Raw genomic sequence first — 134,203 nt, forward strand, 5'->3', positions numbered from 1 at the left:
GCGTTTAAGCTCTCCAAGTGGTGTGCTACTTCGTCTGTAAGAGCGGCTGCCACCTGAAAAGGAAGCTGGGCTGCACTGGCTAGAGCGTCCCTCATAACCATCTCGTCTTCCTGCACAGAGTTGAGTTCTCAGAGTCTGAACGGAGCATATGCTGGTCACAATAAAAGAATGTTCTCTTTGCTGTTGGGTTTTTGGTCGTGCGAGCTGGGCACCTATTTCTGAGCTTGCTTCTGAGCACGTGTGGCGCCTGCTGCAAGAACTGCTTGGAAGCAGCGATCAATCAACATCCGGAAAGGATATTAACCTCTATGCTCGTGTACGCCAAGAAGAGACCTTTTATTGCGCTATTCCCAAACTTTTTCGAGATGTTTGTGTCGTCTCGTTTGCGTGGAGATGATACAGGGCGCAAGACTTTGACTCTATGTCCTCATCCTCTAGTTTCAGGAGTGGGGTCATCGTGGCGTTAAGGTCTCCTCGGATATAAATTTTACCTTGGACCTGATAAGCATTGGAAGTTCCAATTTGGAACAGGAGTAGCCTGATCAGGCTCCTAAATTGAATTACAATCATTCCTGGCAGCTTGCCCTAGATGTCAGTTCACTTTATGGTCCCATGATGGGAATCCAGCTCTTTCGTGAAATAGCAGAATGTCAAGGTCACATCCCGGTAACAAGAAAGACCCGCAAGCTCAAGTGATCAAGCACCACCCAGACATCCGAAACCAAATCCTCACACCTCCATAGCAAAAAACACAGTCACTATAGCAAGTACACTGTCACCCTGCTCTGAGCAGTGCTTATCAATATTGTGATCACATGCAACACAAGTGCCAGCATTCCACACCATAACTTCCATGCGTGCAGGGCCCAGAATCATCTATCGGCCTTCAAGTTCAACACACTTCTCAGCTACTTGAGTCTAATGCACAGCCACTGCATCTCTTTCAAAGGCGCATAGTCACGTTGCAGCGCCAGTGTGGCCCTGCCAACGCCATAACCAATCTCACTCAGTTTTCACCTTAGTTGATGCCTTAGTCAACCTCAGGTAGCTTTAGACGAGCCTTTTTCAACACATTCAAGGCCAGGGCCGTTGGCTCTCTAGATCTACATCCCCACTGCCTTCCTCTGTGCTGGTAATAGTAGCCACTGAGACTCTGTCCAAGTGCGTGCTGGCGTCTGACGTGGCATCGCTGTCACCTGCCGGCATGCTGCGGCTGCCCACATTCCCCCTGCAAGCCTGCGCGCAGATTTTGCATTGCTGTGAGAAATAATGTATAAAAAAAGCGGCGGTCAGGGATACATAGCATGACTCAAGAAGCATCAGGCAGCTCAATGCGTAGCGGGAAAACTTAGAAAAGGGCCTTAATTTGCAGGCTAGGAAGCAAATTCACTCTGCTTAAGTACCTTTGCGTCCAGCAAATAGCAATTGCAGTAGCTCAGAACTACTTGTGCACAGCCTGAGGATGCTTCAGCAATGATGAATGTCAAATACAAAAGGAGCCTCACCTCTCGCGTGGGGCCAACCACCAGCCACACAAGCAGCCGCCGCCGGATGCGCTGCCATAAAGACCGACATTCCCTCCGCTCAGCTTCTACCGGCTCCTCCTCAGCTTCCGCCGGCTTCTCCACAGCTTCCGGCTCCTCTGCCTTGCCTTCATCCCCCTTCTTCGCCGCCTAAACAAGCGGACAACCCAGCTGATTCAGTTGCCTGCAAAACAGCCCACTCAACTCCCATGTTTGACAGGCCATCATAGTACAATAACGGGCCTGGAACCCAGAAGTAGATGGGACTCTCTCAGTTCTCTGTAATGGCCACTTGACATCTTCTCATCACACTGATACAGCTGTCCTTGAGCCTGTGTTTGCTCTGTGGTCCCTTAGCAAAGGCCCAGATCCTGTCAGGAACACTGGTAAGCAAAGAGTGCGAAAGTATGAGGTTGTGCAGCACCTTGGCTTCTTGAATGCGCTTGGCTGCTTTCTTCCTGCGGGCCTGCATGGCGGCCACGAGCTCTGCAGCAGTCGTGCTGGCGAGTTTGGGGTTAACCACGTGGCCATGCCATCTGCTGACTCGCCGCAGGTCATCGATGGTGATCCCTGCCCCGTCCAACAGAAGCCCCTGTAGAGACAGTGGCAGATAGGACGTCAGGAAGCTACCAAATTGAACAGTAGCCTATAGATGCTGGTGATGCTCAGTATTGCAGAGGTGCTTTTGCATGCAAGGGCAACCAGATGAAACGTTGGAAAACTCACACCAGTATATGACAATACTGTGCTCCTGCTGAAGGCTTTGTGGGTGTGAAGAGAGTGCAGTAGTGCACTACGCGATAGAATCTGTATTTTAGAAATTTGCAAAATCCTTGATCATGTGAGAGCAGGCCTAATAATGTGGTGAGAAAATACAGCAGAGCTTGAAACAAGAGCAGCGTGCCTGAATCGGCGGACTTTTTTCACACAGGCGCACGACTCCCTCCATGCCGCCAGGGAAGGCCTTGAAGCTGAACTGCGCGAGCAGGATCGCCAGCAGAGAGCGCAGGTAGCTGCCCAGAAGATGGTCCCCCACGCTGCCACCTGTCCAGTCAACATTTGCAGACGCTTTACTGAACAAGTAGAAATTGCTTTGAGAGACTAAAGCTGTTCAGAAGACATTGTTCAAGGCGCAATGCAACACCTGTACATTCTCTTGATCCTGCAATCTTCTGTTTTCAACTGAATTTACTCTACGGTATATCTGAGCCTTCGCATGGTTCACTCTCTGTCGAAAAGCTGGGGGGACACATTTGTCGGCCCTGTATATTGCACACATTGCTCAGCAGGGATATTTTCTTGGTCAGAGGGAGCTGCAAACCTCCAGGCATCTGCAGGATGGAGTTCTCGATGAAGGAGGGCCGCACGAGCATGTCCCCATTGTTGTTGATCAGCACTCGCTGCCCGGCGCGCTTGTAGAGCACCAGAAATTTCGGCGAGCGCGCCACTGCATCCTGATTGTTTATGATGTGCCAGCAGTGGGGCACCACCTGCAGCCAGCTCAGCAAAACCTTAGTCATTGACCCTCTAATTTGTCAGGTTAATGGTTGAAAACCTCGAGGCTCAGCACCCACTAATTTCTGGCAGATTTCGGAAACTATTGCAGAGTGTCCCAGCCCACAAGAGCTGGTGTGTCGCAGCAATCTCTAAATAAAACTGGCGCCGTCTGGAATGGTGCAAAGTATACATGTGTCCTGAGCAGCACGCGCCAGCAAGTCAAGATGAGTCAGCGTGCATGCATATCGTATCAATGCGAGTACAATGTGGACAATTTTACTCCCCTTGATCGTGCGTATGAGCATCCTGCCTACTCTGGCAATGCACGGTAAATGTTGCATGCTGCAAGCTGCGAGCAGTCAGGTGGGCACACCTTGTCAAACTCGCGCGCAAAGGCGTGGTTGCCCACTCGTGGGCTGCCGTAGGTGTAGCATCCAACTCGTATATCCTTCCCGCTGTCCTGGCATGCGAGCGCTATGTCATGCGCTGCCAGCTGCGCCAGAGCTCCTCCCAGTGAGTGCCCTGGAAAGGATGTTTACATTAAATTAGTTGTGTGGCACTGAAATGAGAGCTCTGCTGGATGCCCTGCAGGAATGACTGGTGCTGCAGAGGGCCCTAAGACTAGAATGGCGCACAGTGTTTCTTCCAAGGATTTAGGCTGAAAGCCAATGTGGCTCAGAACATGTCTTTGAATGAGTTGGCCAAAGCCCCAAAAGTGGCTGAATATAGGATTTCGAAGAAAATTTTTGGCTCAAACTGGTGGTTTTAGGGCTTTTTCATGTCTAAAGGGGCAAAGTGTGGCTTTTGCGCGGGTGTGAATTATTTCTTCAAAGCCATTATATGGCTTCCAAGCCGACATCCAGAAGCCTGTCAAAAGCCAGAAATCTGCCCTGTTTAATTGTTTAAGGCCACATTGGGTTTAAGACGCCACTGAAAGAAACACTGATGGCTAAGAGCTACCTACATGCTGGGGTGTTCCAGCTACACCCATGCTGAGCATGCTGTGCTGCGCAGTTGCGTGCAACAATATCTGGCGGCAACTTTTTGTGAAGCCTGTGGGACTCGCGATGCACATTGCGGTTCAACGGGATGAGATTTCTTCTATCCAAGCAACATCCCGAGGCATGCTGCCCGGCTCGCAGCCGCTTTGCAGTGCACTAGGTTCATGGGGAGCATAGTTTAGGGGACAGGGGACTGTTTCATTTAAATTAGTCCCACCTGTGACGCAGATCGCGGCCTTGGTAGGGTCGAAGTCGGGCCCCTGGATTATCTCCCTGATTCTAGAGGTCACGCGGATGTCCAGTCCACCGCGAGTCCAGCTCTTCAGGAAGCCCACGTGCACCAGCGGCCGCATTCCCCACCGGCCCCTCTTGGGTGGATGCACTGCCCGCCACGCCTGGCACAGACCACAGGAGGAACCGCTAAAAACTTGATTCAATACAATGATGCCTAAGGGATTCTGCATTACATATAGTATGTTGTATTGCAATGCTCTTTCCTGGGCACATGCACTGGCCGCCATGCCTGCCACAGTCCTAGCTCAGCTTGCCAGGTCATGCAGGGTACCCGTTTCCTTTGAGGATAAGAGCCAGGGGAGCCTTCAAGATGATACAAGTCCCCTGGAAGGTTCGTTGGCAAGGTGGCATACAGGGTGTGCCAGGAAAGGGTGACACACATGGCACTCAGATCAAAGAAATAGTCAAAAATTTTGTAATCGATTCAGTGCAGCGACTCACAGCTGTTGCTGCGAGCAATCAATTGACATGTGCATTATCAAACCTGTTCATGATCCTGATCAGGCGCCAAGGGACCCAGCATGCATGGTTTGAATTCAGATCGGGCAGCAATAACAAGGAGTCACCTGCACGTCTGAGAGGGCATTGGACATGGAGGCGGTCCCCCGAAATGCGATGACTATTCGGCTGTCATTCCAGGCCATGAGCAACTTGGTGTCCCGTGCCTTCTCCCAGAACAGCTCCGAGTGCTCCAGCCCATACAAGCCCATGGCTGTCTCCAGTGACAGACCCCTCTCCCGCTGCATGACAAAACTTAATCTGTTTGTCATCTGCATTTTCCTTTGAGGCCTTTGAAGAGTTGAAAGGATTACATAAGGGAGAGGATGGAGTCCATTAAATTGCCATCGCATTGGTGGAGGAACTGCCATGACCGCGTATTGCTGGACATGCCTTCATCCTAGATGGCTGGGACTTGAATTTATTAGTAGTAGTATTAATTGTTGATTGTATGTTTGTTTAACAGGCTTTGCTGGCACGCACAGCGGGTTTCTGCGGATCCCCCTCTGCCGCACATGCTCGAGGCATGCAACCACATGCTTGAGGCATGCAATCACTCTTCTGTGAAACAGGATCTCACAGTTGCATCCTCTCAGAAGTGGCCAGTGCATGGTGATCAAATGGCCAGGTCAGCTCAATATGGTCCACGACTGGAAGTTATCGTGTCAGCATCACTACTTGCATGGTCAAGGAGCATGCGCAGCTCAGCTTGCAAAGGAGATTCAGGGTGGAGGTGCACCTTGGCATGCCGATAATGTTCAGGGGTGCATTTTTGCATTCGTCAAGAGGCAAGCATCAGGGCATATTTCACAAAATGAGTACGGTAGAAGGGGCAAGGAACAGGCCTCTCCATAGTCGTAGACAAGGGCAGACCAGTAGAGCATGTTCATGGCGAACTCGAAGCAGAACATGGGCTCCTTTGCCAGCTGGCGCCCCTGAGGCTCGTCCTTGTTCCTTCTCTCCACCTTGGCTGCTCTCTCATCCTCTGTCCAGGCAAACTCCTGGAGCCACACCTGCAACACACAGGAATGCATGCCATGGCAAGAATCCAAATATTTCTAACAAATTCAAGGATTCTTGAAGAAGCACAATTGTGAAGATGCGTCTGTGTAGATTCCAAAATCAAGCCAAGGTCAGGCCGATAGTGTAGCTTGCTCGCCGAGGTGAGAACAGTGCAGTATTACATTTCTGTCAAGCGACAGTCTTAACAGGGGGCATGACCAGGCTTCAGGAAGACAGTGTATACATCTTTTAAATAATTCCATGATATCAAGATAGGTCCTGCCGGTGCTGCTCACCTGGAGTGCTGGCATGTCTTCGTCCAGGTGAGTGGCTGGCATAGCAAAGAAAGACCATGTCACCGCTGCCCCAGTTTCCACCACCTGCACATTATGACAAATGCTTTCCAACGTCATTCCATTCAGAACTGGCAAGAGCTCAGGACCGCTCAATGTGCGCCAATGCAATGAGAGACAGGCCAGTGCCCGTGCAGCGCCAGTCGACTCTGCATATGACCATTCCAAAAAACTTTTTTTCACGCTTGGAAGCTACCACTGAGAATAAGAAGCTGCAGGGACCTTTGGCGTGCCGATGGTGTTTGCATGCATGCATGCATGCGTCCATGGTGCATGCTTACATGTGCACGCATTCATGTGCAGCCTGGCATGAAGAGGCATGACTCACCTGCAGGGGAAGGAGGCCGTACCAGGTGTACATGTAGGACCTGCAGCTGTGAATCTTCACGTACCAAAGCAGCGCGATGCCCAGCGTGTAGAACGCCACCACCAGCAGCCGCACGCGCAGCTGCACACAATACATGCCAGATGTCAAATATCAAAGCAATCAGCATGCGCGGGTAACTCTTGTATTAGGTTAGAAGCTTTGCTGTGAGTTCCGAGACGCAGATGCACAATTGCATGCAGAATCTCTTGCAGCAAAATCAATGGTCGGATAAGATGCGCAGCTGCATCAACTGAGGAAGGACTTTTGCTGTCAGCTCCATGCATGCATGACATGCATAAAAGCGCATTGAGCTTGAAGGAGCTTGAGAGCGTTCTGCAGGCAATCATGAGGAGAACAGCATGACCTCAGAAGACAAATTTTGATATCTGCTCCGGCAAGGCATGCGTGAGTTCATGCAGACAAATGGGCCAGGAGGGATTTGAACCCCCGACCCTGCATTTGTTGCCTCATTATCTAGCCTAGACTAGCCTTAACTGAGTCCACTGCGCTACAAGCACCCCTTCTCCACAATGGATGGCTAGTTATAACAAGCAAGGAGGTTAAGAGCGTGCCTGCAGTCGGACCATGAGATTGGACATTTTGTGGTCCTGCCTCGGCAGCGTGCGCAGCTTGTAGACCGACTGCATCAGGTACAGGAAGTAGAGGGCAAAGTAGACGTAGGCCCATGACATGTTCAGCACCGTGAGAGCCACCTGAACCAGTGTTTTTCCATGGATTACTAATAATATAATAATATTAGTCTCTATTCCTGCCGGAGGCAAAGTGGGTCTGCAGGGGGATTGATTACGACAACCAATCAAAGCCTACCAATTTCCCAGAAAGCAGAATTACCCAGGCCAAAGAGAGAGTAAGATAACCCTTCCATCCTAGCCTCATAAGCTGGTCGTAACGGTATGCTGAATATGAAGCATACCACATATTCAAGCCATTGATGGACGCGCCAGGTCCAAGTAAAACCGAATCACCCAATCAAGAGCACTGGGCAAAGAAGCCAATGTGGCCTTGAGGGTGTCTTTGAATGAACTGGTTGAAGCCTTGAAAGCGGCTGAGGAAAGCAATTTGAAGACATGTGGGCTTCTATTGGTGGCCTTGGGGCGTATCAGCTCAAAAAGGGCAAATTGCGATTAGTAATGATGTATTAAAGGCAACTTGTGGCTTCTGAGCGGACACCCAGAGCCATCAAAATGTGATACATTTTGCCTCACATTATGATGCAAAGGCAGCTTTTGAAAGCCTGCAGAGGTAACACTGACCTGAACGTTGTTGATCCTGCACTGGATGAGATTTCTGTGCACCATGCAGTCCTCTGCCAGCATGGCAAACTGGTAGGCTGAAGTGGAGCGCCTGCCCACTGCAGCAAACATGTTCATGAGATGCAATGCGCAGATCACATTGTACAGTAGAGGACTGGAAGAGCATTACCATTATAACACGCTTTCCCTGCCAAAAGGCAACGCAGGTCGTGCTGACTTGCCACAATTCTACCCCTTGTTGGACTTGCCAGATCCAAGCAAGACCAGTCAATCAGGCATGGCGCTCGGTACTTATACTGCCACCCGCTAGCCGGGGCAGGACTGGAAGATGCTACGCTCTAAATGCTTGCTTCTGATGCCAAATCATCTAAATATCACACTGTCACTGAAAAGGAATGCCACATGTGCTCGTCTTGCTCAGGAAAAGCGCCTGTTCCTGAGAGAGTGCCTTGACTGCATGCATGCATGCATACATGCATGATTGAGTTTCTTGGACGAGGAGATAGCTGCAGATTGAATGGATGGCGTACCTTTGAGGTAGTAGATGGCATCTGTAAGGAGGGTTGCTTCGAACAAACACCTGCAGTTAACATTGTAGTCAGTGTCTCTCGGACGCTTTGAACCTTTCAGGTATCCTGTGCACATCTGAAACTTGATCTGGTATTAGGTTCAGATCCTCTAAGCTCGAAGGCTCGTAGTCATGCATGGTGGAATTTTCTGAGGCTGTGAGACTCACCAGACAATGAGCTTTGGGGCATGAATGATCCAAGGGGCATCCATGACTGATCCCTCGTATTTCCCTCGCTTCGCATTCTCCCCCTTTGGCAATTCAGTCAGATTTTTCCTGCGCGTGATGCCCTTGATCCACCCGGGTGTTCTCCCCGATGGTGACCTTATCCAGTTTTCCCACATACTCCTCTCTGCAGCGCAGAAGAAGCATTCTTCTCATGACAAAATTCCGCTGCCAGAGGCAAGGTGCGTCTGCAGACAAGCACCATGTAAAGGCTAACATAACTCTTTCGCTTTGATGAACTTGCGAGGTCCCAATAAGACCATTCTTGGCAGGGCGCTCAGTATTTAAATGACTACCTGCCAGCCGGGGCAAGAATACAGCTTGCATCACCATCACAAAAGAATCAATTACACCTGCTACCTTTAGCTCTCTGCCACACAACCTGCTGAAACAGGAAGCAGGGCTGGCTACTTACTATATTCTGAACCAGGCTGAGCCATGCTGAACAGCCCAAACGGTTCCTGAGCAACTGAGGTTTTATCTACTATCTCCGGCAAACTGGCACTTGTCCTGCTGAAAGGAGCAGCAGCAGAGGTGCTGCCTTGAGCGCACATGAGCAGCTTCATGTATAAAATTGTGCCATCCCAGGAAACAAAAGAATGTGCATGGCTGAAGAGCTGACCTCCCTTCCAGTAGGGCTTGCTGTTGTGGGCCTGGATGACGGTGATGAGGAAGATGGTGTTCCAGCAAGTCCAGCGCACAATCGCACAGTAGGCTGCAGAGGAAAACGCACTTCCTTGAGAATGCTCTGAGCATGAGAATAGGGCTCCGCCGACCAAATACAAACCAAGGCATGGAAGCACTGTTAAGCTTGTGAGCACAGCTACGGATCCAAAGCTACGGATCCAAACCAAAGAAAGGCAGCAAAGATAGCGGGTGCACATCATCCTTCCTTACCACAAAAAGGCAAAGGCTCCTGCCAGCCGGGACGTGCGAAATTTGTTAAACCTCAGTACATGGGGCAACATGTGTCTTCAGGCCATACTCAGGCAATGGTGTGATGCTTTCATGCCAGCTAAGGGCACGCCCTGTGGAAGACGAGCTCGATTTCTGGAGGACAGTGCTCCCAACAAGCTAGATTGACGAGAACAGGGTGCATGGCAAAGTAAAATGGGAGAGGAACTCACGGACGAGCACGCTGAACATGCCGCAGGGGTTGGCCAGGAGCTGAATGTTGGGTACGAGGAAGAATGTCACATTGACCCACTGGGCCACCAGCTCTGTGAACAGCAGCGTGGCCAGTTTCTTCCTCCTAGGCTTCCTGCAGAACAAACATGCGTTCCTCTTTTCAGACTTTTTCAGATTACAAGCACTTCGGACAACGCCAGACAGCAATAGTGGTGGCGCTTCCCAAGCAGAAGTACAAGAGATGCAAGCATATACCGGTGTTGCTGCAATTTCCAGCTCAAGGATGTGGGCTGCCTACTTGCCAATAAGCAATGTGCACAAGGCAGTAATCCACCATGCAATCTTTAGCGGCACATTGCTCGTGCCAGGTGTGATGGAGAAGAGAGACACATGCAAGTTGAACAAAAACTGGTTTGTGCAGCTGCTGGTGATCAAAAGCAGCCCCCAAACAAAAGTGTGCATGGCTGGGTTCGCACCAGCGCCTTCCCTGTCTCCGGGCAGTGTGGTAGCGCATGAGGTAGATGACTATGCAGGCAGTCAGCGCACACCAGCACAGCGACCCAAACACCACGTTGACCACTGGAATGGACTGGTTCTTGAACGCTCCATCCGGCTGCAGGCCAAAGCAGAGAGTTACATCAGTCAACAGCTCGATGGCAGCGCATCACATGCAATGCATGACGGGATGAAATAATAGCGTCTGTGTCAAGCATGCATTCGAGAAGTGCATTTAGTCAATTGCCCGGTGACGGCTTGATGTGTCACATGCCGTGTATGGGAGGCACTGTCAATTTAGACCTTCGGGGATATCCCTCAAGCTCAACGTTCAGCTTCAAGACAAGCTGAGGCAAGATGCATGCATGGCAGAAGCTCATCTCAGTCAACAGATGTGCAACAGGGCATGACATGCCATGCATGAAGCCATGGTCATTGTAGTGAGCTCAATCTCCATGCGGGGATGATTCTTGTGACAAAGTTAATTTCATGAGACGAGAAAAGGATGCCATCGGTGGGGGTGCGCACATCTGTCAGCTTCAGTGTGAACTCCTGGGTCAGCATGGCGAGGCCGACAATCTCGATGATCCACAGGAAAGTCAACACCGCCTGCAGGCAGCGTTAGTTTGCCTCAGCACAGACATGATACAAGCTGCACTATTCAGACCTGAGCATGCATGGGAATCAGGGCATGCATGCCTGGATTGCAGAGTGAAACCCCCAATCCAGGAACAATTGTTCACTCCCTTGATTTAGTCTGGCTATTTGTTATTTCACGATATTGGCATCATCTGGCGCACTGGGATATAGAGAACTTTGACATCTTATCAAAATAAAATTCACCGGGCCGCAGTTTAGTGAATGCAGCAGTGGAATATTCTACTTCCTGGGATGCTGTATGCAACTCAAGATGGATGGCTTGCCTTGGTCTGTGTGGAGGAAATATACTCCACTCGAGTGATCACGTCCTTGCCCATCCTGTAGTGCTTGTAGTCGTGGACGCCGCTGCCTGAAATGTCCAGCCCATCCGACTGCCGCAGCACACATCACCGCCTCAGTAATCGTTCCTAGTCTCAAATAAAAATTCAAATCCACTCTTATTTTGTATGCATCTTGACTCATCGGCCTCTTGCCTGTGCAGCCATCCTGCCATGCATGACCCTAGCGTCCCTGAAAGTCAAGTCTAATTTACAGTGTTAGAAAAACACTTCAAAAGGTTGAGAAATAGGTTTGGGTTCTGGCGCGTCCAAAGGTTGCCTTGCAACTGCAAAGGGTGCTGACAATAAAAAGATATGGGTAAGGTTCTGAGTGGTTGAAGGTTTCGGTCATGAAAGTGCTTTTTAATAGGAACAAAGCCCTTTGAGATTAACTCACCGAGGAGCTCAAAGAAGTTCCTTGGGCGCTGTCTGACTGTGACACAGGAGACCCAGGCTGAGCGGCCTCTTCCTCTCCATCCTTGCCCCTGAACGGCTCGGGCTGACTTACCACACTTGCCACTGTGGGCTGCTGCACTGCCGGCTGGTTGCCTGCAGCTTCGGCTGCAAGGCTTTCTACCTGCGAGCCCCTGTCCTCATTCACGAACCTGACGCATCTGTCCGGCCGCGGGCTTGAGTTATTGCCTGGGGATGTGCTGGCTCCATCTTGCACAGTGTCAGTGTTCTGCTCTTGCAGGATGTGCCTGCTGGCATCCGGATGGGGGCCGATTTCGCTGCCAGAGTGTACTTTGCCTGCTCGGGGCACACCATTGCTGTGTGCTTGAGGTGGTGTTTCTGCACCCAAGCCTGCTGCTGCAGTGTGCTGATCGGACTTTTCTTGCTGCCTCATCTGCGTGCTATCTTCGTGATACAGTTGGGAGGAAATTCGCTCAGGCTCAACCCTGTGGTTTGCCCCTAATTCCTCCACTTGGTGGGCAACTTCATCGGTGAGGGCAGCTGCCATCTGGAAGGGCAAATGAGCTGCATGGGACAGAGCTTCCCTCATGGCGACCACCTTATCCTGTAAAAAGGGCACCATTCAACGCGCCAACCTGTTGCCCTGTACAAAAAAGGGCATCTGCAAAGTACACGTTGGGCGACGGAGTGAAAGAGTGTAATGCGTAAGGCACTTTTGGACCTGGCTTTCTGGTCAATCAACATCCTGCCGCACCGTGCATTGAGGAGAGAAATTATCTGTAAGGTCCTAGAAGGAGAACTCTTTTATGTATTCTTGCTACGCTTACGAAGCTTCAGCGAAAGACAAACCCTTCTCGGTAGCGGACGTGATCCGAAGCCCACAGGGCCTGGTTCTAGAACAATGAGTGGAGAGGAAAGCGACTGCAGGCCTCAAATCACAAGACACAGATGTGTTCGCTTGAGGAACGTTTAAAGTCCTTAGATCAACCTCGGACTGAATTTGCATCGGATCGAGCGATCGCCTGCTTAGGCACTGTGCCACCAGCTCGTCAAGCTTGCGTTAAGGAGGACTTTCCGATGCCTTCCCAGACAGTCCTGCAGTGTTCAAGTCCATTTCTCACGTTCGTTACATCTGTTGGTATCTTCAATACACTACGATCTACGCTGGCACGCAACCGCATAGAAGTGGCCGCGATGGCGATGTCAAAGCGATGGAAGGACCAGGAGCGGCAGGAGCTTGATCATGCTGTACAACCATAAAATTTGCTTTATTGGGAACAACTGAACAACTTCAATGACCAAGCGTCACTATATCATTTGCGATTGGCTTGCACTGAGGACAAGATGTCTACAGCACTGGCGCGCAAAGACTTTGCCGTGACGGACGAGAATTCCTGTGACGATTCAGGAACAATCATAAATAACAATCTCTTATCCAGTACCTTCCTATCTGACTGATAGCAGTGATGATCTGTTCCATTTGCACTCGCTGCAGGACAATCGCACCAGGACCCCCGCCCGAAGATGGACAGATCGGCTATGCTGCTCCTCCGTAGATGAATGGTGAGTTGCACGCAGTTTTAAAGACAAGTGGCCTCGGATAAACAGGCTGAGGGACCTCCTTGGGCATCAAACTCAGTGCTGATATGCAGCAATGCCCACTGAGATTGGACTGCCTCGACAACAGTCTGCCTGTCCGAAAGTCCCGTGTACCCGATCTTGCGGACAGTACCATTGAGGTTGGAAGGTTGGACTATCAAATCCTGCTTTCGTGCAAAAATCCTGACTTCAGTTACTTGTCCTCCTCAGATGTTGAGGAGCAGATGGAAGGAGACACGGACGTGGCGAGCAGCGAGAAGGAGAATCTGGGGTAGGTACTCTTGCGTATTGAAAATTCCAAGTAACAATTGAGATTTTGGACAGGGGTGATGCAATGTGCTGCTCCTCTTGCCAGTGCACCATTCACAACGGCTCCCTTGGCTTGATAGGCTCTTGTCAGCAGCAAGTTGCAGCATCAAGGGCATTGCCATTTGCAGCAGTCAGAGCTTGGCATGTTTGCGCTCTTGTCCTCACCTCATTGTCTGGTGGACAGGACCGTTGCCAATGAAGAGGACCCTGGCATGCAAGGCATCAGCGGCCAAGACCATCCAATGCCCAAGGCACCTCCTGCTTCCAGGTCAGCGTCAGCGATGTCTCCATGTCATGTGACACCATGAGTTTGAGATCCTCAGTGCAGGAGGCTCTTGGAGACAGCCACATGGACTTGATGTTATTTTTCAAGCAGTTATGGGCGAGGCTTCTTGAGCCTGTCTCATCCTCTTCGCATTGCATGACACGCTTTCAAGAGTTACAACGGCATCACTGCATGTATATGTGTCTGAAGGGTCAGCTGCACGATTTGTGGGGAATCACAGATATGAAATGTCACCTACACCAAGTAGAGTGCCTTCTGCAGAAGTTCTGAGCGTTTCCCAATCTACTACTTTGAATTTTCTTTTTGGAATTGTCCCAGGGCTGCCGGACATATTGGGGACTCCAGCCGTGTACAGGGGAGCCTGCGCCTACACCTGAGACAGCCGATGCAGTTGAGCCAAGGCAGGAGATGCCACAACAGACGCTGGCATGCCATGTCACTGCTGAGTTTGTGGCATTTTTTCGCCCCCTCTGCTAAGCAATCCCTCATGCGCAACTTCTGTTCTTCTGTTCATGCGCTATGGGGTCCAAGAATAAGAGGAATAAGAGCGTGGCTGATGTGCAAGCTGAGATCTGAAATGCATGCATGCAGTTACAGGCGCTGCCCAGGGGCCCACCCTGGAGCGCAGCAATCAGGTTGTGACAGGGGGTGGCAACAGCTCCTGCAGTATCGCGCGGAGCCACACCGGCGCATCTTGGGCGCGGACATTGCACACGTCGAGTATGCCAAGGCCATCATCAGCAGCCGGCCTGCTCCCCAGGCTAAGCAGCAGCATGGCCATGTGACAGGCAGCAGCAGCTGGGCTTTTTTTCTCATAAGCATGCCTTTATTCGTGCAATCTCTGCAAAAGAACCTAGGACCACCATAGTGTCTGCCACTTAACTGCCAGTCTTGCGAGGTCTTTCTTGTCTGTCCATTACAAGCTTTTCGTCTACTTGAATTTAAAATGAGAGCCTGATCAGGCTGCCACAATTGAAATTGGGCCAGGTCCAAGGTTGAAACTTTTGTCCGAGGTTGACCCTTACGATGATCACGATACAAGCCCGAACGTGTTGCGGCCTGCTTCCTTTTCACGGAAAAGAAGACAGGATGCCCCCAAGTCCTTGTACAGGAGCATACATGTGAAGTTTCGTTCCAAGTATCGATCCACGGTTTCCCTCGAGCAAGATCGTGCGGCAGACGCCGCACCAGCTCGGAGAAAAGTCGGTATTCCCACTCCCAAAATATTTCGGAATAGGTATCCAGGTTCCTCCCTGTGCCAAATCGACAAGGAAGGGAGACGCTACCGTAAAATGACGCAGGCCATGAACAAATTAGCACCCGACTGCTCCGTCTGCGCAGGGACAGTCGAAGGCTATACGGGAGGCTCTAGCCAGTGCAGCGCAGCTGCCCTTTAGAGCCGCAGCTGCTCTTACGGACGAAGTGGCGCACCAAATGGACAACTTAACAGCCAGGACACAGGGCTCTCCCAAATATATGATCCAAGTCAACTTTGCCCTCAGGACAGCGCAGAAATGAGGAGCCTCAGTCGAGAGGGCCATTCTGCAGGTTTGCTTGGTCGAAACCAGGTCTTTCGCAAAAGAACGTTACTTCAGAGTCCTTGGCAATTATAATTAGCATTTGCTCGCATTGACTGAGCCATGTGCTGAATGCAGGGATTGAAGTGGACCAAGCAATCAGCAACATGGACCAACAGAGCGGCTGCAGCTTGGCTGGAGCCAGCTCAGAGCAGAGGACCTGGGCAGCTAAGGAGCTTGGATGTCCTGAGTCGAGTTCTCAGAATAAAGCATCAGAAACAGGTGCAGCTACAGAAGCAGAAGCCACTTGCAGCCAAGCTGCAGGGCAGCGGACAATACATGAGTCCTTCAGCAGAACAGCAGAGGAGGAGAGTCAAGCCACCCCTGCGGAGTTCTTGGAAACACTGTCTGTGAGCAGCTCTTCGGTAAGCAAAGCAACCTTTCTCCATGTAGTACGCCCAATGCTACAGAGGTGCTCGCCAATGTGCATCCACGATTTGTAGCCTGCCCAAATTCAAATCAAACTGTGAAACTGATGCTGAGCAATTTGAAGCACCAGTAAACTCACGTAGTGGATAGCGATGAAGTTTGTAATGTTAGAACATTTTCAACGGGCTACAAGACCCATGTGCGTACCACTTCGTTGAATCTGCTTTGGAAAGGACCAGTCTTGCCTCAAAGAGAGCAAGATGGCCACAGTGAACCATGTTCCGTTGCCTGCAAGTGAGAAGAGAACATCGAAGCAAGTTTAGCGGAAGCTGCTGTGCTAGGATGCACTGCTTCTGTGGCATCCTTGTATGCCGATCATTATTAATATGATTACATTTCATAGACCATTTAAGAGCCACCTGAGCACATTGGTCTTTTAGGCAGTCTGTCACTGCCCCATCTTCACATCACAAACCTCTCATGTATTTGCATTCCGTCAAAAATTTGGCAATCCTGATACTTTTCTGGCCCGAAAATGCCTGCAAACAAGGTGGCGCAGAACCAAATAGCTCTGACTGACATTCTCCTAATTATGGGCCAACACGAGTTTCTGTATCCTGATGCAGTCGGATGGAGTGGATATTTCAAGCAGCGGCAACCACGACTTTAAGCACTATCGACTCAGCAAGGACGTGATTCTTCGACTGGAATACATCTCGGCCGCGCAAACAAAGGCAAGCACCCCATCTCCTATCTTTTTAGGATTCGTATATTCAGGGGTGATATAAAGGAGAAAGCATGTCAATGAAAAGATATATCTTGCTGAAACCCGAAGAGGGGTTTGCGGCTGTTGCGTGTGGAGTTCGGCATGCAGCAGAATATCCCTTTGGTCGTTTGACAGGGGTCATAGAAATTCTCATGCCAGCCCCTTAGTAAGGCAATGGTAGTAGCTGCCGCGGTAGTAGTGAAACCTCGGGGCATCCCTGGGTTTCTCAAGGATTGTCACAAGGGAGATGCAGCTTCACTTTGAATCTGGCCTCTAGTTGGTTTAAATTCCCTGAAAAATCCAGGGTGCCCCTGAGTCACCACCATGTGGCTTCTGGGCATTGCCCTGACGCCATTTTGCCAAGTCTCAATTTTTCCCGGGGCTGCCCTGGCACCTTGCTGCTAGCCCTGAACCAATTTGCCCAGTCCCTTGGGGGGTGTTAAATCCAGCTGTGGGGTCTTTTAACACAGGCATGCTGACTGGATTGTCTGGGATGCAACCGGCAAAATGGAGAGAGAGAGACAAAGAGCCTTTGTTGCTTTCAGGGTTTCTTTTAGTGGGCGTTCTGAAGCCAATGTGGCTCTTAACTAATAAACAAGCGATATTTTTGGCGTTCTGGCCACTTTCTGATGGAGACTTTGAGGCCGCATATTGGATTCTGGAAAGGTCAAAAGTCAAGAGGTGCAGGAAACCGCATTTCCCCCTTTTTTAGCTTTAAACCCCCCAAAATCCTCGCTTTTCCTGGGCAACATCTTTAAAGGCCTGGTTTTCGCCCCTTTCGTGCCTTCAGCCAAAATTTCCGAAAATAAGTTGGAAGCCAAATCGGGCACTAGCAAGATTCCTTATAAGAAACACTGGTTGCTTTTGCAGGCCGTGCTGACATTCCTGTGGATTGTAGAGGCTGTTGGGATCGCCATAATCGCGCAGCAATTCGTCCTGAAGCTCAAAGACGTGCGCGTTCCCACTTCTGTGCCCATTATATTTACATACTTATTTTATATTTATTTAGTGTTCTAAGGGTTGAGGATTTATTTAGGGTTTTATATGCCAGCAATGCCTCAGTTCTCAACTACCGTAGTACATCTCTACTGCCGAAAAGAGGCACTCAGAAACACCCAGGCGTTTTCGTAAGAAGCACACTCTGTATGCTATATGGCTGTTTAGCCATAAACAGTGAAAATTGGAAGAAAACATGCCGTGGAAATGCTGCTGCAACGCACCGGATCCACATATTAAGGAAAGGCAGCTAAATTGTTTGCGACTGCAATTTAACTGTGTGGGATCGGGTTTGTTTGTGTCTAGCCAGGAGGCATGCTAACATATCGGAGTGTCATTGTCCAGCAGCCAGATGGGGCACTTGAGATTGTCTCAACCCCGGCCATCAACACGGTGTTTGCTTCGCTGTCCTGGATCGCTCTCACAACCTGCATTGCTGTCTATCTCATGCGCTGCCGCACAGCCAGAAGACAGGGCAAGCGATGGTGCGCAGCTTTCTGCCCTTGAAGAAAATACTTCGCACTATTGATGCCTTGTTGGCTTTTTTACTTCTCTAGATTTAGGTTTTGGGGTGCGTGGTTTCGGTTTATTGTTATTTTACCAGTGTTTTTATTGCACGCTTTTCCTGCAAGAAGCAAGGTGTTTCCTGCAGACATGCTGCAGTGAAAGGCTGCCATGTGTCCCACCCCTTGTTGGACTTGCCAGATCCAAGCAAGACGCAATCAACCATGGGCACGGTGCTCAGTATTTGAAGAATATACTTCGCACAATTGATGCCTTGCCAGCTTTGTCCTTAAGTTTACGGTTCAGGGTGTATGGTGCAGGGTTTAGGGGTAAGTGTATGGCTATGATCATTGTTTCATCAGCATGAACACAGTGCGCCCTGGCTGTAGCATTCGCATGCCTGCATTTAGCAGGACCGATATATTGGGTATAGGGTTTACATATCATCTGCCAACATGGCGCGCCACATCAGCAGGCTTAGTCAAGGATGACTAATAAGAAAGTGTGCATGCATCTAAGGAGGCTGAGGAGGAAGAAATTGGCCATTCTGCTCTTCACAGAGTTGGTCGCTCAGTGGATCAACGTCACATTCTTCCTCATACCCAACGTGTACCTGCTGGCGCAGCCATGCGACCTGTTCCATAACCTTATCCGTGCGCCCATTTTAATACATGTTTTCTGAGATGCTCACCTGATTATCGAGTTTAGGAATTATAAGAAAAATTAAGAAAATTGTTGATTCTTGATTTCTAGAGGTTCCACACGCAGTGTAGTGCATGGTGAGCTTGCACTGTCTTGTTTTTTAAACAAGATGCATGCTTCTGCCAGTAGCCCAAATCTACATGCAGCCTACTGCTTCTTGTGTATCACTCCTTGGCTCTGCTTTATTACAAGCCCAACAGCGCTGCCTTGAAATATGGTCACTAATGTGTTGGTCAGGAAGCTGTCTACATCTATATTATGTGCTTGCTATGTTTGGTTTGTCGCATGAGCCATGTGTGTGCATGCAGCCTACTGCGCGATGATTCGCTGGACTTGCTGGAACTCAATCTTCCTCATAACCATCATCCAGGCCCACAACAGCAAGCCCTACTGGAAAGGAGGTCAGCGCCTATATTTGTCTCTTATCAAACATGCTTGACTGTGCGCGGAAAAAAATCATGATATAAACAAAGCGCTGCTAGTACACCCGCCGTGAGAACACTTTTGAGTTGCAGTGCCAAGTCTGTGAGTTCACCAATGCACATTTACGGGCGGAGCTTGCTTCTGTTTACATACGGTCCATGTCTGCCATGCACTTGTGAAGAGTGCCCTGCCTTCCATAGCATGCAATTCTGTTTGATCAAGGAAGTTGGTGAGAGTTTATGGCCCCAGCTGGCAGGGGGCGGTATAAATACTGAGCACCGTGCCCACGGTTGATTGGGTCTTGCTTGGTTCTGGCGCGTCCATCGAGGGGTAGTGTTTGGCAGCCTTTAACTGCAGCTTCTCCGCAGGACGCACTTTGCCTCTAGGCAACAAGGCCGTGTAATATAAACAATTATTATAATAATTTGCGGGGTGCATCAGGTGCAGAGGGAACGCCCTCCAAGGACAGGGTAGGGATTCTGCCAAAGATAGCCATGCTCTGGAGGAAGGGCCCTGAGAGGGAAGGGGATTTGAGTGAAGGTCTAGAGGCTGGAGAGAAGCTGCCAGGGCATTATGAGGGGGCGCTGATTGATGCTCCTTGGGTCATGCATGGCCCCAAGCTCATTATCTGGTGAGTCATGCCTGAGCTTGCCCGGTGTGTTATGCCTCAAAGACATCTCCATGTAGAGTCCGCAATTATCATTATCATTACACGCTTTTCCTGCCAGAGCAAGGTGCGTCTGCAGACAAGCTGCTGTTGAAGGCTGCCAGAATCCTACCCCTTGATGGATCCGCCAGATCCATGCAAGACACAATCCACTGTGGGCACGGTGCTCAATTTTAACACCGCCGCCCGCCAGCCGAGAATGTTCCAAGTCCGCAATTGGTTTGGGAATCACTAGGATGATGTCGGCATGATGCCTGTATTTGTAGGGGTTAGGATCATGGTTAGGGTTTGGGGGTTACCTTGAATACACATTTTATGTACAACCATAAACGCTAAGCAAATTTCCCTATATCACATGAGTATGCATCTAGGAAGCCTGCAGACCATGCTCAGAGGCAGTTTTGAGCTACTGATGACTCGGTCACACACTGATATTTGGCATGTCACTTGCAGGTGCCTAATGGAGGGCTCAATCATAGCCAGTGGTGCATTGGCCCTAAAAGGTACTCTCACTTCCGGATGTATTACAGAAAATTTATTTATCAATTATTACATTTGTTACACATTTGACTGGCAGTGAGTATGAACTCAACGATTTGCATCCCCCCTATCTAGGGATTAGGGGTTGAAATCTTGAACTTCTTGCTGCCGGCTGAGTACATGCATGTGTGATCCAAGTTGAACGATCAGTCATGTATGGTTGATGTCTTTTAAACATAATGTTGGGGAGTGCCTATTCCGACCACGATCAGGCAATCCTGCCACAGGTCAGGACACTACAAACAAATTGCATCGCTGGGTCGGCCTGATGAGAAGGACACAGATGAGTCAGGGTAAGGCGCGAGACAAGTTTCGTGTCTCACTGGGTGCAGAGGGCGTTCGAGACATTCCAGACTATGGCGAATTTCTGGAGGACTGCCGATTCCACAGGGAGCGCATCCGGTGCCCGACTGGCAGCCTCCAACTGGGCATGACCGTGCTTTGGATGGTCTGGGCCTTCGTCTACTTTGCGATGTATTTCTTCTACATCAGCCGGGCTGTCTACACGCTGCAGAGGCTGCCCCGGCAGGAGCACAAGCTGGCACACCTCACGGTCAACCTGCAGGCATGCGCGCCCCCTTTTTTATTATTGTTATTACATGCTTTTCCTGCCAGAAGCAAGGTGCGTCTGCAGACAAGCTGCAGTAAAGGCTGCCAAAATCCTACCCCTTGATGTACTCGCCATGTGCAAGCAAGACCCAATCAACCGTGGGCACAGTGTTTATACCGCCCCCCGCCAGCCGGCCCCTTTTTATACCCCCGGAATTTTGAAGTTGAAGTCAAGCCTTTGTATCAGACCAAGCACATGCACTCTGGACAGTGTCTCCTATATACAGGGTTTCTTTCAGTGTTGAGTGTGGCTCATAATTAAGTAAACCGGGCATTTCTGTGGCGCATAAACTACCTGAGGGTGTCCTTTTTTGAAGCCACTGACTGGCTTCTAAAAATTTATTCACCAGCGGAGGAAGCCACATATGATCCCTTTTCAGCAGAAATGCACCCAAATTCACCTGGAGAAGTTCCACAAAAAGGTTTCTGAAAATTCCAGCATTGAGCCAATTTTGAGGCTTCAAAAAGCTTGTAGCCACATTGCCTTTTGCCCAAAGCTTTATATGTAACACTGCTGAACACGCTGAGATTTGGCGTGTGTTGTGTGCAGCTGCGTGTGCGGCTGCTGGTAGTGGCGCACTACACACTGGGCATGGGTATGCTCTGGTACGTGCGGGTGCACGGCTGCCGGTCCTATCTCTACACCTGGTTTGGCGCGCTGCCACTGCAGGTGAGCCACACTTTATTGTTTTCAACTTGGACGTTTGAAATTATGATGGGCCCCCCCCCAGTCCTCAGGGCTGCAATTTCTGTCAGTACGGTGGTTGATCCCCCTGCAGGCAACTCACACTATGTTATATTCCAGGGGTCAGGCTTGATGATTCTTACATAAATAAAGGGAAACCCTAGGTAAATTCCCTGCAGCCCTGAACACACTTAAGAAGGTTGTGATATGTAGATGGGCAGTGGCAACCCACAAGACCAATGAGCCTCAGGTGGCTCCCAAAAGGTCTCTAAAGTGCAACAACAACAACAACAACAACAACAACAACAATGTCAAGGGCTGGTGAGGTCCTGCAAACTGATTCACCCAATTCCTCAGATGCAGGGTATTGTTTCGATTTCTGTGCAGGTAGTTGAGACTGCTGCGACGATCACATGGTCCTTCTTCACCATGCCAGCCACCCACCTGGATGAGGATGCACCAGCCCTGCAGGTGCACAAAATGCATACTATTACTCTTATTACTGTCAGGGGTTTTAGGGTCTATATGAACCCAACCCTAAAAGCACACAACAAATAATAGCCCCCCTACGGCACACACACACACATGTCCAATCATCAGTATAATTGTGGGCTGCAGAGGCTGTAATTAGGGTTGAGGGTATGTAGGATTTTAGAAAAACCCTAGATATAGAGGTGCTACCAAGGGGGGAAATAATGCAGCTATACCATGATGGCTGATTATGAGTACGGGTGCAAGACAGGTGCTGGCCAGAGCTTGTTTGGCACGGCGGAAATGATGTGGGCAAACGATAAGAAAAGAGTACACGACTTGAACAGGTGTGGCTCCAAGAGTTTGCCTGGACTGAGCTTGAGAGAGAGGCCAAGATTGAGCGCAGAAACAGGGACGGGCCTCAGGGGCGCCAGCTGGCAAAGGAGCCCATGTTCTGCTTCGAGCAAGCCATCAACTTGCTCTACTGGTCTTCCCTCGTCTACGACACAGAAGAGGTCAGTCACAGTAGAATTGAGTTTGACTGAGGCGAAGCTGCAGCCCATATTTCTGCTTGCTGTGGCCACGGATTTGAGTTCGCATTGTACCTTTCTTCCATTGTGTGCCCCTTATGCATGTATAGAGGGTTTGACACAACTGCTGCCACAAGACAACTTCTTGCTGCATTGGGTTGCTGTGGTCATTGCATCCGAAGCGGGACAGCATGTCTTCCACTGCATGCTGACTGTACGTTAGTATTTTCAAATTACATAGTACCCCCAGTATGGTCCTAAACTCTATAATCAGGGAGACAGCTGCTGAGATAGCGGCAGAAGTGCAACAAGTAGTGGTGTTGATTTGCTGCGCAGAGGGATTTGGGTTTTCTGTCTCTAGAGAGGGCAATGGGTCTGTACGGGCTGGAGCATTCAGAGCTGTTCTGGGACAAAGCCCGCGACACCAAACTGCTCATGGGCTGGAGCGACAACCGGATTGTGCTGGCCTTCCGAGGCACCGCATCACTCTCCAACGTCCTCTCAGACGTGCAGGTTGGTAGTAGTAGTTCACAGCCTCTTAGAGCTTTCCTATCCCTGTAAGGAGTACCACTTTTAATTATTACTAATATCACGCGATTTTCCTGCCAGAGGCAAGGTGCGTCTGCCAGACCTCCCACCCCTTGATGGACTCGCAGGATCCAAGCAAGACCCAATCTACCATGGGACACTGCCAGATTCTGGCAGGTTTTCTTGCATAATGGGCTACAAAATTTGCCCACGGAGTCGCAGCCAATTAGAACGAACCAGAGCCTTGGACTGCAGCAAGGCGTGACACCTGTCTTAGACAGGGCGTTGGACAAACGTCAGTGTTGTATCTTGCAACCCTTCTCTACAACATGTTTCGACGCCAATTTTTGGTTTAAAGCGCACTGGGCTTATTGGGCTTATACTTAGGGAGTCCGTGGCAGGGTTTGATAGGGGTCCTAGAAAATGTCAGGCCAGCCCCTCAGTAGGGCAAGGGCCGGGCGGGGGCTTTGCCCAGGCCTACTGCCGTGAGAGGAGCTGAAACTTAGGGGGCACCCCTGAAATTCCCAAGAGTTCCAACAGGGAGAAGCAGGTTTTCCCTTGAATCTGGCCTCCAAGTGGTTCATATTGCCTGAAAAGTCTGGGGAGCCCCCGAGTCACAGCCACGTGGTTTCGCGGCGTTGCGTTCGTGCCATTTGGCCAAATCTGTATTTCTTCCGGGGTTGCCCTGACATCTTGCCCCTAGCCCTGGTGCTGGTGTGCCATTCCGTTGGTGGGGGGTCTCAAAGCCTGGTCTGTGGCAGGCCTGCAGGGCGGTGCATCCGCCCAAGAGGGGCCGGTGGGGCGGGAGGCCGCTGGTGCACATGGGGTTCCTGCGCAGCTGGACGTCTAATGGCCTGGACATCCGCGTCATTTCCAGGATACAGGAGATCATTCAGCGGCCGGGCTTTAATGTAGCATTGGCGACAGTTGCCGTCACAGGTGAGTCATGATGTCAGTTCTCACTGTCACATATTATTATTATTACTATTATTATTATTATTATTATTATTATTATTATTATTATTATTATTATTATTATTATTATTACACGCTTTTCCTGCCGAAGGCAAGGTGCGTCCTGCAGACAAGCTGCAGTTAAAGGCTGCCACAATCCTACCCCTTGGTGGACTCGCCAGATCCAAGCAAGACCCAATCAACTTTGGGCACGGTGCTCAGTATTTGTACCGCCCCCCCGGCAACCGGGGCCAACATATGTGACGACTATATAGATCACACTAATACATTTCAGTCACCGGTGGTCCTTTTTGGACATAAAGCCGGCCATTGGGGCCGATCTTTTACACTCATGGCTTGACAGTGTTCTCATGAGGAGAGCGTGACACAGCATATCTGCCAGATCTCCTCTTGGGCAAAAGATGTGCAGCGCTATTGCACCCTTGCACCGCATTTCTTTTCAGTACCTACGCAGACGCTTTTGGGACACGCACGGTTCTGGCTGTGAAGCTGCTTTGTCATGATCGAGTGACTTCCAGTGCCTTCATACATGCTAGGATCAAACCCCCATTTTTAGGGTTGGGGGCTATAACCCTGTATATATCAACTTTGGAAGAAAAGCCCCATTCACCCTTCCAGGTCATTCGTTGGGAGGAGCTCTGGCGCAGCTGGCAGCGCATGACATAGCGCTCGCATGCCAGGACAGCGGGAAGGATATACAAGTTGGATGTTTTACCTACGGGGCGCCCAGAGTGGGCAATCGTGCATTCGTGCGCGAGTTCGACACGGTGATCACTGCATTGCCAGCTCGTCGTTTTCTCTCTTTATGTTATTTTCTTGCCTGCGCTGTTGATACAGCACCTTTGATGACCCCCAGAAATATTCTGGGTCGAAGGGACGCATTGGTGTAAGCAGAGAGCTGCATTGGTTTTGCTCAAATATAGGACGTTGTGTCCTGTGGCATGAGCGCGGGAGACCATTTAGTAAGCAGGGTCTAAATAGGCATGTGAGAGCAGCTTGGATCCAATGATTGCAGGTGGTGCCGCATTGCTGGAATGTCATCAATGATCAGGATGCAGTGGCACGGGCGCCCAAGTTTCTGGGTCTCTACAAGCGCGCCGGGCAGCGAGTGCTGATCAACAAAAATGGGGACATGCTCGTGCGGCCGTCATTCATTGAGAACTCGGTTCTGCAAGGGCGCTTTGGTAGAAATCACCACCCCTCTGCCCTCAAACCCTTCAGAGTAATATATATGACTCCCACCTCCTAGTCAACTTTCGTGGGGCCAGTCTGTTGAGTTCACTTGTCATGAGGTCCAGGAAACTTTCAAGTAGGGCAGCTGCAAGTTCAATTCCCGCTACCATTATCTGTTGGGCTGCACAATTCCAAAGGCAAAGTAATGGTGAGATCTTTAAGGGGGATGACGCTTGCATTGCAGTTCCTTTCTGTGAAAGCACTGGCGATGCAGATTGGCTCAGGAGGAGTGTGCTCCTGACAGGTGGCAGTGTGGGGGACCACCTTCTCGGCAGCTACCTGCGCAGCTTCCTCGCTATTCTGCTAGCTCAGTTCAGCGCCAAGGGCTTCCCGGGAGGCATGGACGGCGTCGTGCGCCTGGCAGAAAAGAGCCCTCCAATCCAGGTGAGTGGAATATGAAAGCAAGTCGCTATTACAAGTATGACTAAGTGCGCAGCTCGGAGCTTTATTTCCATAGATTGGTGGTGTACAAATGACACTGGAGAAGCTCCTGTAGGGAACAGTGTCTCAGATTTTGCAACTATCCAGGTCAGCTGCTGCCGCATTGTCCTACTTAGTAATGGGCACTTGTGCTTGCTACCTGCCAGTTGGGACTTCATCGGTCCATGTCACAGGCTTCCCTTCTCTCAGATATCCTGACAAAGCTGCCAGCGTCAACTATCATTACACGCTTTTCCTGCCAAGAGGCAAGGTGCGTCCTGCAGACAAGCTGCAGTTGAAAAGAGCGGCCAATTGCAAGAAGAACGCATGGGATGCCACAAGAGTTACAGCCATGCCAGCTGAAAGGCTTCGAATTCAACCGGCTGCTTGTGTGCAGAAGCACGTTGCCTCCTGGTAAGAACGGCGCATAAGAATATTGTTGCTTGAGCCTCAGAACGATTCTCTTGCATTGGGAGCACTTCCGCACTCTTACAGGCTTCTAGAGTGCATGGCATGGTTTATGTGGGCGTATCAGCAGAAGCTGCAGCATGATTGGGCCTCAGAATCGTATTATCCTGCTTGATGATCTCTCAGGAGCCGGGATTGAGCCGGGATGGTATCAAGTTCTACCGGCGCCTTGTCTGCATACGCATCTTGTCTCGTGGCAAAATGACCCATGATTGTGATGGTAGGGTGTACGGTTTATGCCCCTAAACCTCACCCTAATACCCTAACATAAAGAATATTATAAATAAAAATATATCTTTATATATTTACGAAATATATGCTTGTCGCAGGAGCTGCTGTTGGAGGGAGCGGGCATCTCAGTGGAAGACTTGCGCCGCTTCAGCAGATGGCACGGCCGAGTGATCAACCCAAAACTCGCCAGCACGACCGCTGCTCAACTGGTGGCTGCCATGCAAGCCCGCAGGAGGAAGCGCATGCGGACGGTCAAGGTGTGACAAAACCCCCATCTCCATTATTTTTAGGATTTAAGGGTTTATGATTTAGTGTTTTGGGTTTAATGTCGTTATTATTACAGGCCGGCAAAACCAAAGCCACGTCTGCGGGGCCTACAAAAATATGCAGCCTGGATGCATGCCATTCATGCATGCCTTGCATTGTTTGGTTGCGGTCGAGACACAGTCGGCTTTGAAAGCAGAGCCAGCGACTTACAGAAGTCTTCAATGTCAGTGTGTGCACCTCAACAGGTTCTTGTTGGCCTATGAACCCTTACCCTAAACTATAGATATCGGGCACAACATCATCTTGTGCAGTGGCTAGAATAAGCTTTGCAATTGCTGTTTCACTAAACTACGGTAAATTTAACTCGCCTGATGAAAACGGTTCAGTGACTTGCTAAACAAAATTTTCAGTGACTTGCCACGCTGCTCATTCTAGCGTCCTCGATAGAAGCCTTCATCCTTAACAATACGAGTGACTTTCACCGGAGGCTCTCAGTCATCAGATGAGTCAACTTTAGCAACTGCTGTGCGCAGGAGGCGGCGACGAAGGCAGCTGAGGGCGTCACGGCTGAGGACGTCAGTGCCAACACAGAGGCAGCTACGGGGTTGGAGGAGGAAGCTGCATCCTTATGGCAGCGCATGAAGCGGCATCTGCTCGTCTGGATGGTGGCTGGCCCCACGCGCGAGGTATTCTATATCTTCTTTGAGAGCGCTCTTTTACCGATGCTCCTGATATTTGGGGTGTGGAGCTTACGATAACGAAAGATAAGGGCCACCTATCAATTCCTTCTCTATCCCTTGGTGGGGTCGGTATAAAAATACTAAGCAAAAAAAAACGAAAATATACACAGCTAATGTTGCCGGCAATCCAACTACTCTGGTTCTGGCGCTTATGGCCTGCTCAACCTGATCGATTCAGAGTCAGGACAACTGCAGGCAGGGGCGCACAGCAACAAGTCAGGAGCTTGCTGCTTCCGTTTCTCTCTACGCATACTCTTTTTGGCATTATACACTAGGGTTTTTGACGGAGGTGCAACCCTAGGGTAGGTTTACTAGAACCCTAATTCCTAAAACCCTAACTGCAAGCACGCCGCGTACCGGTCTGGCCGTTTCTGCGCTTTGCATTGTGAGTATGCGCATGAGAGGAAAAGTTCTCCAAGATAATGATTTTTTGTGGGTGCAGGATTTCACGGGGTTTGTCGGCAGCCGCAGCATGCCCGTGAGTGAGAGTGACGGATCGGACACCGCCATCAGCTTGGGCATGTCTTCTATGGGTACGGATGGCAGCATGGATGGCAGGAGTGATGTCTGAACGGGCACTCGCATGCGCTGATTCAGCCGCACTGGCCCCGGAGTGGAATTGACAGGGGAATGCACTCTGTTAATGTTGTCATTGTTAGTCTAGGTAGATGTGCTACTTGCGTTTTGCATGGCGGCAGATTTGCAGCATGGTGTATTAGTTTTGCGTGCGAGCCCTTATCATGATTGCCCAATTCTTGGCTCAGGAGGAGAACAGTTTCCTGACAAAAGTGCACTCAGGAAGATAGGCTAGCTGGTATGCCTCACCCAATTCCATGTCACAGAGAGCAAACCATTGGCGGTTTTATTTCACAAACCTGTAGCGCCAAAGCATGTGTAAGTCACCGACAGCATAAAGCTTTTTAGCTTCCTACTCTTTTTATGAAAAAGATTTCCCTCTCACTGTAACCGCCAGGTTTGCGTGCTGGCCAGTGGCAGAGAGGGAAAACGAGCTTCAACTTCAAACCCAATCCTAGAATACTTTGACCTTTCAATGATGCATTAGTCAAGTCTAATTGTTTGTATGCACACCTGACATGTGCAATAGAGCCGAGGAGCTACAATGCATCCAACTAGAAATGGGCTGTCATTCATAATTCCCACTACAGGATTTCAAGCCCAGGTCTGAATGCAATGCCCATACTGTGGCCATACAACAAAGGGTTTGTAAACCTGTACCTAAAATACAGTAGATATGCAAGTACCTCAGCCTACACATATTCCAGGGTGCAAAAAGTTCAAACATTGTTTCCCTGTAAAAGAGAGGTTTGCACAGACAAGAATCTGCAACTTCACTTGCAATCATTTGCAGCTGAAACGCGCCTACAAAGTCAGCACCTTTGCATTCACTTTTATGCATGAAAATTCTCTGCGCGAGCAAAAAGGAATCCTCTGCCTATTCTGAACAGCCAGAGATGACACATGCCGAACGATTGCCGATGGTAAAAAATCTGAGAAAGATCTAATTTAAAAGACCCGGCCTGAAAGCCGCACTTTGGCGTTTTGGCTCACAACACAAACACATTACTTCGAGTAAATCCTCCGCCCCCAGGCTGACTTCCGATGTCAAAAAAGAATACTGAATGGCAAAGAAAGAGCAATATCATCCGTATGCACTACCGTTGTACCAAGCCAATTTGTGAAAATCCTGTACAGTGTCACCTTTGTGACCAGTTCTCAACTGATGTTTTAAATATAGATGCATCCTTAGCTTTCTGACCGCTGTCTTCCATACCAGGCTATGCACTTGCCCTTGCTGTCTCGCGTAAAAGAGCAGCCCAATAGAAAATTCACCCAGCTTTCTGAGGAACGTGTGCCAAACAGAGACACTTCTCCTGGTGTTATGTGCCAGCTCGGCGCTGCAGGGGCCATTCATTTCATTGACCCCCTTATTGCTGTCACGGCCTGGCAAAGTTTAAAAGACAGGTACAGGATCTGCCGGCTGGAGCAACCAGTCTAAGGCGGTGTCACCTTCCGGCTCCCGGCAGCTGCACGGCAGTTTCTGACTTCATGAGGGCACCCCGCTCGATCAACCCATCTCCGCCCGATCCACTTGTCTGCCCCGCGGCGTACCTCTCCCGCAGGCTCAGCTCCCTTTCCCGTATCGGTTCCCCCTCTGACGCCGAGCGGTCCCCCCGGTCCCCTCGCCGCGCCTTTTCTGGCGCGTTCCTGTGCGTCGCCTGTTCTGGGTCCATGGGAGAGCTCTTCTGATCTGGTTCCGCGCTGTGCTCTGCCACTGATGGCAGCTCCCCGCTCAGCGATATGCGCGTCAGCGGCTCCGGGGCTGTCAGCCTGCACAGAATCATCAGACCAAGGCAGTCACTACACGCGCTCCAGAAGCATTTGCCGTGCCACCTTCGGACTGGGGACATGCGAAAACAATCTGCCAAATTCTGTCCATTGAGCTGAACAGACATGAGCCCAACACCAGTCCCCGCACCTGAGCCCAATGTGATTGCGTTCTGGACTACATGAAGACCACATGAACACATTGGACTGGAGCGATGGGACGGGTCTGATGCACACATCCGTGAAGGGCTAAACTTTAGCTTCCTTGCATCATTTCTGGTTGATTAAGTGACAAGGTCCAGCCACTGCAGGTGACTCTGCAATATGCATGCAGAGCATCCTCCCAGAAACTTTCACGCCATAGACAGCGACCTCCAAATCCTAAGACCCAGTGTTTCCCCTTCACTGGGCACGCATTTCTATGTAGGAGCTCACTGTGCACTATACTCAAGCTCATAATAGTATAAAAACTAAAGCTAGAACCCCAGCCAGGCAGCAAAGACATAAAAGCCTGTGTACGTTGGTAGAGGCCTGCCCGCTGCCTGGCAGCGAAGGGGAGCGTATCATTGCTACCCTCTTCATGCGCGATATGATAGTTCCTCAGGCATTTCACAATCATCTGAATGCAAGTATTTCTTTTAGAGTCAAAACGCGCCTGCGGCCGTTGGCAGAGCCATGCCCGCTGCCGGGCAGCGAAGGGGAGCGCCTCGTGGGCAGGGATCCGGTCGTGCGCCGGCGAAGAGTGGCGCTGATCTTCGCGCCGATCTGCGGCGCGAGCGCTCCCCACTTGCTCAGCCGCCGCAGCGCTGCTATGTCCAGGCCGGCCTCCTCTAGCAGCAGCTCCTGTTCGGGCAATAATTGAATTTGGTTTTGGGCAAAGACATTGACAGATGAACCAGGAGACTTGAGATGAAGTAGCTGTGTCAGCCCAGCTGACCCCAGGAGCACCGCCTGATCACCTAAATTTTGTAATGCATAATCCTGAAGCTCCTAGGCAAGGGGGTCGGCAATCACGGACTCAACAATTGGGAAAAGGATTGGTTATACATAGGATTCTGACAAGAAAATATGACCCCCTCAACTAATCCGCAGCCTGACAAGGCATGTACAGCCGTGATCAGTTCAGCGCTGTGCTTCATCTCAAGAGTTCCAAGGGGTGCTCCTGTTGGAGCTAGATCAGGCATTTTCTAACAGCATGCACGCAGTGGTACGGGCCTGCAAATTCAACAAGCTCAGCTGCACAGGCTTCACAGGCAGCAGGCCGGCATGTGCGCGCACCTGCACAGGCTCGGAGGAAGTTGCCAGGCGCACGACGCCTGCCATGCCGCCAGAGAAGCGCTTCTTGGTGAACTGCGCCAAGAGGATCGCCAGCAGCGAGCGCTGGTAGCTGCCCAGCATGTGGTGTGCCACGCTGCTGCCTGCAGGCAATGTGCAAAGTTGTATTTTATATTTTTATAATATACCCTAAACCCTAAATCCCTAAAAATGTGTTTGAAGCAGAAAGCTAGAGTCTGTCATGGTGCGCAGAATGGACTGCCCCACATTTTCAGGAAGGGCGGGACATTTCGCACATTTCCCGCTGTCCACGGTGAGCTGGCATGCTTGCCTGCTTTGAAACCAATCAACACAAGGACAGAGCAAAATAGAAGTAACTTGTTGAAGTCCAGCTTGTCAAACGCCATGATGGGCATGCCATGATTGCTTGGTACTTCTAATCATACCAATCAAAAGATGCACCGTAGGCAGGGGGGCGTAATAGATGTGTCTATAATCTACTCAGTCCCCTGCAGAAGAAGCATAAGGGATATGGAAAGGGACGCACTGCCGTTGCGCATGGTGATCTCGATGAAGGACGGCCGCACAATCATGTCCCCCATTTTATTAATCACCACTCGATGCCCCGCGCGCTTGTAAAGTATCAGGAATTTTGGCGCCTTGGCCACAACGTCCTGGTCGTTGATTATGTGCCACGTGTCCGGCGCCACCTGCGCAGAATCACCCATACAAGCCTCAGCAGACCATCAAAGTCTGTCACAAATATAAGCCCATGTGGCACGCCTCAAAATTCTGCATGCACTGCAAGGACTTTCAGGTTGACGTGAAGCAGGGCCGCCCCTTAGCTTTGCAGAGCATGCATCAGGTTTTAGTTGCTCAATCATGAGAGCTGGCCCAGGTGTCGATTTGTTAGAAAGTGCAGTCTGCGTTCCCTTGAAGCTGCATGCAGGACTCCCTCATAGCCTCTGATGTCCAAAACTGTCCATCCTTTGCATTAAAAATAACCAAAAGCACACCCTGCCAATGCGGCCACAGTCGCCCAGCATGTTTGCCCTATGACTCTGAACATTTATAAATTAAGTGGGAAAGAGGGGGGAAAAACCCACCTCGTTGAATTCGCGCGCAAAGGCGTGGTTACCGACGCGGGGCGCTCCGAATGTGTAGCATGCCAGCTCGCGGTCGACACCGTAGCTCCGAGCCGTCGCCCGTAACTCGTGCGCAGCCAACGTTGCCAGCGCGCCGCCCAGCGAATGCCCTGAACATTCAGCTTCAAATTCAAACTTCAGTTACAACTTTCTTGATTCAACTTTCAAATATGCAGGACTTCATTCTTGCTCTTGTCAGCCTTCACCCCAGTCAGGTCGAAAAGCAGTAACTTGAACCCTGCCCAGGCAGCAGTCGCTGGCTCACTTCACCTTCAAAAACCTTGAGAAGAACTTCTCAGCCCAAATAATGTTGGATTCCAGGCATTCAAGACAGGTTGCAGGGGAACTAGATGTTGTACTGAGGATGGGCAGAAGCAATTTCGTCAGTACCCATCACCCACAGTAGTCGAACCACATGCACCAGCGGTCAGCACCCGCCAGCACATGTGAGCTGAGACTGGCTAGGGAGATGAACTCTGACAGGGCTTCCGTCAGGGACATATCACAAAAAGTCACTTATTCTGTAATCGGCATTATTATTATATTATTATTATTACACGCTTTTCCTGCCAGAAGCGAGGTGCGTCTGCAGACAAGCTGCAGTAAAGGCTGCCAAAATCCTACTCCTTGATGGACTCGCCAGCTCCAAGCAAGACCCAATCAACCGGTGGCACGGTGCTCAGTATTCATACCGCCCCCCGCCAGCCGGGGCATCAGCATTATGAGGGTATACTCCGTGCATGATTCGCAACCCCTCACAATCAGCTTCCCTCCTAGCTCAAGCTCACAACACGATGACTCTGATGAAATCCAAAGCTACGGTGAAGAAAGAGGCGCACCGGTTATGTAGACTTTGACGCGCTCGGAGTCAACATCAGGCGAGCGCAGAATCGACATGATGCGCTGGCAGACGCGTTTGTTGAGTCCGTTGGCGGTCCACGATTTCCAGAAGCCGAGATGAACGCGCGGCCGGTGCCGGAAAACAAATCCGCGCGCCGGCGGGTGCGCGATCTGCCACGCCTGCGTTTGAATTTGAGTTTGATTTTGAAACTTTTGACCACAACTTCAAAGGTTTCAGTATCCCAAAATGGCAGCAATGAAGCTGAAGGAGATGCACGTGACTAGGATGCATCGTGTGCTATGCCTGGAACTGCTACATCTACAACTACAACTGTGACATGCGAGATTGATAGACGATTAAGCAGCACGGGGAAAGTGACACACTGTATCGAGACAAGCCATTAAGAGCAAAGCAGCCTTCTTTGATGGACCTCATTTGGCCCCACATCAGCAACCACAACCTATCTGAGACCCCTCTTGGGGGAGTGAAACACCACACTCCGTTATCTGTCTGGTTGCATGCATGGCTTAGCGTGTAGGCAAAATTCCCGGTGAAATTTTTAAAGGGTGATTCAGCACCTGCAGGTCTGCGAGGATGCCATGAAATGCAACGTTGCCATCTCATGAAGCAGAATCAACCAAGTGTCTATCGCCTATTCAGGCCATATAGTGTTGATCATGCGTGCAGCGTAGGCCTGCTGACAGGGACAGCTAAGAAATCTTGAGATTGTATTCTTACTAATCTGTTTACAATTCTTACTAATTGAGATGCATGGGTTCGTAAGCACCTGCAGGTCTGCGAGGGCGTTGGCGAAGGAGGCGGTGCCGCGGAAGGCCATAACGATTGTGTGCTTGTTCCAGGCCATGAGCAGTTTTGTGTCCAGCGCTTTCTCCCAAAACAGCTCCGAGTGCTCCAGCCCATACAGGCTCATTGCCGTGTCCAGTGATAGCTTCGAATCCAACGCCTGTGATGCAACGATGGCATGCAGTTAGGTATTAAAAGTGCCCTTTTCCATGTCTTCCTTCTAAAAAACAATCACGTAAACCCTCATTTTCTCTCGGCTGTATAAACTCTTGAAGACCATCAGAAGAGCGGTGTGTGAAGCTCTACTGGAGCAGTAGCTGCCTGCAGCTTCCTGCCTGCGCATGCTGTTGGGCCAAGATAGGATAAAATAGCTCCGCGCTTACTGCTAGAGCGATGCAAGTTTTTGCGAGAGAATAGCAGCAAGAAGGAGATTAGGAAGTTGCTTGCATCTCCCCATAGTTACAGCAGGGTCTGGAGCGCGCACCTCCTCGTAGTCATAGACGAGTGCTGACCAGTAGAGCATGTTCATGGCCGTCTCAAAGCAGAACATGGGCTCCTTGGACAGATTGCTCTTTGCGTCGGGACAGACAGCGCCAGAAGAACATCTAATGGACACTCGCTCAGATTTCTCCTCCTCAGTCCACGCAAATTCTTGGAGCCACACCTGTGCTCAGGCAGACGAGCCAGATCAGGCTTTAGATATGGTGCCAATTTAGGCCGCGCTGCATCTGAATCCTTGCATGCACTGCCTTCAAAGCCATGAGTCATGTCTGCCGCTTCCTTATATCCCTGTGCTACGTTGCTGAGTTGCCAAAATTGGTATCTGTGCGCACTCTTTTATGTAAGGTACACTTGCCAGATCAGGCAGGTCAAAGCAGCGAGAGCACCAGGCAAGGAAGCGTGCATGAGATCAGGCATTCGAATGCTTGCGCCAGGTGAGGCAACTGCACAAAATTTAGCACCAAGTGCTGAAGCATAAATGTGCGCTTCCAGTCTCGTCAGCATCTTCCTTTGATGCCTGCATGATGCATTGATTTCTAGGGCTCTGCAGAAGAGCAATGTTAGATCACGTCAAGCAGAACGCACACACTGAAGCTAGGTGTCAGCTTGGCCTCACCCCCAAGATTGGCGTTTTGGCGTCCGGGTCCATTGGCATTGTGAAATAGGACCAGGCGATTGACACTGCTGTTGTCACCACCTTCACACAGCCAGTCAAAAATATTTCTAGAGGACTTCTTTCTGGCGCGGAAGTTTCAAACACTTCACAGTACCCACTGATCCCTTTGCAACAGGAATCCACCTTATGGTGACATCACCGCCTGTGCACAGCTAGTCAGCATTCCAAGATCAAGACCCTTTAGCATACTTGTAATACGGAGAACACGGATGATGCCATTGCAATTGAAACCCACTTCAGAGCTACTTTCTTGCAAGCAGGCATCTTGCGCCCAGGTTTTGCAGCAAGACATCCTGTCTTTTGGGATTCGCAGCACATTCTATGGCAGCAACACATGCGTGGTCCTGAACCTGCATCTGACCTGCTTTGTGTCAGGATTCTGTATTTTTGACCCTCCAGGTGACTCTCTCGATACACACATACAAACAGCTAGTCCTTGATCAGCTGATCACCACTTGTGAGGAACAAAGATTCTGCTGTTGGGCCTTGCCTGCAGGGGGAGCATTCCGCCCCATGTGGTGAGGTAGGAGCGGCAGGTGTTGCTGTGCACAAACCAGAGCAGCACAAAGGAGAATGCGAAGAAGAGAATTATGGTCAGCCGCAGGCGCAGGTGCAGCCTCACCATCAAATTGCCCATCCTGCGCCAGCAGCAACTTGCATTGAATGAAGATATCCGTTATGTCGTGCCGTGTAATAAGAGATGACACTTTGCAGAAATGGGCCCGTCAGTAAGCTATTTTATAGTCCTCGTCTGAATCCATGAAACTTTGACACCGAGGTGCAGTGTTCTTAACCAGCTGATGTGCAGCAAGGGCAGCAAGAGTCTGTAGGAGGCTGAATGTGCATCAACCGTATCACAGATATCATCAAAGACTACAAGCGATTGATCTGTGCCCTGAGTCAGGCAGTGCTCACTTGCCATTCTTGACAATCCGGAATGCAGGCAACATTGCTCTGCCACGACAGATTCGACAGAGAGACTGGTAAGCAAGCCTTACAAAGTCAAGAGGGGGTCGCTCACTTGAATTGGGTGTAAGGAAGGCCCCGCAGGATGTAGTAGGCTCGGCCGATGTAGTACAGGTACATAAAGAAATAGCCGTACGCAATGACCACCAGAATGCCGATCAGGCCCTGCTGTAAGTCCTGTGCATGCCAAAAGGCAGACCAGTCAATCACTTGCAATCCTATGTTTTGAACATCAGCAACATCTAATGGCATATGGTTGTTCAATACTAATCAGGATACCGCATGTGGTGCTGCATGCTGAAACACTGGGAAGCAGAACAGAAGATTAGTGACATGTTTGACACAAAAAAAGAACAACGTGATCAAATATCAACGTTCTAATATTGGTGGAGTTTTGGCATCCAAATGGCATCGTTTTCCAGTTCAACCACTAAAGAAACCAAGCAGACAAGGGGCAGATCCAACAAATGGTGGTTCATATAAAATTATGTGGCAACGCACCGTGGTGTGGCAGTCATACTGCCAGTAATCACAGCTGCCCTCTAGACCAGGGGGAATGACCGGGGGATTTGATGCATCCCCCCGCCCGCTCACATACCAGTACACCACCAGAATCAGCTGTCCCTCAAACGCCGCCCTGCAAAGCGATGTAAACCCCCATGTCACCCTGTGCTGCAGGGGAATGAAACCCTAATGTTAGAAATTGTGATTACTCATTTGTCTGCAACACTCGAAATGTGAAATATACAACCCTTCCTCTGATAGTTGGTGGGGTCATCTGCTGACTATTTCCGGACAACCCCACATCTCTAAGATGATCAAAACTGTTGTTCTGACCAACATGACTTGGTGCACTGCAAAATATAATTATGCAGTCAGGGAAATAGGTGCACTTGACAGAGGCCACAGGTGCAAAGTTTCTCACCAAAACAAGGAACCTGAATCCATCTGCTCACTTTCCGGTATCATTTCAAGATTCATCCACACTACTACTATGCTTGCTGGCACGTATTTTGCTGCGTAATCTGTATTTTGAGATTTAGAGAGAGAGAGAGAGAGAGAGAGAGAGAGAGAGATTGAGATGAGAGATTGGAAGCAGGGGATCTGTTGGCATTGATTTGGATTGCAGGGTGCAGCAAGTCTCACCACAGGATGAACTTTGGCCAGTGGTGCCTGAAACTTGCATCCATGACTATGGCGTCCTCTCTGTCGCTGTCACCTAACCGCCGCCTCTCCATTGACCCCGCTGCAGTGGAGCAAATACACCCTCTTTTCAGGCGATGCATATGTGCCTGACCATACAACGGCAGGGATTTTCCCATATGAGGACTCACAAGCAGAGACCGGAACAGTGTCAGAGCTCCTACAATCTGAATTCTATATCAAAAACACCACTATTTCTTTCCCACTGGGTAGGCAATAAAGGGAGCCTCACCGACTGGACGGTTCCATGGGTTGCCGTTGTGCGCGTGTATGCAGAAGAGCAGGAAGATTGTGTTGTAGCACGTGAACCGCACAAATGACGTCCACGCTGAACATAGAACATGAATGCATGTCAGGCGATGCTGACATAATAAGAAAATTAGTAGTGTTATTACTGATGCCGCTCTCCCACCCGCTTTTGCCAGTCACACTGACAATGTGACGGGGCAACGCATGCCTCAAAACAGATTTTCTGTTTTGTTGCAGGCTCACTTCAGGCATGAGCAGTTAGGAGAAGGCAGGTTTCACACATGTGGGGTGATGTAGCTTTAAAGAGCCACGAGTGCATAAATAGAAGCTGTTGAAACACAAGACGGTGAACAGCATGGATGGCCAGTGTATGGGAACTAAGGCCGAGGAACGTACGGACAATCAGAGAAAACCAGTCGCAGCGAGCCGCCAACAAGTATATGTTTGGGATCAGGTAGGCTAAGATGTCAACGTACTGCGCGCACACACAGACAAAGCGCTGCCTCAGGAATTCACCAGAGATACATATTTACCCGAGTGCACAGCTGCAGGAATGCACTACAAAAGTCGTGTGGCCCAGACATGCAGCATGAAGAGCACTTGAACATGACAAGCTGGTGACAAGATTGCATTATGTATAAGTATGTTTTATTTGGATTATGTAAGGCAGGGAATGCTTACCACTGTGACGAGCTCCACAAAGACCAGCGTGGCAGACTTTCTTCTGCGTGGCGTCCTGCAAGAAACATCGATGCTTTGTGAGTCCCACCACTATATGACAGGGCGATTACCATTCTGCCCATTGGGATGATCAAAAGCATGCCATCAGTAACAAACAGATCTGCTCTTCAGGCATTGACCGCTGTCTGCTTGAAGACCTCAAGACTTCGTGGTGTGCGCAGAATTCAACCTCGTTGGAAAAGGGTTTGGGCAATTGTAATAACAGGGGTATGTGCAAGGGTCTCGAATCTGGACACACCAGAGCACTCCTCCGCAGTGCACCCTGGGATGTTACACCAAATGCATATTACAACCCAAAACCCCTGAACCCTAGTTATATTGAAACCCTGAAGTTGTTACAAAGGAATTGTTTTAGATTTAAGTTTCATTGGGCGCACCAGCGCATGCCGAGGCGGCGGCTGCGACAGACGCGCCAGATGACGCAGTAGAGAGTCTTAGTCAGCATCAGGAAGCAGATGCCGCCGACTACCACATTAGTCACCACCACATACTTGTTGTGCCGGAACGCGCCGTCCGGCTGCACAGCACATGATATTTTTATTGTTATTACACAATTCCATGCTGCAAATATCCCGCCCATCATCTTGCACACACAGGCCACACCTGCAGCAGTGAGCCGCCAGAGGCACTCTATATCAAATCTTATTAGCATCTTACACTCCCCTAGATTCTACGGCTGTATGTCATCTTTACGCAAGGCGATGTATTATCAGACAGCATGGCAGGAATGCTTGAAGACAGTCCTGACTTGGTCAATTTGGGCACTTTGTGAGTTCTGCATGTGCTGCTGCAAAATTCTCAGCTAAAGACCACCAGCTTCCTGATTGCTAGACTGCCGTGTTGCAAGGCACAGATAACAAAAGCATTTAATCCCCTCACAACCGTGCCAGTTCAAAGCAGAAAAATACATGAGTTACATGTTTGTGGGATCAGGGGATCGGGGACAGAATTGACGGGTGGATAGGTAAGCGCGCACATCTGTGAACTTCTGAGTGAATTCTTCGATGAGGAAAGCTGTGGCGATGGCAGTTGCCAGGTACAGCATCACCATTATGATCTGCCGCCACACATCAGCACAGTAAGAACAAAATACTACAATATTTTGCGCCAGCTACAACTTTGCAGTGTACTGTTGTTGACAAAGAGAAAGTAAGCACCCGGTGCATTCAGGTCACTTATAAATACTCGGTTCTCTCTTTGGCCCAGCAACACAAAAATAGTGTCTCAGCACAAGTTGCATGACGCCCAGCAAAATAGTCCATGCAGAAAGAACAGTGCATCGGGCTTGCCCTCCTTTACTACCTGGTATTCTATTGTCTCACCATTTCAGCAATTTACTTTTTGATCGCTTTATCATCACATGTCACGGCTCTATGTTCACATGTCACTTTGAGGTCTCACCCGGGTCTCCTTGGCGCTCATGGCCTCCACGCGAAGGATGACGTCATTCTTGGGGTCATAGTGACCGCTGGGAATCGCGCTGGCTGTTATGTCCACTCGATTCGGCGCGCCGGAATCCGATGAGGGCTCCGAGTCTAGGCCGCTTGATTTGCGCCCGAAGCCCTCCTGTGACCACATGTCAGCTTACATGGACGGAAGTAGTAGCAAAGGCGAGTTGTTGTCTTGAGGATTCAAACAATGCAGGATCGATTGCAGGTTGGTCTCTAGCACGGAGGTGGGCATTAAAGCCAGTATACCCTGACAGGAGGAACCGAAATGAACTGGTCCAGCAAGCTTGTTTCTCTGCATTGGATGGACTTTGCTTTCTCAAGGCACATGCACACAGCATGGCAGGACATCAAGACAGGGTCAGATGACAATGACTTGCTTGGAGCAAAAGTTGATCTGTATTCGCAGACCTTGTCTTTGTCGGGGCTGAGGCGGCCCGAGGCGAGGCTGACGTCATCGAATGACTCATCCACCGAGCCCCCCCGCTCCTCGTCCTGATCTGGCACCGGGTCCCCCCTGTCCCGATGACTCACCACCACCTCATCCACCGCCGCCGCCGCGCTGGCGTCTCCGGCCTGCTGCTGACTCAGCACGCTGGGCACGCTGAGCTGATCATCCCCGTCTGCTGAGGCGTTCTCTTGCGCTGCTAACTTTCTGCGCTCCTTCCGTCGCTTCTGCTCCGCGCACCACGCCCGACACTGCGTCGAGTCCTTGTGCACCAAGCCCCTACCTGCAGCGACACATGCAGACACCAGATCTTCATCATTCTCAATACGGTATCATTCTGTATCACAGAAGACGAGATTCCAGTAGGACAGAAGCAGGGCCCAATCGTCGACAGGCATTGAACACCGGCAGAAAACCATGCATGCAGCCAGCACTGGGAAGCCGCAAGTGGGCGGGACAGAGTCTGCGGTACATTTCCAAGCAGAAGATTTGCCAGCAGAAGCTCGATAGGGGCAGGTCAGCACAGATATACCTGAGGTCCCAGGCATTCCCTGCTCCTCATCTCTTCTTGCAGCTTCTTGCCGACGCTGCCGCGCGTGCCGGCCAGGCAGATGGTCGGCAATGTATGTGATGGCATCCCGCCCGAAGGCGGCAAAGATGTTCCAGGGCTGCGAGGCGTTGGTTGCAACAGCTTCACCTGCGGCTGCCGCGTAGCTGCGGCCCTGGCCTTCTGTCTCTAGCACACCCCCATGGTGTTGGCGGCGCAGGGGCAGCTCACCTGAGGATGGGGCACGACCATCTGTCAGGGGCAAGTGAAGGTGCAAAGAAATGTTATGGTGGGCTGACGAGGTGGCTTTCATTTTGAAGCCACGAAAAAGGTTGCGTGAAGCAGATAAAAGGCTAAGGCAGCCACCAAGGGTCCCAGACTGAGAACTTCTGCTCAGGGCATGTGGCTCCTGTTAACAGCCATTCGGATCTAAAATTAAGCGCATGCATTTGGCCCATGTACGAAGAACGGAAAATTGACGAGTGCCGAGAGTTTGCAGTCCCCCCTCGCCCTCTGTCTATCCTTTGTAGAGAGTGGATGTTTCACGAAGCTGTGCCTCGGCTTGGAAAAATCTGAGTACAACAAAAGCATTGCCCTTCGCCGATTGAGAAGGATGCAAAGGCACCTTGCATCTATATATCGTGATGTTCCAAGGGCTTGATGTTAGAAAAAGGACACCAATCTAGTACGACTGAAGGTCTTGGCGAGATGCCCATCATCTGGTGACCAGATAATCCGGTGACCAGTTTCCAATCACATGATAGAATAATGGAACAAAAAAACACTGCATGTTACCTGGGGAATGCTCCGTAGTTTGTTCCCAGTGGTGTGCAGACATCTGGTTGATAGCTAATCGGTGTCGGGGAGACGTGCACAGCTTTGGTCTTCCATCACATACTTTCAAGGCTCCATTTTCTCGCGTAATTGCTGTGAACTGTCAGATATTTGGACAGCCAAAGCCTGTCCGCGCGAAATTGAGCCCCAGAATTACGAAATTTCCGCATCGTAAAGGCACGTGCTTTCATTGAAATCACGTGCCGATGAACACCCAAATATTTTCGAGAGGAGAGCACCACAGCCTCACCATTCCCCCAGCGGCATGTACATGTTCCCTTCTCAAAGGTACTTGCGCCACACAACACCCGCATGCAAAGTTTGGACTCGGGATCTCAAGAATCCGTTTCTAGTGTGAGCCAGAGCCGCTGCCCGTTTGCAGTACAGGGCCTGTTAATTTACGCCGTAAAGTGATATCATTGCAGTCATGGCCATGCAGAAGGGGCATGATTTCTGGCAGCCGCTGCTAGAGAAAATCCTGGGAAAGACGGACAACCATTCTCTTCCACAAAAGAAGGTGCGTCTTTTGTTCTATCTCATGCTGCAGCTGCAAGTATAAGTAATGTGTGCAGCATTAGTACAGATACCGAGTCCAGGACGGCGCGCTCGATCAACATGAAATATTATCTCTGCGCAGGCACGCAAAAGGCTGGTGAAAAAGGCTTCAAAAGTTCTAGGACTGGCGCCTGATAACATCGAAATCAGTGAATCTGCAGATGCTTTCTTGCTGCACGCCAGGTAGGTTTCCGCCCTCCGACTGCATTCTGTAATTGCCCCAGGCAGAGATGCAGCGCAAGCAAGCGCTTCTTGTGCGCCCCTAACGCATTTCCTCTGCGTTGCAGGAAGTCTGGAAGCCTACAATACAGCGAAACTTCTATCTCTTTGCCGGAGCGCAGTAGCCAGCAGCAACAGCCTGGTGATCAACCCAGCAGATCTGCTCCCATGGCAACTCACGTGGGATCAGGCAACAGGGGCGGGCATGCTGGGCCATCCAGCAGCCAGCCAGCAGAACAGCCTAAGCAGAAGAAGCCCAAGCATGGGAATGGCACAGCGACAGAGCAGCCGCTGCTTGCTGCTGCCCAGCAAGCACTGGCCAACGAGGAGAAGAGCCAGAAGAAACGAAAGAGAATGGAAGCCAAGCTGCAACAGGCTGCAGAGCCTTCCTCTGGCCAGGAGGAGCCGGCAGCCGCCGCAGCAGATCAACTCCCCAAGAAGAAAAAGAAGGACAAGACAGCCGCATCGGAGCCAACAGCACTGGGGAAAGGAGCACCAGCGATCCCAACCTCTGCAGGAAAGGAGGGGGCAGCTGTGCGGAAACAGGCAGGAGCACCCGGGGGAGCTGCAGGCGATGCTGTTGTAGCACCAAAGAAAAAAGGGGCGAACGCAGCTGTGAAGGGGTCGGCAGGAGGGGTCAAGACGGTGAGCTTGGAGGGGCCAGAGCTCAAGAGTTGGCGCGAGGATTACAAACGCACGAATGTAAAGCATGGGAAGTTCTCCAGCGCTGAAAGGGACGCCATCAGGCAGGCTGTGAAGGTGCGCTGTGATTTCCCAGCTTATGTACTCCTTATTCTTCCCTTTATCTCCTGCAATTTCCCTGTGCACATTGTCACAGTAGCGCACGCATGCAGCGTGCCACTAGTTTGTTGATTGTGGCTGCTTTCATTACCATGCAGTCATAATGCAAGCTCAGGTTTCATGCTGGGAAGCAAGTTAACTGTCGCGCTGATCAGGTCGAGATTTGTATGCCCTGTGCCTTCAGTGGCTTGACCTTGACAATTTCTTTATGTCCAAATTTTTGACCTTGTCGTTTTATTGTCAGACACCAACATGCATGCACAACAAATGTACATTCCCAGTGTGAAGGCCAAGAATCTGGAATCAGGTCCTGTCAATCAGATATGTGCATGCGCAGGAGTATGCTGAGGCACACCAGCTGAGCCAGACGGATCTGGACTGGCTCTACTGCACGCGCAAGAGCAGCGCAGAGGCCCGCAGGAGGACCGAAGGCGCCTGGACGTCCATCGCAGCCGCCCTGCCACACCGGAAGGCCAAGGCTGTCTGGTCTTGCGGCACTCGCATGCTGCACCTGGGCAATTACAAGGTGAGGGGCGCTTTCGTACTCTTACATGCCACGCTCGAGCTCTTTAAGACCTTTGCATGCTGCACCTCGCCAAATACAAGGTGAGGGGCCTTGGTTGAGTGTTTCTGCCGCATTGCATGCCTCATCCAAGCTGCTCGAGACCTGCGCAAGCTGCCCCGGTTTGGGTCTAGTGACACCATCATGGGCTCGCTGATGCACAGCACACGTGTGTTTGTTACAACCCATTGTGTGCCATATGGAAGTGCTCTCAAGTCAGCTTTACCTGGCTGTGCTGTGCGGGTTGGCAGGACCATGTTGAGTGTCAAGTACGATGTGCTTGCTCTCATGTGCAGCTGCTTGAGCTGCAGGGCCATTTCCTTGTCAGCTTGCGCTGCAGAAAAGGAGTCCTGACCAAATGACTGCATTTTCCAGGACTTGTTGTTACTGTCACTGGTTTAAGTCAGGTTTCTGGCCATGTTTGGACACAATTGTGGGCATGCCTTCAGGCGAGGGTGCAATGCTGTCAGGGAGAATGCACTGCGCAGACTGCGGCGTCCACCTTGAATCCTGATGCCCACTTTCACACTTATGTTGGCAACGCTATCAATGGAAGTGATTCTTTCCCCGCAGGGCAAGTGGACGGCGGAGGATGTGGAGAAACTGAAAGAGCTGCACGCAGCGAAGGGCGACAGGTGGGTGGAGATGGGCGCATCATTGGGGCGGCTGCCGGAAGCTGTTCGCGACAAATTCAGAACCCTCAAGCTCGGGGACGCGCGTAAAGCGGGCGCCTGGACCCCCGAGGAAGAAGGGAAGTTGACCGAGCTGGTCAGCACCTACTTGGCAAAACGCCCGGCGGTGCGCGTTCCCTCCTTTCTACATTCCCCCTGCCCGGGGCCCCCACTTGCATGCATTTGCCCGTAAGGAGACAGGGAAGACTGACAACAAAAAGATTGATGTCCAGCCGCATGCATGCGTTGACTGACGCATGCATGCATTCACTCAGGAGAAAACAGTAATAGGGCTGTTTACTTCACCAGAATGTCCAGCGGCTGACGCGTGCATGTGCTTGCTCAGGAGGAGAGGGTGAGCGGGCGGATTGTGCTGGATGATGTGCCGTGGGATGCCATCAGTCGGTTGCACGGCAGCCGCGACCCGGACCAGTGCCGCAACAAATGGACCGGCCAGCTCTCTCCCTCCATGGTCGACCGAGGCGCGCGCCAGATTTCATTCTTCTCTTATCCTGGCACTGTTTTCTAGCTCCATTGCCCATGTTACCTTGCTGCTGCGCTTTGCATGTCAGGCTTGTCATGCTGGGATGGGCTATTGCGCACTAGACACCGTATTGGTCACTCAAAAGTCGCACAAAAACTGACGCAGGGGGTACTGAAGACTCCACTCCACTCCAAAACCTAACCCCTCTAGTACTCTTTAGTACCCCCTGACTGACGAGCTTGCAGGGTTCTTAAGTATATTCTCCAATTGAGTATATTCTGCCTCCGTAATCACGCCCCAGGCTTGGTCAGGGCGTCCACATTTATTTTTATGCTTGCACAGGCGACTGGGGAGTGGGGGACGACAGGCGGCTGCTCAAATCCCTGTTCCGGTCGGGGGCGGTGAACGACTGGGAGCTTGACTGGGGGGCGCTCGTCCCCGGGCGTGCGGCAGCGGTGACTCGCCGGCGGTGGCGACTAATGCTCAAATGCGTCCCGGACGGCGCGGACAAGGGCTTCGACGAGTGCGTTGACTTCCTCGTGGAGAAATACACTCCCGACCTGAAAACAAAGGGTGAGAAAGGGAACGCTGCAGCAGATGGGGCCGCCTCGCCGGCCGAGGCGGCATGATTTGAAAGTCAAATATGCAGTTCCTGCGATGGTTTTGTCAAGGAGTGACGGTTATCTCATGGTTCAGAATCTTGGACGGTCTGCAAACTACACTGACACCATGAATGTATACATATATACTACGTAGTCTTCCATGTGATTACTGGTGCTATCAGCATGCAGCGTGCCCACCGTCGCCTGTTGCCAGCTGCGACGGTGCTCCCTGGTGTGATGGGTACTTTAAGAGTGTCGGTGTTGGACTGTCATTGATGATGTCCGGATGCGGTAGTATGGTGTCAGGTTTGAGTCAATGGCTGGGAACACATATGCACGTTGCACTTACTCATGTGTACTCACTGTGCTAGCGCTGCGCAGTTTTGCCTACTGCTTTCCAATGTGTGCTGTCGGCTATGCGGGGCAAGCACTCTTCTGAAGCATGCCAAGGTTTTCTTGAAGACTGTTTTGGGTTGTGAGTTATGGGTTGTAGGCAAAGAAAAGCCAACTTGACTTTCCAAGTTGACTTTGACGCCACAAGCAAAAAATCTGTGCACGTGGGCAGTCTTCACGTGGATCCATGGGGCCCCACTCGATCACCGATGATCCGAGATCATTGCGCGAAGTGTAATCTGCAATCTCCTATAGCTACGCATCCGACATTCGTAATCTTGCGAGTTGCAAGTTCCTCACGAGGAGCCTTCAGGTGCAGAAATATCTGAGCCTGCAAGTGACGTACTGCCCCCTAAGTTTATGCCCATGACGAAGATACATGAGAAATGGGAACATTGGGGCGCATAGAGCAAACTTGATGGATGTTGTAAACTGGCAATCATAGGTGTGCGAGATTCGGTGCAAGGCGCCTAGCTGGGCTGTACCGTATATTCGGACAGGACACATCCCGGTACAGATTGTGCGCGGCGACCCCATAGAGAGCCTGTCTGAGCGAAGGCAGGAGTGCCATGATATCTGTAGACACAAAGGGTGGTGCCATTGCCCTGCTGGTAGTTGCTCTCATCCTGCTCGGGACATGGGGTGCGCGACTTCCATCCACATCCGGCATGCCGATCTCTTCGCAAAGTCGCTTCTTCCCAAGCATGTTTATCTATTTCAGCGAAATCTTGAGCGAACATATCCTTGATCAGGTCCTTTGCTGAATCTGGCGGAGCGGCGTGGGCGCCACACAGTGCATACGTACATGGTGCGTTGCTCTGTTATCCATTTATTGATCGCGTTACTATAATGTGGAACAAACAGTCTGAAAAACAGAAAACTTTGTGCAAATAGTCTGAGGTCGAAGAATTCAGCCCCCTTCCCTAGGCAGCAGTCAAGCACTGGAGGATGTGGTCCCTGCTGTTCTGGGCCTACTTGAAGTGGACATCTTCTTTTGCAGAAGGGGTCTAGCGCATGTATGGTATGAGTGCAAGCATTTCTGATTGCAATATATGCCCCTGCATATTTGCAGGACTTCTCCATCGGCTTTGTGCTAGTGGCGGTGGTGTGTGCGCTGACATTTGGTCAAGTTGGAGACACCATCCACGGAGAAAACTTCTTCGACCAAATGCGCAACTCACATGTGCGAGCCCATGTTCCTTCCTTCCTGCATGCTTGTCTGTACATGAAAGTGCTCTGACTCCTTGAGCCTCAGATGTCTTGCATGGCTGCCTGAATAGGTATCCAGAAATCTTCAAGGCTGCAGGATGGTTTGCACATTTGATGAACTGTATCCTGGGGAGTCCATCTTTGTGTATTGCAAGCCAGAACTACAGCTATTTAGCCCAACTGGGATATCTGGCATGTCATAGCTTGCGCATGCAGCATGCCTGAGTGCTGATTGCAGCTCAGACTGATGCAATGACTAAATGACTAACATACCAAACCACTGGTGCTGTATTTCTACAGGAGAAAGCGCCGCTGATTGGGTTCGCGATGGCCTCGGGCTTCTGCATATTCTTTGGCAATCTGGCGGAGCAGTATGCGCTGGCTCTGGCCGGCGTGACCATTGCTGTCCCCATGTTCAGCTCCTGCATCGTCGTCCTGGGTAAGCTTACAAGATCAAATCAAAGCACACCACCTCCTTGTAGAACTTCTCTATACTTGGAACGAGGTGTGTTCGGTGTTGCAAGCTTCTGGAGCTCTCCTCCCCGCCGAGCCATTGCTTGTTTCCTAAGCAAAGTCAAAGCCACAGAGTGAGGATTTGGGGAAGTGCAATATTGTTGAAGTGAAGGGATGAAGGCTTGCTGCATCAGGGCGTGCCTTTGACTTCACAGGGCCATGCCAGAGGATAAATGCAGTCCTCCAGAGCATTTCATCCCTGGCTGTGCATGTGTCATATGAGCTCTGAACTCTGCAGCTCTAGATACCTTCCGTATTTGTTTGGTTTTCATTATAAACCAGCCTTCCTGGTGGCAGGCAGACACTTACACAGAGTCCAATGTTTGTTTCATGCATGTAAGTGATGAGGAAGCAATCGATTCACTGCTCATGCATGCATGCAGGCACGGTGCTGAATTATGTGCTGGACAAGGGCCTAAATAAGGCGACGATTCTGTTCCCTGGCGTGGCCTGTTTTGCGCTGGCAGTGGTGGCAGGCGCTTTGACTCATGTGTTCAACGAGGAACACCTGAACAAGCGCAAACGCAGATTCGATGACTCAGTGCACCGGCACGCGGTAGGGAACGCCACCATCGGCTTTGAGCACGGCGCAGGTACGCCCCCTGACCATGTCCTATTCAGTAGATGCCCATGTGATGCTGGCACCTGTAATTTGATGTCAGGACATCCTGCTGTGGATTGCCTCAGTATCCTATAGATTGCAGCAGCGGCAGTGTGCTTTCTCAAGATTCTTGGCGCGCTTTGTCAAGCTCGTTTTTTGCTGAAGTAGCAGATGGCCACAAAGAACGCATGTGCTGTGCTGTATGAGTGCTGGTTTACAGCAGTTGCAAGTATGGTGGCCAGCAATTATTGCAAATGAAGTGGTCAGTCATTGTTGTGCAGGTGACAGGGCGCTGCCGGGGCGGGATGACAGCGCCCACAAGGCCAACGCCCTCGGACCCAGGAAGGCCAAGGATGAGGAGGCAGGCTATGAGCCAGGTGCCTCTCGGTGCTTTTCTTCAACTTATGTTCAACCGTCAATCTTGTTCCATCCATTGATCACCCGAGGCGAATGAGGTCTGACCAGGCCTGGTGAAGCAAGAATTGCATTGAGATCAGTTTGCAACGCGAGAAAACCAATTGCTGAACCGACAAGCAATCCTACTGAACGCGAACTTCAGCTGAAACCTTTCCTGATGGCTGCGCCCTGAAAGCATCTTCTGGATGACTGCTCCTGCTGCATCCACATGCTCAGGAAGGCATGCGCCATCACAGCAGCTGTTGACAAGTATATGCATGCATGCAGAGGCAGGCAAGGCGGCAAGGGTCAATATGGCGGACGCAGAGAGCCCGTACAGATCTGTACGGACCGACTCGCGCCAACGCGTCATCTATGGCATCTCCATTGCCATTGTGGGAGGTGAACGCAGAGACCACAACCCGGACTTTTGGACGTTTGACTTCCTATTTAAATCCCCTGCCACTTGTGAAAATTCACGTGATAATGTGGGGTCACATTGGGACGCCCGGTTGCCAGCACGGAATAATCAATCGTATCAGACGGCAGATTCGTGGAAAGAATGCTGCATAGCATGATGCTTCGAGCTTGCTCTGGCAACATGCATGGCAAGAAAGCCAATGCATGCTTGTGGCTGGTTTTGGTTGGAACTCTTGCTGATCTGCCCAGCATGACTCCCGCTGAGTGCTTGAATTTTCTGTGCAGGTCTCATAGGAGCACTCTTCTCTCCAGGTTTCAATGGTGCGCCTGACCAGCTTGAGCAATAAAATTCGGGCCTTCTTAACTGCATAAAATGTCAGATTTGTATTAAACTAGAAGTGACAGAGCTCTAAGATGCAGCTTCCGGAGCCTGGCATCTCTGTGGATGACAAGTTGAGAGGACACATCCTTGGCAGTGACTGACTTCTTCTCTGTTTTGTGCAGTGACCACGAATGATAACTTCGGGACCCTCGCCCCAGGGGTCAAGCCCTTCACAGTGAGTCACCTGGCCTCACCATTCGACCACACACTTTGATCTTAATCACCATTACTCCTCAGTTACTCAAAGGTCCCTTTACTTGTGCTTGGCCACCTGACAGGATGGAGTGTGATTTTGGCACTGAACATGAGCTTGAAACATCTGAGATGTCCTGCACAACAAATATATTTAAAACAGGAGCTGAAAGTTTGGATGCTGTGTAGGTGTACACGGGCTACTTCTGGTTCTGCACAATCTACTTCGTTCTGGCTATTATTGTGACCCACTTCATGATGCGTTACCCACCCCTGGGCCAGCAGCGCTCCACATGGATCGCCTGGGTCAAGGTGACACATCCTTACTCGCATGTCATCCTGTGAAGACAGGACCTAATGTTTATGTAGCAGTGTCACAGAGATCATATTGACAAGGAGCAACTTACTATAAGTTCGTCCTGTCAAGCCTTGCATATGTTGGTATTCGGCAGTTGACAGTATGGACCTGGAGCAGTAAGTTTGTTCAAAATGAGAGGTATTCCGGCAATTGAGAAGCAGTAGGAGAGTTCTGATTGTGCAAGTGTTCTGTGCGCAGGATCACAACTGGCTGAGCGCCATCGGCTTTCTGTCTGGCATTCTGGTGTCCATTGCCAATGTGCTCCAATTCCTAGGCGGCCAGGCTGCAGGTGACATCACCTATCTCAACTGTCCACAGTTTGACAATACGCTTAAAAGTTCTGCAATCCCTTGTTTCGAGCTCTCCTGGTACTCTGTTACATATTGGATAGGACTGATTGTGCATGCATGCAGGCTATGCTGCCAGCGACCTTGTGCAGGCGAATCCTCTGGTGGCCACCTTCTGGGGAATTCTCTTCTTCAAGGTAAATGTTGCATTTTCTTTACTCTGGAAGCATGTTGAGGGGATTTCGCGATTACTGTAGTTGAGAAAGTGAGATACGCACTTCCGTCAGTGGCAGGAACCGTGCCTGCATGTTGCATCAAACAGGCATGTTGAAAACTAAAACCACCGCTATATTAATGTGAAATTCCTTCTGTCTGCGCAGGAGTATCGCAACTCTTCGCTGAAAGCGTACATCAGCCTGGGGTGCATGTACTGCTTCTTCATCGCTGCCGGTGAGTCATCTAAGTACTTTCAATGCTACAAGAAGATTATTAAAATAGGAAACCTCTCTACCCGGAGAGGACAGCTACTCACCTTGCCTTCTGCTGTAGTCCACTTTGCGCAAGGTTAGCATGCGCTGTTGCATGGCAGCTGTGCCGGATGTCTGCATATATGTTCGCCGCCTGGGGTAGGATTTGGGCAGGCTTTCCCCGCAGCTTGATTGCAGACGCAGCTTGCCTCTTAGCAGGACAAGGGAACATAAACAATGTATTGCCCTCTAAAGTAGAGATAGACAACCCCTGTTGCATGTCTGCAGTGGCGTTGCTGGCGGCTTCTGCACAAGAGCGGTCGGGACAGTGAGAATTCCTCGCCTGTATATCTTCATGCAAGGTACTTTATGTAAAGTATGCGCGAAGTCCATGGCAAGAGCAGATCTTTGAATTCTGCAAGGGGCTATCGGCGAGGGTGTGAAAAGGCGCTCCTAAATATGGGGTAGGACAGGGCTGGAATGGTAGTCAGCAGCCGTGTTGCATCAATCCTTTTGTAAGTAGTAGCATGGACGGAAAGATTAATAGTCTTAGTTGCTTCATATTGTGATGTCCGCGAGACTGTTTCCGGCCGCCAATCTAAATTCATTGCTTATTGTTTCGTGGCCGTATAATTTATGCCCATACAGCGTGGCATTGAGCCATCATGGCATGGTCCAGATTTCTTCGAAGCTGTGCCAAGTGGCGCTAATTGATTCCAATTGAAATCAGGGTCCGGAATCGCAGACTGACAGTCTGAGACTGTGCACAAATGTTTTGGGTGTTGGAGTGTTCCAGAATGTTTGCATCAAAATGCATATGTAGGTGTAGGATTCCCCAAGACTGGTGAACAACATATACAAAACAAGGGAGGAGCTTGTTGACCACGGTCAGTGTCATCAAGTGGCGGACAAGCATGCCTGCATGTGTATGTAAAGCGAATACGACACCATATGCCAAGAAGGCACTTGAACACTCATAATTGCCAGTCTTCAAGCTTGAAGACTTACGTCTGAAGCTACAAGACTGGACACTGTTGGATCTTGTCTTATAATGTCATTGTTGTTGGATTATTACAACACGTTCATGGTAATGTCTCAGCCTGCGCCATGGCCAGCCAAGTACACTGCATGGCAAACCTTTGCAGCGAAGACCCGGCGTCAACACGCAGACACTATTTCAATCATCATAAGACGAGCCCTGTCGGCCATGGTAGCCAGATACGACTGACCTGCATCTTCCTCCTAAGTGCAATATCAAAGACTCAGCTGTCCATAAGGGGTGAGTGCAAGAAGAGATAGTCACCCCAAGACAGTCCTCTGCGCAGCATACTCTGCCTCACAAGACGAGGATGTCAAGCATGGATACATGCCATTGTCAGGCCACAATCCCGACATTGGAGCCATTTTCTGTGGCACAAATGCAGTAACACCCAGCCCACCAAACAGCTCATTCCACGCTTGCTGCTGCTCAGAAGACAAGGCTCTCGAGCATGGTTGCCAGGCACTGCATGGATGTTGCCAGGCATGACTGCCTTGACCACCGTCTCCGCTTGGATGAGTTTCTGAAAAGTTGCAGCTTCTGAGATGGGCAATAACACCTAGCCCGCCAACACAACGCCCTTCACGCAGTTCTATTCCTCTGATAATTTAGAAGACAAGGGTGTCGAGCATGGTGGCCATGCACTGCATGATGTTGGCGGACATGAGCTCGTTCAGGCGCGCGTCCAGGTGCTTCTTTGCGTCCATCTTGCCCACGCGTGCCACGCTGCGCGCGCTCGGCTCCAGCTCACCCTCCTCCGCCACCTGGCGCATTAGTAAACGCATCTGTAAGCACATATCATTCTGACATATCGATTCTTCAGGGGCGCAGTGTCAAGTACTAAAGGTCCCTGGTGAGGCCCGGCTTGCCTTAGAGTGGTGCCTACAGACTCGGTAGAATCGTTGCATCCCTTAAACGTATGACAGCTCACCAAGAACACTTGCTCTTGCTTTAGTTCATAGTTGCACCATTCGGTCATGGTGAAATTTTAGGCCGTACATTCGGGCGAATCTACGGTTATACGGCATTTTCGGCCGTATATTCGGTCCAAAAGCCAAAATTATGTAATGTATCGCACGCAACCTTTCCTTCTTGCCAAATCTGGCTCCCAGACTCAATGGGTCAATTAGGTGGGTCAATCCCACTCACAACAGGTAGCACCATGTCTGATTGTGAGGATGATTCATCCCTGACACCTCTGCAACCCATTTGAGGGTGTTGCTTGGCTGTTCATGTTGTGTGCTGGTAGCTAATTGGATGAAAAAACAGAAAATGGAGATGTCCACGTGGTAGCACGTGTAATGACGTCATCACCGAATGTTAGGCCATACGGTGCTCCAAGTTTCAAAAGACCGAATATACGACCGAATATACACCGTATGCCGAATGGCCGAATCCGAATGGTGCAACTATGCTTTGGTGCAAGGTAGCCCATCAGTCAACGGGCAAGAAGGAGCTTGCCGATGTTCAAACTTTAGACAATGTCCTCAGCAATTGTGGCAGAACTTCCAGGGATGGCCATATCAGCAAGGCTGCTTACCTCGCGCTCAAAGCTGTCTGCCAGCGTCTTCATCTCGCTCACAGCGCGCGCGTTGTCCTTCGTCACCGTCTCAAAGTCCCTGCAGCAAACCATGGAAACCTCTCAAGAAAAAGTGTGCCGGTTTCTGGCCCTTTGCAGGCATTGAGTTTAAATGAAATGTGTCAACACAACGCTACGCCACCGCTTTTTCTTTGCAAACAATGTGCGTGCTGTGTTTAATTGCGGGTGATGCAGCCAGGTGCGCAAAGGAACGATTAGCACTGCGCATGAAAAGCCACACATTGACAGCTGCAGCTGACACATTATAAAGGAAGGGGTTGCGCACTTGAGGGTGAGGCCGTGCGTCCAGGCCTTCTTCTGCAGGTTCATGAGCATGCGCTCCTCCAGCTCATTCTTGCGGTAGCTGATAGCAATGCTGTAGTAGTGCCTGTTCAGGCCGTGGATTAGCGCCTGCCGCACACACATTTAGTCAGCCTTAGTACTGATAACTTCACTTTATTATTCCCTATCACTTAGAAAGCCGGTTAGAAGTAGTGCTTGCAAATTTGCGGTTGGCAGGCCAACTGGACGTGCTACATGGCAGAGTGCAGATATCTATACTTCAGATAACATTAGGACAGAGCAGCGCTTTGCCATGAAGCAAACGGGATGGCCCAGTCTGCAGAACAGTGCAAGAAGTAGCGCTGCCATGATCATTCTGCCACTGAAAGTAACAGGAACAAGGCCACCATCGATACAGGCCGCAGCAACAAATGAAGAGGCCCTGTCAGAGTGCGTCTGAGCAACGACGCAAACATGCCACAAGCGGCCGTGTCGAGCAGGGCGCGAGCGGTAGTGCTGATGACTGATACTGTCAGATGAGCGAATGGCCATGTCAGCCAGGGGGCGCTGACCTGGATGCTGGGCTTGTTGAGGTAGCCCAGGTTGGAGGTGGTCTGCCGCGGCTCCTGCCCAAGCATCATCGTCTGCGGGTTTATCAACCTACGCACACCCACAACCGCTCAGATATTCAATTAAGAAAGATGATGTTGTTACAGGACACCTCGCAGGAGTTGGTCTTAGGCGTGTGTTCTGCTGAGGAATGCTGGCTTCCACACATCCGCGATGGGCTCTGATGTCCTCCAGAGCTGACCACAGCAGAGTGCGAGTGCAAGCAAAGCCAGAGTAAAACACATGCCATAAGGGTGATCAACCTGCGCCCCCATACACGCTCAGATGCTGCATAAAGGAACACGATGGAATCACATAGGAGCCCTCAAGGCATGTGCTGCCAGTCCAACAAAGGCAGCAGCAATACACCCACTATCAGCTCTGGTATCCTTGAGGATGACCAGAACCGACAGCAGAGTGAAAATGCAAGCAAAGCCAGAGTAGGGCACATGCCAGGAGTTTGATCACCCAGCGCCCAATGCTCATGGAACTCCCAGAGGAACTACACTCCTGGAGAGACAGGTGTAATGCCAGGGGTCCACACAGGAGCCTCCAGACATGTGCCTGTAATTCTGCTCTGGTGGTTACCACAAACCTGACAGCAGCTCTGAAAATTTCATGGAAGGTCAGCGCCTATGTCAGATCGTTCGTGCCACTGATGCCCAAATATGGCACATTCCCAGAGATCTATCGCATGCTTCTGCAGGACCAGGCTACAGCAGCTTTCCTTAGCGTTCAAATGTTTCCTAAGAAAACATCGCCGCATCTCACCTGAAAGCATCAATGACCACCTTGCCCTTCACAGACTGGATGGGGTCCACCACCACCGCTACTGCCCTCTGATTCAGCGCCTCAAAACTCTGCGCACAGCCAATTACCTTCTCAGAACATTTTCAGATGACAGAGAGTGCACGCATAGGTCAGAGTTTTCACTGATTCCAGGAGGATGTTGTGGACTTGAGAGCCACAAGGTGGAGGGTGAAAAGTGGCAAGGAAGGGATGCGTGTGCAGGACCTGCTGGGTGTTGATGTCCACTCCTGAAAGCCAGCAGCCAAAGCCAGGGTGACTGTGGTACCATCCTACCACCATCTCTGGCCTGCAGCGGATACAATCAGGAATTAGGCGGTGATCTCACAGGGATCCAGCAGGATGCCCACACCAAGGCACACTCCGATGTGACAGTGCTGAGGTGCAGCATGAAGCATAGGAGTTCCTTTCATAACATACAACACCAGGAAGAATAACAACAACAACAACAACAAACAATTGCAGGCAAAGGACGGACCTTCCACACTGCTTCAACATATCCAGCATCTTTGTCTGGAAGACAGGGTCGACCGCCTCAACACTGACGCCTGTGCCAGACTGGGGCATGGCAAAGACATCCACCACCTTCACCGTGTAGTCGTCCACAAACTCCCCCAGCATCAGACCCATGACCTCCATGGGCACTCCTGCCCTCCCTACACTCGTGCAAAAGCAGTTGTGCAACAAGATCACTGCCTAGAAATGTGAAGCGAAGCTTCTACGATCACAGTTGTATGCCACGCTTTCGAGACATGCAACGTCTGCCTTTTGATGCGACATTGCTGGTCTAGAGTCTTCCAAGTGTATCCTGATGAAAAGTAATCTAATAGAGGCGAGTCGTAACACTCTTGCCCAAACCTCATCAAGCACATCGTTTTTGGACAATGAGCAGAAACATATTCGCAAGTTGTACATGTGCACATGTGTTAGTGCAGCAAATGCAACAGACTCCCAAGACGCACCGTGCTTGAGCATCTTCAGCAGCGCTAAAGAAGAAATGTATATCTGCTCGGACGTGTCCACTTGTGGTGCGTCTGAGTTGCCAGACATATTGCCTCCCTGTCCACCAGGATTCTGTAGCATTCTTGAGATGCGGTCCATGGTCAAGAGACACTACTTCTGAAATGCAGTGGTCTTGAAGCTATGTTCGTTGATAGGCAATTTGAACAAGGCAATCTTATTAGCTTGCTATTCAGTAGTGTCACAATCTTTGGCTTCGGGCTTTGTTTGTACTTTTGCTTGGGCCGGGCCTCTGCTCTTGTTCTTCAGGGTTACGTTGGGTTAGTAACCCATCGTCCAAAGAACATCTTCATGGAGCTCGCATTCCAGGCTTTCAACGGCACCGATCAATATAGTGGCGGACGCTTGTCTGTGGAAATCTTTTTCCAGATCAATAGTGGAGCTTCAGGCGTATGGAATGCACATACTGATGTCCCTCCTTATCAGGTTACTGGCGTTCTTCATTGCCCACGACTGCCTTTTTGCAGCATCGGACACAGATCGGTGCGTGAAGTTTTTATATTATTCTATTATGCGAGATTGCATGCCTTTCTCATGTCTGCGATTATCAACGAGCAGTAACATGCTACAATATACAATCTCTCTCCGATCCAGAAAGTTAAATCTGGACATCTACAGCATCCTAAATCGGTCAATTAACTGCGCAGATTTATTTACAGCATCAAGGCGGACACATTCTATCACGCCGGTCAGCCGGTAAGTGCTTCCCGCTACACATTGCAGCTATTATTGATCCTGACCTGTTTTCACAAGGACTCCTTGAGATCAATGTCCCGTCAAAGATCTTGAAATATTGCTGCCAGAAAGGTAACTGGAGCGCAGACCTGAAGCATGTGAATCGGCAGGATACTCCGGAGAGCGTGCTCAGAGGGGACGAAAAGTGTGCTGTGCCTTGCGAGCTGGGTGCTCTTGGCACGGATGGGGAACAACAGCTGACTGGACCCTGCGGATGCATTGGCCCAGAAGGCAACTGCAATGAGGAGTTCAATCAGGTGATCATCAGGGACCTATGCAGCAGGATGGGGAGCAATCCTGTGGTAGGGAGCGCACAAACTGACACACCGCTGCTCACCAGTGAGCAGAGCAAGCCGCAAGGGAAGCAGCGCCTTTTTCAACTGAGGGCCGGGGCAGAGTGAGCCTCTCTAATAGCACTAACTGGCACCAGAAAAGTCTTATCCTTCGAAATGCACTTTGTGGTCACAGCTGTTGGTAGAGCGCTTTTTTCTCACAACTTTGATCAAATCAGCTGTGACTATTGTGGTATGCTGCTGGTACTGAGGCCATGCATGCGCGCAGGTGTTGGCAGGAGAGCTCGATAGACAGGGGGATCTGCAATGTGATCTTTCCGGCAGAGACCCAACCTATGCTCAAGTGGATACTGAAAGCGGGGTCAAAGAATATCGAGTTTAGCCACTGCTCGCTCTCCTTCGGCGATCAGCCGCCCCTGAAGAGCACCTTGTGTTTCACACCAAACGAGACCCTCAGCGAAGGTAATGGGTGTTTTCCCTTCTGCATCGCTTGCTTGCTCTGATTTCTTTGGCTTCATCTGCACTCCAATCCTGTTCTGAGCTTCAAATTTGTTTGACTTACATATATTTTTCTCGGTTACAGGTGTACCAAGGGTGGCTCTTGCGCATCTTCGTGCATTCACACAAGCGCAGGAGACGCCGAAGCTGAGGTTCACGGCATCATTTGATGACAACATGGAATTCGTTACACAAGAACTTGTATTTGACACTCAGGTTGCCTTTGGCACTGCCCCGGTGGCTACTTGACAAAGGCTGGGCCAGCAAAGAGGCCAAAATTACCGTCGCTTTGATGGCGTCATGCAAAAACTGTGACACTTGACAAAGTTGATTAATGCTCACAGTACTCTAAGGCCATTGTCACAATAGCGGCAACACCGCTGTCTAACACTGTAGTATGCTGAACGTGAACATGTGAACATGTAGTGTGCTGAATATGAACCTGTACACCGAATAAGGAGCACAGAATACATCAGCCTGTTCGGACCTGCCTCCTGCAGGCAAAGTGTGTAATATTGATGTTACTGTGATGAAATCATAACAATGATCTGGGCCTGAACTGCCAAGATTGATTCTGTACAGCCTCAGAGGCTCATACATCAGCAGCATCTCATGCTGCAAACAGGTTTGGCAAGCAATGAAGGTATGCCTGATATCTCTGCTCTTGTCACTCGGTGGTGAGATCCGTTTCAAATACCAGTACGGGTCCCTTGCAACGGCCAGCATGGAAACCTGCCAGGCTGCTAGGCCCAGCCTGCCTTCCTTGAATGGCTAGGTAAAGCCTGTCTTGACCAATAGCAGAAAAGCTTAAATATATATAGCCGTACAACCAAAAAATAAAGGGACTCGCGCTGTATTCATGAGTATGAGCTGTTGTGACCGCACTTCAGCACAATCGAGCACATTGCACACCATATATTCTCTCCGATGTGTCCATGTAAGGTATGCCGTTTTTGGGCAGCATGTCCCCAAGCAAGATCTTTCCTTTCCATTTCATTACCAAGCATGGGGCCGCGCAATTGGACGCCAGAAGGGCAACAACATCTGCTGCCAAGCATGGTATGACCTCAAGCCTGGACCTTTTCCAGATATCTGCTCCACGATTGCAATCACGAACACCACCATACATTGCCGTTTTAGCGAGTCCAACAGTAAAAAGTAAGAAGGGAAAAAAGCAACTCGCGGCACGGAGCTGCCACTGCCACCTGGCACCTTGTTGCCCTTCAAACCATCAATTTCAAATGCCCACTCCCGAGGTCTTGGCGTTCCTCTTAAGCGAGCGCTTGCCATACACTTCCTTTGCAGCCCCTGACAAAAAGATGGCCACCCAGATAATGGCCAGGCCCCAGGAGTAGTAAGCAGGCAGCTGCACGTCCGGCAGGTTGAAGCCGATTATGGCATTAGCAAAGGTTATTAATAAAGCCTTCCGCCCAGTCCACTTGTGGCAGGTCGCCCAGAGCCACCTGGCAGACACACCCCATTTTAGTAAGTCTTTTGGTCCGACGACTAAAGTTCCAGGAGCCATGCACACACATGGCTCAGCCTTTCTGCACCAGCAATGATGTGGCGCTTTACGACGGAACAAGTCACACGGGGAAAACTTTCGTTGAGCTAAGAACGCAAGTTCAACTACGGGCAGTAGAGCCGCCCTGGCTATTCGACAAGGTATTCATGCTGCCCATGCGCTATTCGACAGCTTCTTGTGGCTGCCATTGGCCACTGGCAGGAACAGACAGGCTTAGGGCCCTGGTGGCGGGGGGCGATATAAATACTGAGGACCATGCCCACGATTGTGCTTGGATCTGGCGAGTCCAACACAAGGTAGGACTATGCCAGCCTTTAACTGCAGCTTGTCTGCACGAAGCACCTTGCCTCTTGGCAGGAAAAGCGTGTGATGCTGATAAGATTGATAGGGCCGCCTAGAGACAGTGCCTTGTGACAGGGACAATTTCATTGTGACTTTAACTTTGACTTTTCAGAAGCTCGCCTGATATCGGCGTCCAGGTGCGGTCGGTACACAAGGGCGGTGACTTGAAGCGCTGCCAGAAATACAGCCAAGAATCCGAGTGCCAGGTGCACCACAAACAGGGGCGTTGCCTCCACTCCATCCCATGCCTTTATGCCCAGGCCCAGACCGGCAACAATCATCGCCACTGCAACCACCTGTGCCCACATTACTCTCGTTATTTCACGCTATGCCTGCCGGAGGCAAGGTGCGTCTGCAGACCAGGTGCAGGTAGAAGCTGCCACAAATTTAACTCCTGTTGGAATTGCTAGACACCACGGGCACGGCGCTCAGTACCACCCACCCACGGGGCCATATGGCTGATTTGGGCTGCAGGACTAGGACTAATATCGCTCAAGCGCCGCACCTGTCAGTACAGCTGGCAGCAACCCGCCAGTCATCTAATGAAACAACTTAGAAGCATCAAGACATGAGCAAGGGCTGCATGAGGTTGTCTGGCGGTGTCTGGCTGACTACGTTCGTCATGATTGCAGTCAACGGGCATGCTGTACTGCAGCACTGCTGCCTGGTATGAGTGTGAAAAGCAATTATGTAAGGAAACCTTGACAGCTCCACTTTGCCAGAGCACCGTCTCAACGTGCAGCCACGACCATGGACTTCAGAAAGAAGAAGTCGGACAATTGGTGTGACACAGAAAGGAGGGATGGATTTACCCCGAGCGCTCTGTGTACGTGGAACCACGCTGGCGGCCAGTCGTGCTTGCAGGTGCGCGCGATCATGACGCTGATCGGCAGCAGCATGCACCACGCCACCACCATCAACACTCCATGCACCTGCAAAGAGTCGTGCAGCAATGACCACAAGGTCTTCTGGGGTGCACTGACATGCGGATGCAATCTCTAAGCTGGCAGACAAGAACATCAAGAGAGGAGGTCACAAACTCCTCAGTATACCCCTTGCATGCTTCGATGCTTTGGTAGAGAGCACGCCAATGAGCGCTCTCTTTGCCCTGTGCAACAGTGGGAGCCTAGGGACACAAAGCTACCATTTCTCTGTGTTCTTCATGCAGTGAACAGTCCTTTCGTTTGCGCAAGTCGTTCAGTGCAGCCTTATAAATCGTTTAGGAGTGACGCTTATTAGGATGGTTGAACAATTCGCAGATACACGAGATTTTCATGGTTGAGAATAAGCCACGCACCACTGGGAAGGGGTCATAGGTGGTGGCGCTGACGGCAGCGTTCCCTCCCGCCAGGTCCAATAACGCGCTCAGAGACGCGCTCGTGTCGTGCCGTGCCAATCCGCCGTTGGCCGACAGCGGGCCGCTCGCGCCGCTGCGCCACATCAGCATTATGTAAGCGCCACGTCAACACCACCTCAGCAGACTTCCACAACAGCATGACAACAAATATGCGCCCAGGCGTACTGGTGCAGACACAAGCCCTCTGGAAAACAAGGAAAACACTTGGGCGACAGACAACTTGGGCAAGAGCTTTGATCTCAGATGCATATGATCCCAAAGCCTATGAATAAATTTTGCAGGCTAGTATAAAGTGCACGGGTGATGGAGGGGTGTATGAGCTCACATGCAGTCGACGATGTAGTTCTTGGCGCTGACGCCCTCCGGCAAGCGCAGAGTGAACAGCGCCTGAATGGTGCCATTTGCCAATTTTGTGGCCTCGGATTTGAGCACTTGCAGGGCTCCCTTGGGGTCAGGATGCACCCCTGACTCTGACTTGGACGCCAGGTAATACTGCTCCGCTGTCGCACCTGCGCAGCAAGCGGCAGTGCAATTATTATTATTACTGTTACACATTTTTCCTGCCAGAAGCAAGGTGCGTCTGCAGACAAGCTGCAGTAAAGGCTACCAAAATCCTACCCCTTGATGGACTCGCCAGATCCAAGCAAGACCCAATCAACCGTGGGCACGGTGCTCAGTATGTATACCTCCCCCCGCCAGCCGGCAGTGCAATGACGGACAGCATTATGCGAGCCAGCTTGCATGACTGCTCCTTTTCCTTCCTGATTCGCTTCAAGGTGTAGCAGATGCATGATATGAAGCAGCTTGGAGAACCACTTGATGAACAGTTGCCTTGCTTTGAGGAAATGAAACTCTTGCGGCAAAGTCCGCAGCCTGCAATCCGCACCAGTCCACGCCGGGCCGCAGCTTTCTGGGTCTCTTTGTTTGTTTTGAGACCAAATTCGAAAAGCTCTCAGCAAGCCCAATCCAATGGAGCATGACCCTGGTATATTTGAAGTCAGGAAGACCCCTAAAAAATGCTTTGAAACACTCCTGCGCCGCCGAGGGTGCGGGTTTTAGAATGACTACTACGGTATTAAAGCAATCGTTCCAAAAAGAACGATTGGGCGCTCACCAGTCGGGCAGGTGGGGCATGAGCGGACAACGATGGCGCTGGTCCCGATCATCTGTCCCGGCATTTGCGAGAGGCCCCACGCGCACCAGCCGTCACCGTTCGCGCACTGCAGCAACGCCGTCATGTCTCGCCTGCCTGCAAAGGGGGTGGTGTCCGATTCAGTGGAAGTAAGCTTCTCGCAAAAGTGCACGAGCATACCTCGACCGCTCTTCATTGTCTGATTGCTGGCCTGCACCCTTGGTGGCTAGGCCAGTTGCTGGCGCTCATGAGTCATTCGCCTAGAACACTTTGACTTTTCATCCTCAGCAGTTTGAATTCGCATGCTGCGTCTATTTTGTGCATGCCTGGTTGGGCAAAGAAGGACGCACGGGTCCTGTGTAATGCAATTGCAAGTGGCAGTCAAGCTGCTCAGATCCCTGCAATTTCTTCTTTGTACAAAATGCTACTGTGCTGTTGTGACAGGGCAATTGAAGCGAGGCAGCTCCAGCCTTGCAAAGCTATAGATGACGACATGGCAAACATGGAAGTGGCTTCTTGCCTGCGAGGGTGTCGAGTCGCCAATTCAGGCGCACATCGGCGCTGTCCTGCGACAGCCTGGCGCAGTGCGAGTACAGCTCATCCGCCCCGTCAGCGCCGAACCTTGCTCTGCACGCGTTCCCTCCCTCCCCGGCCGCCGGGGCCGGCGCCGGCGCCGCGCCGCCCATGGATGCCTGTATAGGCAGTCCTTTTCGAAGACAAGTTCGAATCCACTATGACTTGCGGGGGCATCGTAGGCAGTGGTGGGAAAACATGGCTTGCTTTGCATGGGGTTGGAATGTGATGAGAATATGCGCAAAGAATTAGGCGGAAGGCCTGAGGGAAACTACCAGTGCAGTACCATGTGAACCCACAGCTTATGACTGCTTGCCAAGAGATTGCCCAGTGCAAGGAGGGATCAGGTGTGTCAGGAACACTGACCGCTAGCGTGGTGGGGTTAGTCAGTGCCACAGGCAGCTTTGCAATGGCCTCGATAGAAGCCTTGTTGGGGTTGGGGACCGTGTTGGGGCTGCCATCTGCATTGACAACCTGCAAGAAGAATGATTATAATTAGTCAAAACATGCATGCACATACCTTATCAGTGAGAGATGCAGACAGTTCTGCAGAAACTGCAGCTGCAGGCAGCAGTGACAGCGCACTATGGGCCTCAGAAGAAACGGTGAACAAGACTTGTTGGGTAATCAAAGCACACCTGCATGATCCAGCCCAGCTTCCTGTGCGCAAAGCACTGGTAGAACACCGTGCTGGGCGTCGTCCTGTGCCACACAATCACCATACACAGTCAAACCAACATGCAATCCAGACTGACATAACGTTGATTTCACACACACGAAACACTGTTGCAACCCCACTCTTGTGAGAAAACCTCCCGGAGGAGTCCTGAACATCACATGAGGCCGACAGGTTGGCACCTGTAATGCTGCGTTAAGGGCCCTGAGCCCCGAATAATGTATAGTAAATTACCCCATGCATTTATATCTTGCCAAGGGGCGCGCACATGTTGGGGGTCCAGGTGAAGGTGAACGGATTTGCGACTGTCCCTGCAGCGGAGTCGCTGCCGCCGTAAATGATGTCAGTCTCCTCTCCGCCGCCGTTGATGTTGTCCGTAATGTATATCGGGTGCGTCTCTCCCGCCTTTATCTGCGACGCAAGCTCTACCATTTCACCTTTGAACTCTCAATTCTGATTCTAAGGGTGAGACCCTTGCCACTGCTGCAATGAGTTATGGCTGGTATGCTCTGCAGCTGCATTCATGCATGTTGGTCAAGTGCACTGAGGAGAGGTGAGAGGTGAGAGTCTTTGCTGTTGGCAGGAAAACTTGCGGCTACTGGATCAATGCTCCGTGTGCAATGATTTGGCCTAGCAAGGGCCGAAGCAGCTTTACAGGGCTACACAGGAAAGCAGCCGCTGGTGGTGCTGTTGCAGAAGAGAGAGAAGCATGCGAGCAGGAACGCCGACAGTGCCCCACCATGCACCTTGTTATTGTCTAACAAGAGCCAGCACTGCAGGATATGTGCATGTGTGCGTAGCTGCTGATTCATCTCAGGTGAGACGCAAGAAACAGTAAAGTATGCTTACCACAAAGGTGTATGTTGTGCCGCGCGCCACTTTGACCACCGGTGTCTCCAGGCCGTACACATGCAGGCTCAGTCCCCAGGCCGGCGGATTTGGGTAGTTCTTGTTGGTGCCTGCGAGCAACGGGGTGAATTTGTCATTGGTGTCACTGGTGCCAAGCAGAGATTACTGTTTGGCTTGCGCAATAGCATGTGAAAGCTGCAGCCATCATGATATAAAGGACAGCTGTATGGTACTTCCCAGTGCGCTCAGAACTTGTATGCAAGACTGGCTTGGAAACTGAATGTACACAACTGACTGCCTAATTGGAGCCTTGTATGGCAAGTCAGGTTGGCAGAGATCTGATAAAGCTGCACAAAGAAAGAGTTTTTGTTGTACCTGTGGTGATTTCGATCATGTTGGTCTTGGTGAGATCGAGCAGCTTTGGCGGCTGCATGGTCGGCTGCGGCGCGGGTGCTGTCGCGCCTGATCAGGCAACACATATTCCGAAGTCAAATTCGATATCTTCAGAAGTTGTCAATACACCATCTTCCCCAAGGAAAAGCGGTATCCGCTGCATTGGTGAAAAAGTGCATGGCATCAGCGCTGTTATTCTAAATAGAAACTGGAGTCACGCATTCGTCAATGTTAAAGTCACCTGCTATCGGAGGAGAGAGCAGCGCCTTGCACTGGCTTGGAGCGCCCAGGCTCAGCTTGAAACCATCCGGTGCGTATGTGGGGCCCTGCAAAAAGACAGTCACTCTCAAGAGGCCTCAAGCTAAATTATACTGTATTTTCTCACGCGTTTCCTAGTCCTTACGGACTAGACACGATACCTGTCTTCATGTCTTCATGTTATGGAGACAGTCAAGACTTCATGGAAAAGCAAGCCGCGATACCTGCCTTGGTCTATTACCTGTTACTCTGACCAACTCTTGCAGAGGTACTCTTGCGGCTTTCACTAGTCCTATGGCAGTGAGCAGTTGCCGGCTGCTTTTTTCCCTCGTATACAGTAACAGTTGAGGTTCTTGCACACAAGACTTTAAAAGATTTGAAGAGGCGTACCCTGTTGCTTGGGGCGTGAAAGAGCACTACAGGTTCCGCGGCAGTAGACCCCTGAGACAACGGCCCAACTCCCCAGACTGCATATTTTGGTGCTCCCACCGGCCAGTCATGCTCAAACCTGCACGCACGAAGATAGGTATAAATAAATAAATGGGTCGTATTTTGGTACTTAGGACTGGAAAGTGTGTGCTGAAGATAGGAAGAATAATACTGATAAATGCTGTGCGATAATTTGCAGTAAGAAGGGGTCATTTGCAGTAGATTTCAATTTATGCATGTCCCTGTATAAAATATACAAGGACATGCATGCAGTTCATGAGCGCTCGTTTCAAGGCAGGCATTCACCTGCCATTTGCCTACCGCGCAGGCACTCATTACTCTAGGGCTCACACTGTTTTGTCAGCGAGTCAATTCACATGGTAGTGAAAATTTTGCATGACTAATTGGAATTAGGCATGACAAAATCGTCCGCGTACGTGCAAATGTGCCTGTTCACTCAGGCGAGTTGTCAAGGGCAAGGGGTGCCTGTGTGTACTGTCTACTACAACCACCAAATTTGGCTCCCATCCAGAGCGAGCAACCATCCAGCAACTTGAAGGTAAAATCCGTATATTTGTAACTCACGCCCTCAGAATGACTGACTCAGTGAGCCAGCAGTTGGGCCTCTCACTTGTTGGAGGCCTTGAGGGGACGGGCGAAGGTGACAGTGACGAGGTTGCCGGCTCCGCGGTTGCAGCTGACGAGCTGTGCGGAGTTGCCGGTGTTTGTGTGCGGCATGCCCAGCAGGCCAGAAACGGGGCACACCCCAGCGTTCTGCGTCCCAAGCGACACAACAGCAATTTCAAGCGCTTCTCAGAATGCAGCTTGTTCATGCTGCTGGTTTTTTGCTAAATGGCAGCTAAACAACAAATGAGTTGAGAACACCTACACGCGCTAGTGATGGACTAGAAAAAGGGAAACATCCCATTTAATGTGGTTCTGCTCAATGCATGTGGAGGAAGAGCTTTCACCAGAGATATCATTGACAAGCCCGTGATTGCATTCACCAAAGCGCAATGCGCAGACCCTTAACCCTAAAATAAACCTTCCTAGAAGCTGAGGAAGCAAGGCATGCACCCGCTACCTATCAGAATAGCCAAATATGTCCTTTAAATCAGCAAAACACGCCAACCTTCATGACTTCACAGCAGCCTGGGGACAAACCAGAACCGTGCAGATGATTGTCACCAAGCCGCTGTTCTAGTGTGATACCCATGCAGTGCATGTGCATTTTAATGGGGGCCACACCTGGCCTCCTTCGTAGTTGCACTGTTCCTTGGCAGTCAGGTAGTAGCTGTACGCAAAGCACTTGTCCCCCACCATGCCAGCAATTACCACATCACTCCCAATCATCTGAACCTACACAGCAACTTAGCAGATCATTCCCAGGCCTCAATATTGGCTGTGATAACCCTGTGCTTCCAGAATTTTTAAAAGCGCATGAAAGGGCATTTTGCCATGCTTCTTTGCACGCAACGGGACCTAAAATTAGAAGTTTAATTAACTTGCAAATCAAGGGCCGAGGGCCGATGCTGCAAAGTTTGATGCCCCTGACTCCCCTGGTTTTGAATGGCTGCACAGAAGGACCTCAAAGGCTGAACATGACACATGCACCCTTCCTCATTTGCTTAGTGAAGCTGGTACATTTTGGATTGAAACTTTCGAATTTCGAATTTTTGAGTTTGAATATGTCACCTCTGTTGCGTTGTCGCTGCTGTAGCCAAAGCCCATCCACATGTTGGCATCCAGGAATGCACGGTACGAGACAGTCACCGCCTTTGCCATTACTGGATCGGGATTGTCCAGCTGTAAAACAAACATGAAACTGTCCTTCCTTGCTGCACAACACTCCTTAATCGGTCTCGATACAGCAGTGATCAGTTTAAGTCGGCCTTTCACATTCACATGCCCACTGGAGCCTTGAGGAAACTGCTGCAGCACACATGAGGGTGACCGGTGGCAGGTACAAATAACCAGAATCTGAGGTGTCATATGATGTATGTTACATCACATGACATCATCAGAATCTGCTCGTCTGGCATGCGCATTTTGATCTTCCAGTAGGCACAGTTGCCAGGGGCTGTGTAAACCATGCGCACCTTCCATTGCATCTGGTAAAAGTTTGGCGACAGATCGATGCAGTGGTCAAAGCTGCCTGCGTCAGCCGCCGCTGCCGGCGCCGATGCAGGTGCCAAAGATGACACGTTTCCTGTGACAAACAAAGGTCAAATGTTGGAACAGGCATGCAAACAGCCAGCTGATGTGCAAGACAGCCTGTAATGGCATCTCTTTTCTCTCAGCATGAACACATCAGCGTGAAATCAAAATGGCGACCGCCTTGGGATCAACGTGACTTAGAATGACTAAGAGTGACAATGGCTTGCATGACAAACCTGGAGCCAGTATGACATGCCCAAAGTCCGCCAAAAATTCCTCGCACCTGCACACAATGCACCAGTCATGCGCACAAAGAAGAGTCGGGCTTGATATTGCCCCTGGAAAGCTGAGAAGCCTTCTTGAGGCTCTTTCCCAGCTCATGCTGCATGTTGTCAATACCTTAAATCAGCAGCCTGCAGGAGGTTTGTTCATTGTTGCTTGCCTTCCAATGTTGTTCAATTAGTGCATGTGCATGGCAAATTGTCAGAGGGGCAGGATTTGGGCTACCCACAAGCTAAAAACAGATGCAGAGAGAGACAGAGCACACACCATACTGAGATGATTGAGATGTTCTTCCATGTGACTCCTGCAGGGAGCTGCACCGTCTGCAGGCAGCAACAAGTGCCGAGTAGCTTATTAAGTATATAATAGCTTACCAAGTATATAACAGCTTACTAAGTATATTTGCAGAAGTATCCATGCAGAAACGGTGCGGTTTTCTCTCTTTTTTGGCCTGACTTCATGCCAGGACATTTGACTTATGGACGCCTTGGTCAAACCTGGAAGCAGGATATACTCTGACATAACATAAAGCAGTTGGCAGGAAGGGAGTTGAATTAGGCGCACCATTTCCGCGTTCTGCAGGGGCGTCTCCAGGCGCATAGGGTCCAGCTCCACACCCTTCCTGCGCCCAGGGATTTAAATCTCTAGGCAGGCACCCCATCGAATGAGTATCAATCTACAGCACCATAAATCGCAAAATTTGCAATGAGTTGCTTTCCTGCCTCTTTGCTCGAGCCCAATGGCATAGGAATTGCTACAAGCCTGTTTTGCATGCACAGTCTTTGACTACCAGTCTAACCAAACCATGCCACAACCTCCTTCCCTATACTGCAAAATAGGCCCTTCAAGGTGAGGGTACAGTACTGATCTGCAATTGTGTGCACGAATCGATTGGTAATCACCTGAGCTGGTCCTGCTCGAGGCCGAGGCTCCCTCCCCACCAGTGAGCGGCGGGTGCCTTGCCGTCATAATTGAATTCTGTCACCCGGAAGGTGCAGTCATCCAGGATGCTGATGTGGCCGCTCACCTGACCACAAGCACAAGGTATATTGTCACATGTCTTCCAAGATACTTGTTGATTCACAAGGCCAATGTAGCAAGACTTTACATTGCCCATTGAAAGGCCGATGCTCAGTTTTGGCAGTTCCCCCTTGAGTCGGCCAGGTGCAATGAGGAGCAAACTGCTTGCAAAAAAAGGAAGCTTCAGCAGATTCTACAGCTTTCCAGAGCACCTGTATGCATCGAGGGTTGGGATTTCACAAATGTAGAACCCACGCCCATTATCTGCATGTCCAGGACTGGCTGTGTGCTGCAAGCTGCTGCTGCAAAACGAAAAGTCCCCAGCGGAACAGCCAAGGGCACATGCAATTCTTGCTGCATGAGCTCTTTTGCCATACATAGGCAGTACCGCACCTTGCCTCTGGCAGGAGAAGCGTGTAATAACATCAATTTAAACATAGCATTTATGCAGCAGCGCACCCCGTGGTCCATCGTGGTGAGGTCGCCCTGGTACCCCACATACGGATGCGTCCGGGACCCGTTGCAGCCGCGCATCGGCACGCCGGCCGCTGCCGCTGCCGGGCCGGGGGCGGCCGCTGCATGCACCGTGACAATGCTTTTCAAGGGAGTCTGTATCTGACCTATCTTGCTTTGGAGTGAGCTGTATACTAGAACAGATCTTTAAAGAGCAGATTAACTTGAAAAAGGGTGGCTAAGCAGGGTTCGCATTGGATTTTGAATGATGTGTGTATTGGACTTGGATGCGGGAGGCAGTGAGGGCGTGGGACCTGCCTTGGAGAAGGGCTCTCTGCGCTCCGGCGACTTTAATGAGATGTGGGCACCTGCATTGCGTTCTTTGAGTTTACTGACTTAGTGTGTGCTCACTAGGGTTGCTCGAAGACCAACGTCAGTGCGTGCAACTCAACGAAGTACAACTATTCGTAATCCTAAAAGCCTTCAGACTCGCCCTCAACGACCGGGAAGTCTGCAACGCTTCCGAATGCAATCACAAAGCACGATCCCACTGATTTTCTGTTGGCACATTCGGGACGTACTTGGCTTTGACGGTCGCGCGGCACACGATACATATGATGATCACCCACGAAAGAGTACTGGGAACCTTTATCATGATGTCAGTGGGTTGTCCAAGTCAGCAAGAAGCAGTGCTTATATCTTGCTGCACCAAGCGGGGATGGCGGTTGATGCACAAGATGTAGTTCTTATCTGCTTCCACTAAATATGTGCCGTTCATTATACTGAGGGGTTTATATTCCCTCAACATCCGCATCGCGCGATGTTTCATCGCGAAGCATCTCGCGATGGATGGGTGAGAGCCAAGATCGGCACCGGCATGAAAGTATGGCCTGAATAGGCTCATGCTGCCTCTCGAGAGGCTGGTCCATTCTTTCTCGCGAGAAGGAGACAGAAAGAGACCAAGCAGCTTTAATCTCACAAAACATCGCCAACTTAACACAAAGAAATTTTAGCCCCTCGAAAATTCAACAGCTCCCCAATTACCATGGCAAGCTTCGCACAAGTACTGGCCATCGCGCTCGCCCTCTGCGGTGCTGCAGTCACCATCGATGCTGCCTGTACAGCAGCAAGCCCCTACGTCGGGTTTACTGGACCTCTCACCACCGTTGACCACATGGTGAGCCCCCCTCCAAGAACTGTGTGCATTCTTGCTCCAAACCCAAACGACATGGCCATTGACCACGAAGGATCCTGCTCTGAGGTGCCTGGTTGTATAGATATGCCAGCGTCGATGCTGATAAAGGTTTCCTTCTTCAGCAAAGTTGCGTCAAAAGGTCAGAATCGTATTGAACTCCAAAGGAATGATTTCGCCGTGGTCGATCCGGACAACCCTAAGCTTACCGATCATGATGTGTGTGCTCGGCTGATCTTTCTGTCCATGTTACGCAGATTGGAGGTACCATCACCATCCTGGACGACTGCAGCTTCAAGGTGAGTGCTTTACTAATTGCTTTTCACGTTGACGAGAACATTTTGTGAATTCGCCATTCACCTCCGATCTTGATGTCAACAGTGCTGCTGAACCGTACTTCTCGCAGGAATGCCTCCACTTCAACAGCACGTCTCCAAAGAATTGAATTACTCCAGAAAGATCATAGTGTGATATTGAATGCGTCACGGGTGCAGGTGACCAACTTCTCGTATGATGGACTTGCCCCGGCCGTCCACTGGTGGGGCGCGAAGAGCCTCGGTGTCAAGGACCTCAAGTAATACTCCGCCACTGCTTTGATCTGAACTGCCATTGCAAAAGTACTGTCAGAACTGTGGCTGCCCAGGACCTCACGATCGGCCATTCGTGAGTGTCGCGCGCGCAGTCTTTGTACGTCAGATGAACTGGCGCTTGAGACAAGCAACTGAAAAATTTGGGTTTTATTTACAGGGCTGGCCAGGAGCTCAACCCCATGACAGTCACCGGTCCAGTCAACGGTCTTGAGATGGTAAGAACTCGCCCATTTCCCATGTTCTCTTCTTCAAAAAAACTCTCAAATAGTCGCTGCTTCTGGTGTACGCAGCCCGGATGACAAGCATGCAGAGCTGTTTTGGTGCCACTTATAGCATGCAACACTCGTTAACCATGTCTTGGCAATGGCCTCAGAGCTGCCCTCATTATAGCTTGAATGTCCAGACCTTGAAAGCTTTGCAAGCACCCGGAAAGGGATGCCTGTATCCCACTGCCAGTGTGAGCCGTTTCTGATTTTTGTGTGTGGATTTGAATCAAGCTGGTGTTTGTATTCTGCAGACTGTTCCCCTGCTGACTCAAGGCGCCACATGGGACAACGTCACCTACATTGTTGCATGGTGAGCTCTCCTCTGCCTGCCACTGTAATAGTCTTAAAGAGATTCAGGCAGACGCATGCCTTCTACTGCTGAACATGTTGTCTACAAGCAGTGTATTGAAGCTGTGTTTTTGTCAATTTGAGTGGACAAGAGGAGTGAGCTTGACGTGAAATTGCCAATTTATATTGTGGCATTAACCGCCGCAGCATGTTGTTTAAATAACGCTGTGGCTGCCAAAGCTTTTGTGTTGACACCAGGAGCAGGAATGATATTGTATCTTAAGGCAAGAAAATCTTGGTTGCTGACATGTGCCGGCATGTGCGCGCAGGTGCGAGACTGCCCAGGCGGACTTTGGCCACGTCAAGCTCATGCCCGCTGCCATGGCCATGGGTGAGTCACTTCCTTTCGTTTGTTCCTAATCTCAGAGCGGTGTCCCTACGTTGGCGTTCCCAGTGCAAAACTTGTTGCATGTTTTGGAGCAAAGTCTGCTTCAGCATTGCAGCAGCATGTGCACCCCCAGCTGCAATGTTTGCTAGTTGCATGCGCAGGATAGCATACATTGGAAAGTTTGTTTGATTAAAGATGCCGTGTGAGCGCCGGCTTTACAGCTGACTTCAATTGGCAAGATCTGCCTCCTGTAGCAATAATTTTGACTGCTGCCTTGTGACTTTGCAGCCCCGTCAATGAGCGCCGCCGGCCGCAAGATGCTGGAGAACTGAATTTGAATTCAATGTTGAAGCGCCGATCTGGTGGGGAGCGCTGTGGCCGGCATCAAAGATGATGGAATTAGCATTAGGAAAAATTTGAAGTCTTCCTGGTGGGAGGGGAATGGAGTGCTGTGTCTGGGGCAATAACATGTGAACCATATTCCCCTGGACATGACGGGTGCTCTTTTGCAAGAATTTGTTACGGATCTCTGATTGGCGGTATTCTTTGCTGCAATGCCCAGACTGTGTTGGGGTGCCTTCCTGGTCTTAGACGCAGATGATCGCGCCTGCAGCCATGCAAAAGCGCCAAAAGTTTCTTGACATGTGGATGGATGACCATATGATATCGCATAGCATAGCACTGTATTTGCTTTGGGCAGTGTCATGAGCAAAACACTTGCTTATATGCTTTCGCTGAGTGGTGCATGTGATAGAGACCCCTGATGTCTTTGCTGTGGCCATATACATATCACTCTTTGCCTTGGTGCTGTGCATGCTCTGCTGGTTATTTCTGAGGTTAGAAAGGCGTCATATTCCTGCTCGGTGTAGTATTGTGGTTTCACTACTTTGCATTCTAGCTAGATTGCCTTGCTGGACATTTCTTTGTAACCCTGAAGTGAACCGCTTCTTCCCCTGGATTCCACAGTTCTCCCAATTGGCAAGAACCTAGAGGAGAAGCGTCCGTGTAATAAATATAAGGATATCTTTTCCAAAGCCTGCTGGGCTGCCTTCACCTCAGCCAACTCATATGAATGCAATACCATGCAGTACTTTTGTGGCACCTTCAAGATCTTACACAGAATTTCTGGCAGAATTACCCTGTTAAGGACTGGCAGCTTAACGCCAATATTGCCATAATACGTGTGTGTTACAAGTACCATATACAAGCTTGATCACTCCTGCGATAGTGCGTGTTGCCCTCCAAAGCATCCTAACCTGATACACACCTTGAGTCAACACTCTAAAACGCTGGTAGCAGCTAAGCTGCAAAGTTCTTACCTACCTTCCTAAAGACAGATGCCAAAATTTTAGCGCAGCATGGAAACATGCATACATCCAAAAACGCCGCAAATTTCATCAGACCAAGCCGTCATTTGCAAACCTAGCTAGCGAGCTGAGTGGGTCTCTAATTATCCAATAGACAAAACTGGCGCCCCATACCCAGGGCTCACAAATACACACAAAGCGTTCCTGTTAGTTCTTATCCAGACTGGAGCAAACCCCACCTAAACACAGCGCCTAATGCTGTTTGCCTGCCCTGAATGTGTCACAATAACCTGAGGCAATACCAAAAAGATGGGCGGCTATAATTTGTTTTCTGCTGGTACATAACGCCACACCACAAAACCTGCAGACAATGAGTGGACACGCAATATCAAGAGTTTCCTTTACTACTGCTGCGCAGCAAATGCTTGGCCCAGGCGCTCTTATCCTCCTTCGCAGTTGTCCTGCACCTCTGTTGCAGAGTCAGATTCAAGTTTGCACCGACTCAAAATCCATCTCAGGCAGGCGCCGCCCAGAACTTGAAGGCACCTGGCTACCACAAGTCCTCCCAGCTTTCCCTTCCTGCTGCTGCTGCTTCGATTTCAGCCCGCCGTCCAAAGCTTGGGTGCATGGTATGAAGCACGCAACAAGCGACAGCATCTTAAGCGGCTCTTCTCAAAGCCTCGGCCACGCCGTTATTTCAAATTCAAAGTTGAGCTGCGCTCAGACCTTGGAGGCATGCAATGCGTCATGTGACACGACAGCATCGCATGCGGCCATAATCAAACCGTTGACCAGGCTGCCGCTCTTTTGAATTCATATTCGAGCGGCTGCTTAGAGCTTGGAGGCGTGGGTTGAGTCGCGGGAGACGACTGCGTCGTACGCGGCGATGGTCAGGAAGTCTGCGAGCTGCGCGGAGGTGGAGAATTCGTGGAAGAGGCGGATGGCTTCGGGGAAGTGGCCGCGGCTCCAGCGTGCCTCGCCCAGCTCCCTGCGCGTTAGGGGTGGATTAGTCAGCGATTAGTCACAAACAGCATCTCGCTGGCTGAGAGGTTGACAGCCCACCAGTCGCCCGCAGCACATTCGGTATAGGTGCAATTGCTGAGTGAGAGACGTCATGAACCCCCTCAGTCCTCCATGTAACCCTAGATGCTGAATTATTACACCTAAACCCTTGATATAGCCCCCAAGCAGCCCCACCTGCGCAGCTTGTCCATCTCCTCGGTGAGCATGCGGCCGAAGTGCTCCCGCGTTATGACCTGCCCGTCGTCCAGCTTCACCTTGTGGTGCAGCCACTGCCACACCTGCGCGCATGCGCCGACCGCAATTCAGACAAAAGCACGAGTAAGTTTAAAGAACAAAGGACGGAGAACTTGGCGACAAGCCTTGGCTATCATCAGATCCGCAGGGTTGACAGACTCTCAATCTGCACGGTGGCTCCACGATTAGGAGTTTGACCATGCTGCGAACCTGCAGAGCGCTGTGCCCGAGATAGACCCACCACCGAGAATCAGAAACACGCATAGTTTTGCAACCAGCAGGCCTGTAAGGTGCCTAATGACAAAGTATGCCAGGGACGATCTGAGCATCCTCAATCGGATGTAAGTACAGCAGCAACATGCCCAGAAGCATCTGATACTCTACACTAGATATACCGCTCACCATACTGCCGAGACTACAAAACTCATAGACGCTTCACAATAGAAACAGATGAAAACGAGACCAATCAACTCCCGGGCGCGGTGCTCAGTAGTTGTGCCGCCTGGCGCCATCCACGGCCTCTAAGAGTACTACAAGAAAGGAGAGAAAGCAGCGGCGCGCGCCTGGGTGCGGCAAATCTCGGCGGTGGCGGCGTCTTCCATAAGGTTGTAGAGGGGCACGCAGCCGAGCCCGCCGAGCCAGGCCTCCAGGTACTGCACGCCCACGACGCAGTTATTGCGCAGACACGCCTCCGTGCGCGGGCCCTTGGGCACCGCCAGCAGGTCCCGCTCGCTCACACTCACGTCCGAGCGCGCCTTGCCGATCTGCGCGGCACAACGCTCAGGACATTTTCGTTATGAATCTAGATTTAGAGTTGCTCTTTAAGTGAACTTCAGGTTCATTTTGGGGGTATTGTGAGTGTGATAGCACATCTAGGAGGGGTGCCTCATTATTGAGGTCCGGGAGTGATGCCTGGTCTGAACAGGTGCCTGATCTAGCAAAGACGCCTGGCAAAGCAAAGGACCTCGAGCGAAAGAAACTGCGGATGATCTTTGGAGTTCACCGAAGCTGCGAACACTCGTAGTTACCTCTGCCATGTTTGATGTCAACCAGGACGGATGCCTACTAGATATACGCCTGATCTAAACAAATGCCTCAGCCAAAAGCACAAACAGAAATAAAACCGTAATAGGCATGGCATGGTACAAGCACCATGCTGGCTCCATCTCCGCTGAGAATGCATACAGGGGAAACTCTAGCTGAAGGCATGCACGCTCAGCGCTATGATCGCATCCAGCAGGGTGCTTCTTGCACCCAATGCTCCTTATGCATAACGAAAGTCTTCCTCCCCGCGTGCACTTGCCATATCTTACTCTGTACTGAGCGAAGGCAGAATTTGCTAGAGATCGGTACAGATGCTTCCTGTCCAGGACTAACGGGAGCACTCTCGAAAAGCGGACCTGAATGTCACTACATGATCCACACTTGTTCTAAAGGACACAAGATGGCGCAGCACCTGGTTGGGCGTGGTCATGCCGGCGTCAAAGATGGTTTTGGCGATGGGCACGAGTGCCGGGTGGGCGACCCATGTGCCGTCGTGACCGTCTCGCACCTCCCGCTGCTTGTCAGCGGTCACCTGCGCCACGTAGGCGCGCCACCTCAGCACGCATGCATGCAGAGTAAAGATATACAACATTGAGGGATAATGCCTACCAGGGCTGCTTGTGTACAAAAGCAGAGGTGCAGGTGAAGGGATGCAGGTGGAATAGCAATCACCAAAAGTAAAACAGCAAGTATAATAACAAACACCGCCATGACACCGCAGCATGCCCATGCAAGCACGAAGACGTCGCATCCTCCTCAAACTTCAAGCAATCAGCATTTGACAGCAGCTAAACAAAGAGGGCGCCAAGCCCTTGTCACTCTTGAATCAGAGGACAGAGGACAGAGTACAGAGTACAATGACAAGCGCAGATCCCTTGCATGCAGCTTCTCAAGCATCCAAACTTGGAGGTATCAGAGTTGTACAGGATGTAGGCGAGCTGGGTGTTTCTACGGAGACAGCTTGCCCACATGCACCACAACTCTGCACCTTCAAGCGCGCCCATAGTAGCCAGAGGCTTGGGTCATGCAGCCTTGGAAGCAGCCGGGAGTATAGCAGCAGATTCCATAGGGGCCATAAAAGGTGGGCACCTTGGCAAGGGCGGCCTCGTTGGCCTGGGGATTGTTCTTGACTGGGATCTGAGCGGCCATGCCGCCCATGGCATGCACCCCGCGCCGGTGGCAGGTCTTGATCAGCAGCAGGCTGTACGCCCGCATGCACGGCTGCTCCATCGTCACAACTCCCCTGCGCGCATGCATGCACGCGCCACCTCAGCACGCTGCCAGCTCAGCACCATATAGCTTGCTACATCCTCAGCATGACCTCCCATGAACTTGTACGGATCTGCAGCGTTCATACCAGTCTGCAGATGTTTCCAAACAAGGACACAAGTCAACAGGCACTTGTCTTTCTAAAATCTTGGCTCATGCTACTCAAAGCAAGGTGTGATTGGAAACCAGGAAAGCACTGCAACCTTCTTCAGTGTTAAGTGTGTTTTCACAGCCGGACATGACAGCGTTCGGTGTGTGGTCTCCAGCCCAGCACCTCAATTTGAGGTCCTCAAGTATGCTTGAGGTGTCCAAGCTAGACCACCACAACCCAAGACTGGAAGTCTGGCTGTGAAACCACTGCATCTGCCTGTCTGCATCCTCACAGACATGTCCACCTCTGACCTGCTCGGATTTCTAGCAACCTGGGCACCATACCAATATCGCAGACACTGAGCCGATAGCGCCTACATTACTGTATGAGCGCCTGTGGGCTATTGCATGCAGCCCAACCCATAATTTCTCCTATGAAAGCAAAGAGAAACAGTACAAGGTCGCGCCGATCGGGCATGCGGGCAGCAGGGTCCTCCTGCAAGGATCTTGAAAACTTATTACGGGACCTGAAATGTTGCCAAATTCAGGGTCCCAGAGATGTGAAAAGGGGCCAGAGAAAGGGTCACAAACCTGTCAGGCATGACGGCAGAGGGGTCTTCGCGCAGTGTCTTGATGAAGGAGAAGATGTAGTCCCAGCGGCCGCAGTTGAGCCCCGCGCTGTGATCGCGCAGCTCCCACAGAATCTCATCCATCTCAAACGCCGCCGGCAGCGTCTCTATCAGCACCGTTGCCTGCCGCAAGAAAAACAATAAGACACACAATTAGGCTGGTAGTAGAACAGTGTTGCTGGACAATAAAGGTAGGGACGAAACGCAGTCATACCCGGATGGTGCCGCGGGGGATGCCGAGCTCGGCCTGGGCTTCGACAAAGACGTCGTTCCAGAGGCGGGCCTCCAGGTGGGACTGCATCTTGGGCAGGTAGAAGTAGGGGCCGGAGCCGCGGCTGCGCAGCTCAGCAGCATTGTGGAAGAAGTAGAGCGCGAAGTCAAAGATCGCGGCCGGCACCGGCAGGCGGTCGACGTGCACGTGCTTCTCCTGCAGGTGCCACCCGCGCGGCCGCACAAACAGCACCGCCGTCTGCGCAGGTGAAACACACAACTCATCAGGTTTTATAGTTCGGTCTCCCACAGCAAATTTAGCTAAAAGCTGAAGCAGCGGGCAGCCGCACAAAAACCACCGGCGTCTGCGGTGCAGTGCAAAATACAAATCAGAGCCTGCCCAACAATTGTGTAAAATGAGCAGCACAGTCATCTGCGGTGCAGTACAGCTCTCGAGCAGATGAGAGTACAGAAACCAGAAGCAGAGGGCAGCAATCTAACATCAGGTCGGACTGCTTTAACACAAAGGCAGGAAGCAGAGGAGGTCAGCTGCGCGGCCATTGCCAGTGTGGCAGAGAGTGCCAAAGCGTTGAGATTGGGTTACATGAGCCCCCAGCTCAGTTTCAGGGTTGCAGAGCAAACAAAGCACAAGAGCTTCAGAAGACTTGAGGCCCCAGATTGCAATTATTAACGGACTTCAACTGGAGCGCAGAAGGAATCAAATCATCCATCATGTGGGGCGTCCAAGCCTTTCATGAAGCACCAGTGCTTTGAGGGCCCGCTTGCATTGAGTGCACGCAGCAGAACTGCTGCAGAAGCCTTGCACAGCACAGCATGTGCTATGAACGGACTTCACACAAGGGGTGGAAGGCTTGCCTGTTGTTTGAGCTGGTAGGTCTTGCCGGACTTGGGGTCCTTGTAGGTGATGCTGCGACGCACCGCGTCCTTCAGGTTCATCTGACCCTCGATCTGATTGCGCCTGCACAAGTTCCACACGCCTAGATTATTCAGCACACCTCTGCCAGCAGCAACTTCACTTAATATGGCAGCGGATGAGGGTCCTGGCAGCAACCATAGCAGGCTGGTGCGTCGCAGTCTTCCAAACTGGCAAGGACTTCTTGTGAGAGCACAGCTATTCAAGGCAAGCTCTCATCTGGCCTAGCCAGCACCTTCATTTTTAGATGTTTGCAATTTCTTCCTGTCTGTGCACTCTTCCATGTGCTGGCAGGTGCGCACCAGGTGGGCGCGTTGGAGTCCTCAAAGTCGGCCATGAACACGTTGGCGCCGGAGTTGAGCGCGTTGATGACCATTTTACGGTCCACTGGGCCCGTAATCTCCACCCGCCTGTCCTGAATGTCCGCCGGGATCGGCGCCACCTGCACATTGTATCAATGAAGAGTCAGAAAAAAACTTACAGGCACGGCAATGCGCTAGCAGGGAGAGGGGCCGCATGCAGATCCTTGGACAGTGATCTCTGCGATGCATGGCCCTCCAAAGCCAGTGGATCTGATCGCAGGTGCATTCCTGGACTTACATGCAAGGCTTTTCGAATAGAAAATGCTTTGGAGAAAATTGTGTGGAGGAATGGTGGCCCATTCCAGGTTGTGTTGATGGCAACATATATCCGTGTGCCGTACTCATGGGTTTATTTCCCAGAGCTGCTGAGAGTGCTGCGCAAACCCGGCTGCACCGTGACTCTGGTGACCATGCCATGATTGCGTCGCAAGGATAAATGGCTGCAACCTACACAGTGGTTGATGCATGGGGCTTCTACGAGCAAATCCTTGCTTCTTGTGTGGCGTGTGCACATCAAAAAGCAAATGTTTCTAATCTTTGCAGGATCTACCGTCTTAGAAAGCTGCTGTTTATGACAACAGAATCCCAGCGCCTCCACAGGATCTCCATCACACAATCAGAAAAAAAATACCTTTCTGCATGGCATGGAGGGCACATGATGTCCATCCACGTTTACAGACGTGCCAAATTGTGCTCATGGCCAAGCTTTCACGAAGAATGAGCGATTATAGCGGCAACTAGGTGTACCTCTGACATTCTTGCGAGGGGCAAAAACGGCAGCGCACCTTCCAGTCGGATTCGCGGATGCGGCGGGTCTCGCCGAGGAAGTGCGGCCGCTCCCCGGCGTCCAGCCGCGCCTGCACAGACTTCCTGCGCGCAAATCCAAAAAAAACACTTCAGTAAACAGATCACTGCAAAACCTTCCACTGAGTGATTCACGGCTGACCGCTCATGATGGGTCATAGAATGACCACCCTGTGAGAAGCAGGCTGGCCCATTCACTGTGAGCGCTCTTGGAATCTTCACTCTGTGGGATGCACTAGAAAGCAGAGCTCGACATTTCTGTGGCGTGCCTGCACACAGAAATGTAAAAATCTTTGTTTAGAGCAAGACATGTGATCTGCCCTAATGGCCGAATTTGAGATGGCGTGATTGACTGATCTCGACTATAAATGATCTGTCAATCATGTCAGCTCTTCTCCAGCCCCTACGGGTACGGATCAAGCTTCCACAAGCAGGAAGGCATCACAGGCTAAGGACCCGCGTGAGTGATCTGCAAGGGAAGGATCTTCAGCCCCTACGTTGGCTCAAGAATTCATTAGCAGGAAGGCTTTACAATTTTTGAAATTATTCAAGACCAAGCACCTGCGGGCGAGCAGCTCGGTGACGCGTGGAGTGAACATGCGCGCAAGGTGCGCGACGAAGGAGATTGCCTCGGGCGTCAGGATGCCCTCATACTCTCGCGGCATCGCTCCTGTGATCGCCACGCCGCGCTGCGCTCCCATCCTGGGAGTTGCTACCTGGTGGATCTCCTGTAAATATGCATGCAAATTGTCAGCATGGCTGAGACAAGATGCGAAAAAATATGTAAAGTTCGGCAGATGATGCGCGCTGCCTCGACGTGCCAGGTATGTCAGTCCGAAGGTGGCTCAAGGTGCTGGGCACAGGCCATGGCGCATAAAATGAGAAAGTACCAGTGATATGGCACTAACAGCAGTGACGAGCCATCCAAGGAAACCCATGGAGAGCAAAATATTGTAGCAGGGCGCAAAATTGGCGACTTGCTCATCTGTACCTGAGCTTAGCCAAAAAGAGGGAGGAGCAATGGGAACAATGGCAAGTATCTAAGACAATCTTCAGAACGCTTTTAAAATGATCAAAATGTGAGATGCATGGTATAAACTAGTACCGAGCATCCCAAAAGGGACACAGCTTCACAGAAGTCAAAGCTGCCTAGAAACCGCCGAGGGCGCTCCACATTATTCCGAAACGCCGATCTTTTGTGCAAAAGTACCCGCGAGTCATATATAGGCACGAGAGTTGCTACAGAAACAAATGCACGGCAATGTAGTACTTCACCTAACAGCCGCCCCCACTGTACTAAACAAGGCCCAGCAACATTACGAGTCTGCCACCGGCAAGTGACCAGCTCCGTGGATCCAGCAGGGCGCGCACCGACATCGTGGGCGTTGACAGCTGATCCAATTCCTTGAAGTCAGTTGCGTGCAGAAGTTGGAGGGAACAGAAGGAAACCAATGAGTAGGCTCGAGGGCGCAGGGGTGCCGAGTCAGCCCGCCAACGTGTTCGCAATGGTCCGACGTGTCCGCCAGCGCAGATTTATTTTCGCGCACCATTTGTTGGCTCTGCACTGAACTTCTCCTGCACCTCCGTCTTCCTTCAGACTTCGTCAAACAGGTGCGAACCCAGCACTCATACTGGTCAGCCTTGTTGGACGTTCAGGAACAACGTGACTGCATCCTAGCGTTGTCTGCCCGGTTGGTCCTTCTCGGAAAGCAGACGAGGTTGCGTTTTAGGGGGTGTTTGTACGTTTTGCTTGCGTTGTTGTTGTTCTTGGTGCGTTTGAGAGGTTTTCACAAAGCAACACGAGTCAAGGTGGCGTTGGTGCGGTTTTGATGTCCCCGATACCTGCTGAGTTCAGGGAGGTTATCGGATTTCGTGGACCGTGTTTGCTAGTACAGAGCCTCGCCCCAGTTTGTGTGAAGTTGTCCTGCATTGTCGCTGTTAAGCACAGCATTACAGTTGTGTCCGACTGAGGGCATCATGGACCGCCTCGAGGCCGCCGTCTAGGGGTTGCCGTCAAGCAGCTAGCTTGCTTAAAAGCACGTGTGATCGCACAGGATTCTCACCAAGGGACGAATGCATGGCAGGCTGGACATGCTCATGCACACCGATCGTTGAATTTCGCCTGCTGCCCTCTGTGCAGGTGCTTTGTCACTGCTGCATCAAGGAAAACACACTGCCAGGATGTCCCCCAACGCTAATGGAGCTGCCTCGAACGGCAACGGCGTCCACGCCAACGGCAACGGCGCCCTGTACAACGGCACCGGCCATCCGGCCGTCGCCCCCAAGTCAGCCCATGCCAACAGATGGGAGGGCGTTGAGCGCCCCTACTCCCAGGTGATGGCGCTGTGTTTGATATGTTCTCTTGTGAGTAAATTCCTGGTCTGATTTCTGAGTGAGCAACTTGCCTAGATATCATTTCCTTGCTTTAAGTGAGGTCTTGCCAGAAAGTCAATTTTTTGCCTTTCTTGGGCGCACCAGAGCCAACGCCAAGGACACTTTCCAAGCACCAAGTTCTGAGGCTTCTCAGCACTGCATGCACACCAAGGTTCCGTTTAGTGCCAACAGGACATCTGGACCTGCCCATTGACACTTGTTGAAGATCAGGGTGGGTTGCATATAAAGTATATAGAAGATCCTCTTGTGACATGCATGCAAGCTGACGTTGTGCTGCCACATCACTGCAGGAGGACGTGCAGCGGCTGCAGGGCAGCCTGATGATTGAGTACACGCTGGCGACTGTGGGAGCCGAGAAGCTGTGGAAGCTGATGCACGATGAGCCCTTTGTGCCGGCTCTGGGCGCACTGACCGGCAATCAGGCCATGCAGCAGATCCGCGCCGGGCTCAAGGCCGTCTACTGCTCCGGCTGGCAGGTGAGGGGCTGCCTTTTGTGTCGAAGTTGTGGCTGAAAAAATCCCTTCATTGGTCTGTTGCCTGAGGAGACTGAGCATGCAGAGAGATTGCTGTCCGACCTCTGCTCCCTTTCTTCCTGAAGCGACTGTACCAATCAAGTGATGCTCTGTGTACACTATGCTGTCAATGTCAACCAATGTCAATCGTTTGGGTTTTCCCTTTGAAGGCCACTTGGATGGTTGTTCAAATGCGGCACCAAACTGCGGAAGTGTCTGTCAGCTGTCGTCTGCAATCAGGTGGTGGATGCAGACAACTTGATAAGAAAGCAAAGGGAGAATGCAAGACAAGAACTCATCGCGAGCTCAAACAAGATGCCAGGGCAGCCTCTCGTTGTAGACAGAGTGCATAACTTAAGAAGGAGGTTGACTGGACGTGCTGATGTGGCGCGCACAGGTGGCGGGGGACTCCAACGTGGCGGGCCAGGTGTACCCGGACCAGAGCCTGTACCCGGTCAACAGCGTTCCCACACTCGTCGAGCGCATTAACAACGCCCTGCAGCGCGCCGATCAGATCGAGCACGCCGAGGGCCATGTCACTGTGAGTCACCGCTTACTCACCCGCTCTCCTGCTTGCTGTGGTGCTTGAAAGTACAGCATCATATCAGTGAGGAGGGGTGGGGTTCAGGACTGGTTGCACATGCACATGCACCACTCCTGATAGGGCTCCTGACCCGAGTCCCAAGAGGGTATCCAGGACGCATGCCATCAGAAGACGCTTCAAAATTGGTGCCACGTCCTTGCAAGGAAGCTTAGTGCCGCTGTTGTTGATGCTCATCTTTTTATCGTGTAGGTCCTCTCTGCAGGCACTATGCCGCCAGTTCACAGCCTTACGCTGCGCCAGACAGAATGTTCATGATGGTGTCTTGAGCAGGCATGGCATTTGCATGTTGACATGAGCGCTCATATGGCAAGTGTTCCTGTTTTGCTGCAGCATCCAATGCATTACGCACACTGGCAGGTGGCAGGTCAGCAATAAAGCTCCCTTACCTTGCATGTGCATGGCTCATGCAAAGTGTTGACATGGCGATTGCATGGTGACATGAGCGCTGACGTGGAATTTCCCCCATTTTGCTGCAGCGCGATTGGTACGCGCCGATCGTGGCGGACGCGGAGGCGGGCTTTGGCGGGCCGCTGAACGTGTTTGAGCTGATGAAGTCGATGATCCGCGCCGGGGCCGGGGGCGTGCACCTGGAGGACCAGCTCTCCTCCGAGAAGAAGTGCGGCCACCTGGGCGGCAAGGTGCGCGCGATAATAACACAAGCCTTGCAAACTTATAGTCAATGTGAACAATTGGTTGTCGCAGGGATTCTGTTGCATTCTGGTGCTGGGTCGAAAAGCAAGAGGCGATGGCTTGCTCTGACTTCTCAAGGTGTTGCTGTTGCTCCCGGTGGTGGTACCTGTCGAATGATTCTTGGCCACCTGGCAGGTAGTAGCTATCGCTGCACCTGCAGACCCCGAGGGGTTGGTGCAAGCGGGCACTTGTTTTGCAGCGATACATTGCCTTCTAGTTTAAACAGCGGCAGCTTTCTCTCTGCACATGCCTGGGTGTCTGTGCCCCTTTTAACTCCTCTGTCATGGTGAAGAAGGCTCTCAAATTGCTACTCTTTGATTCCTGCCACCAGAGATACGCGTGCTAGCGGAAACATCCAAATGTGCAGTCAAACTGATGATGCACTCGCGCGCAGGTTCTGATCCCCACCGGCCAGTTCATCCGCAGCTTGGTGGCGGCGCGGCTGGCGGCGGACGTCTGCGGCGTGCCAACAGTGCTGATCGCGCGCACCGACGCCCACTCGGCCAACTTACTCACCGCTGACGTGGACGAGCGCGACCTGCCCTTTGTGCACGGCGAGCGCACCCCCGAGGGTTTCCACCAGTTCAACGGCGGCATCAAGGTGCGGGGTGTAATACTTGTAGTTGGGGTGTATTCACGGGTGGGGCGGCAGCTTATCGGTGGTCGAATGTGGCGTGTAACGTGGTCCAGGTCTGTGCGACTGCATGTTGGACAGGGATTGTCTGCTCCATGCATGGCTATCTCATCAGGGATGTGTGCCTCATCAGGAATTTTTGGGCAATTGGTTGCCCCTGGAGTTCCCCTGGAGGTCAATGCATTCCACTTACCCAATTCTTAACCTAACTCTCCACCCATCGACAGCCATATTTGTGCATGTTGGTGGCACGCAAGGCTGTGATTTCTAGCATTTGAGCGCTTGCGTTCTCTGGCACAGGCGGCGATCGCCCGCGGTCTGGCGTACGCCCCATTTGCGGACATGCTGTGGGTGGAGACTAGCACCCCAGACATGGAGGAGGCGCGCGAGTTTGCTGATGCCATCCACACCAAGTTTCCCGGCAAGCTGCTGGCGTACAACTGCAGCCCCTCCTTCAACTGGAAGCGCAAGCTGTCCGACGCCCAGATCGCCAGCTTCCAAAAGGTACCTTCAGCCACTTCTCTTTATATCCTTTTCCTTTATGTGCAAGCCAGGTATATGCAAACCAAGATGCACCCATTTTCACCCTGCAGAGCCTAATCAGAGACAGGGACCTACTTGCGACACAGTTTAGAGAGGAGAGCTTCGAGTGAGGGCGCCTTGTCTTGCCGTTCTCCTCGGCTGACTTCTTGCGAGGCACTCAACTACTCCGCGTGTGGAACATCAAAAGTTTTCGAACATGCTTGTGGGGGCTGTGAGACTTTACACGCAGATTTCTCACCAGTATGGCCGTACACTCCTGACGTCCTGCACAGAATAAGCTGTGGTGTCCTTCCATGATAGTGGCTTGCATGGATCTGATATGCAACCTGCCAGAAACAAAAGACATTCCTTCAAAACGGTACTTTAAGGACTCTGTGGATGCTCTTTGTCGCACATCCTGGTTGTTCTGCACAGCTCAGCGAGGCTGCGTACCTTTCAAGTGTGGATCAAATGCGTGCAGAAAGCAGCGCATTGTGCAGATGTGCTTCCCGCTGTGCTGTGCTACTGCCCATCTGTTGCATTCATCAGCCTGGGTGAAGTATGCAGACAGCAAAGACATGCACTACCTGCACTATCTCAGGCACTGTGTTCTCCTATGCGCTGACACGCTAATTTATTGATGTGGTGTGCAGGAACTGGGTGAGCTGGGGTACGCGTTCCAGTTTGTGACGCTGGCCGGCTTCCACAGCCTCAACCACAGCATGTTTGAGCTGGCGCAGGGCTACTCCAAGCGCGGCATGGCCGCCTACGCCGAACTGCAGCAGGTGTGACTCCTTTTCCCCTCCCCTCACTCCCCTTGAAACATCACCGAACCCTCGGCATCACCCCCGCAGGTCTTTGGTGTCCGTTTGAGCGTTGGCACCCCTGCGCGAGGGCCTGCGTACTCCCTTGTGGGATCGTGGTGTTTGTTTTCACGTCTTGTTCTCTTCACCAAATGCAATGCTATTGACATCAGGGTGTGCTGGCGCAATGCCGCCCTTGTGAGGGGCAATGGGTCCAGCCCTGGGCAGTTGCACCTGTGAGCGTACCCTTTGCTGGGGTGGGGCTGTTGGAGTGTGATGCACATTGTAGCCCAAGGCGTTTGTGCGCAGCCTCTATCTCTCTTGGAGTCTGCAAGTGGCTGCAAGGACAGAGCAGGCGCGTGCAAACTCCAGGGGGGAAGAGGCTGCGCACATTACCAGACCCCGGTCAAGCAACCTTCCGCCTGATGTGGACCTATCGTCAATTTCGGTCTGCTGTATACCGCACAGCAGATCACAACAGTCAGCTGGGCTGACGCGGAAGGCTGCATGCCAAAGTGTCCACGGCATGCAAGACAATAGTTCATAACTCTGCACTTACCGCGGTGATCTGAAAACTTTGTGAACTTCGACAGGCGGAGATTGCGTCCGAGGCGCGCGGCTACACGGCGACCAAGCATCAGCGCGAGGTGGGCACCGGCTACTTCGACACAGTCTCCACCGTCTGCTCCAACGGCGCCTCATCCACTCTGGCGCTGGTCGGCTCCACCGAGGCCGCCCAGTTCTAGGCCGCCGTGTCCCCTCCCCCTCTTATGATGGAGGGACTTCCCTCTTCTGGGGTCTTCCCTGCTGCTGAGAGGGGATTTAAACACTGAGGTTTTCTGGGATCCTGCATGCGATCAGCAGTGAGGAATTATGCTGCGGCCAAGCATGCACTGGCGACCGGTCGGCTCTTGGATAAAGGAAGCAGCGTTTTGCAGCTCTGGGAAAGAGAAAGGCATCTCAGAATATGACTGGAGGTGGCACCCCTGCAGGCAGTTTGAGCAACTAGTGATATAGGTAAAAGAAGACCGGATAGGAAAAGTTAAGGCGCCCAGGGCGCGGCAATTTTGAGCAGTGAAACGCAGGCCGGCTTTGCGAAATAATGGTACATAGGATTTATTCCCTTCCAAACGCTTAGGACTGTGTATTAGGTCTCTCCCGCTGGCAGCAGTCATGCTGCACAGCCGCTCTTCAGGACTTTTTGTATCTTCTAGCTCAGGTGTTTCGCAACGGTAATTACGATGTATTCCCTTCCAAACGCTTAGGACTGTGTATTAGGACTCTTTCGCTGGCAGCAGTCCTGCAGCACAGCCGCTCTTCAGGAGTTTTTGTGTATCTTCTAGCTCAAGTGAGGGCGCAGCAGTCTGCGTAGCTCTGCGTTGTTTTAGGATGCTTTTCCATATGGTACTGCCGCAGTGAGCAGCCGCCAGTGGCAATTTTGGTGTAGGGGTTTTTGAGACTAGGAGATTGCATTTAGGACTTTGTCTCTCTGTAAATGTCACACTGCACGCGTGAGTTGCGCGATCATTTGGTGCTCATTCTTTTCAGGACGTGTCCTTGTAGCAGCCTTTCTGGCCCTGGCCGCAAGCCAGATTTTGCGGCCGGAGTAGGCGGTTTTGGGTATTTGAATGTTAGGACATGATCTGTGATCCCTGTATGTTTAGGACTGCTTCAGAGAATCATTGGTGGTGATTGTATGGCAGATGCAGTATTGATGACTGGACTCTTGATCTGGTTCAGCATTGTAATTATGAGTGGGTGGTCTTGGTCAGGCAGCATCAAGCTTGCAAGACCTATTGAATTGCAAGTGCGCACAGAGCATGCATGCGCAAGGCAATAAATAGAAGTGTAAGATGGTACAAGTCATCGGTGGCCTTCTCATTGCTCTCGGCTATTCTCATTGTTACAGATCTCATATTGAATATGCATGGTACAAGCACTAATATCTACACCAATTAGCAAAATCAGATCAAAGGAATGAAAAGGCTCTGCAGATCTGGCTTACTGCCACTTACAAAGGTATAGGGTATTGACAGGACTCTGAAAGTATACAGTGTTCTATACACGTCACTGATAGTTGCATCTTACACAATCCACTACACGTGGCTGCTGGCACGCTGCACGCTGCTCATAGACAGGTCCAATCAGGTCGACGTCAGCAGCGCTCCCTCCCATTCAGCCTGCACACAAACACAACAGGTTCTAGATGACCGTAAACCACATGATCGGTACTAGGGCAAGTAAATAGAGGTGGGCAAACACATCGCCGGAACAGGTGCAGAGGGTGTGTCAGCCGGTGCAGTTATCAACTCGAGAGTTCAGAAGGAATCCGACATGCAACCTTGACTCATCACCCACACCTCCTCCACTGCAACGCAGCGCTCCCCTACTCACACAACTTTCTAGACCCTACTCTCTCAAATCTCATGAGAAAAGATCTGAAATTGCAGCACACTTGCTTGGGCAGCATGATAAGCTGAAGTACAGTTGAGGATGTGCTTTGCCAGCATCAAGGCATGACATGAAAATTAGACACTAGCACTGGAGAGAATGTAGCAGTATGGAAGTCACAAGAGTGAAGATGTGGGGGCTAGAGCAGGAACTGAAAAGGGAAGGCCTCAGACATCCAAGGAAGTTGAGCCGCAGCAGCTCTCAAGCCCCGGCGAAAGGGCGAAAGCTCTAGAGCGGGCACTGCGAATGGTGTACTGAGAAACGCCCTAATTTGGAAATTTCATCATCGGCCAATCCCTTGCATCCTACCCCCCACACACCTTTATACGCCTTTTTGTCATACTAACTCTTCATCTCCTATATATCCATTTATTCACAAGGATGGGCCCTGACTTGATCACTCAAAGGAGAGATATCAAACCTGACAAACAGCTAACGTCACTAGGTAGTCCTGCTCTCCAGTTGGTGCCTCCTCCAAGAGGCCCTGCACAGCCAAATATATACACTGCTTCAGCACAATCTCTAACTAAGCGTAGATGGTTATATTGTGCCAGGGTTGCAGGTCAGCCTAAACAGCCTGTTGAGGCAAGCAAAGATACTAAGCTTACATGCACAGCGATGCTCAGAACAGCGGAGAAAAAAATTATCAGCACAGGGCCCGTGGGCTCTACTCTGATCTGTTGAGCTTGATTATTCTACTCATCATTGCATCGCTGCATGCCAAACAGCCGAATTTGCCTAACAGACACAATCCTGGCAAGCTGGGGGCTTCACCGAGGCCACTAAAACATTCCGATTCAGATGAGTTGAGATGCAGGCCTCAAGAGAAAGAACCAATGAACATGTACTGGATGAGAGCCAGAGAAAGCTGCAGTTGCGTCAGCTAGAGCTAATATCTGTCCGCACCGGACATCGGCCTTGATGCCTCAGACAGGGATAACTTGAGTTTTGATCATCATCCGCAACCTGCAGCCACTGCTGCTATTTCTCCTTCCACCAAAGTCCCCCCTAATCCCTAAAAGACCACTCCCTGACTGTCTTTCAGCAATCAGATGCACAGCAGTACCTTTACCTACACAAGGGTTGAGCGGGAAGGAGAGCACACCTTGATGGTGCAGCGTGTGGCATGTATGGCTTATTCAGATGGATGGCTTTGTTTGTCAGGCCTCCATCAAGGACTTGTGGCCTGCAGCATGCGCTTGGCCTGGTTGGCCACTTTGTAGGTGTTTGGCAGCGGCTGGAAGGGGGAGCGGCGCAGGATGACATATCGGACAACTCGATCGTCCACCTTGAGCAGATGCTCCAGATCCTTCAGCACAGGCGGCGCTGCTGCAAAGTCGAGCTGCCACATGAAGGCCTGCAAATCAGCAGCAGAGCGGCGTCAATTGGCAGTGGTGCAGCACTTTCTGCAGATTCACAGCGAAGGAGGTGCTTACACCTCAAGGCATGAAGGACTACGGATACAAAACGCCACCGTCACCATAAGACACCCCGCAGCCTTAACTTCAAAAATGAACCTCAAGAAGTGCAGATGTACAGCGCGCTGATGCGGAAGCACATAAAAATGACAGGCGGCTCATCGCAAAGCAAATAACACTTAGGGTAGCGTGTGGCATCGCAACAATTGAAGCGCGATCGGCCCCCGTCAATATTGATAAACAGCGTTCACCTCATTTATCTTCATGCCGGGGCGGCGGATCTCGTAGGCCAGCTCCCGCTGGCCATAGGATTTGATGTCTGTCAGGAGGCCACCCTTGCTGAGCACCGCCGAGGCCGCATTGCGCATCAGTTGGCTGGCTTCGGTGCGTGCGAGGGCCGGCCTTGCCATGCAGAACAGCTCATACAACGGCATGGCGGCTCACTGTGAGCAAATGCCCCTCCTTTGGGCACACAAAAGCGTTGCCCCACAGGATCAAAAGATTATCGAGGCCTTGCCTTGTAGCAACCGAGACAATCGAGAGTGCCCAGGCGGTGTGTTCAACCTTTGAAAGTGTTGAGGTTTAGGTAGCCAAGGCTCTCAATTTTGTCCAACCTCCTGGCGGCCCAAGAACGCCGTCGAAGATCGTGGAAACCCTGCAGGGCGCGAACAAGAAACTGGCGAGACTTGTGTCCAAACGCTTTAGAGACAGAAACTGGCCTGACCGTCTCTCTGCGGATTCAGGAGGCGCATTGAAGCTTATTATCGCAGCTGCGCTGTTTAACGGCTCAGGGCGAAAGAGCGCGCGCGAACCTAGCGTCCATCTGAGGCTCAGGCTAGTGCACCATGCTGCTGCCTCTCCAGCTGCCGGTACAGGCGGGACACAGGTATACAGCAGAGCTTAGCACGTCAGCCATCGACTTAGCTGTTTTTCAGGCCACCTCCTCTTGTCCTGTTCTGGGCCGATGCACCATGAGCGGGAATCCTCGAGACATCCGCCGAGCCAGTTCTTGCAGGTTCACCGATGAAGGTGTCCAAAGCTCCACAAATGGAGGCGCGGGGCGGTTTGAGGTCCTTGACCTGCAGATCGCGCTCGCGATGGCGCAGATGCCGCTGGAGGGCGTCCCGGCTAGGATCCCAAGCAGTTGGTGCGTTTCACCTCTGAAGACCTTGGCTGCGTGCCGCGTGCGGCCAAGTTTCCACATTATTCGTTCTCGGCATAGAGAGCGCTGCACAATTGCTCAGCGGTTGCTGCCTCACTCATTGAGAGAGGCGTATAGCACCGCCTTGCCTGGAGGGAAACCCCGCCCAAACAGTGTGCAGGCTCTCGCACAAAAAGTGCAGCAGCGCCAAGGAAGCCTCGGCAGCCTTCACCAATTGCATCGTTTCATCTTTTTACCGCGCATACGGAGCAAATGTGGAATCAAGCCAGACAGTGACCGGCAGGTTCGAGCCAGCATGGGAGATATCATCCAGGAGATCCTAAACATAGGAGGGCCCCTGTGTCTTCGCGCAGGCCAGCAGAAGCCTGGATCATGGACGGAGACCAGAAAATGGCGCTTCTGTCGGCGTTTCAGATGCATATCAGCAGGAACGAGAACATCTGGTGGCCCCAGTATGCCAGCATCCTCTTCCCGGATCGCCACCTGGGCTCAGCTCAAAACCGCTGGTTTGCTGCAGAGAGAGCTGCCCAGATACTGGCCAAGGTGACACCCTTCTACCAGCTGTGTTTGCTTTTGGCTTTGCGCCACATATAGGCACACTCAGCATCAGAAGCAGGTTGATGGCTTGTCTAGGACTGAGGAGTCTCCCGCTCCTGCCATGCCCATTCTCTACCGTTTTGCAGCACAGCTAATCTCCAAGCTGCCCATAAAGAATGTCGCCACTGGCAGGTTCAGGGGTATCACCTGTCAGAAGTTTCTGATCCAGCTCTTCTGACAGTCCAAGCTTGAAGCTGTGCTACTGGGGGTTTGCAGGCGCTGTTCTCAGGCTGCGAGAAGAGTGCAGCCACCTTGGACGCGCACCCGCCGCCGTTCCTGATCCTCTATCACCTGCTTGTCAACATTTGCGGCACGGTGAGTGCTGCCTGCTGTTCATGAATCCACTGGGAAGCCTGCCAGTGCTGTGCGGCTCTGTGAGCACCAAGGCAGTCTGCACCAGAGAGCACTGCCACTGTCTGGGGCAATATGCAGACCTTCTCGAGAATGGTCAAGCTGTGCCACCCTGCTGCAACCCAGGGTTTGACAGAGGCCCAAGAAAATTCTCAGGCCAGCCCCCGAGTAAGGCAAGGGCGGGCAGGGCCTTCGCCCCCGCCCGCTTACGCAGTTGTAGCTGAAAGTTTGGGGCATCCCTGACATTCCAAAAATTTCTAACAGGGAGATGCAGGCTTTCATTTTAATCTGGCCTCTAAGTGGTTCAAACTGTCTAAATAGTCCAGGGTGCCCCTGAGTCACAGCCATGTGGTTTTGGGGCGTTGCCCTGACGCCATTTTGCCAAAAGTCAAGATTTCCCGGGGCTGCCCTGATAATTTGCCCTAACCCTGACACAACTTGGCCAATCCCTTAGGGGGGCCTTGGGGGCTGTCGAAGCCTGCTGCTGCTTCTTTGTTTGATGCACATCCAGGGCATCTTCACCGAGGTGCATGTCAGAAGGAGTGGGTAGTCTGTGGACTGCTGCTTGTGCAAGCTCAGAACAAAAAGCTGACTGCAAGCCTTGCGAGGAAAGTCAGGTGGAGATGTGTTGTGTACTGGGCCATCAGTTGCGCACCCTGTCTTCACGAGCCCTTGTTTTTGGCTCGCAAAATCACCTTGATAACTTTTTCATCATTCAAAGTACACGAGCGCTGCCGTAGGAGCCGCTGCAGGCGTACACGGACTCGTGCATAATCTGCAACAGGGACCCGGCATGCATGCCCTGGGCCGGGGTGACTGAGGAGGCCGTCTGCGCCGCGTTCCCGGCCTTCCGCACTGGCCAAATCTACAGCTACCGTGCGTTCGATTCTCCTCTCTGTATACATTCTTTTTTCTTTTTTTTCTTGCTTTTTCAAGGTGCATGGTTCCAGCCTCCTCCATCAAACAAAGAAGCAGCAGCAGGGTTCGACAGCCCCCAAGGGCCCCTTAAGGGATTGGCCAAATTGTTCAGGGCTAGGAGCACAGTTTCAGGGCGGCCCCGGGAAATCTTGACTTGTGGCAAAATGGCGTCCGGGCAATGCCCCGAAACTACATGGCTGTGACTCAGGGGCACCCTGGATTACTCAGACAAAGACTGACTGCATCTCCAAAGCAGCACAATCTGCACAATGTGCTTGACCTCACACAGAAGCTCCTGACGATCAAGTTTCAGTGGGTCGTTCTTTGGATTCCACAGACAAGTTGGCAGGCGGTACTGTAGTTTTGTTTAGGAGTTTGGGACATTCACCGTATATGCATGCCTGAAATGCTGAATAGGCTTAAGTAGCGCTGTCAAGCCTATGCGCCACATCAACACATGCTGCAGAGACCTTGCAACTGTGTTGCACCTGTGCTACGGCGCATCCAACACTGATGCTGACTGTGCGCTTGTGTCGCTGCTGTGCAGTGTGGAGCGAGACCGACTCAGTCCAGACCGATGTCCTGAAGTGGGCGGAATGGCATCAGGGCCACTTTGCGCTCTCCTCCTACCTGCTGCACCCGAGACTGCCCAAACGGGTGAGCAACCAAATTTCATCCTGTGTTGTGATGTTACACAGCTTGCCTGCGCTCACCGCGCAGAGGTCATGAAGAGGGTAGCCATCAGCAGCCTCAACGCAACTATCATTGCAGGATTAAGCAGGGGCCGAGTATCACAGGGGCCCCACCGCAACAAGACTTGACTGCTTTGATTTTGCCGCCGTGCAAGATTTATCAACTCTGCCGATGCTGGCGCCTGAGAAATATAATAATAATAATATAATATTCTGTATGAGTGGCGAACCCAGAGCCCAGAGGGCCATAGGGCATACACAGGTCCGTCTGCAGCCGGAACCCGGGGCCGATATGCACAGGCTTGCAGCCTTGTCAACTCGCAAATGCACCCTTGCAGCCTACAGGTCTACACCCCCTTCTTACACGAATGCTGAGGGGCCATCCCTAGCAAACCGCTCGAAACTTCGGGACGGATTTCGACAGCAACGATGCGGGTGTCTCAGGAGCGGCCGCATCGCCGAATGTACCCGAAAATCGATCCGAAAAAAGTCCCAGTGTTTTTCCTGGGGATCGAACCTGAGACCGTGGCGTAGATATCGTTTCATCTGCAAAATGCGCTGTGAAATGCAGACCAAGACTGGCGCGGGCCGGGAGGGGTTCTACTCATTTGGCATCACAACCGAATGCACGACAACGTCAGGTGCGAGAACAACAAACCCCATTCACTCGCCAACCTTGCAATTCTGACAGAGTTCATGCCTTAGGCGCACGACAGGCAAACAGGACCATCAGTGATCTATGTGGTAAGATGCATGCGTGAATGCAAGAGAGTGTGTCTTCCACCTAGCCTGCTCTGAAATGATCAATTCCCAGGTGACAAAGCAATGCCATTCTTGTGTCATCCTCATCATTGTCTGCATGTCTGCCCTACTTTTCCAGTGGCTTTGATGATAGGTCGAAGTGCACAGTCTCTTTGTGCTGCACGTGCTCTAGGCAGGTCCTTAACTCTTTTTCACAATGCTCGCTTATCTGCATGCGCACGTTGCATCCGGCAAAAAGATGGTGCTGTAAGAACAGTTCTGTGCCGGCTTGTAGGATACACTCCATCACTGATGGCAAGTGGCAGCGACTTTGAGAACGTATCCCTCTTGGGTGACTGTACCTCCTCAGACGATGAGTCATTGGATGCCAGCGAGATCGCTCGCCGGAGCCTGGAGAAATGCCACATCGCCGAGTGACTAAATTTTATTCATGTCAAGGGCCCAGTAGCTCAGAGGTCCTAACCAGTCACCTTCTTAGTTCGATGCAGATCTTTTTGATTAGCTGCAGTCAGGGGGTGCTGACTCATTCAGCGCCCACCCGAGCAGCCGGCTCTGTGGCGCCAATGAGGTTAGGGTTTACATAGGGTTAAAGGGTAATATAATATAAATGTTATTATTACAGTAAGTAAGAAAGGCACCAAGGGGTAAATACACAAGATCAGCCACCCACGCCGGTAGAAAGGGGCGGAGAGGTATTTAAGATTTAGCCACGCCCATTCAAGACCCTCGTCATTGGCAGAAGAGGCCCAAGAAAATTAGGACAGGCTTCCAGGCTACTGATGTAGGCGTATAGACAACATGCAGCATGAGTTGTCAAAGAGCCCCAAGAAGGCTTCTCAGCTTTCCAGGGGCAATATCAAGCCAGAATCTTCACAATAGCTGCCGTCCTATATGTCACCAACTTGAGTGCTGCAGCAGCAAACTGGCCCCATCTATCATGATTTGCTGTCTGTCAGTTTTGGCAAGCGCTGGCTGTAACTGCTGCATTCAAGACATACCTTCCAGCATTGCCTTTGCAGCAGCATAGCATGCCCAAGCCCTCTCGTGAGTTATGGCACCCATTCAGTCTGAGCGCCATTCGTTGTAATATTCAGTGCCTCGACCAAATGTTATGCCATACAGCCTCGTCTGTATGAAGGCATCTTTTGATGTTTTGCAGTGAAGTAGAGAGGGGGAGCTTAAGTCCCCTCTACCGTCAGAGGGTTAGCCTAGCACTGGCCTGAAGATTTATGCCACATGCTTTCAAGGTTGACTGGACTTGCAAATCTGATATGGTGATAGAATCTATCAAGTTGATGCCATATAGTGCCGTGCCAAAAGCATTCCCTTTCATTTTTTTACTTATTTGCTTTGCCTTGCTAGATAAGAACAATTAGCTCTCTAAGAAACTTTGCTCAATAGGTGTGTTTGAGTGTTTTCACCATGTTTTGACTGGAGGACAACAAGATCTTCAGCAATGTTAGGCGCCAATAGGATCTATCCAGGGGGACTGTAGGCGCTGGATTGTGTGACTGCAAGGGAATGTATGCATGAATGTATGCACTGAGTCTCCTGCTGCCAATCAAGATGGATGCAATACAGAAAAAACAATGCCAGCGCCCCATTGTCCATTAGCCTCTGGTATACAATCTCTGCACTTGCAGCCTTTATCATGGAGCCTCCAATGCTTACACTCAAATTCTACTGTATTGAAAGATTGAAATTTGGTGATGTTCTGTCGGATACGGCGGTAGCTGCACAGTCAGCCTGGTCCCCATTTGCATGTGAAAGATTGCCCGGCTGCTAGCGAATGATTCTCTCTGTCCCAGTGTGCTCTCTTAAGTCAAGCAACACAACTCACAGGGCCTCGTACGGCGCCATTTAATTTTACACCAAGCATGCACGCCATAAAAGCCCTCAGCTCACCTGAGTTCTCACCTCAGCTGACACGGGCACACCTGCCTGGGAAGTATTTCCTTTGGCACAACACAAATTGCAGCCCTGAGTTCACCTAAAGAATTTCAGTATCAAACGCTCTTTCACGTTTTGGTAGTCCCTGAGACTGGCTAGCATATTCGAGGACCGGGGCAACATCTCAGGGGAACAATTGGGCAATTTCAACCCTGCTCTCGATATATTACTTTAAAAGTGTTCAAGGGTTTGACCCAAACCTGGAACCCTAAAAACTTGAACTCAAGTTCGAAGACTGGCGCTCTTCCGGGAGTAGAGCCCCTCCGTGTGCGCCCGCACGGCGGCGAGATTGTTTTTTATTTCGCTTTCGATCCGCCCCTGCACCAGGCGCACCGGCAGCCAGATCTGCGGCCGCACAAAGAGCGCGTAGGAGAGGCGGCTGCTGCCTTCGCCGCGCGACCCTTCCTGTATCCGCCACACACCCCGGAACACCTGCGAGAGGCATGTGCATCATGCTTCAGGTTTCAATTAATGCAGCGTCTGAGTACGACTGTCACGATACGCTTACCCATGCCTTCTGGTATGGCTGGGTTTGGTGTGACAGGCTTATGACGACAGCAACAGGTGATCGTCGCACAGTGAAAGCTGCCAGCACCCAGGTCCAGGCCGATCAGGACCAGAAGGTGTTATTCAGGACATGCATGTAAAGTTGCAGTGCATTGCCGAGTACGCTTCCCTGCAGGGGGAACCAGATTATTGAAAAATTTGATGCCGCATGCATGAACCGCCAGAGATGGCAGCAGGATAACAGCCAGTCAACCTCAAAAATTCTTTGACCCTCCCTTACATGAGGTTTCTCCAGTTGCTTCCTGCAGCCACCACTGTGGGTGTGGCAGAGCGAGCGGCAAAGAATTCCCCCTATATCCCACTTCTTAAACAATCTCTCAGCATGCCAGAGGACTTTCCGCAGCAGGGGGGACCCCCTTCAGGTCCCTCCTACACCAATCGCTGGGGCCATGAGAGAGGGGTTTCAGCAGCAGGATATCAACCTTCCCTTCCTACGACATCTTCTTTGCACATCCTCTTTGCTCTTGCAAGAATCCAGCTCCCCTTCCTGCAAATACCGTTTTGAGCATGGGAGAGGGGCTTGAGCAGCAGGGAACACATATCGCTGGGGGCATGACACAGTGGCTGAAGCAGCAGGGACTTGAGCTCCCTTTACTTAAAGTATTGGTTTAAGCATGGGAGTGGAAATTGATCAGCAGGGAACACCCCACAACCCCCACGCACCTGGAAATCTCCCTCGCAGGCGCAGAAGGCGATGTCGTGCGGCTGCGTTGGCAGCGGCGAGCGCGGCTCAATCCGGTGCTCCTCAGCCGCCGGCCGGCCGCCGAACCAGCCGCCGCCGTTCGAACGCGCGCCCCCGTTCTTGCCATTCCCCGGCACGCCAGACCAGTGCTCCTGCACGACGCTCACAACAATCAATCTAAGATTGAAATGCATGTGTGATGTTGCAAGCTTTTGGATAGCAGCGCAAGATGCATTGCATTGCAAAAGGGGTCGCAATCTAGTTGGACACGGTGCCGCTGTGAAACACATGAGCTTCACGAACAGGATACAGCTATGGTGGCTTCCATTCTGGCTAGCGGTGCAGCAGCATGCTGGGAATTCTGCAGGCACGCTGATAGCAGTTTGCCAGGATCATATATTGGAGCTTAGTGCATCAAGGTAGCTCAGGCTCCATCCTCCATTCTGCAAGTGATTCGCAAGCTGCAAGCTCTATGTGGCTTCAGTGCAGGTTGATGAGAGCCAAGACAGACGGCAACTGTGAGAAGGTGAGGAGATGAACCTCAATGTCCAGGACAACGCGCGCCCTGAATTTGGCGCCAAAGGCGATCTCCTGCTCGCCGATCTGTAGCAGCTGCGCTCCTTGTGCCCTCCTCTCCAGGCACCGATTCTCTGCTAGCCCTGCCACCAGCAGAAATACAAATTTTGTCAAGATTATTCTAATCCTGCAAGTTGTTCCCTCCCCTTTTGCAGGGGTACTCCTTGAGATTCTGCGGAGCTCCGCCAAAGGCCTCGTTGGGAGCCACCTGAGGCTCATTGGTCTTGTGGGCAGTCTCTCACTGTCCATCTTCATACCCCTAACTTCTGATGTGTCTGCATTCGTGAGCAATGCATCCTAATGCGTTCTGGGCCATAAATGCATGCAAGTTGGGGGCATGTAGCACCGGATAGTCAACAAAGCACGCAGGAAGGTGCACTCTATGTTGTTGCACAGAGAGCTATACATTCGATGCTGGGATGCTGTACACTTGCAGGAAGTGTTGTGCTGGAAGGGGGTACACCTATGAGGGGTACAGCTCTGAGGAGGCACAAAAGGCGGATGGGCCAGATATTTCAATGCAAATGCGCTGATGCATGCTCCACTCATTAGAGTTTTCATAAGCCCCGGGAGCATGCAGTTGACAGGCTGCATGTTGAGTGCCTACTGCATTTTGTCAGCGGCAAGCTGTCACATGCAGCCCCCTTTGCATGCGGCTAGGGCAGACCAAGACTTCCGTGAATGGGGCATGCACACGTATCTTGCATGGTGACAGACCTGGAATGAAGGTTCCGAGGCTGTCATAGTCTGTGAGCGCCCCCCATATGACCTCCACCGGCGCAGAAATGTCCACCCCAGCATACAGCCGCTGCGCATTCTTGCCTGCTGGCTCCACAGTCACAGCCACGCTGCCTGCTGCGCTGGATCTGCACTGCAGGCATCTTCTCCTGCCTGTACATCCAACAAGACAGGTCTTCCACACAGTCTTCATGCCAAGTATGCCAAGACAGATGTGATTGGAGCGGTTCCAAAAGCATATCTTCCAGGGCAGCAAGGGCCATCACTGGTGGCTCCCTGACCTCGAGTGGCGTCCGCCTTGCGCCACCTTGGCTGGCTAGCAGCGGTTTTCAATCTGAAATGTGACACGCCATTACATGGCGCTCTCTCTACATATCGTGCAACGTGTGTTCGATGTGCTTGTGGAAGGCTTGGGTGCCCTCTCAAGACCGTTGCCATGGGTTTGTACTTTTTATCAAGGTGAAAAGTAGTTTTTTTTAATAATCAATACCTCACATCTGCAACCCTAAATGTCAATGCATTGGCTAGGAAGCTCCCTCCTTGTCAGCAGCTACCCTTTTACACGACTGAAAATTTTACGATGAACGGATGGGCTGTGATCATTCAAGTCGAACATGTGATATTGCCATGCAAAGATTTCCTTGAATGCATATAGACACAAGGAAGACTTGCCGATGAAGCACAACACATCTGTAGAACGCCTCGGGTAGAAAGGGAGCGTGTCCGGAGCTTTCCTGGCACACTTTTTCTTTCACAAAAAACAAACGCCCAGAAGACACTGTTGCATGACTTCATTATTGCAATCAATCCAATTGTTCCTTCGAATAAGAGTAGTTGAATAGAAGGAGAGGATTTCTTGTACTGATCAGGATCTGGATTGATCTGGGACATCGCTAAAATCTATATATCGTCACAGAACGTTGAATGAGAAAATAAAATATAATCATTCGATCCTGGGCTAGCAAAGCATGCTGTCGAGCTGTTTCTTCGAGTGATCATTGACAAGGATGATCCTGCAACAAGTGGCCAATCATAGACCATTCAATAATCGAGAACAGTCTGATACTATTACGTACATACGTAAATTTTTAGTAGGCATATTCTAGCAGAACAGAAATCGTTATCAAAAATGTTACAAGGCCTCGCCATGGAACTGGTAAGACGAAGACCAATGCACCAGCTGTCTTGCGTCGACGTAGCTCTGATCGCGTCTGATGAATCATGCATTATTCCAATTGTTTATCTCGATGTGATATTCCAAAAAGATAATCACTATCAAAATATGCCTTCTTGTAGGTGAGGACACCTACAGATCTAGACCTGAGAGCTCTGACACCGCTTGAAGAGGACCTTGTGGAGGAGCTTCGCCTCGCCGGCAATCAATTCTTCAAAAGGAAACAATACAGGTGAGATTTTCCCCAGATTTTCTTTTTGTCCCTGCACGTTTGTGTTGGCATGCCTGTGACTCTGATCAAGATGGCTGCTTGCAGGGATGCAGAGCTGCTGTATCGCAGCGGCCTGGGGGTCTTGGCACTGGGGCCAGAAGGCTTGACCAAAGTGCGTCATACAAGCAGGGGGAAAATGCGTGACCACATCTACCCTGCAGATGCATGCTTGCTGATACCGCTGGAGGACAATCGCAGAGCAGCCACTCTGCTCCTAAATCTGGCGCAGACTCTGCTCAACCAGGATGTCTCGTCAATGCTAGCCACTGCTGCCGCTGCAGAGGCTGTCGCGGTGAGTTCTGGTCACCAAAGGCTTCAAAATAACATGGCAGGCTTCCTTTTGCAGGTTTCTGGCATGATGTCTAATGAATTTCATGCATGTCAGTGCAAGGTCTCTCTGCTAACAAGTATCTTTGTCAATTTTGTGTTTAGGCCCTCTTCAAGCACTCAAGCCACGTGAAATTTCTCACATTGATCAATGGCCTCATTGGAACGAGGAAAGGCCATGCATGCAAGGCAGATGACATTGATAGCTTGTGTGGTGATTGTGCAGCTATGTGAGAGGGCAGAAGCCCATCTGCACTATATGGACATGCATCAGTCTCAAGCGAGTTCTGATCATCCTCCAAAGGCGGGCAGCAATCTACTGATGAAGGCCGTGGCGCGAAAAGGTACTTGCAGCCTTCTACCTGCCTGCGAACTACCATCTATAGAGCTACCACTCAAGAAATTTGAAAGGCTTTCGATGTAACGAACGTAGCTCTGCGCAAGATCTGCAACGCTGCACCCCACGTGTGCGGATGGAAGGTTTCTTGATGGAATATTATTGTGCGTTTAAGGAAACTGTAAAATTTGTTTTGGGGGCAGCTGTTGCATTGGAGCGATGTGGAAATGTTCCTGGAGCATTGACAGAGCTCGCCAGGATTATTGACAGGGGGCCCTCTGAACAGTGAGCCTTTTCCTTGCATCTAATTGCCTCACGTTTTGCTCTTCCTGAATTTAGATCTTTATATTGCTGCAAACACTGCAGGGCAGCCCAGACTGTTTTCTGCCCAATAAGCATGCCTCCATGGCAAAACGGAGCTTGCCTCTGGATTAGTCATGGATTACAAGATGAGTCAGCAGATTACTCATGTGATGTCACTCTGTGTGCTGATGTGGCAGGCAGCGCTTTGAGCAGACGGAACAGCTCTTGCGAAAGTTCTGCGTTGATAAAGACTTTGTCAAATTCCCATCCAAGCTGCGGGAACTCCTTTCGAGCAGCATGCCGAGCCATCACAGGGCGATGGTCAATACCTGGGTAAATGCAACTCCCATAACTCTTGACCGGCCACTTACCGGCACTTTTTTACTGTTTCAGGATGGCCATGTATGGTGCTCTATTTGGCAGAAATGCGACAGATTGCCGGACACAATATTCAACACTTTTGAATATTCTCCCGGCAGAAAGTTTCATATTTCGTGGTTTTGTCACAAAATTCGCAGTATGCGCATAATTGATGGATATAGTTCACTTTTATTCAAGATGCAGAGATGTCAATTTGTCTCCAACAAAGCTTTTGATCTGTTGGATGATCAAACTGAAGAAATGGCTCGCTTGCAGGGTCTGCAGGAATCCCACTACAGGGCAACAGCTGAGGCGAAGGGCGGCCGAATTGGCGAATTGAGTGGCATTTTCAGCTGCGGCTCGTGGGGGAGTAAACGGTCCTTCTTAACTGTGCGCCACCCCCTCGACATTGGAATTGGCGAGGTCGGCGATGTCTACATGATTTACAAGTGCCGGTGAGACCTCTGGCTGCCGTCTGATTGCAGAGCGACCAACTTGAGTGAGAACACTTCTCTCTGGGTATATCTCCTTAAAGTTTTATCAGGAGATATACTCACTCTGTGTCTCTCTTCTGGACAAATAACAAATCAGCACTACACATGACAGCAGCCCGAGACGCAGGCTCACTCTGTATTTCTCTGAGGAGCAAGCGAAGCATAAACCTTCATCGGTCACTGCACCGATGGCTGTTGTGCGTTGCGCGCTGTATGTTTTGCAGCTGCCCTGATCAGTAACAGGATTGCACGGACTGTGATCCATGTCAGCAGTCCCCATCTTTAGTTTGTGCTTTATTGCGGGGACCCTTAAAAAGTAAAACCTTGGAAGGAACCCCTGGGAACACAACATGGCAAGTGGCCCCCGCATGCATGCAGGGTGGGCTTGTTAAACCCCTGTTAAACCCCCGTTAAACCCCCGGATTTCTATGCAATGTTCAGGGATTCGGGTGGGAGGGTTGACGCGCATGACTGGGGTGTATTCCTTGGCGACCCCTGCATGCCCTACACCACCGGAGCGGTGCGTTTTAAGCCCCTGCCAAGCTCTGCTGAGGGGTTTCTCTACATTTCACACACTCCTGAACCCAAAACACCCTAAAGCTATAAAACCACTCAGAGAAGTTGTAGGCAGACGTGAGAAGTAGTGGGGAGCGATTAGACGTGTCATTGCATGCCTTGTTTACGAGCCAAGTGAAGGAGCAAGTGCAGTGTTGATCATCTGATAGGCACTACAAAGCCATTGGGGAATCAAACGTGCCGTCAGGCAGAGAAATGCGGATCGTCCAAGGTAGCTTACAGCTGTCGACGTGGTCCCTGAGACGTTCTCTCCTGAATTGCCTCAACCAAGTCAGCAACATTAAGGAACGACATGCTGAAGTGTGATTTGTGTCATGTGCTCTGGCCAGGTGTATAAGGATTGTTTGTATTTTCCCTCCCTGGGTGCGAGGCCCCACATGACCTGCTACCCTCTTGGCCTCGTCGACAATGGCGTGCCCAATGCTGACAAGCAGGCAAGTAATCTTCTGCCATCCTGCACACGCTGTATGTGTTATCTTTGCTGCAGCAGCATTTGTCTAGTGCTTGTGCGGCTTTGGCCTTTTATGTTCAAGGAGCCGATAGTCTCTTAGTCATTGCTAGTATCATCATATGCAGCTCCTTGCACTCTTACGAGAGCTTGCTGCTTATGACTCCAGCTACCATCTTTTTCTTAAATAAATTGTCAATTGCTACCGCAACGTTGTGCTCAATCCTACACCCCTGACCCCTGAACACAAGTATGAGTTGGAAGATGCCCTTGAGCATCTCTTTTGGCAGGAAAATATTTACGATACCACCAGTCTTGTCCTCCCGTCTTTTGCCATCACGCTGGGCGCTGACTCCAACTAACTAGACACAGGCATTCAATCAGTCCACACTTTCTGGCTTTCGGTTTTGTTGGTTTAATCGACCCCAAAGTTGTCTGGAAGCGAAGTGTCTAAGCTGTCTCTATTGTCTGCTTGGAACACAGATCGCCGTGGAATGGGTGGGCAGGTGTCCAATCTCACGATCCAGCGAGCAGCTGGTGGTGTGCGACGACACAATGTTCATGTTTGGCGGCCGGGAGACTCTGGAGGATGGAAGTGAAGTTCCCTGCAATGATCTCCTCGTCTTTGTGCCTAACACAATGCACAAGGGAGCTCTCATTATCTTGTGCACCACCTCAATTCCTGCAGGTTTAACCCCTTAGCTGAATCACCCCTGTTGTCAATTTTGCAGGGGGCTCTATATCTGGTTAACGATAGAGCCCCTGGTTTTGGTCACTGCTTAACACTGCAAGAAGGACAGGCAAAGTACGACCAATACCTGAAAGAGCAGAGACCCTTATGCTGCATGGAACAGTGCTTGCAGATCAGAGAAAATGCATTTTTGGAGTTATTTTCGTAGCCTAAACCCTAGAAGGCATGTTGCTCGTTTTGCAAAGATGTGCAACACCAGAAGGCATTTACCAACTTGTGGAATTTTAGGCGGTTGCTGAGATGTTCTTGCGCAGAAAGTTCTACGGGAGAGCCTCCTTCCCCGAGGTGGGGCCATGCCACGTTTGTGCATGGCACGCGCATATATGTTTTTGGCGGGACCGATGGCACACGCGACAACCTTGGACGGTGAGACACTTGGAAATCAACACAGTGCATGAAACTTCTTGCAGACAAGCCCCACATGGCGTCTTGGTGTTCACATTGGCCTCTCCTGCTTGCATGCATTGCCTGTACAGATGTCTTTATATTGTACGTTTGAGGGTTTGGGATTTAGGGTTTATTTAAAAAGATACAAATCAATGTTGAAATACAAGCCCTAAAAATTATAATATAGACATGTCAGCAGAGAGAATGACACATGTGGCATGTGCCAGGCGAATCTTCTTTGATGACATGAAGAGCTTTGACACGGAGTATGGAGTATGGCGAGATATTGATGTGCTCGGCAACAAGCCATGCGCACGTGCTTCCATGGGTCAGTCACCTTCTCTTCTCTGTAGTAACCAGATGACATCTAGGTAGGAAAACGTTGGATTATTTTTGGTTTTTCCAGTATTTTAACTTGAATGCCAAGGGCTCAAGGCCCCCCATCAAGGGCCCTTCTTAATTTTTTCTCTACCTGAAATAGTGTCTGTCAAGGGGATATCCTCTTTTCCAGCCTTGCGGCTGAGTGTGACGGAGACTCCCTTCGTTTGTACGGTAATTGGACCGGCATTATTACTCCTGCAAGCATGGAAGCATTTTGTGGGCATTGTGTCGTAGGGGTTGCATGTGATGGGAAGAGGGCCATCATTGTTGGGGGCTTGACCTGTGCGAGTGGGGGGCATGAGCCTCTGCAGCTGGCGGACGTTTGGGAGTTCCACTTTGCTGAGGAATGCTGGGTCCAGGCGAGGCTCTGCATTATCTGTCCTGCCTCCCTCTCATATTTGTGATGTTCTATCAAACCACACCTCCACCGCCTTTTAGAATATCGATATTCTTAAGAGCTTGTACTGATCGAGGATGCTGAATCCAGAACACCGTAGATCTCTCACAATACTTATGTCATGATAGCAAGGTACTGCTTTGAAATTAAGCTCGTTCTCTGGAGGCAATATAATTTATTGGCTTCTGGGTGCCTAGCTTTTTTGCTTTTAGGCAGGCAGCTAATCACGTTACACATGCATGTGCATTTCTCATGCTGGGGCATTTCATTATATATGCTATCTCCTGGTATCCATTCAGCCAGGTTGTGCCCGGGGATAGGAGCGATAAGACTTTGTCTGAACTAAAGGAGTAGATTACTCCCGCTTTCTGCTATTCAGCTAGGTGGTTGGGTGATTGGCAGATTATGCCATAGGAGATGAGTTCACTTCGAAAAGTTCTGATTTTTCCATTGAATATGCCAAAGGAACTGAAGCTCTCTTGTTATGCCAGATTGTACCGGAGGATGGAAGCGAGAAGTGGATTTCTGGGCGGCAGGGTGCAGCATGCGGGTTAGTCGGCGGTGACTCACTGGTGTGTGCAGGAGGCTATGGCCCTGACAGCTCAGCACCCACCCGGACTCTCGCCAGTTTCAAAGTGACACGCGGACCAGCTGCCTCCCTTCAGACCAGCCTGACAAAGCAAGGTGCCTTCGTTTGTCCGATCTTGTGTTCATGTTACTCTTTACCCTTGTGGTTTACCTGTCAATGTCCTTCATTCCAGCCTCATAATCGAGGTGCCTGTCTATTTCCTGGTGCTCAAATTGCTGCAGCACCTGACATCTTTCAGCATGCGCAACCTGTGGTCATCCCTCCCCCTTTCTCAGCCCAAGTCTGGCATTGGCAGCAGTGCTCCACCCCAGATATTGTGTGAAGCTGGAAGAATAAACGTCTGGAACCTGAAGTCAGCTTAGCAGATGCCAATCAGCTTAGCAGATGCCAATCACGACCCTGGAAACAATATGCCTTTGTATGTGTGAACAGCGCCTGATGCCATGTCCATCCATTGTACAACATCAGACATCCACTTTTGTGATATCAGTGGCTTGCTGGGATTGATACGCTGTTTGCTCAAACCTTTGCCGCATGTGCTAAAAGTGTGCGAAAAAGAGATTCCTTGCTATGCAGGCCGCTGGAGGGATCTGGCAATAGAGCGGGCGTGCCATGCAGCAGCAGAGTACAAGGTTGGGCTGCCAGACTTGCCAGAAAAGGTGCAGGCGCTCTACAAAGCACCGGCAGGATCCGTGACGCTGCTCACGGCCGACGCGCTTGACATCGCAGAAGGGGTCTTGACCCCGTCCGATGCGGGCAATGAATCCATTTCTGCAACGCTGCCCCCAGATTGTGTCTTCAGCCCACAGCTCGAAGTTCCCCTTCGGTGAGTGCTGCCTCCATGCATCCAACAATATTTCTGCCGACCTTTTTCTTGTGTCAAGTTTTATGCATGCAGAGGTCTGCAGGCAATATCTAGTCTCTCTGGCAGCTCTTGCACAGTGTGCCGTGATGGCACCATAGCATCTTTAAATATCTGTGCCTGTGGGAAGTTGACAGCGCTTTCTTGCAAGGCTCAAGCTGTGGAAAGCAGAATATGCATCCTTCAAAATTCTTCGTGAGAGATTTGCGGCATTTGTAAGCATGCCAGCGCAGAAGTTGTTGACTTTGAGTCAGCAATGCTGGTCTGAGGGGATTGAGTTGTGTTGGACAGGCCGTTGAACAGTCAGAGCCTCTGGGGATCAGAGCACTGCCCCTTTGAGCTGGCGCCTCGATGGCTGACATCGCCCTCTGATGTCAGCGTCAACCTCAGGAGCGCCAATCTGGCCAAGGCACTCATGACTAAGCCTGCTCGCCCCTTCGCTATGCGCCAGACAGTGAAGCAATTTGGCACTGTGAAGGTAAATCTTTTTTTATCATTACATTTTAGAGAACTCATGGGCGCCAACTGAGGCTCATTGGTCTTGTAGGCTGTCTGAATACTTTTCTTCTCTTCTTTTCCTGGTGCAATCATGCATCGTTTCATGAAAAATCAAGGCACTCTAGAATTTGCTCACAGAGCTGCCTCTTTGATAAGGTTTTCAAAATTCACTTGAAAGCGAGTTAAAATGTGTTGCAGTGTGTTGCAGTGATCCAGAATTCATCTGTAGTGCCAGGGAAAACATTGCATTTCCTAGAGTTAACGATTAATTACTGTATATGCTGCATACATTCTCTGCAGGCTGCGGTGGAGTACTTCAAGTTTTGCATGCCACAGCTGGAACATGAGGAATCAGCTGCAAACCCCCAGATCTGGCAAAATGTGAAGGTGACACATCTTTTCGATTGCTGTTTCAACACAGCGTTCCACTTCATGCGTTTCCTTCGATATGCACTTGTCAAGCTCAGATCTGTATCATTGTTGCTATTATCATCACGTTTTTGAGACCTGTTGGGAGCCATCTGAGGCTCATTGGTCTTGTGGGCAGTCGCTCAATGCCCATCTTCATATGACAAATTTCTCATGTGTCCGCATTCCGTCAAAACTCTAATCAGCATTACAGCTCTCATGGGTGCGCGATTGTCAGAAAGTTATTAAGATGCTCTGAGGGGTTCACCGCAGGAAATTGGGGAACATGTGGAATCACACAGCAAAACTCTGAACCCGGCATCCCTACAAACGGCGGTCGATTTGTCAATCACAGAAGTCAAAGCATTCTATCTGTGGTACCCCAGTACAGGTGTGCTACCTTTCCTCCCTCCACAGTTGCGCAGAAGGTTGCATTTATTGTTCTGATTTTCGTTGCCAGGATATTTATATTTATAACAATATTTTTTGTACTATATATTTTTATATTTTATATTTTTAGGGGGTAGGGTTGAGGAGTATTAGGAGTAAAAACCCCCTAAAATATATTCAACCTTGGGGGTGTCATGTCTGTGACCGAGGCACATTCTACAACGTGCAGTCTTCCTATTTTTTTGGGTTTAGGGTTAGGAGACTAATTTTGACATTTAGTGTTTAGGGCATTTTTTAAGTTAGGAAAGATGTCTATTTTAGGGTTACCTTAGACCCTAAAAACCATCATCCTGCAAACAAAACAAGCGAAATCCGTTCAGCTGCAAATAAGCTGACCCCTTGTTGTGTGTGTCGGGCAGGATGCATGCAGATTTATGTGCTGATGGTGTATGGCCCAGTCTTTGCATGCATGCTGGCAATATTCCCAGAGGGTCAACCGCTGATGATAGCTGCAGTCTCTGTCTTTCAAGCCCTTCGGATGGCCAACACTCAGACACGGCTGCTGCTGGAATCAAACTTTGAGGCGCGGCTTGCTTGCTGCCGCTGCGCACAGCCCTACCCTTGTTTCATCTCCCTGGTGATTGACCCCAATATGCCAAAAACAAAGGTATAATTCCCCTATTCCTACAAAGCTCTAGCCTCAGTGCTCCGTATGGTTTCTTGTCCTACTACGTTCAAGACAGTTGCAGTCTTTGTTGACAAGGCGATGTCAATATGTATTCACAGTCCTCACACACATGCAGTCTTTGTGAGTGGGTTAGCTGCAGGATAGCTGTAAGGCACTTGCATTTGCGCCATAATATTATGCGTGCAAGTTGCAATCATTGGCTGCCTGTACCAAGTAGTCTTAGCTGAATTGCTTGTTCTGTGGTTGCCACAATGCTCTTGTGTGCCCCTATTGTTTTGCTATCCTGAATCAGGATTCCTGATGCCTATTCGTCTAATAAGGAGGTGCACGGTGCAGCCAACGCCATAATGGCTCAGAGCATACAGTTGACATGTTGATTTTCTTGAAGGCTTGAGCCTTGTTGTATGCTGAAGTAAGTGATGATTCTGGACTGCATGCATGCACATTGCAGGTATGCCGGGGTTGCCGCCTGGTGCGCTACTGCTCAGCAGAGTGCCAGCTGGCAGACTGGGAGAACCACAAGCCAGTCTGCAAGAAATACACTCGCAAGGCGCAGCAGCCAGAGTTTGACACCCCTTAAGGGATCCTTAAGGGATTGGCAGCTCGGTTCAGGGGTTGGGGGCAGACTTCAGGGATGCGATGAGAAACATTGGACTTTGGCAAAATGGGGTCAGGGCAAAGCCCTGACACCATTTTGCCCCAAGCTCAGGGCTCCCCCTAAGTTCCTGGCAAGTGCTGTGGCAAACCTCAGGGATGCTGGCCCACCTCAGAATCCCATTGCAAGAACATTTGTGTGCTGGCAGGTAGTTATAAACTACGGAAATATCCAGTATCCCATGCGATATATTCATCTCTGTCCCCTTGTGTGGATTGAGTGCCTATATAGGTACCAAATCTTCATCTGAGCCATCTTGCGATTTTGCCACCCCCAAGGTAGTTTCCATCTGGTCAGGGCTGCCCTGGGATTTTTAGTTCGTTTTGAGGGAACAGGCAGGGGTGCAGCCCCTGCCTGTTCCTGCCAGGGGCAACCTGAGATTTTGCTGACCGCCTGTCAAACCCTGGCAGCAGCCCCACAAAGGCGAAAGCCGGAGCCGACGCTCTAAATGAGGGTATCCAATATTTTATGTATAATATCTTTCTTTTATCTTTACTGATACTGGTTTTTAGATAGGGATTAAGTAGTTAGATGATCGCTGATGGCACTGTACAGTACCGTACGTTACATGCTTGGTGCAATGAATAGAAGTGGAGATCAAGTTTGCCTTGGTTCCAGTGGATACAAAATGATATCTTGGGGACTGAAATTGTGTACATTATCTTCACAATTCTTGTAATGCACCTTCGAGTGTTTGATGAGCAGCGGATCCTACCTACCCTGCCCAAACTGCCCAAAATGGGCAGCTATATTGCACAGGGGCCAGATTTCTGCTGACTCCCAGCTTTCGCGAAGCAGAATCTTGAGATCATGTTATTTTCAAGACGAATCCAAAAGTCGGGGACTAGCAATAGTGCGCCTGGACAATCAAGCAAATTGTTTAGAAGTAAGAAGTGAAAGCATGTCACATGCTAGTAGTGTCTATATTCGATTGAGATGGTCCCATCGTTGAGATAAGAACATTCAAAGAAAGTTATACCGAACAGTGGCACGACTTTGCAAAAGCAGTGTTGCTACTGGTGACAAAAAGCTCACGTGCATCCTCGTTGGAGGCAGTATCCAACTCTGAACTCTCACTTGTACCCTATCAAATGGTACGAGTAAGAAAATAATAGGTTATTATTGTGATGCCAAAATGAAATTGCACTCAAGCTGACTGGGAAGCATGTACCTCACACATGGGATCAATCCTTGCTCAGGCTCGGACAGCCAACGACCTGGAGGTGAGACCTTTGACACAGCCGGAGGCCAAGCTCGTGGACGATATCAAGTCTGCTGGCAACCATTTCTTTGGGATGCAGCATTACAGGTAGAAAACCTGTCTCCTGCAACCCATCCATCCTCTGATCATAGATTTTATCAGAGCTACCTTTTAGAATCTCAGGCGGTGCGCCTTTTGAGATTGCGCTGATGCACCAGGGATGCAGAGCTGCTCTACCGCAGCGGTCTGGGCTTCATGGCGCTCGGCCCAGAAGGCATGGCCACAGGATGCAGCAAGTGCAATCAGAAGCGCTGCATCGAGCTTGACTCGAAGAGTGCAGCCGTTGTCCTCTCACCAGAGGACAACCGCAGGGCTGCCACGCTGTTCCTGAACCTTGCCCAGACCCTGCTGAATCTGCCGAGGATAACATGGGCGCGTGCGGCTGCTCCTGCCTTAGAGGCTGCCACAGTGAGTTTCTTCACTCCCTGCTTTCCCAGGAGGTCGGGAATTTTGCCCCCTCGTGTCAGCTCTGGCTATCAACAAGTCTCCTCAATCAAAGGGGGTTCTTTACAGATAAAATATAGATTCAAGGATCATCATCGGAAGGGGGCGCTCGCCTATAAATGGATGCTTGATCAAGAGATCTCATGAGTAGACTGATCGAACAAAGATAAAACATTATCAGCACAACGATGAACATGGCAGGAAGATAATGGAGCTAACAGCAGAAATACATCCTGCCGCAGGTCTGCTACAGGGCAGAAGCGCATCTCTTCTACATGCAGATGCAGCAAATAAAGGAGACTGGCAAGAAGCCACGTTCGTCAGGACAAGGGATGTCCTTGTCTTCCCAGACCCTTCTGGGGCGACTTGTTGTGAAAGCCATGACCCGAAGAGGTGTGCTCCGCACCCCTCTTTCAGCCTGCATCCCAGTGGGCTTCACACACTAATTTATCACTGACCTTGGAATGTGATCCACTGGACCCAAAATTGCCAGCCTCATCTGCCTGTCATGAAGGCACCTTGTAGGAAAGGCAGGGATGCAAAGATAGGCCCGGGCTTGGTCATGGGGCCACTCATTCTTTCAATGGTTGAGACACAGGATTTATGCAGACACACCACCTGCACCAGAACATCCTGGCATTTTGTTTTCTTCTCCTACTTATTTAGTGACCAGATACCCGTTCCCCTTTTGGGGCATGCATAGCAGGAGAATGTGACAATAGAGGCCAAGATATGTGCAAAAGATAGGCCTGGCCCGGGGAGCGCGGTGTAGATTTTTGTGTTGAGCCTGAGGGATGACTAATGACAGAAGATAGCTGAGATAGGGTATCTGCTTGGCGCAGCTGTTGCTTTGGAGCGGTGTGCAAATGTGTCTGGAGCCATGATGGAGCTCATCTGGATACAGGGCGGGGGACCCGAGGATGAGTAAGGCCTTTTGCTCTCCTGCAAGCCTCTGTTCTGTCACCCAGCATTATTTTCTCAACGTTCTGATTACTCTGCACGGGAGGTTGACCGGGTAGGTTACACCCCTCAATTTACTCATTTTGAGGGGACTCAAAGCAGTCCATGCATCGATGTTAAAATTTTGGGTCATTCCTCCCACAAGTAGGCGCCGGACCTTCTGGTCAGACTTCCAGCTTGGTTGCATACATCATGGCACTTGACAAGCAAGTCTCTTCCCTGCAATGAATATTGCAGTGACCTGATGGAAAAGCGGCAGTCTCAGGATATCAACAATTCTATGCCTAGATTTCCCCGAGCCAGCGATCGCACAGTGCACAGAATTTTGATGTGGAGCAATGCACGATCCTGTGCAGTGTGCAAGGGAGCCTTTACCTGTCCAACAGCTGGCAGCCTTTACCAGTCCAATGCCTGTGGACGCACCTTGCTTGCCAGGCAGGATCAATTGAGGTAAGAAACGCTTCAATTCAATGCTTCAAAAATGCATTTTGAAGTCGGGGTGTTCTCATGCTGCTGCGCCAGGGAGCATCTGGAGCAGCTGGAGTTCATTTTGCGCTGTTTCTGCGTGAGCGGTGTGGGCAGGTGGATGGACTTCCTCCCACAGAAGCTCTGGGAGCTCGTTGCCATGAGCAAGGACTGCCATCACCACGCCAGCGTGGACATTGCGGTGAGTCACCCCTAAGATAATGCAAAGTGTTAAAACTGGCCTGGAGCCATGATATCTAAAGCCTAAGTGAGAGGTGCACGCCCCGTGCACCATAAATGCTGCCAGGTTGTGTTTCTGCAAGCCAGACAGCAAGAAGCGTGTAAAGGGGAAAAAGTCGTTGTGAAATCCTATGTTCTAAATTTAACAAATGCAGTTTGGCCTGAACAGCTGATGAACGGTGAGCACTGCATGGGCTGAGGGTATGTGGGCAACGCAGGAGATGAATGCCGAGATCTTCCAGGACCCCAGCTTCAGGGAGTTTGCCGAGCTCACAGGCTTCAAGGCGCACCATCTGTCGGGGGTTTTCTGCTGCGGCCCGGCCAAAGATCAAACCGGGAAGGACACCACAATCTTTGTGGCACGCGTCTCTGGCGGGGCGACAGACAAGAGAGACGCCTACGTTGTTCTCCAATGCCGGTGAGGCCTGCCTCTTTTCTCTGTGTGAATGTTGATGTCCCAAGCGCTATCATGGCCCCGGCTGGCGGGGGGCAATATGAATACTGAGCACCGTGCCCACGGTTGATTGGGTCTTGCTTGGATCTGGCGAGTCCAACAAGGGGTAGGATTATGGCGGCCTTCAACTGCAGCTTGTCTGCAGGACGCACCTTGCCTCTTGGCAGGAAAAGCGTGTGATAATAATGGTAATGCGCTTTCATATGCATGAACCTCGCAGAAGCTTTTCATTGACATGATGTGTCCATGCGGGGATACGTGAGGCTTGAACAGCTAGATTGCATGATAGCGCTAGAGTTCACAAGATAAGGAGCACAAGAAGTCAGGTGGAAGAGCGATCCCTAAACCTTAAATCTAATTATGTAGCAGCTCAGGCAGTGCTGTGCGCGCGCGCATGCTTCCATCGTTGACAAATCTAAAGAGAAGTGTAATTCAAGCGCTGGTGTATTATGTGTCAACCTTTGCGCACAGGAGGATGCGTGACTCTGCTCAGCTGGGATTCTCGGGGGCGTTCCTGGGAAAACGGGACGTTCCATACACGACAGGAGCGGTGAGTCTTCGCCTTTTGCAGCCCTCCATCAATCCTGTCTTTGCACATGTGGGATAACATTTGTCACCCTTCATCGACCCTAAGCCCTAGTTTCATCACTGCGTTCCCCGTAAAAAATGTCACTGTGAAGATCCCTTCCCTCATTCAATGAATACCAAATTCAGATCCTTTAAACCCTGGGCTAAAAGTGGGTTGTAAGTTCAAGGATCCGGTGATCGGTTTGATGCGAGTGCCCATACCTGAACCTGCCATTGAAATATTATCGTATGTCTCAAGCACCAAAATTGGCTATTTTCAAGAAACCCGTAGCCCAGCTTCCAAGATGGACACAGGGTGGGAAACCGACAAATGTCCGTTTGATTCGATTTAAATCTGTAAATCTTACAGGCTCAGTCCAGGATTTGGTTCCATGTGTTTTGCTGACTGTTGGATGGAACCCCCGGTGTTTTGCTGACTCATTGAATGGCTTGATGAGATTTTCGATGATGTCATCAGCAGCTGGGCGTGATGTCATGCAGGTGATTCGCAACATGCTGTTCTGCTTGGCGCTGACTCAGCGGCCTGACGTCCACATGGTGTGCTACTTGCTGACTCACCCCACCGGGGGGTTCCAGGGCTCCTGCGAAATGGTGCGCATGATTAGAAATATGTTCTGGGGGGGTTTTAGGGTTTCCCTGAAACCGCCAAATAAAGAATTCACCCTGCCGGGACCAGCCATTTTGTCCTGCCACCAGAGCATAACAGCTGCTGTACTTGTGAGTTCAAGCTCTGCAGCTCTGAGACACACGGCAGGCAAAGCATGTGGGTTTGTGGTAGCAAAAGGCTGTGGCTGAACCTGTCATTTGCTGGAACGAATGCTTCCAGTTGTGAAGAGGAGCTAGCTGTCATTGCAGGTCATCTCACAGCCTGGCACATCATCACATGACACTCGCCAAATGTCAGGGTCAAGCCTTCTTGCAGACAAACCGCTGCAATAATGTGCATTGTCTCGGCATAGTGACTCTGCATCAGCGTTTCGGGATTCCTGGGGTTTGAGTAAATCTATCCTAGATATCTCACAAAATCGGACAAACGCAGGTGCCAGTGGAGTTTGTGGACGAGGAGCCTGTGCTGCGAGACAGCGCCATAGCGGATGTTGTGGGAAAACTGGTAGCGTGCAACGGAGAATTGTACCTGTTTGGCGGCATCGAGAAAACCAGGAGCGGCCGTGAGAAGACCTCGGATGAGCTGCTCAAGTTCGTCCCCCATTTTGAGAAAAGGAGCGGCCACGTCCGCAGCATCAAGTGCATGCGAGTCATAGCAGGTGAAGCCGCTGGTCTTCAGGGTTTAGGATTAACCCTAAAAAAGAGAACATAATCATCCTTGTGAAGCAATCATCAGGGGGCTCTGTATATATGGTATGTAACGTATCCGCATCTAGCTAAACTTAAGTATAGAGCTGCAATCATCAGGGGGTGTTACATGTGACCAGATCAGTCAGTTACAGTCAGTTACAGTGTCCCCTGCAAGTATCAAGGGGTAACAAAGCTTTCAGCAGTACTTAGTACCCTTGCAATCATGCGACCCAAGTACTGATTCTGCTGTTATGGTAGAGGAACCCAAGATGGTGTCAGTTCATGCCTGGAAGTATTGCATGGGTCTGTGTTATGCAGATAATTGGCTTCTTGTGCGCACATGCCAAGCTTTCTCTTGGCAGGGTGTTGGTGAAAGCAGTGGGCACTTCAAGCCTGTCTCACACATCTGTCCTTGCGGAGGGAAGGCTAAAATGGATTTCTTGTGCTGCATGCAGAGGCGCCTCCTCGCCCCAGATTTGGGCATGCCACGTTTGTGCGTGGAGACCAGATCTACATCTTCGGCGGGACGGATGGCACCGATGACGCATACGGCCGGTGAGAAATCTTGTGAAATGAACGACTAACCCCATGTAATGACTTGTCACCTCATGGTGTGCGCTTGGCAAGTCAAACTTTTGCTGCCGCCCGTTTCCTTGCCATGTCTCTGCTGTGCTGCTGTTTAGATTCTTGCAGCGCTTTCCTAGCCAGCTCGTGGAACATCTTAAAATTTTCTGGGATGCGCTCTGTTAATCGCTATGCACTGTCTCTTGACATGTCTCTGCTGTGCTTCTGTGAAAGCTCCCACAATTGCTTTCCAAGCGATCACAAGGATAAGCAGAATGAAGGTCATGTCTGTTGGTTTCTTGGCAGGCAGACTGTGTACGGCGACATGATGTGCTTCAATGTGAAAACCAAAAAGTGGAGGCAGATCGAGCAAGTAGGCTCCAGACCATGCGCACGGTCTTCCATAGGTCAGTTCTCAGCTGACATGCATTTATCGAAAGATTCAGAGCCCCTATCAGTTGTGCCATTTCTGTATCATTGGGATGCTGTCGCCCAAGCATGCGCCCCTTTAGTGGGTCTTCCAGCGGGGGGAATAAACAGTATATGATTTCAACCCTTCCTTTACCAGTGTTCTATTGTGCTCAAGGCAATTCTAGTGCCTGCAGTGTGGCCTGCATGTTCAATGTCTTCCTGTTGCCAATTTGCAGTGGCCCCTGGAGTTTAATTAATGTTTTACAGTGTATTGCTTTAGACCAACGGGCTGCTTATGGCACTAATGCTCAAATACAATTTCTGGATGTGTACCGGAGCTGAGATAACCCCGCACGGAATGTCCAATCGCTTGCCTATGTGTCGCTCCATCTGCGTGCCGAAAATTGCTGCTGGCTCAATGCGAGCGTGTGTGCAAATGTGGTCGCAGGCATTGCATCGGATGGGGACAGGGCTGTGATTGTGGGGGGGTGGACCAATGCGCGTAAGGGAGCCCACAAGCTGCCCTTCTGGTGGCTGGCAGACGTATGGGAGTTCCACTTCGACCTCAACTGCTGGATCCAGGTCTGTGCATATGTTCTGTATCTGCTTTTTTTGTAGGGTGTAGGTATTTACTGCACCCGAAGCCCTTCAAGAACAACTGTGCTTATCCCCCTTCAAGACAGTCTTTCCTCCTTCGTCCAAAGCATTGCTTCAGCATGTCTCTGTCTTGCGCCGCTCCGTGCCTTTGATTCTGCTTCACCTGAAGCCTTCTCTCATTGCTCAGTCATTGCTCAGGGGCTGCGAAGCATCTGCATGCAAGGAGACATGTCGGGCAAGGTTGTGCCACTTTTGCCAAATGCATCTGCCATTTCTGCCAGGTTGTGCCGCGGGAAAGGCTGCAGCCGTGGATAGCCGGGCGGCAGAGCGCGGCGTGCGGCTTGTTGGGGGACGGAACCCTCGTGACCCTTGGGGGTTTTGGGCCAGGGGGCACCGCGCCGAACAGAAGCCTGGCCAGCTTCACTTGGACGCCCGGGGCCGCATTGGAATTCCATGCCGGGATTGTAAAACAAGGTCGGCACCTTTCCCTTCAACTCGCACCGTAAAAGTACACGAGTTGAAGACAGCCGTGATGGCTGCCCTGAGCTGCGCTCATCTGTATTGTATGGATATGTAAACCTAAATCCTAAACCCTTAAAAAAAAACATTGGACCTGATTGCATGACGCGTGTAAAGCCTGCTTGGTGTGTTGCATGTCGAGTTAGCCCTCAGCTTTAGTCTCGGAAGCATTGGGCTGAAAGCAGGAAAATTGAGTCTTACAGGAGCTGGACAGCACTGACACTAGGGCAGGTTGGGGTGGCGGGGGGTGAAAACACACAGTTTTCTACACCCTGTTCTTGGCCCCGGCTGGCGGGGGGCGGTATGAATACCGAGCACCGTGCCCACAGTTGATTGGGTCTTGCTTGGATCTGGCGAGTCCAACAAGGGTAGGATTGCGACAGCCTTTGACTGCAGCTTTCCTGCAGTTGTCTTCTGGCAGGGAGCGGGTTAAACATTATAAATGATAATCATAATTATCATAGGCCGGAATGGTTTCCAGGCCCCTGGAGGGATCTGGCAGCGGAGCGCGCATGCGAGGCAGTGGTTGACGGGAGATTTGCACTGGCGCACATGCCACTGCAGGAGCGGCTTCGGTGCTTGCCAGAGAAGCTGCAGGTTTGCTCCTTATGACAATTAATTCTGTGGGAATATTACAGTGAATGTTTACTAACGGAACCCTAGACCCTGAAGGTTGGCGCAAAAAACCCTAAAAATGAGGGTTTATTTATAGTGGCTTCCTGAAGCCAATGTGGCTCCAAACAAATAACATGTGGCTCAGATAAGAGGGCACTTTCTGGCGCATACACTACTTGAGGGTGTTCCATTTTGAGGCCGCCCTTGGCTTCTGAACAGGTACTTGAAGGGTAAACACTGCAAAGGTACTTCACCAGTGCAGAAGGTCAAATCTCATCCCTTTATAGCAGAAGTACGCCCCAAAATCTCGATTTCAGGAGGGAATCCTGAACCTTCGAGCTTTTAGTCAATTTTGTGGCTTCCATCAATCTTATCTCATCAAGGATATTTCTGTGGCCGCATTGGCTTCTAGCCAAAACCCTCATAAGAAATACTGGTTGCAGGCGCTGCTTGAGGCACCGGCAGGCTCCGTCACGCTGTTCACAACGGATGTGATAGATATTTTTGACGCTGCAATCATTCCGACTGATGAATTTGACACCCTGAACGTCACCATGCCCATGAATCCTATCTTGAGCCCGGACCTCAAGACGCCGCTCTGGTCAGTGCTCTTCTCCTCCTGTCTTCGTTCTATCACCTCTATCCTTGTGACGTGTGCCTAGATGCTGAGAAAGTCTTTGCATGCCTGCCTTTTCCTACCAGGTGCTTTTCTTGTTTTAGCAGGTCGAGCTGCACGGCGTACTATATCTAACTTGCTATAGATATTACATGTTAGATATAGATACCTCCGCAAGCTGTCAAGTCAGGGCCCACTTGGATTTCACAATGTATAACGTGTCTCTAATCTGCCCTGGCGATTGATCTTTGCAATATGCCGTACTTGCGGATATTGTTTAATAATCTTGGCTTGTACTGCTCAAATTACTGACGCCTGCATTCGCTTGGGAACAGGCCGCTCAACTCCACAAGGATGTGGGGGTCTGAGCAGTGCCCCTTTAATCTGGCCCCCCGCTGGCTGACATCACCCTCTGAGGTCAGCGCTAACCTAGTCAGCGGCAGCCTGGCAGGAGACGCACCCAAGGTCGCCCAAGTTCCCCTGGCGCTCCGCCACACAGTGAAAATCTTCGGCACTGTCAAGGTGCGCGTACCCTGGCTACAGGATTTAGGGGTATCTCAGGTGAATTCAGGGTTTTATTACGCCCCAAGCCGTAGATACGGGCATGTTTCTCATGTGTTGCATGCTGGCCAGTTGCGAGCTTGCATTCCGAGGCTCGGCAGTTCATTTGCAGCTTGTCGCAAAAATTGCCAAAATATGCTATCCCAATGCCAACCATGAGGTTTGTTTTTAGGGTTTAGGCTTTTTAACAAATTCCTTGACAAAATCCTAAAGACTTCATGGCATGCATGGTTGCAATGCATTCACAGGCAGCTGTGGAGTTCTTTAGACTGTGCCAGCCCGACCTTCAAGATGAGCCTACACAAGAAGAAGCAAAAAGGTGGCATCCATTGAAGGTAGGGTGCACATCTTTAATATTTCAAATCACTGTCAGTTGTGATTTGCTTAAGAAGGCGAGCGCCGCAGAACTGTATTTTGTTACGTGTCTCTTCGAAGATAAGATAACGTCCAGGGTGTTATACAATATTAATAATAAGCCCTAAACCCTAATACATAAATTACAAAAATACAAAAAGTATAGATTGACATGCTTTGGGAAGCGACGTATTTCTATGTCGTGCTGCTACAGCCATATGTGACTGTGCTGCAGGGAATCGGCGGTGTTGTAGAAGAGCTTGACGCTCTTTTTGTACAAAGGAACGTGCAGAAGTTTTGGCTGAAAGAGATAAATTGTTACTACTTCTGGGATCCATCGGCAGGTACTTTTCTGAATAACTTTGGCATGCAGTGACACATGATCATCAATAATTGCAGCAGATTACCTAAAAATGCACGTTTCGAAAGACTTCTACAGACACCTTGTTGGATGTGCCCTAAAATCCTTAAACATATGTGTCATCATTCTGCTCCCTCTCTGGCCTTGTATTGGCAGCATGCTCAGAAGGCACTTCTATGGTAATTACGGGCTTTCCGTGTCTCTTTGCAGGTGTCATGCAGCTGTACTTGATGGTGGTGTTTGGCCCGGTCTTTGCATGCATGCTGGCAAGATACTGGTGGCCAGGCGCGGCGGGAGATCCGAGCGAAAGGCTTGTGCAGCTCAGCACGCTGCTGGCGGGCGCACAGGTAAAGTCACGCTGACATCAGCAAGTAGCGCTAGATTTCAGTGGGTTAATTCTATTTTACAGGGGTTAGGGTGAGTGGTCACCTTGAGAGCACAAAGCTCAGAAGGGGCCAGGGTGGCCCACCAGCCACCTGTCATGCTTATATATTCATTTTATTTCGGAAAGTTTTATGGTGTAGGCGTTTGTGGTTGACGGTAAGTCTAAAAAACTGCATTGAATGTCCGAGAGGGAGATGCACTGACATGCATGAGCAGCCATGAAGCACCATGCATGCATGCGTGGAACCAGCCTGTAATGATGGCGATTTCCATTATTGCAGGTGGCACTGTTGTTCATCAAGTCGGAATTTGAGCCGCGGCTAAACTGCTGCCGCTGCGGAGCGCCGGACCCTCTTGCCAAAGATCTGCAAATCGAGCCTTCAAGGCCCAGGACAAAGGTTCGCATCCTCTATGACACAACTGTTGTAAGCATGGCAAGCGCTGCTACTTTCTGACCAGATCTCTTCCTAGATCGAATAGATATCTCTGTGCTCGGCTCGCACAGGACATGATGCCACATGGTACTCGCGCATCTTCATTTGCATTCCTTGGGTTTATTCAGGGCTTATCAATCAAGTCTTGAACAAATAAACACCCTCACAAATTAATAAAAACCTGTAATTTGCGGGACTATTTAAATTTGGCTCTCTTCCTCAAGGCCCGCTGTGGCTTATCTCAACCAAATCATTTTAATTGCGGGTGGCAGAGATGCTGCAGCAGCAAAGTGGGACCAGTTCAAAGCAAGGCCGCTTCGTTTTGCAAACAACTAATTCTCGTCATGCATGCAGAGTATTCTCAGAAGTCCAATGGCATGCTGATGTGGCATTTGATGATATCGTGCATCTGCTCACTTTGCAGGTGTGCCGGGGTTGCCGCCTGGTGCGCTACTGCTCAGCAGAGTGCCAGCTGGCAGACTGGGAGAAACACAAGCCAGTCTGCAAGCAGTTCTCTGCGCCTGAAAGATCCTAAACACAGCCGACACAGCAACGGATGTCCCCGCACACAAGCACGACCCCGTCTCAGGTGAGGCACTCACCTTGATAATTACCCCTTCCCCACTTACAGACGCCAATTTCAAGAGTAATAATTGATGCACTGTACAAGTGGGAGTTGTATGTAAATTACTCTTGTCTCAATAGGCGCTTGCATGCATGCATTCCAGCTGTGTGTGTTCTTCTTAAATGCCATTGGGTCACGACTCTTGCATGCTGTCGTGAAGTGTGCATTTGTTTGGGTTGCAGGTGTACAGTTGCACCCTTTGGTAAGGGGTGTGATATATTGTAAACTGGATGCATCTGGCAAAGAGAATGGCTTCAGCTCTCTGCTGTCATATGAAGCTGTGTGCTTGTGGTGCTTTTTGTGTTTTCCCGCAAGCTCCTCACCAGGTCAATAGTAAAAGATGTAGAAGAGTGAAGGGCATGCATGAGGTTTTTGTTGTCCTTTGTCATATGTAATCACCTGGAGGATGGAACTGAAAATAGTGTAGCAAGCTGAACAGGACTGCCATGCAATTAGTAATCTGCTTGCATGTCAGCCTTGTGTTATGATCTGCCCTGCCTGCTATAAAAAACTGCAGGTCAGTGTGTCAGAGTAGGAGCTTGGTTGGATCGGACTGATGTATTAAGAGTGCAGTTTTTAGAAGATGCCCTGTTGCCGTCAGTGCCACCCACCCAAGGGAAAACTTGGGATGCTGAGCCGTGATACACTGTATCTGGCAGAGACGCAAATGCCGATTGGGATGCAAATGCTTGACGGGGTAATATTCAATGGAACTTGTAATGCAATGTGCAATCTATAAGTTGGGCTTGTGTAACATCTTGAGCTTACTACAATAGTGTGTGCAATCACTTCAATCAAGTACATCCGGGGGAGAAATCATATGCGCAGTGTTTTTTACTGTAATTGCACAGCATTGCTCCAGGCTTGGCACTCTAGAAATCTGCGTGCAGGCGGCTGGCTAATAGGGACTCTCAATAATTGGAGCAGCTCTAGCCCCTAGCAGAACAATGTCTGACTATATCCATCCTGCCCAATCCCTGTCCAATCGGGCAGACCATCTTGCCCAATCCCTGCCCAGTTGGGCAGAGCCATAGTTCGCGCATGCTTATACATGTTGGGATGGGCTGCGAACTAAAGTATGTTTTGAGGACCCAGAATATTCCAGAGTATTTCATGTAGCATCGGAGGTTCAAGCAAGGCTACGAGACAGAAAGAGGTTCGCAGATGTGTTAAGCCCACCATAGGGCGGGGGCACCAGAATATGATCAAGATATTAAATACGATAAATAAACAAAAGTAGGGAAAGAATCGTAACGTACCCGAGCGATTCGTCTGTCAGCGACAGCGAAAGCATGGACCTGCTTAGAAACATAGTAAGGCATCCACCTCTGATGGCGATGTCATTTATAAAGCCAGCTGCTCAGACTAAAATTTACAGTCAATAAAGAGAATTTAGAATGGTATGAGACGGGTGTTGTTGCGTGCTCAGATCCGTGATCCTAACGACCTGGAGGTGAGGGCATTGACCGAGCTTGAGGCCCCCCTTGTGGACGAGATCAAGACTGCCGGCAACCATTTCTTTGCGAAGCAGCAATACAGGTTTTACTCTCAGCCTCACGCACCTCCATCTACGAAGACTATTTCTCAGATGCTCAGCAAATACAGGTTCTGATACAAGGCTGGCTGCATCCAGGGAAGCAGAGCTGCTATATCGCAGCGGCCTGGGATTCATGGGGCTGGGGCCAGAGAGTGTGGTCATAAGACCCAAAACACGCAGTCGGGATCGCAGCAAAGAGCTTGCTGCGATATTTGCATGCACTCGGTTCCCAAAAGAGGACAACCAGCGAGCTGCCACTCTCTTACTCAACCTGGCACAGACTCTGCTCAACCTGGCCAGCCTGTCACAGCACGCCGCTGCTGCTGCCATAGAGGCTGTCACGGTGAGTCACAGAGCCCCTTCAGACAAATTGTTTAGTGTCCATGCTACGCAGAGTGGTAGGGGGGTATCAAAGGGTGAAAGCAAGCATGATCTGTTGCATGACTTTGACATTGGGAGAGAAACTCGATATCAATTCAGGAAATAGGATGAAGTTCAAACTGGCATGCTTGATATAAGATGAGTCAGCCTGCATCAGAAGTGTCATGCGCGCCGGCCTCGAGTTCTTATGCCAAGTGCACTTCTGCAAAGGCATCTTCCTACGCACGCACATTCCGATGCATTGTAAGAAGTACTCATCCCATGGAGCCCGTCCTCTTTTCTGAAGCATGACGAGAACAAATACCACAATCCCCAACCATGATTGCGTCCAGTACATGGAAGCTGTGCAAGAATCAGGTATAGGCTGAGAGTGCCTAGGCTTCCTGCTGCAGATTTGCCACAGGGCAGAGGCACACCTGGCGTACATACAACTACACCAGCTCGGCCCATCAAGGAGCATCCAGGATGTTGTATCCTCCGCAACGCCCCTGGGCCGGCTGACAATAAAGGCCAAGAAGCGCAAAGGTATGCACCTGCAATCTACAGGCATCCATCCACTTGTATACTATCGCGTACCCCTTTGCTCTACAGGGTGACTTGGTCTTCTCTCTCTGCTCTGTGCTCTGTGAAGCTCTGTGAAGCTGAATCCCAAGTACAGAGCGGTGGGAGGGGCATGCACAGCAGCATCCAATTCTCTTTGCAGTCTTGTGACTTATGCCAGCCTGGCTGCTAATTCCAGCTTGGAGAGCAGCACTTGATGCCAACCTCCTTTCACTCTTACCCTCCTTTTACCCATTTCTTTCATGACAAGTGGGGGCTTTTCTTCCTCTGGAGCTCTAGCTCAGGGGCGCATGCTTGACTTTGGTCATTCCAAGAACATGCCCTTCTTGTGTGCTACTTTGCTGGCACCTCTGTTCTCTCCTCTCAGCTTCAGGATGTCCGTCTTAACCTCAGGACTCCCCTCTCAGCTCAATAGAAGTATCTTGGGACCTTTTGTTGCAGCTGAAGACAGTGTGACCCCGGCTGGCAGAGGGCGGTACAAATGCTGAGCACCGTGCCCGCAGTTGATTGGGTCTTGCTTGGTTCTGGCGAGTCCAACAAGGGGTATATTTGTGGCAGCCTTTACATGCAGCTTGTCTGCAGGACACACCTTGCCTCTTGGCAGGAAAAGCGTGTGACGATAATAACAATTAAGACAGTGTGTTGGGTTGGTGCAGCTATTGCGTTGGAGCGCTGTGCAAATCCGGCTGGGGCGATGCTGGAGCTCATCAGGATGCAGGGGGAGGGAGCTGAGCATGAGTAAGCCCACCGAGTCACCCATGAGTAACCTTTTTTAAAAATCGGCCAGCAACGGCCTGCTCTAGTGCCTTATAGCTACCAAACTGAAGCCGGCTTTTGCCAGACTCAATCCTCCTGATTTTCTCATGCCTCCCTCTTGCAAAAGAACAGCCATGATGGCTATCATGCATTCCCTGGCTCTTCCCAGATGGGTGAAATACCTCGCTCTGGGTAGTAAGAATAAGTACCAGGGCTACTGGAATGCTGTGCATGCTTTGGAACGGTACCTGGCAAGGGGCTATAGTGATACTAAACAATATTTCATGCTTAGCTCTCTGGTTTTTCTTGGATCTGAAAACTACAAAAAGGGGTGGTTACTTTTGTAGCAGCAACACACCTGCAGCTCGTCTGCAGACGCATCCTGTCCTCTTGGCAATTTCAGCGGAGCCACGCTGGCTTCAGAATAGCCACCAGGATAGCCGCTGGTTTCACCCCGTTGACAACAAGGGCACCTCCTTTGGTGACAAATCTGAATTTGAATTTGAATTTGAATTTGAATCTGAATCTGAATTTGAATTTGAATTTGCTGCTCCTCCCAGGGAACACGTGGCGCGACTGGAGGCAATTCTGCGCAAGTTCACCGGGGGCGATTGCATCCGTTCCAGGTTCTTCCCGCCGGAGCTTTGGGATCTCATCTCTGGTACTCGTGACTGCCATCACCACGCCAGGGTGGAGATGGGGGTGGGCCACCTTCCCGCAGCTTCCTGTGCACTGGCATTCCAAACTCAACCTACACAATTCTGTCCACTGGCTAGTCTATCTAGCCCACTGGCCTAAGTGGAGATTGTATAGCAAGCGCACAATAATGTGCATGAGTAACTTGTGTTGTGTAATCACTTGTCTCCGACTCACTCTTTACTGGTGTCTACATTGTGCTGAGATGCTATGAAGGGCGCGCTGAATAGATGGTCCTTCAGCAAGTGCATCTCGCCTTTACTTGTGGCTTTGCTAATGGCAAAGAAAGCAGAACCTGCTTGAACCATCTTTCCTTTCCCTGAGCCGGGGGGAAACGGGCATGAATAGCTGCAGGGATTCTGGCATGACAACACAAGCGCGATTACCTGCATACGTTGAATATTTGTGTCTAGCGCAGGTTTTTGGCACTGAGCTCTTACAAGACGTGCACTCCACGAAATATTTGGATGCAAAAGGCATCAAGCAAGATTGCCTGGCGGGAGTCTTCTGCTGCGGTCAGATCAAGGACCGCACAATTTTTGTGGCGCGCTACACCGGTGCAAATAAGGATGACAGCGATTCGTACACCGTCTTCAACTGCTGGTGAGTGATTTGTATGCCTAGAAATCTACACTACTTGACATTCTAAGCCCTGAATTTACCTGCCAAAAGTTCACTGGACCCGTTTGTCTTGGTGAGTGATCTATATGTCTAACAGACACTACTTCTCGATAGCTTGTAGCTTGAACCTTTCACTCTATCAGCCTCAAATTGCTGAAAGATTGCTCACAAGAGTCAACCAGCCGTACTGTTATCGCTTATGCCAGTCGCTTTCATACCTTTGCGAGCAGAGAGTTATCAGTGCATGTGAACTCCCATAGCCGCACGCCCTGTGTTTCATGATTTAGGGTTTGTTTTTCTATTTGCAATTATTTTTTAAGAATATCTAAAAGGAAAATGCCTTTGGCACACAGGGGTGATGACGGCGATCTTTGCTGGGGGTTTCTGGGCCATTTCGTTGCATGGCCAGATGTGGTCTTCAGTACCGGGGCGGTGAGTGGCAACCCGTACATTTCAAATAATTTACTGACAGCTACTGGGCTCCGCATGAGCGTTTGCATGCGACAGACTAGGGACTGTTCCAATGTGCAAAAAAATTTGTTTGGTGCAAAATGTCCATTTTCCGCATCCGCAAGATTTGGCGCAATGACTTTCTGGTCTTGCTGGCCCTTGCAGAACATTGTTACTCGAATTCTATGGTTAGAATTTTTGTAGATATGGTATAAATACTGGGTATTGTGCAACGGTTGCTTGTACCTGGCGAGCCCAACAGGGGGTAGGATTGTGGCAGCCTGTAATTGCGCAGCTTATCTGCAGGACACACCTTGCCTCTTGGCAGGAAACTTTTGGGAGAAAGTTTCAGAAAGCACAGCTTGCCTCTCTTGTGTTGAAGTGCACCCAGTTGATGCACAGGCGTACAAGTGCGCGAGCTTCCAAGAGGAGGCCTACGTGCTTTACTGCATGGCGGTAACGCCAGCTGGCAACTTAGTCATGATGTGCTACCCACTGAGCCCCGTCACCATAAAGTATCTGAGCGCCCACGAAGACGGTCCGGTCCACTGGGTAATACCCCTCTCCACTGTCTTCTAAGCATGCGTGCTGGCGTATACCCTGACCCTCAACCATAAACCCTGAAATAGGGCAGGGAGTGCATGCATGTATATGATGAGTGATTTACAGGCTGCAGACTAATGAAGGCCCCGCAGATTTGGCTGCAGGCGCCCTGTGTGTATGCCCTATGGCCTCTGGCTTTGGTTTTGCTGACCTGTAGTAATAATGCCCAATGCGTGCTGGCCTGCAGCATGTAGAACTTGTAAAAATATAGCAGGGCCCCGGCTGGCCGGGGGCGGTATGATTACTGAGCAACGTGCCCACGGTTGATTGGGTCTTGCTTGGATCTGGCAAGTCCAGCGAGGGGTGGGTTTTTGGCAGTCTTAAACTGCAACCTGTCTGCAGGACGCACCTTGCGTATACAAAGAAAGGTTTGGTTGATGCAGGAACGTGTGGAGTTCCAGGGAGGCAAACCTGCGCCGCGAGGCAAGTGCATTGCCGAAGCAACTGGGAAGCTGGTGGAATGCAATGGCCATTTATACCTGTTCGGTGGCATTGAGGTGGTTGAGGACGGGCAAGATGAGCCCTCCAACGCTCTAATCAAGCTCACGCCGCGCTTCACAGGGGAAGGGAATTTTGCCATCTACGGTGAATTCGTCAAAGCAGGTGACGCTCTGGAATGCGGTATCAGCGATGTCTTTGTGAGACGAGCATGCAACGACTTCTCAGATTCGAATCGCATGTGGGCATCCAGGAAGTTTGCTATGTGCAAGGATATCCGTGTGCACTTCATGTGATCAGGCATATACACCCCAGCAGGTTGCTTCATGGAGCGGGCTCTCCCTCTCGCATGGAGGCTGAATAACAGCGGCAGGGTGTCTGCTCAAGTGAATTGGAGGTCTAGCCTGTGCCTTCTGGCGAGCGAATGTTGCATGCGAGCGGGCTCGCATCATTAAGCCTGAGAATTATCTCAGGAGCAATAACCCTAGAAGAACTGTGTGGGGTTAATCCCTCTGATTATCCCGATATTCTACAAAGGACTCAGGTGAGCTGATGCTGCGTGCAGAGAATCCTCCGGGTGCCAGATTCGGCCATGCAACGTTTGTGCATGGCAGCGAGATCTACATTTTTGGCGGGAGCGACGGTAGAATGGACGCATTCCGCAGGTGAGTCGATCTCTGTAGGGATAGGGTTTTAGATTTAGGGTTTATTTAGGGTTTACGGTCAAGGCAACGTTCCTTTTGGTGGCTGATTCTAGCAGGTCTGTGCTCAGTGCACTTGGCTAAGATTGCATGTTTGATGGCTCTTCGGAAGAGATAACTCCTCAGCCAGATGCGCCAGACCTGGCTGTGGCGCCATTAAATCCTGCATGCATTTGCATCATCACCCCTGCTCAATGCTCTCTGACCCTTATTTTGGCTCGCTCACTGAGACTCAGGATCATCACTTGACCGAAGCAACGAGGAGCTTTACAATTGTTCGTGTATTCATGAGGACGGAAGGCTGTCATAGAAATGGAAGGCTGTCGTAGAAATGCTTGTGCACCTGATCCTCATGATTGTAAAATTCAAAATTACCCTACTTAATATCAATAAATCTTAAATTACCCTATTTTAAATTAGTAAAATATAATAATACCCCTGTTTGTGTGGTGCGTGCAGGCAGAATGTGCTTGACGACATGATGTGCTTTGATGTGAAGAAACAGAAGTGGAGGGACGTGGAGCCCTTTGGCTGCAAGCCGTGCGGGCGGGCTGCTATAGGTAAACATTCCCACACATACACACAAGTTGGGGATGATGGTATTTTAGGAACGCCCTATTACCACGTTGTACAAAGTTGGAAAATTTACACCGCCCTAAGGCTTCCAGGGCTTCTTGGGAGCCCCAGTAGCCAACCTCAAATGCTACAATTGGGGCCGTTGAAACATTGATATCGAGCGTGGACTCGCAGTTGGCTTGCCAGGGGAGTTGTGTCTTCTGTGTCACACCCGCAGTAACGATTCTGCGCATGGCTTGCCCTGCATGAGATTTGAGCCCACATCAACTGTGATAATGTGGAGCATTGGAACAATCCGGGTTTGCTGCACGTTGTATTCTTCTTCTGGCTTTTCTGGCAATTGCCTCGGGAGATCTTGATCCCGCAACTGGTTCATCCAAGGGGAACAGCCCCCTTCAAGGTTAGGGTCCTACTACCAAAAAGGCCAGGCGTGCTTGACCCCTTTGGAAACTGCTTCGATAGTGTCACCCGAGGTTGTCTTGCATGTGCCTTGAAAGGTGCTGGATAGCTCGTGCGACCAACATGCAGCGCTGATTGACCGCACATGCCGGCAGCACTGGGTGCTTAGTAAGCAGGGTTCTGCGTGCAGGGGTGGCAAACAACGGGGACAGGGCTGTGATTGTGGGGGTTGGACTATTGCGCGCACGGGAGTCACAGAGCTGCCCTTCTGGTGCCTGGCGGACGTGTGGGAGTACCACTTCGACCTGGGCAGCTGGATTCAGGTATAGGTTTGAAAGTGTGCCCTCTCTCTTTTTTTTCCTTTTGTGGATTTGCCTGCGTCAAAAAATTCCTTTGCTGACAAGGAGAAGGTCAAGAGACCTTGACGAAGGCTCTCAGGTTCACAGTCGATGAAGGCTCACAGTGTGCCCTCTTCCAAACATCATTTTCTTCTCCAAATCTGGGCTTTCCCCGCCTGAGTCTCCTGATGCTGGGGAGCAGCCTGCGCTTGCTGTGTTCACCTGCACAAAGCATCGCACCTTCTTGTGCGGCATCCAACGAGGAATTTGCTCTATTGCATTATCAAGCGGAGAAGATTTTCATGCCTGAACGTCCACATGCAGGAGCAAAAGCAGTCATGCTATTAAGTAATCTTGCATTGAGAACGAATTTGCCACTTTGTGCACTTGTGCAGATTTTTCGGATTAATTTGGGCCTTGTGTCTGGTTTTACCGCTGGTTGTGCCGGTAGTGCCAGGTTGTGCCAGAGGACAAGTTGCAGCCGTGGTATCTGTGCTCCATCTGGTTTTGTGCCAGGAGTTGTGCCAGTTTGCCAGGTTGTGCCGGAAAGAAGAGCACTTACCAAAATTCATGTCTTGCCAGGTTGTGCCGGAGGACAAGTGGCAGCCGTGGATAGCCGGGCGGAACGGCGCAGCATGTGGACTTTTGTCCGACGGAACCCTAGTCACCCTTGGGGGACATGGGCCAAGGGATATCGTGCCGAACAGCATCCTCGCATGCTTCGCTTGGACCCCCAGGGCCGCAGTTGACCTCCAGGCTGACATCACACGGCAAAGTACGCACCACCATCTTGCATGTTTTCCCCTTCTGTGCCTTGACAGACTGCGGCTTTGAGAGGCACTTGTCAGTAGACATTGCCTTTCACGCATGTTCGAAGTGATGCGAATGTGCTTTGCTGCACAGCCGCTGCAGGTTGAGGTGGCTCTGACCTGTGCTCCCTTATTTGTCTACATATGTTTCAAGCAAGACGTCATCAATCCCACCAATGCGCAATGCATGGATATGTCTGCGAAGAGGCTCCCCATAGAGCTTTGACAGCTCTGCCCCAGAGAAAAACGACGGCCCTGACAGCAGCTCGTCAGCCAGGCATGATTTGGGTGTACTGAGATTTCGTAGTAGGTGTAATAACTGAGCGCTGTGCCCACTGCTGATCGGGTCCTTGGCGAATCCATCGAGCTAAGGACATGAGGCAGCCAGCAGCCTGCAGCTTCTCTGCAGACACAGACACACCTTCCCACTGGCAGGAACACTCTATAAGACTATCAGCCTTCAAAAGTTTTTAGGGTTTCCTGATACCCTGTCATTCCCCCTTAATCCCCTTTGCCCCCCGATCGCAGGCCATTGGAGGGATACGGCAGTGGAGCGCGCATGCGAAGCGGTGTCAGTGCTGAAGCCCAGCCTGGCATTCCTGCCCGTAAAAACGCAGCAGCTTTACGGGGCGCCTGCCGGGTCCGTAACGCTGTTCACCTCAAACGTGCCGGACATTGTCGACGCCGCATTCACCCCCTGCGATGAGTCAGTCGCGAGCTCGAGACTGGCGATGCCTGTCAGCTGTATCTTCTCCCCAAAGCTGGAAGCTCCGCTGTGGTGAGTGGACTTCTCTGTGCCTTCTGTCTGTGCACCTGACCCTTTGAGAGCATTAAATGATAGTCGGCTTGTATCCCTGACTTAATGTGTGCGCCCCTGAGATTTCATGCACCAGTCAGATTACTGCTCTCCCTTGTGCTTTGGCTCTGATGCTCTTCTTACCCACAAATGTCACCCAGTGAACAACGCGTATTACCCTGGTGCATCCTTACCTTAGCAAGCTGGCGGCTACAATAGTAAATAGCTGGAACGATGAACCTGCAAAGAAGCTCAGGAATTCTCTTTTAGTTCAACTTTGTGAATGGGGGCATGCAAGCTTCTGCTTTGCTGAGAGCAGCATTCTGTGCTTCTGAGTGCAGGCCACTTAATTATCAGAGCACGTGGGGTTCAGAGCAGTGCCCCTTTGATCTGGCCCCCCGATGGCTGACATCACCCTCTGAAGTCAGCGTCAACCTGGCGAGCAGCAGCACCGGGGGGGACCCGGACAGACTCAACTGTCCCTACGCCCTGCGCCAAACGGTGAAGCAGTTTGGCATAGTCAAGGTGTGCAGATCAGAAATATCGGATCTAGCCTTTTAAGATATCTCTCTGCATTGAGTGTGGTTCCAATGCATGCAGAGGAGAGATTGGTTGGGGCAAGAAGGATAGTCCGTGGGATCTAATCCTGGAATGGGGGTTCATATTTGCGAAAAATCCCTGATTAATAATAAGATATCCATAAGTAAGCATACCTTAGCTTGGCATGCCTTGACCATGAACCCCTTGCAATGCATTCCTTCCTTGGGCAGTCAAGCCGCAATATCTAAATCAAAGTCAAAGGGATTTTGGTCTGTTCCTGCTCGCGAAGCCCAGTGATCTGGAGGGTATTGTGTACCCTCTGGTAAACAAGCTTTCTCTATGCGTTGTTGCAATTCTTTTTTGCAGGCTGCAGTGGAGTACTTCAGGCTGTGCCAACCAGACCTGCCAGATGGGCCTGCACAAGGAAAAGCAAAGAGGTGGCATCCTTTGCGGGTGGGGTCGTCCTTTCGGTTTAATATTGTTGCGACACATTACTTGGAATTCAGGGGATTATCATGGTTTTGTCCTAACCTGATGGGGTTTCCAAAAAATCAAAGAATTCAGAGCTGCACTATCTCCTGCAGGCTTTGCCTGCTTTACACTTGGTCGAGCCGTGCATGTCTCTGGGCTCATTCTAGTTGACGCAGCAGGATGACCTGAGAAAAGGTCCTTTGTCTGAGCATGCTTCACACCTTCTCTCAAGTACACCCGGATGCTCTCAAGGGTTGTTGACGTAAATGTTCTGCGCCAATTTTGCATATCTTCAGAATGGGGGACATATCAATGATTGCTGCCTCTGCTGCAGGGACTCAGTGATACCAACGTGGTCCTGAAATATTTGGACGGAGTGTTTGGCGGGGCAGAAAACTTCAAGAAGGTCATGCTGAGAGAGATTGTGGCTTACTACTTCTGGGACTCATCTGCAGGTGCAACTCTCCTCTGCTGACGACTTCTTCAACGGAACAATATTTTCTAGCATTTTCGGAAATTGGCACAGAGCTTACTATTTGTAGACATTGCAAGCTGCCCGTTTCGCATATTGATTTTAGACAGGTGTTTAGAAAAGCAAGCCAGAAGCCAGAAGACATGTGCTCCTTTGCTTTCCCATTGCCATTTACCATTGCAAATAATTACCATTGCAACTTTTTCTAATACAGATCTTCTCCTGCTCACTTGCTCGCCAGCTTGCTTCCCTTGCATATATCAGGAGCACGCCTCTTGCATGTAAAAAATTTATGTATTTGGGTTGCCTAGTAGACTAATAGATAGTAGCCGTGCCTTTAAACCACTTTTCATGTGTGCTTGCAGGCATGATGCAGCTCTACCTGATGATGGTCTTTGGACCGGTGTTTGTGTGCGTTCTGGCGCGATACCGGTGGCTCTACATGGTCAAAGACGCGGAGGATAAGCTCGCTCACATGTGCACTCTTCTGGCAAACGCGCAGATGAGGCTCATGCTCACCAGCCCGCAGTTTGACCCCCGGCTCGGCTGCTGCCGCTGCGCCGAGCCGTACCCGTACCCCATCGAGTTACAGGACGACCCAGCCACGCCCACGACTAAGGTGAGTCATTGATTAATCACTACACGTGCTATCCAGTGACCCTAAACCCTAAAATATAAACCCTAAACCCTAAAGAGTGAGTCACTGGAAGCGGCCAGCAAGGTCATCACTGCTCTATGTGCGGTATGCAGCCAGGTAGCGTAGCCAGTGCACGAAAGCTTGCATCTCAAGCTTTGTCTGGTCTTGTCTGGCAGCTGCTCGGAAATGACATCCTAATATCTCTTGCAAATTATTCAGGTGGTTCCTGATAAAGTTTTACTGAAAATTGAAGCTGTGCTGCTCAAAAGTGTATGCTACGTTCAGGCCAAGGGTGGCACGTATGCATATGCTGAATACAGTTTTCCTTTTGCCTGAAGTCCAAACTTTGGTGGTGTGTGCCACAGCAGAGTCTCACTTCAGGATTGCAAGTCTTGGAACCAGCTATTTCTTCATAGTCTCTCAGCAGATAGCACTGTGCGTTGCAGGTGTGCCGGGGTTGCCGCCTGGTGCGCTACTGCTCAGCAGAGTGCCAGCTGGCAGACTGGGAGAAGCACAGGCCAGTCTGCAGGAAGTACTCTACGCCTGACAGGAGCCACTGCGCGGCAAAAAAGATGACACATTTCAAACTTTTGAGATTTGCATTCACTGGCGTGATTCGAGTTGATGCCATCTAACGCAGCCCTCGGTTGCAGATTATTGAGGAACACCCGTTTGAAAAATCTTTACAGGGTAGTCTGCAGGAAGTACTGAGTGCTAGAGAGCTGCACTGCACCAGAAAAGATAGCGATGACAGGTAGGGCGGCGCTTGCATGAGCTCCTGCCTACAAGCTTCCTAGCAGTTACTCTGCAGGTCGGACCAAGAATTGTGCCTTCTTCTGCTTCATGTGACTGCTTTTTATTTGTTGGACTCGCCAGAACCAACTTGAACCAGCTTGAAGCTAGGAATGCATGCCATGTAAAGATTTTAGATTAGTTATAAAAATTAATCACAGTTCAAGCTTAAATGGAAAGTGCAAAGCTGCAATTTTATATTGAGTATTATCAACATGTAAAGAACGCTATCGAAGCAAGTGGCAGCTCATTTCATTGGCGATACTAGGTAGCTCAGGTGACCTTCAATTTCTTTGCATGCAAAGCACGTGGTGTCTGCCAGGTCACCCAAGGAAGCTTCACTTTCTCAGTCTCTGAATTCGAATAGAAGTCGAATGATGCAATCTTTGAAAGAGCAGAAGCAATTGCCTTACTAGAGTATCGTACAGGAAAGCGTAGCTTCTCAGTGGGACGTCCGTGAAATTGTGCATCTCTCGGTGGGCCATAGAAGTTGTGGACCTGTAATCTTCGAATACTGGCACAGTAGAAGACATGTCCTTTAGTTCACCTGAACTTTTTAAAGTACGTATAAACGCCCACAGAGCTCCTAACTCAGGCACGTAGAAGACTTCAGGCATGGAGCAGGTTGGGACCCTGGCAAGCAATTTTTACAACAGCATTGTTGCTACTACATTATTCTTGTATTTGATCCTTTCAGATTTTTTTGTAAGTGCATTACAACTCTTCTCAGGTGCGGCCATCCTCAGATCTAGAGAACAGCAGATCACCAGAAACGGGACTTGATCTCGCGGAGGAGCTTCGCTTTGCTGGCAATTTCTGCTTTAAGCGACAGCATTACAGGTATTCAGGCTCCTTGAGTTGTCGCAGCAACGGGATACGATTCACTTGAAGGCGTGCAGTACTTCAAGTTGCCTGGCTGCAACGCAGGGATGCAGACTTATTCTATCGGAGTGGCCTGGGGTCCATGGCCCTCACC

The 134,203-nt window shown here is 50.7% G+C and overlaps 15 protein-coding genes across 15 annotated transcripts; 7 read left to right on the top strand and 8 right to left on the bottom strand.

The window, feature by feature from the left end:
- Positions 1-957: 957 nt before the first annotated feature.
- On the bottom strand, positions 958-12,205 carry COCSUDRAFT_57157 (alpha/beta-hydrolase; the record flags this gene model as incomplete). The annotated part of the gene is made up of 20 exons (XM_005645742.1): positions 958-981; positions 1,147-1,236; positions 1,506-1,673; positions 1,948-2,115; positions 2,461-2,567; positions 2,845-3,013; positions 3,394-3,542; positions 4,239-4,416; positions 4,882-5,055; positions 5,677-5,826; positions 6,112-6,195; positions 6,497-6,616; positions 7,120-7,248; positions 7,810-7,907; positions 9,225-9,317; positions 9,730-9,863; positions 10,207-10,343; positions 10,754-10,834; positions 11,191-11,256; positions 11,600-12,205. The coding sequence occupies 20 exons, from the start codon at positions 12,203-12,205 to the stop codon at positions 958-960; spliced, it is 2,925 nt and encodes a 974-aa protein (XP_005645799.1).
- Positions 12,206-13,439: 1,234 nt separating this feature from the next.
- On the top strand, positions 13,440-28,082 carry COCSUDRAFT_57158 (hypothetical protein; the record flags this gene model as incomplete). The annotated part of the gene is made up of 20 exons (XM_005645743.1): positions 13,440-13,486; positions 13,709-13,792; positions 14,402-14,591; positions 17,393-17,473; positions 17,864-18,003; positions 18,542-18,675; positions 19,033-19,125; positions 20,687-20,907; positions 21,514-21,633; positions 22,036-22,119; positions 22,467-22,634; positions 22,986-23,162; positions 23,939-24,088; positions 24,134-24,248; positions 24,771-24,919; positions 25,204-25,336; positions 25,630-25,769; positions 26,603-26,761; positions 27,305-27,457; positions 27,954-28,082. 20 exons carry the CDS (start codon positions 13,440-13,442, stop codon positions 28,080-28,082), a joined length of 2,667 nt encoding a protein of 888 aa, XP_005645800.1.
- Positions 28,083-29,535: 1,453 nt separating this feature from the next.
- COCSUDRAFT_57159 (alpha/beta-hydrolase) lies at positions 29,536-34,472 on the bottom strand (the record flags this gene model as incomplete). Its single annotated transcript, XM_005645744.1, has 9 exons — positions 29,536-29,860; positions 30,377-30,399; positions 30,509-30,700; positions 31,136-31,275; positions 31,680-31,842; positions 32,239-32,387; positions 33,117-33,297; positions 33,906-34,082; positions 34,407-34,472. The coding sequence occupies 9 exons, from the start codon at positions 34,470-34,472 to the stop codon at positions 29,536-29,538; spliced, it is 1,416 nt and encodes a 471-aa protein (XP_005645801.1).
- A 1,075-nt stretch (positions 34,473-35,547) lies between these two features.
- Positions 35,548-41,333, bottom strand: COCSUDRAFT_57160 (hypothetical protein; the record flags this gene model as incomplete). Its single annotated transcript, XM_005645745.1, has 13 exons — positions 35,548-35,737; positions 36,121-36,242; positions 36,567-36,702; positions 37,212-37,311; positions 37,501-37,596; positions 37,914-37,992; positions 38,199-38,253; positions 38,636-38,775; positions 39,235-39,315; positions 39,660-39,824; positions 40,118-40,437; positions 40,687-40,932; positions 41,327-41,333. The coding sequence occupies 13 exons, from the start codon at positions 41,331-41,333 to the stop codon at positions 35,548-35,550; spliced, it is 1,737 nt and encodes a 578-aa protein (XP_005645802.1).
- A 1,144-nt stretch (positions 41,334-42,477) lies between these two features.
- Positions 42,478-45,456, top strand: COCSUDRAFT_57161 (hypothetical protein; the record flags this gene model as incomplete). The annotated part of the gene is made up of 5 exons (XM_005645746.1): positions 42,478-43,068; positions 43,448-43,636; positions 44,246-44,470; positions 44,690-44,744; positions 45,170-45,456. 5 exons carry the CDS (start codon positions 42,478-42,480, stop codon positions 45,454-45,456), a joined length of 1,347 nt encoding a protein of 448 aa, XP_005645803.1.
- An 817-nt stretch (positions 45,457-46,273) lies between these two features.
- On the top strand, positions 46,274-51,596 carry COCSUDRAFT_48328 (fatty acid elongase 3-ketoacyl-CoA synthase 1). The gene is made up of 14 exons (XM_005645747.1): positions 46,274-46,464; positions 46,575-46,630; positions 46,895-47,005; positions 47,332-47,470; positions 47,928-48,137; positions 48,427-48,522; positions 48,830-48,943; positions 49,247-49,282; positions 49,466-49,518; positions 49,725-49,847; positions 50,092-50,182; positions 50,307-50,377; positions 50,561-50,630; positions 50,936-51,596. The coding sequence occupies exons 1-14, from the start codon at positions 46,392-46,394 to the stop codon at positions 50,977-50,979; spliced, it is 1,287 nt and encodes a 428-aa protein (XP_005645804.1). The 5' UTR covers positions 46,274-46,391; the 3' UTR covers positions 50,980-51,596.
- Positions 51,597-52,294: 698 nt separating this feature from the next.
- Positions 52,295-56,046, bottom strand: COCSUDRAFT_17735 (Mov34-domain-containing protein; the record flags this gene model as incomplete). Its single annotated transcript, XM_005645748.1, has 8 exons — positions 52,295-52,450; positions 53,227-53,305; positions 53,552-53,676; positions 54,120-54,207; positions 54,928-55,016; positions 55,171-55,252; positions 55,442-55,615; positions 55,922-56,046. 8 exons carry the CDS (start codon positions 56,044-56,046, stop codon positions 52,295-52,297), a joined length of 918 nt encoding a protein of 305 aa, XP_005645805.1.
- Positions 56,047-58,746: 2,700 nt separating this feature from the next.
- Positions 58,747-69,036, bottom strand: COCSUDRAFT_43561 (hypothetical protein; the record flags this gene model as incomplete). The annotated part of the gene is made up of 23 exons (XM_005645749.1): positions 58,747-58,972; positions 59,470-59,672; positions 60,207-60,308; positions 60,674-60,806; positions 61,059-61,242; positions 61,848-61,982; positions 62,359-62,557; positions 62,805-62,912; positions 63,077-63,140; positions 63,383-63,525; positions 63,964-64,073; positions 64,339-64,425; positions 64,598-64,682; positions 65,005-65,122; positions 65,675-65,817; positions 66,292-66,402; positions 66,739-66,849; positions 67,143-67,252; positions 67,437-67,483; positions 67,750-67,805; positions 68,047-68,104; positions 68,385-68,509; positions 68,962-69,036. The coding sequence occupies 23 exons, from the start codon at positions 69,034-69,036 to the stop codon at positions 58,747-58,749; spliced, it is 2,733 nt and encodes a 910-aa protein (XP_005645806.1).
- Positions 69,037-69,952: 916 nt separating this feature from the next.
- Positions 69,953-72,700, top strand: COCSUDRAFT_67143 (hypothetical protein). The gene is made up of 7 exons (XM_005645750.1): positions 69,953-70,132; positions 70,405-70,446; positions 70,642-70,721; positions 70,895-70,952; positions 71,255-71,313; positions 71,621-71,682; positions 71,968-72,700. Exons 1-7 carry the CDS (start codon positions 70,001-70,003, stop codon positions 72,009-72,011), a joined length of 477 nt encoding a protein of 158 aa, XP_005645807.1. The 5' UTR covers positions 69,953-70,000; the 3' UTR covers positions 72,012-72,700.
- A 1,109-nt stretch (positions 72,701-73,809) lies between these two features.
- Positions 73,810-80,250, bottom strand: COCSUDRAFT_30369 (malate synthase; the record flags this gene model as incomplete). The annotated part of the gene is made up of 11 exons (XM_005645751.1): positions 73,810-73,974; positions 74,184-74,287; positions 74,807-75,007; positions 75,700-75,819; positions 76,377-76,530; positions 77,238-77,398; positions 77,490-77,744; positions 78,344-78,464; positions 78,722-78,861; positions 79,567-79,651; positions 80,147-80,250. 11 exons carry the CDS (start codon positions 80,248-80,250, stop codon positions 73,818-73,820), a joined length of 1,602 nt encoding a protein of 533 aa, XP_005645808.1. The 3' UTR covers positions 73,810-73,817.
- A 1,516-nt stretch (positions 80,251-81,766) lies between these two features.
- On the top strand, positions 81,767-86,490 carry COCSUDRAFT_17756 (isocitrate lyase; the record flags this gene model as incomplete). The annotated part of the gene is made up of 8 exons (XM_005645752.1): positions 81,767-81,919; positions 82,270-82,455; positions 82,889-83,032; positions 83,572-83,733; positions 84,180-84,386; positions 84,720-84,923; positions 85,595-85,726; positions 86,338-86,490. 8 exons carry the CDS (start codon positions 81,767-81,769, stop codon positions 86,488-86,490), a joined length of 1,341 nt encoding a protein of 446 aa, XP_005645809.1.
- A 2,954-nt stretch (positions 86,491-89,444) lies between these two features.
- COCSUDRAFT_9408 (mitochondrial ribosomal protein S6) lies at positions 89,445-90,047 on the bottom strand (the record flags this gene model as incomplete). The annotated part of the gene is made up of 2 exons (XM_005645753.1): positions 89,445-89,552; positions 89,865-90,047. Coding segments are annotated over 2 exons (291 nt in total), but the record flags the coding sequence as incomplete, so codon positions are not given.
- A 537-nt stretch (positions 90,048-90,584) lies between these two features.
- On the top strand, positions 90,585-94,512 carry COCSUDRAFT_57169 (hypothetical protein; the record flags this gene model as incomplete). The annotated part of the gene is made up of 7 exons (XM_005645754.1): positions 90,585-90,760; positions 91,129-91,318; positions 91,589-91,687; positions 92,464-92,599; positions 93,189-93,298; positions 93,905-93,974; positions 94,370-94,512. 7 exons carry the CDS (start codon positions 90,585-90,587, stop codon positions 94,510-94,512), a joined length of 924 nt encoding a protein of 307 aa, XP_005645811.1.
- A 1,818-nt stretch (positions 94,513-96,330) lies between these two features.
- COCSUDRAFT_25004 (hypothetical protein) lies at positions 96,331-99,243 on the bottom strand (the record flags this gene model as incomplete). The annotated part of the gene is made up of 5 exons (XM_005645755.1): positions 98,890-99,243; positions 98,588-98,761; positions 97,835-97,953; positions 97,276-97,446; positions 96,331-96,477 (listed from the first exon to the last, which is right to left on the bottom strand). Coding segments are annotated over exons 1-5 (768 nt in total), but the record flags the coding sequence as incomplete, so codon positions are not given.
- An 841-nt stretch (positions 99,244-100,084) lies between these two features.
- Positions 100,085-108,829, top strand: COCSUDRAFT_43568 (hypothetical protein; the record flags this gene model as incomplete). Its single annotated transcript, XM_005645756.1, has 13 exons — positions 100,085-100,345; positions 101,657-101,835; positions 102,316-102,394; positions 102,780-102,888; positions 103,904-104,015; positions 104,264-104,352; positions 105,397-105,498; positions 105,980-106,229; positions 106,557-106,743; positions 107,064-107,150; positions 107,445-107,562; positions 107,981-108,228; positions 108,701-108,829. The coding sequence occupies 13 exons, from the start codon at positions 100,085-100,087 to the stop codon at positions 108,827-108,829; spliced, it is 1,950 nt and encodes a 649-aa protein (XP_005645813.1).
- Between the last annotated feature and the right edge of the window lie 25,374 nt (positions 108,830-134,203).

Source organism: Coccomyxa subellipsoidea (assembly GCF_000258705.1).
Source record: "Coccomyxa subellipsoidea C-169, whole genome shotgun sequence".
In the NCBI taxonomy this organism is placed as follows: Eukaryota; Viridiplantae; Chlorophyta; class Trebouxiophyceae; family Coccomyxaceae; genus Coccomyxa; species Coccomyxa subellipsoidea.

Excerpts from the sequence above, each read along its gene's own strand:
- COCSUDRAFT_67143 (XM_005645750.1), top strand. The coding sequence starts at position 70,001 with ATGGCAAGCTTCGCACAAGTACTGGCCATCGCGCTCGCCCTCTGCGGT. Across the intron at positions 70,133-70,404 it reads TCACCACCGTTGACCACATG|ATTGGAGGTACCATCACCAT; the intron begins GTGAGCCCCCCT and ends CATGTTACGCAG. Across the intron at positions 71,314-71,620 it reads GTCACCTACATTGTTGCATG|GTGCGAGACTGCCCAGGCGG; the intron begins GTGAGCTCTCCT and ends ATGTGCGCGCAG.
- COCSUDRAFT_48328 (XM_005645747.1), top strand. The coding sequence starts at position 46,392 with ATGATATCTGTAGACACAAAGGGTGGTGCCATTGCCCTGCTGGTAGTT. Across the intron at positions 49,519-49,724 it reads CAGGGGTCAAGCCCTTCACA|GTGTACACGGGCTACTTCTG; the intron begins GTGAGTCACCTG and ends GATGCTGTGTAG. Across the intron at positions 50,183-50,306 it reads CCTAGGCGGCCAGGCTGCAG|GCTATGCTGCCAGCGACCTT; the intron begins GTGACATCACCT and ends GCATGCATGCAG.